We start from the raw sequence: 127,804 nt of genomic DNA, 5'->3' as shown, positions 1-127,804 counted from the left end.
CCAAGATTGCTTTATCCAGCAAAACTTTCATTTAGAATGGAAGGACAGATAAAGTGCTTCTCAGATAAGGTCAAGTTCAAGGAGTTCATCATCACCAAGCCCTTATTATATGAAATGCTAAAGGGACTTATATAAGAAAGAGATGATGAAAAATATGAACAGTGAAAGGACAGCAAACACACAGTTATTAACAACCACACCTAAAACAAAAGCAAACCAAGAGGACAGCTAGATCAGGAGTGGAACCATAGAAATGAAGAACACATGGAGGGTTAGAAACAGGGGGGTGGGAGGAGGAGAAGGGGGGAGAAGGCACAGAAAATAGCATAGATGGTAGGTAGAAAATAGATAGGGGGGAGGGCAAGAATAGTGGGGGAAATATAGAATCTAAAGAACTTGAGACACGTGGTTATAAACTAAGGGGGGAGAAGGGTGGGGGAGGGAGTGTGCGGGTGGAGGGGAATGAAGGGGGGGAATAGAACAACTGTAATGGTATAATCAATAAACTATATTAAAAAAAAGCAGTAAGGGAACAAATGTTGTGTTTTAACCAGGAACACAGCATGATTATATTTAATTTTAGATTACTGGACTGGGATGAAGAAAGTAGAGGAGGCAAAACTGGAGTTAGGGAGAACAGCTGGAGGGATTGTATGTAGACAAGAAATGATGCCCTGGGACTGTGAAGACACCAATAGGGCGAAGAAATGAACAGATCTGAAATAAATTAGGATGACTTGGTAATTTTTTAGATATAGAAGTGTGTGAGACAAGTTTTCACTTGAAATTTTCCTAAGATAAGGAAAAAGCAGTCATGACTCAATAGCCTTTTGGTACAATTTGACTTCTTATTTACTTAAGTGCATCAGACAAATTTCTCGTCTCAGTATTCTTGTGTTTGTTTGTTGGCCTGTTTCCCCAGAATCATAGACTTAGTATTACCACTTCAGTGGAATGTAGAAACCTACACCAGATAGAGCCCTTTACCCTTCTTCCTTTATGTTGTAGTTGTTTTGCGCATTTCATCTACACTGAAAAACCTCATTACACGGTGTTATAATTTTTGCTTTCAATTGTCAAATATGCTTTAAAGAACTCAAGAGAAGAATGGTCTGTCATATTTTTTCAGACAGTTACCATTTCTGTTGCTCTTCCTTCATTCCTGATATTCTAAGTTTCCTCCTGAAAGGTATTTTCCTAGTGTCTGAATAACTTTCTTTAGCAATACTGTTACAGCGTAGCTGCTGATAAGAAATTATTTTAGTCTTCCTTAATCAGAGAATGTCTTTATTTTACTATGTATTTGATATATAATTCTGGGTTGACAGTCTTTTTTTTTTTTTTTTGCATTTTTAAACAAGTTGTTCCACTTCCCTTTGGTTTCCATGAGTCCTGATGAGAAATCTGCTGTCATTCAACTTGGTGTACCCTATGGGTAATTAATTGGTTTTCCATAGCTGCTTTCAAAGTTTTTTTCTTTGTCTTTAGTTTTCAGCAGTTTGATTATAATATGTATGGGTGTAAATTTCATTGATTCATCCTCTTTAGGATTTGTTGAGCTTCTTGAATTTAGTAGCTTATATCACTCACTAAAAATTTGTTTCTGCATCCCATTCTTTCTTCTATTGGAACACCAATGATACGAATGTTGGGCTACAAAACGTTGGGGAAAAACCTCATTTCCTGCTTGGGCCTTTATGATTTAATTAAGAGCATTCTTAGCAAAGCAGGCTTCACAGGATTTCATGTATTCTTTCTTAGGCCTGATCTCCTGGGGAGCCTGCCCTTTCCAGCACAGGGCTGCACAGCCCTCTGTCATTGTTTCAGGCTTAAGTCAGGCAGAGGAGGCAAGATAGCCAAGAAATTAGGAGACTTCTTGCAGACAGAATGAGGACTCAGGCTTTGTCAAAGCCAAGGGGTGAGGGTCCATCACCCCCTTTTACTGTAGCCCCCGAAGTCCTTTCCTGGGGCCTCCATGTGATCATGCCTGTCTTAGGTGGTTCCCCCCTTGGGGAATCTTACCTATCATTGGCTAACTGATCAAGCATTGGGTCCCAGTTATGGATGATAGAGCAGAAGTGTCACTCCTGCCCAGGAGATAAGCTTTGTCTCCTTAGTGGCTTACAGTCCAAAGGTTGCTCACTCAGTCTTAGCCATGGTGGGGGTTACAGCTTCTGAAGCCAGGCAGGGTGGTTCCCAATAATAATCCTTTGCTAAGAATTCTTTATATTAATATGAAGAAATTTTTGGTCTTCTAGCCAGAAATCTGGGGCTTCAGTTCCTCCTCTGGTTTGTGTACTTCCTGAAACTGCTGTTTTTTTTCTAAAACATTTTTTGTTGTTTTATTTCCTAAGCCTGGAAAAACATCTTCCTTAACTATCTGTGTACCTAATTACAATACATTTTTCTGGCCTCACCTCACATGTCATTTACTCCTAAAAGCCTTCCCTTATGCTCATATCAATTATATTCCTCATGTTATTTCCCCAGATGAGCCACCATGGTTTATAATTATGTAGGTAATTGTTTATTATTAATATATCTCTCTTATTAGGCAGAAGATGGGATCACATCTGTCTTGTTTACCATGCAAATTTCTAGTATCCACCCATACACAAAACAGTGTATGATGCACAACACACTCAATAATATTTTTAGTGGATAATTCTACCTTCCACCTACCCACCTACCCATCCATGTCCTGTCCCATCCCCCCAAATATATGAACTTCTTCATATCCAAATATGGCCTAACTCTAAGGATCTAATTCAATCTTAGTTTTGTAACTTTGTAAAGCATTCATACATCTCATTTTTTTCTTGCCTGATTCTATAAAGTCAAGATAAAAGTGGTATTGATCATACTATATAGACAAGTAAGCTGAAAGTCAAAGAAATAAAATAATTTGCCCAAGGTCACAGCTAGTTAGTTATGGAAGTGATGAGTAAGACTTATAGGAGGGTAAGGCAAGTGAATTTCTTGGGGAACAAAATTTAAGGAGGTACTTCCTTTCAGGATTGTAGATGTTTGGACAACTCTGTAAGTGAATGCCTTTTAATTTATTTTTATTATTTTAAAAGAAAAATTTTCCATTTTTTCATTCCATAGAGAGAAGAAGGGGGGGGAAGGAGGGAGAGAAGGAGAGAGACAGAGAGACATTGATATGAGAGAAACATCAACTGGTTGCCTTCTATATGTGCCCTGACTGGGGACTGAACCTGCAATGTAGACAGGTACCTTAACCAGGAATCGAACCTGTAACCTTTTGGTTTACAGAATGATGCTCCAATCAACTGTCCAGGAACATGAATTCCTTTTTAAATGTTATATTCTTGGCATCTCATTTGCTTCATATTAGGCTTGGTCCTGCTGCTGGGTCAAAGTCTACTTTGATATTTTGACAGAAAATACTAAACAAATATAACCACCTATGCATTTAGATATCACTTTCAACAGTGTTATGATATATTTTGAAGTCAAAGATATCAGACTTTGAGCCACAACCACTCTCTACTAACTATTGCCTTGGGAAAATTATTTTTCCTTAGATACAATGTGTATTTCATAGGCTTGCTGTAAAGATTAAAATGATATAATGTAGAAATGGCAATCTGGTGGTTGCCATTAATATTTGTTCACCTCTTTTCCTACAGACATAGAAATACCATTTTTTAGCTGGAACGTGGCACCCCCAAAAAGGAACTCCATTTCTCAGCCTCTTTTGTAGGTAGGTGTGAGCATATAATTTTGTTCTAACCAATGGGATGTGAGTGGTACTGATGTGCACNGCCACAACCACTCTCTACTAACTATTGCCTTGGGAAAATTATTTTTCCTTAGATACAATGTGTATTTCATAGGCTTGCTGTAAAGATTAAAATGATATAATGTAGAAATGGCAATCTGGTGGTTGCCATTAATATTTGTTCACCTCTTTTCCTACAGACATAGAAACACCATTTTTTAGCTGGAACGTGGCACCCCCAAAAAGGAACTCCATTTCTCAGCCTCTTTTGCAGGTAGGTGTGAGCATATAATTTTGTTCTAACCAATGGGATGTGAGTGGTACTGATGTGCACCAATTTTGAATTGTGTCCCATTCTCACTCCCCCCCCCCCGGCTTTGTTATTGACTAGAATGCAGATGTAGTGGCAGGTCACCTTGGAACATGAAATGATAGTAATACCCTAGTGATGACAGAACATAAGATAGAATCCTGAAATCCTAGTACCTATCTAAAACAGAGCTGGCATTTTAAGTCAGACTTGAATTTTACATTTTTATCTTGCCATCACCAATGTAATTTTAAGACTTGGTCAAAGAAGTTGAACTTGCATCCTAAATTTATGCATTATGTAAAGCAGCATAGGACTTAGAAGAAAGTAAATATTTAATAATTGGTAACATATTGGTAAGTATCCACCTGCATGTCTCTGATAAAACCTCATTAATTAACATAGATATAACTTGAGCTCAATGTGTGTGTGGGTGGTGGGAGTCCATACCACGAGTAAGTTTACAGTTCAAATTTATATTATACATGTGTTTTGGAAATGACTGATTATGATAAATTAACATAAAATTTGGTCCTAAGCCCTTGGGTAGCCTAAAAGAAACATGTTAGACCTTTCTGGAGGAATATACATTCAACTTATATTATGCAGACTAATTGCAAAGATTCAGTGAAGGTAACCTCATAATAAAAAATTACAAAACAAACAAGAACACAATCCACTATTTATGAGAATGTGCGGATCCCAGAAATAGGAGAGACTGCCCAGAACTTAAGATAATTGAATTGTCTTAAATGTCTATGTTAAGAAAAAGGAAAGAGCCCAAAGAATTGAAATTTACTTCTTGATAAACTAGAAAAATAAAGACAAACTAAGCCCAAAGTTAGTAGGAGAAAGAAATTACAGATTAGAGTGAATATAAATGAAATAGAGGCTAAAATACAACAGAGCATTTGGGTATAGAAACAATATCTATCAACATAATAAAGGTCATACATGACAAGTGCACAGCTAACATCATACTCAATGGTGAGAAGCTGAAAGCTTTTTCTCTAAGCTCAGAGCAAGACAAAGATGCCCACTCTTGCCATTTTTATTCAAAATAGCACTGGAAGTCATAGTCATAAAAATTAGGCAAGAAAAAGAAATAAGACACATCTAAATCAGAAAGGAAAAATTAAAATTGTTTTTATTTCCAGATAACATGATATTATACATAGAAAACCATAAAGAGTCCATCAAATAACTGTTAGAACTAACTAATTCACTAAAGTTGCAGGATGTAAAATCAATATATATAGTTCTGGCCAAGATGGAGATAGGTAGGAACCTTTCACTTCCTCGCACAACCAAAAGGAGGATAACAACGAATCTAAAATCAATTAAACAACCAAAACTGCTGGAAAGTCAAACTGCATGGAACTCTAACAACCAAGGAATTAAAGAAAAAATCAACCAGAACAACCAGACAATTAGGGTGGCAGACCACTCAGGCCAACTCAGAAAAACCACGGTGAGGTGGCAAACCAGGTGGGCAGGGCTGGCTGCAGAGCTGGGTAGGCTACACAGGAGGGGCTGACTTAAGGGGAAAACAGAGACTCAGAAGTGGCTGTGGACTGCAGTGGCTGGGGCAGTGGGAGAAACGTCCAGTCTCACATGAAAGTGCCTTGGAAAGTGCACTAGAGACAAGCAGGCCAGCTGTACTGTTCCCTCTCTGGCCCCTCCCCCATTGGCAGCACTGCAATGTAGCAAAGAGAGTTCTCCTGTCTGGGTGAATACCTAAGGCCCTATCCCCTTACAATTTATCAGCTGCACAAAGATAAAGAAATAGGGCCCAAATGAAAGAACAGGGCAAAACCTTGGAACTAAGCAATGAGGAGATTGCCAATCTATCTGATGGAGAATTTAAAGCCCTGGAAATCAAAATGCTCACAGAACTGACTGAGCTTGGTCAAAAAATGAAAAAACAAATGAAGGTACCCAAAGTGAAATAAAGCAAAATATTCAGGGAACCAACAGTGACAGGAAGGAAACCAGGACTCAAAGCAATGATTTGGAACAAAGGGAAAAAATAAATATCCAACTGAAACAAAATGAAGAAACAAGAATTCAAAAAAGTGAAGAGACTCTTAGAAACCTCTGGGACAACCTGAAACATTCCAATATCTGAATTATAAAGGTGCCAGGAGATAAAAAAGACCAAGAAATTGAAAACTTATTTGAACAAATAATAAAGGAGAACTTCCCCAATCTGGCAAAGGAAACAGACTTCCAGGAAGTCCAGGAAGCTCAGAGAGTCCCAAAGAAGTTGGGCTCAAGGAGGAACGTCATAATTACATTACCCAAGATTAAAATGAAGGGGAGAATCCTAGAAGCAGCAAGAGATAAGGGACAGTCACCTACAAAGGAGTTCCCATCAGATTGTCAGCTGATTTCTCAAAAGAGACATAACAGGCAAGAAGGGGCTGGAAAGAAGTATTCCAAGTTATGAAATTCAAAGACCTACATCCAAGATTGCTCTATCCAGCAAAGCTTTCATTTAGAATGGAAGGGCAGATAAAGTGCTTCCCAGATAATGTCAAGTTCAAGGAGTTCATCATCACCAAGCCCTTATTATATGAAATGTTCAAGGGACTTATCTAAGAAAAAGAAGATAAAAAACATGTACAGTAAAATGACAGCAAAGTCACAACTATTAACCACATATAAAACAAAAACAAAAACAAACCAAACAAACAGCCAGAACAGGAACAGAACCACAGAAATGGAGATCACATGTAGGGTTAGCAACAGGGGAGTGGGAAGGGGAGAGGGAGGAAAAGGTACAGAGAATAAGTAGCACAGATGGTAGGTAAAAAATAGACAGGGGGAGGGTAAGAGTAGTATGGGAAATGTAGAAACTAAAAAACTTATAAGTATGACATATGGACTTAAACTAAAGGGGGGGAATGTTGTTGAGAGGGGATGTGNACAGGAACAGAACCACAGAAATGGAGATCACATGTAGGGTTAGCAACAGGGGAGTGGGAAGGGGAGAGGGAGGAAAAGGTACAGAGAATAACTAGCATAGATGGTAGGTAAAAAATAGACAGGGGGAGGGTAAGAGTAGTATGGGAAATGTAGAAACTAAAAAACTTATAAGTATCACATATGGACATAAACTAAAGGGGGGGAATGTTGTTGAGAGGGGATGTGCAGGGTAAAGGGGAGTGCAGGGGGGGGGAAATGGGACAACTGTAATAGCATAATCAATAAAATATATTTTTAAAAATCAATATTAAAAAATCAATTGTAGGCTCTGGCCAGTTGGCTACAAAAGGTTGTGTGTTTGAGTCCCAATCAGGGAACATACCTAGGCTGCAGGTTTGATTCCTGCTCAAGGCACATACAGGAGGAAACTGATTGATGTTTCTCTCTCACATTGATGTTCTCTCTCTCTGTCTCTGAAATCAATGGAGATACTTTTGGGTGAGAATTTAAAAATAAATAAATAAAATCAATTGCTTCTCTATACACAGTTACATCTCTATATAACATCAGAAAGAGAAATTAAGAAAATAATTTACAATTTCATCAAAAAATTAAAATACCCAAGAATAAATTTAACCAAGGAGATGAAAGATCTCTACACTGAAAATTATAAGACACTGAGGGAATACACTGAAGAAAAAAATAAGTGAAAGGATATTCCATGCTCACGGATTGAAGAATTAATATTGTCAAAATGTTTTTACTGCTGAAAGTAATCTACAAATTGAATGAAACCCCTATCAAAATTTCAATGGCATTTTTTACAGAAATAGAAAAAAGTAATCCTAAAATTTGTGTCAAACCACAAAAGTCTCTAAATAGCAAAAGCAACCTTGAGAAAGAAGAACAAAGCTGGAGGCACCACACTTCCTAATTTTAAACTGTACCTCAAAGCAACAGTAATCAAAACATGAGGGTATTGATTTGAAAACATGTAGACCAATGGAACAGAATAGAGAGCCCAGAATAGAGCAAGGCATAAGTGGTCAATTAATTTATGACCAACGTGCCAAGAGTACATGAAAGAATAGTCTCTTTACTAAATGGTGTTGGGAAAACTGGACCACTAAGTGCAAAAGAATTAAAGAGGACCCTTGTCTTACACCAGTCACAAAAATCAACTCAAAATGGATTAAAGACTTGAATGTAACTCTCCTACAAGAAATCACAGGATATGAGCTCCTTGACAATGGTCTGGGCAATGAGTTTTTAGATTTGAAACCAGAAGCAAAGTTAACAACAACAACAAAAATAAACAAATGAGACTAAATCAAATGAAAAAGGTTCTTTAGAGCAAAGGAAGCCATAGACAAAATGAAAAGGCTACCTACCAAATGGGAGAAAATATTTGTTAATCATATATCTTATAAGGGTTAATATCTAAAATAATTGAAGAACTCATACAACTCAACAACAACAACAAAATAGTCTGATTCAAAAAATGAGTAGAGGATCTGAACACTTTTTCCAAAGAAGACATGCAGCTGACCCATGGTACATGAAAAGGTTCTCACCATCATTTATCATTAGGAAAATGCAAATCAAAACCACAATGAGATAACACCTCATGCCTCTTAGAATGACTGTCATCCAAAAGACAAGAGATAAATGTTTTGAGAATGTGGAAAAAGGAAAGTCTGCACACTGTTAGTAGAAATGTACATTAGTGCAGCCACTATGGAAAACAGTACTAGATTCCTCAAAAAATTAAAAATAGCACTACCATATAATCCAGGAATCTCATTTCTGGGTATATATCCAAAGGAAATGAAAACAGAATATTGAAGAGATATCTGTAATCTCACGTATCTATAATGCATATATATACACATACACAGTGAAATATATTTAAGCCACAAGGAACAAGGAAATCTGGCTATTTGTGACAACATGGATGGATCTTAAAGGCATTACGCTAAGTAAAATAAGCCAGAGAGAGAAACAAAAATACTGCATGGTATCACTTATATGTGAAATCTTTTTCAAAAAGTAAAAATTTCCCTGGCTGGTATGGCTCAGTGGATTGAGCACTGGCTTATGAACCAAGTGGTCGCTGGTTTGATTTCCGGTTAGGGCACATGCCTGGGTTGAGGACAGGTCCCTGGTGGGAGGCACATGAGAGGCAACCTCACACTGGTGTTTCTCTCTTTCTCCATCTCTTCCCCTCCGTCTAAAAATAAATAAATAAAATCTTAAAAAAATAAAAAAGTAGAACTCATAGAAACAAATAGAAAAGAGTTTCCAGGGGTTGTGGGTTGGGAGAAATAGGAAAAAGTTAAAAGGGTACAAACAGCTATAAAATAAATAGGTATGAGGGTATAATATAAAACATGGTGACTATAGTTGATGACACTGTACTATGTAACTTAAATTTGTTAAGAGTAGAATGTAAATGTTATCACCAAAAAGTAAAAAAGACAATGTAGTGGTTTAATAGGGATATATAACAAATATATCTTAAATTATTAAAGTCAAAGGAATATAAAATATGAGGGTAAAAAAACAAGACACCTTGGAAAAAGAGCAGACATATCTAAAAAGAATTTTTAGAAGTGAAAATAGTGTAGAATTTCTGCAACAGAATTTATAGATAAAAAATAGATTATGGTCCTTGACATTGAAGTTAAATGGAATTGTAATAATTAAATAACAAATTAAACCCAAGTTAAAAGAAACAGTGAACTGAGGAAAGAAAAGACACTTAGAATGGAATCTAATCAACAAAAACAAACAAGCAAGCAAAACAGAACCAGAGACATAGAAACGAAGAACAAACTGACAGTGATGTGAGGAGTGGGGTAGAGGGATAACAGGGGAAAAAGAGGAAGGGTCAAGTCAGGAAAATGTATAAAGGACCCATGGACAAAGACAACAGGGTGGGGAAACTGAATGTGGGAGGTAGGGGGTGGGTAGGGCCGGGGAGAGTAGTGGGGTAAAATGGAGACAACTGCAATTGAACAACAAAAAATAAAATAAAAAACAGAATATAGCATAGATGGAAACTATGAAATAAAGGTTTAGAGAGTAAGAAATTCTGATGAAGGAAATGATACAGTTTTGATTAAACTAACACGGATGTGCCAGCAGAAGGGCATTAACAGACATTTCATGCAGAGAGTCTGCTATCTGTGCTCCGTGGCCAAATTCTTCAGGTATTTCAGAAAATCCGTAAACAACTAAGTATTTTTATTGATAACCTCATCAACTTTCTTTTGGCCATTTGCTGTTTTACATGAATAAACCACATGATCTCTTGCATTTGAGACATTCTTCCTTTGTTAGGTGTCCTTCTTGAAGTAAAGAAAATCTTTGGGATGAGCAGTGAGCTGTTAGTGAAAAACTCCTTTAAGTGTGTGTGTGTGTGTGGATGGCTCAAATGATACTTTAGTTGGGTAAAAAATTTAAGTTGGCAGTTATTTTCTATAGCACTTTGATAATTTTTTGATATATGTTGTTGTTGAGAATTCTGATGTATTTAAAAATTGTCATTCAAATCTCTTTTTTGACTAAAATACGTTTTTAAAAGAATTAGATTTTCATCTTTTTGGGGGGTGTCCTGCAGTTTTACCATAAAGGGTCTTAATGTAGATTTATTTTTATTATTTTTTATTGATTGATTTTAGAGAAAGAAAGACAAAGGGTGGGAGAGAGAGAGATAAATTGATTTATTTGATCATTTATTTATGCATTCATTGATTGATTCTTATGTATGCCCCAATGGGGGAATCAAACCTGAAATCTTGGCATACATATAGGGATGATGCTCTAACCAAGTGAGCTACCCATCCAGAGTTTAAATGCAGATTTATTTTTGCTTACCTTCTCAGATCTCAGAGTAATAAATTATACTACATTAATATTTAATACTTCTGTTAAAAAAGTGAAAGAAAATAAAATGGGAAAAGAGATGTGTAAGAATAACTTACAAAGGTTTAATGTTCCAAATATAGAAAGGATGTCTAGAAATAAATATCAAAAAGACAAATGTTCAAACTGAAAAAATGGACTAAGGGTTCAGACAATTCATGAAAAGAGAAATTAAAATGGCTAACAAATATATTCTATGCTTTTCAACATCACAAATAACAACAGTAATGTGAAACAAAGCAGCAGTGAAATACTATTTCATACTTACCAGAATGGTAAAAATAAAAACTTCTGAAAGTACTTTCCTAGTGAGGATATGGAGAAAAATCTGTATTCACATACTGCCATTAGAAGGGGAATTTGGTACAACCACTTGGCAATTAAGTTTGGAACTATCAAAATCCATTCATAGGTATATACATTAGGGAGAAACTCTAACACATATGCATAGCATATTGTTGTAGCACAATATAAAATGGCACAAAAATGAATGTAATGGCATTGTTCATGATTAGAATAAAGTGAGCTACAAGCATGTAATTCAAAGCATTAATAATATAGAACAGTTAAAATTATTGAACTAGCTCCATTCATATCAACATGGTTAAATCTTAAAGGCATGAAATTGAGTTTTTAAAAAGCAAGTTATTGAGTGACATGTAGAAAATAATGTTTTCAATATGACACTTCTGGCACCTTTCAGTATGACACATTTTATGGTGATACTATATGGATATACACTATATAGATCTGCATCAAAACTGTAAATAAACCAATGAGAATGAAGAACAACAAAATTAAGGTAGTGGTTACTGCTAATGGGATAGAGTATGACACAATAATCACAAAAATATTCCCAGTGTTCTTCCCCATACTGTGGTCATGCTTCTTGCAATGTGACACTTGTAGCACTTCTCGTTAAAGTGTGGAGTCCACTCACACACTTCTTGCATATAGGGTAGCTTTGCGACTTGCTTTAACTAGTGGAATGTGGCAGAACTGATGGTGTGCCATTTCTGAGTCCAGGCTTCAAGAGTCTCTCATGATTCCACTCTCACTTTCCAACCCTGCCACCACCATGTGAACAAGTCTGGGCTAGCTTCCTGGAAGGAAAGTGCAGGTGTCCCAGCTGAGGCCATCCTATTCCAACCAGGTAAGAGAGACTAGCCAAGACTGTCGAAGCTTCCCTTTGACCTACCAAAGCTGGTCTGAAGACTAATGAATGAGCACAGGTAAGACCAGGAGAACTGTTGAGGTGACACATAAAGTCATGAAAAATAATAAATGCTTACTGTTTCAGCCAGTTTTAAACTAGTTTGTTACTCTGAAATAGCTGACACAAGGAGGGAGAAGAGAATTGGGGAGGGGCTAGAGAGATGAGGGTTCAACTCTATCTTTGATGTGTTATGTCTTTAAAAAGCAAAGACTTCAAGCAAATGTAGCAAAATGTTAAAATTTAACAAATATAGGTTGTAGTAGATACATGAATATTTGCTATATAATCCTGTATGTTTGAAGTATTTCACAACAAAAGAAAATTTATGTAGAAGAGTAAATGTGACACATTACACAAGATGCCATGATTATAAAAAAGATGCACTTTTCCTATTCCCTCCTTCCCCCTCTCTGCCACATACACACAAAGCAGACTAAGTAGACCAGTGATTTCTGAGTTGTAATCCTCTCCTCTCATCTCCAGGATATCCTCCCTGTACGTTCCTAGCATTTAATCCTTTTTGCCAGAATTTAATTCTCTGCCCCAGGCAGTCATTTGTAAGACAGCAAATATCTGATCGATTCACGGACAAGAAAGTCACAAGACATGAAGCATTGTAAAGGTTAATTCTATATAGCTGCCACTTGGGGAAGAGACTTTATATTTTGTAACTATTTCATACTATTGTTATGTCTAAAATATAGGTTTGACCGATAAAAATGTTCTTCCTGCTCCACTCAAATACAAAGTTAGTCACCTACCTTGTGACTTCCTCCTGACATTCTAACCTACCATGTCTTTTGTGTCTGAAATTGTTGCTGCCACTGGCACAGGTGACATTGTCTGTCTGCCAGGATGATTTGTGCTTGACCTATTGAGAATGACAAGGGCTCCCAGAGGATGCCCACACAATGCCAGAAAAAGGCAAAGCTAAGCAGTCTGCTTTGAGGGGTTCCCATGCCTCTTGGCCCACTGCACTGCTCATGTTTCTATTTTGACTTCCACAACACTAAATGTACACCTTGTTCTGCACTGACCATACACACACTTGCTATATGCTGGCTGGTACTGTGAACACATTATGCATACAAAGTGTTCTTTTCCCAGCTTAGGCAGGCTATAAACTGAGGACATGGCATATTAAGTGACTTAGTATCCCCACTCTCTAGTGAAAGAAAGGAAAGAAGGAAAAAGGTCAGACAGGAAGGAAGGAAGGAAGGAAGGAGAGGCAGGAAGCAATGAGGGAAGGAAGGATAATAGTGGCAAGTATTTATAGAATGACTATGTGCCAGGTAGTGTGAACTTTCTTATTTAAATCCTTCCAACCACTCACTGAGGTAGATTCTATTACTGACTTTCCTAGCTTACAGTTGAAGAAACATATTAGGAACGTTAGGTAATATGCCCAGTGTGACAAGCCACAGGCTGCACACTTGAACCAGGTTTGTTTAACTCTTGAGACTGCTCCCCTCTCCTGCTATACTGCTGCTGTGAGTAGAAAGTTTTGAGCACAGATTTGCTGATAACAAGAAGCCAGAATTCATTATAAAGAAAGAAAAAGGAGAGAAGGAAAGCAGGAGAATAAAAGAGGGAGGGAGAGACCCACCAATACATTCTCCTGTAGATGCCATACCTAACCTGTGACAGCACGGTTCCGCTTAGTTCCTGAACATCTCCAGGAAGGACCCGGATGTCTCTCTGCTAATGTGTTCCAGGCGTCATTCTCTATGTGCCAAAGATGTCCAGTTAGCTCTCTACACTCTCTTGCCTGGGAGAGGACATACATATAGCCGACTCTTGCACTGCAAACACTGAATTAGCAAGTACTAATTCAGGAGAAATTAGGAGAAATACAGGGCTGGGTTCCTGCAAGCCTCTCAGCACATATCACCAGCCAACCAATGTATAACCTTTTTTTAAAAGATGTGTATTTCTCTTTAAAGACACCTTATTTAACAGGTTGTTGACTCATTACTGGAGCTCACGACCAGCAGCAGTATGACTCAGGCCTGGACAAAGCTTGTCCAGCATACGTATCTTCTCCATGAGGCACATCACAGCCTTCTTGCACTTAGGACCCTAAACAGCACTTCAGCATTACAACTTGGGGACGATTGAAAACAACAAAATCACCAACAAAAAGAAAAATAGAAAAAATGTGGCGGTAAATAGACTTTTACAGTCTATTTACTAAAGGACACCTGTTTGTGTTGGGAGCTGAAGGTCACCTTGCCCGTCAGCTGGGAATGTGTACGTTGGGCCGGATTTTTCTCTGCTCTGCACGTGTCCACAGATGGTGCTGAAAGTGCTGCCAAAGCTCCCCCGATTCATTCTGTGGGCTGGTTACAACAACCACAAAACCTGAATTTTAAATTCTAGCCATCACAGGAATTTGCAAATATGGAGTTCATGATTAATGAGGACTGACTACACAGAGTATAAGTTCGACAACTCTTAGATATGGATCTATTAGAGAGCTCGATATACTTCAGGTTTTAATATCTCAGGAACCGTTTTCCTGTTGGAAAAGGGAAAAAAACAGGAAGAGGGATGCACAGTATAGGACAATAATTTGAATTTAGTATACTGAATAGGACACCACAAACACCTTAGTCCTGCGGGAAACCTCAGGAGGCTACTCACCCATTCCTCTGCTTTAGATGGGATCTTAACCTGTTCATTAGCGATTGTCAACATCACAGATCACAGAAAAGCTTACCAGCCTTCTCACTTAATCAAATAGTTCAAGTCCCATCATCTCTGTGTAGCCTTCAAGGGGCTGAATCTTGCTTAGCACTGTGCTTCTGTATATGGAAGAAACTTGGCAAACACTTGCTGTTTCTCGAATGGGATCAGGATTCCACAGGGTCAATCTGTTGCTTATGTCGTCTTTATCTGGGTCCTCCATGTCATATACTATAACATAAACATTTCTGTGTAAAATAGTGGTCCCTAGCTTGGGGTTCCTGGAATTCAATATTGGTGGTCCTTAAGGGTATCTTAAATGTGATTGAGCTGTTTTTTTCTTTTAATATATTTTATTGATTATGTCATTACAGTTGTTCCATTCCCCCCTCTTCATTCCCCTCCACCCAGCACACCCCCTCCCTCACCATTCCCCCCCCTTAGTTTATGTCCATGTGTCCACATACTTCTTATCAAAATTCCAGCAAGATTTTGGTAAATATTCTTGAAATATTTATTCTAAAATTTATATGGAAATGCAAAGGAACAGCACAGTCAATTTTGAAAAAAAATAAATTGGAAAAAAGTTTGATTTCAAGAGTTATAGCTACAGTAAATCAATAATCAAGACTGTTATTGGTGAAAGAATAGGAATAGACCCACACAAATATGTCTGACTTCTTTTTTAAAATATATTTTATTGATAATGCCATTACAGTTGTCCCATTTCCCACCCTTTATTCCTCTGCACACCCCTCCCCCCACTTCTCTTCTTTAGTTCATGTCCGTGTCACAAGTTCTTTAGCTTCTACATTTCCCATACTATTCTTGCCCTTTCCCTGTTTTCTACCTACCATCTATGCTACTTATTCTCTGTACCTTCTCCCCCCTTCTCCTCCTCTCACTCCCCTGATCTGCCATGTGATCTCCATTTCTATGGTTCCACTCCTGATCTAGCTGTCTGCTTAGTTTGCTTTCGTTTTAGGTGTGGTTGTTAGTAACTGTGAGTTTGCTATCCTTTCACTGTTCATATTTTTATCTTCTTTTTCTTAGATAAGTCCCTTGAACATTTCACATAAGGGTTTGTTGATGGTGAACTCCTTTAACTTGACCTTATCTGGGAAGCACTTTATCTGCCCTTCCATTCTAAATGAAAGCTTTGCTGGATAGAGCAATCTTGGATGTAGGTCTTTGAATTTCATAACTTGGAATACTTCTTTCCAGCTGCTTCTTGCCTGTAAGGTCTCTTTTGAGAAATCAGCTGACAGTCTGATGGGAACTCCTTTGTAGGTGACTGTCCCCTTATCCCTTGATGCTTCATAGGATTTTTTCCTTCATTTTAATCTTGGCTAATGTAATTATGATGTGCCTTGGTTTGTTCCTTCTTGGGTCCAACTTCTTTGGGACTCTCTGAGCTGCCTGGATTTCCTGGAAGTCTATTTCCTTTGCCAGACTGGGGAAGTTCTCCTTTATTATTTGTTCAAATAAGTTTTCCACTTGTTGCTCTTCCTCTTCCCCTTCTGGTATCCCTCTAATTCGGATGTTGGAACGTTCATTTAAAGATGTCCTGGAGGTTCCTAAGCCTCTCCTCATTTTTTTTGAATTATTGTTTCTTCATTCTTTTCTGTTAGGTCATTTTTTCCTTCCTTCTGGTCCAGTCCCTTGATTTGAGTCCCAGTTTCCTTCCCATCACTATTTGTTCCCTGTGCATTTCCCTTAATTTCAATTAGTTTATCCTTCGTTACTCTAATCTGTGACTAAAATCAACCAGTTCTGTGAGCATCCTGATCACCAGTGTTTTGAATTGTGCATCTGATAGGTTGGCTATCTCTTGGTCGCTTAGAAGTATTGGCTCTGGGGCTTTTAGCTGTTCTGCTTGAGCTATAATGTTTTGGTCTGCTCACGCCTGTTGCGTACAAGGGGCAGAGCCTTAGGTGTTCACCAAGGCGGGGCAACCCACATTGCTGGGTTGTGATGCTGTATGTGGGGACAGGGTCAGAGAGGGGCAATGGCGTTTGTTCCCCTCTCTCAATTTCAGTCCCCTATGCTGCTTCCCACAAGCAAACCAGGCCCTTCTGGTGCCGGCTCCTGGGTATGTGGGCCTGTGCACCCTCCAGGACCCTGTGGGTCTCTCCAACATACTCTCTTGTGAGCCTGGGAGCTTCTCCCAGTACCTCGACCCTGAAAGTTTTTCCAATTGATGCTTTTAGGCTTTAATTCCCGTCACTAGGGCCCTAGCCTGCATAGTCTGTCTCACTGCTCGCTCCTTGGCCTGGTTTATCTGAGTGTGAATGTGTGACTGTGGTCAGCCAGCCGCCTTGCACCTCGACTGGGTCCATCCGTTGCCACCCTGCATCTGGGATCTGCGAACCACCACCTGTGCGTATGGGTCAGTCTGGCCACTTTTTCCAGCTCGACCCCGCTCCGCCAGCCGCTGACTCTACCCCTCTTACTGGTCTGGCTGAATGGTTCGTTGTTGTCGGACATCCATACAGTTCAATTTTCTGTGTTTTGTTACGTTTTTTGTTACTAAAACTTTGTTGCCTTTAAACTTGATTGTGCAAGGAGGCACAATGTTTCCACCTACGCTTCCATCTTGGCCAGAAGCTGATTGAGCTGTTTTAAAAACCTTTCTAGAAATACATTTCAGTAGGATGAGACCATATAGTTTAAATGAAATGGTAAGGTTTTGTTTTTTGTGAATTTTCCTGGATCATACTATAATTTTATGTGATGCCATGTATTGCTGCTAATACTATCACTCAGCTCCACAGACATGTCTTTGATTAACAAACAAACAGACCATTGCTCAAATGATTTCAATTGTTTAAGTAAGCTTTTAAAAGATTTCAGGGAAATATGGGGAAGATAATGGAAATGTTCTTTGATGATTAAAGGATAGAAAAAACATTGATCGAAATAGTTCTAAATACATGGTACTTCATTTAAATAGGTGTTGTAAGACTTTTTATTATTTCAAAATTATGATAATGATTTTTACACTGCTGTAACTTCTTTTGAGCAAAGCAGCCTGATTTCATACAAATGGGAAAACTAAGTAAGAGAAAAAACCATTTTCATGTAGAAATTGAAAAGTTCCCCCTGGGGATTCACTCTTTAATCTTCATCCATTCTTTCATTACAACTCTGCTGATTATCTTTAAGGGCCCTATGAAAGAAATGTTGCTGTAAATTCATCTTTCCTTTGTGGGACATTTTTCCTTCTTGTGGGAATTAGCCAGGACCCAACTGAAGCGATACAAAAGGTAGCATGTCCTGTGCCAGTAAGAGATCTGCCAAGTCCCAGGCAAGCTGTTTCTACTGAAATCCTTTTTCATGCATTTCTCCCATTCCAGACACAGTGTCAAGTTGAGAACAGCTGTGCCACACTTCTCAATCAATAGCCTTGCTTGGTTTCTACAATACTTTGAGAACAGAAGTGGGTTAGGGGGTGGTGGTAAGAGCTGTACAGAATGCAGACTTCAAGTTTAGTGCCCTCACTTGATTTCCAAAGATATTTTTAAGGACTTGAGGACCAAACTATCATTTGTTCTGGGAATATTTGTTTATACAAATAGAAAAATCCATGCTCGCTGACAGACTCTTCACCATTATTTGTGTTAAGATTCAGGGTCCTCCACTTTCATCCCCATTCTATTTCTGCTCTGTATACCTAGAATGCCCCTTCTAGTCTCAGTCTATTGAAGTTCCTTCTTCACATCTCCCATGAAGAGTAGGAACACTCCCCTCCAAGATACCCTCTAGAACACTCAAAATAAAAAGGTCATAATCTCACCCTGCCTGGTGCAAACACAGAACTGCAGGTGTCCTCATCTATTGCTTCACTAAAATCTCCACTATTTATATGTATCTAATTAGTTGCAGGACACTCGGGAGCGGGTGGCCTAGGCTCTCTTAGCAGAGCAGCTGCCACCAACGCTGCCCAACCTGGCACTTCTGGCTGTGCAGATTTGGGGCGGGACACATCGAGGAATTAAAATATCCTCCTCAGGAAGAAGCTCTGGAGTGCTCAAACCTCTGTGCCCAGACATGCCTCTGTGCTCTTTGCTTTGGGCAGAGCTGAGCACCCCAGTGCTGCCAGGAGCCAGGAGCCAGGGACTGCGGTGCCTTACAGAAGGGACTGTTGCCTCCCTAACTTCAGTAGCCAAAGAAGTTGCAAACTGGACAGAATCTGACTGAAGAGGCTGTGGATGGCCTCAGGAGCTCTGAGCTCTCCAGGCAGAGAAGCCAGAGTGGTGGCTGGCTACAGAAACAGTGTAGGGGGAGCAGGCCTGCACAAGGCTGAGAATCACTGGGGGGAGCGGTGAGAGTGCCCCTCCACTGCCCGTGTTGAGTATGGCTGCAGGACTCTTCCTAGTGCCATCCGGGAGAGATGGCATTTCTCAACAGAGAAACTTTATGTAGAACTCTCAGAGGCTCTGGCAGGCTGTGGCCAGCCCTGGCCAAGAGACTTTATGCTTTCTGGGAAGGGAAGCACATGGGGAATAGGTTTCCCAGGGTTTGGCGCCGCAGTGTGGGGGCCAAACAGAAACTCTTAATGAGAAGATGAGGCGAGACTCAAAACTAGGCAGGGACTCTGTGCTCATGCATGTGTGTGCACATGTGCAGCGGTTTTGCCAACAAGAATCTGAGTGAGAGAGTCATGCTGAAGGGACTGTGGGAACCAATCCAGCAGAGCTGGTGAGCAGGCGACGGTGCAGAGTGGAGATTTTGCGATTGAGTCTGCTGTGAGAGTGACAGGCTAGGGACTGGATGGCCAGGAAGTGAACGCCTGAGATTCGCTGCACCCAGGCAGGTTCCCACACAGGCACTCACGTCCAACTGCACTTGTGGGATTACAGGCTCTGCAGATCAGTGAGGCCGGGCTCTAGCATCCCTTGCTGGGCACATATCCATAGGGGAAAGAATGAAAAGCTCTGAAAGGGCCCTTTCTACCAGATGCTACAAGCTACATTGTTCCTTGGGTCCTGATCCACTGAAACCAGCAGAGAAATTAGGGACAGGTGCAACAAGAGGTGTTTGGAGCCATACACAGCCTCAGCACCTAGACAGAGCTGTTGTCTGCACCAAGCAGGGAAGAGCTGCCCCTTTTACAGATTGGCCCCTCACAGAAAATAGACAGCTAATTCACCAGAAACCATACATTATTGGAAAGAATCACCAAGACATGTGGCAAGGGGGCTGGGAGAAATTCCCATCTTCCCTGAAGACTAAACACCACCCCCTGGGAGTGACCCAGGGTTCATTCCTACACTACCAATCATACCAGAGGCTCCCTCTGCAGACCGGTAGAGAAGGTACTGGCAGTCCTCTTAGGTCGTTGAATGAACCACTCCTGGACCATAGGCTGATGGAAAGCCGGTAGGGCAGAACAATGGGGACCAGCGAAATCTGAAGAAGACAGGCTGTGGATTGTCTGAAGTCTTGAGCAGCCTGCTTAGGGCCAGACTAGGACACCATCTGACATCAATTTTATTCCTAGATCTTCACTATTTTTGTATTTCAGATCTCAAATTTTATCGTTCCCCTCAACTACTCACTCCATTTTCCTTCCTCCTGCCCTTTCTTTTTTGTTTTAAATTTCACTTTTCCCCTATCTTAGTGTGGTTATAATTCCTTACTCTTAGGATTTCTTCTCCCTCTGTTCTCTCAAAATCACTTTTCTTTCCTATAGACATCTCGTTAAGGACTTTTTTTCTGTTTTCCTTCTTATTCCCATTCCATTGGTATTAATCTTTGTTCATTTGTTGTTCATATTGCTGTGGTAGATCTTTTTCTCCAATTTGGTTCCAATTATTATTTTTTAAAATTTAAACCTCAAGCTATATCTTCCCTTTTCTTTCTTCACCTTGTTTCTAATTCTCCACTCTTACTATCTCTCCTCCCACTACCCTCTCAAAATCACTTTTCTCTCAGTTAGTCATCTCATATTCATTTTCCCTTTCTTATAATAGTTTTAATCTCTTTATACCTTTATTAATACTGACTGATTTGCTGTTGATAGTGTAGCTGTGGGTGGGGGTTATTATAGCAGGTGTGAATTTTGTTTCCTGGGTTGTTTTCTACCAGTACCTGAATAACAGCATACAAGATGTGGTGTGTGGTATGACACTCAGAGAGCCACTGGAGGGAAGAACCCACTAAAGAATGATCCAACAACCAAAAGTCAATTACAAGAGAGCCCACATGAACAGCATAAAGAATATCCAAGAGCACTCAGCTCAGGCAATCAGGAGACTACACCACTGAGTCCCACAGGTCACCTACCACAGAAGGTCACACCATAAAGCCAGGAAGTCAAAGTAGTTCAATCTAATAAGCAAAAACAAACTAGAAAAGTCATCTAAAATGGGAAGACTGAGAACACTCAACCAAAAGGAAAGGAGGAATCCCCAGAAAGAGTGAGAAATGAAGTTGCGGCAAACAACCTATCAGACATTGAGTTCACAATAATGATTATAAGGATGATCAATGAGCTCAGTGAGATCTACAAAGAACTCTATGGAAGCTACAAGAAACTTCCTGCAAACTACACTAGCATAAAAAAGGACATAGAAACTATCAGTAAGAGCCAGATGAAAATAAAGAACACATACAGTATCTGAAATGAAGAATATACTAGAAGGAATTGAAAGCAGGCTAGATGAAGCAAAGGATCAAATCAGTAAGCTGGAGGACAAAGTAGAAACAACTCTCAGACAGAGAAAAAAAATGAAAAAAGACACAAAAAAACAAAGAGGATTTAAGGGAGCTGCAGGACTACAGCAAATACAATAATATTTGTATCATAGGGATACCAGAAGGAGAAGAGGAGGAGTAAGGGATAGAAAACCTGTTTAAAAAAGTAATGACATGGACTTTCAGTCAAGATGGCGGCACAGGCAGACATGGCTCACCTCTTTGCCCAACCACTCAAAATTACAACTAAAATGTAAAACAACCATCACTCAGAACCATCAGAAACCGAGTTGAATATAAGTCTGAAAATTACAGAATTAAAGAACCACATCTATACAGACTGGAAGGAGGGGTGAAGATACAGAATAGGCTGGTCCCTCACCCATGTGTGGTGGATAAAAATTGGGGAGTGAGGAGTCCCAGCCCCACACCAGGCCTCCCAGTTGAGGGTTCCAGTGCCAGGAATAAGTCCTCACAACTTCTGTCTCCAAAAACCAGAGGGGATTAAGTCAGTGGAAGAAACTTCTGCAGCCCCAGGCAGTTCCTCCTAAGGAACCCCACATGGACTCACCAAATCAGACTCACTCTCTCTGAGCTCCAGCACAGGGGTAGCAACTTGAAAGACACCAGTGATATACAGGAAGAAACTGAATTGTCTGGCATCAAGACGAGGAGAGGCCATTGTCCCTTTTCTAAACCTTTCCCCCCCCCAGAGCCAGCAAGCTGGAGGCATAGCTGATATTTCCTCAACCTGGCTAACTCTGACCTGCCTTGGAGAATCCCAGAGACTCTGCCCCATCCAACTTATGGGCCCACCCAAGCTGCTTTTCCATATGAAGGGTTGGTCTTGGCTCGTGCTGAACAACTTCCTAATTTCTCTCAAACAAGCAACTAGCCTCAGCGAGCCCTGGGCATGGCACTAGCTGGAGCCAGTGTAAATTTGCAGCTTGGCTTTGTCTGGGAATCTCCAAGCCCAGCAAAACTAGTAGCCATCTCAGATTGCTTTATAGCTCAGACCAGGTAGCCCTGGGGAAAACACAGGTGGGGGTTGATCTTGGCCTGCACTACCAGGTGAAATCCCAAGGCCTGCATACCCAGTGGACAGCTACAGACCATGATGGAGTACCACCACCCAGGCCCTGCACAGCTGATCCTTTCACTTGTGTTAAAATGTCACACAAGTCCAGGAAGCACAGTGAGTCTTAATCAAGAAGAACCCAAAGAAGTCTACTCCAAGACATATCATAATTAAAATAGCAAAATTTAAAGACAAAGAGAGAATCTTAAAGGCAGCAAGGGAGAAACAGTAACATACAAGGGGGCTCTGATAAGGCTAGCTGCTTCTTTCTGAACAGAAACACTACTAGCTAGAAGAGAATGGCAAGAAGTATTCCAAGTCATGAAAAGCAAAGGCCTGTTACCAAGACTACTCCATTTAAAGGCTCTCATTTAAAAAGGAAGGTGAAGTAAGAATATCCCAGACAAAAAGAAGGCTGAAAGAATACACCTCCACCAAACCAGCATTGCAAGAGATGCTAAACAGGCCACTTTACAAAAATGAAGAAAGAGAGGGGCAGAGAGAGGGAAAGAGTGAAGAGAGGAGAGGGAGGGGTGAGAGAGAGAGAGAGAGACCGAGAGAGAGAATATGAGAGAAAACACAAGTACAAAGGGAAAGTCAATAAGTAAGTACCTATCAATAATAACCTTAAATGTAAATGCATTAACTACTCTGATCAAAAGGCATAGGGTAGCTGAATGGACAAGAATGGAGAAGAAAACATGACTGGCATATATGATGTCTACATGAGACCCACCTTAGAACAAAAGATCCATACAGACTGAAGTAAAGGAATGGTAAAAAATACTGCAAGCAAATGGAGAGAAAAAATATATAAGGGTAGCAATACTTATATCAGACAAAATAGACTTCAAAACAAAAGCCATAAAAAGAGAGAAAGAAGGTCATTACATAAAACTTAAGGGAGTAGGCCATCAAGAAGATATAACCCTTGTAAACATACATGCACCCAACATAGGAGCACCTAAATATATAAGGAAAATCTTGGAGGACTTCAAGAAAGGTATCGACAACAACACACTCATCAAAGGGATTTTACACCCTATTGTCAACAATGCACAGATCTTTGAGGCAAAGAATCAACAAGGATATTATGGCATGGAACAATACTCTAAATCAAATGGACTTAATTGATATACACAGAAACTTTCACCCTGAAGAAGCATTAAAATACATTCTTTTCAAATGAACACAGAATATTTTCAAAGACAGACCACATGGTAGGACACAGAACAAACCTCAACAGATTCAAGAAAATTGAATAATGTTAAGCATCCTCTGGATCACAATGGCTTGAAACTAGAAACCAACCTCAAGGAAAAAACTCAAAAACATTAAAATACATGGAGACTAATTAACATGTTATTAAATAATTAATGAGTTCACAATGAGATCAAGAAAGAAATAAAAAAGTATCTTGAAACAAATGAAAATGAACACGTAAGTGACCAAAATCTATGGGACACAGTGAAGACTGTCTTGTAAGAGAAGTTCAGAGCAATACAGGCTTACCTAAAGAAGATAGAATAATCCCAAATAAACAATCTAACACTACATCAAGAAGAACTAGAGGAACAGCAACAAACAAAGCCCAGAGCAGAATTAAATGACACAGAGACTAAAGAAATGTTCAGAAAATGAATAAATTCAGGAGCTGGTTCTTTGAAAAGTTAAACAGAATTGATAAGCCTTTAATCAGACTCACCAAGAAAAAAAGACAGAGGACTCAAATAAATATAAAATCAGAAATGAAACAGAAATTACAACTGATATCACAGAAGTATAAAGGATAGTAAGAAATTACTACGAACCACTATATGCCAAGAAATTGGACAACCTGGGTAAAATGCACAAATCTCTAGAAACATTAAATCTTCCAAAACCAAATCAAGAAGATGCAGAATGCCCAAATAGACCTATAACAACTAGTTGAATTGAAGCAATAATCAAAAAACTCATGGCACACAAGTGCCCTGGACTGGATGGCTTCATAGGATAATTTCATCAAACATTTAAAGAAGAACTAACTCTTATCCTTCTCAACTATTCCAAAAAACTGAAGAAGAGGGAAGACTTGGAAACTCTTTTTACATGGCCAGTAATATCCAGATTGCAAAACCAGGTAAAGACACAACACAGAAGAAAACTACGGGCCAATATCTCTGATGAACATAGATGCTAAACTCCTCAACAAAATATTGGCAATCTGGATCCAGCAATACATTAAAAAGATTATACATTGTGATGAAGTGAGACTCATCACAGGGACAGAAGGATGGTACAATATTCACAAATCAATAAATATAATATGCCACATAAGCAAAAGAAAACAAACATCACATGATCACATCAATCAATGCCGAAAAAGCATTTTCAGCACCCATTTATGATAAAAACACTCAGCAAAGTAGAAATAGAGGGGAGCGTACCTTAACATAATAAAGGCCATATACAAGAAACCTATAGCCAACATCATACTCAATGGGAAAAAACTAAAAGCTTTTGTTAAGATCAGGCAGAAGACAAAGGTGTCTACTTTCACCGCTTCTATTCAACATTCTAGTATTGAAAGTTCTAGCCAGAGCAATCAGACAAACAAAAACAAAAGACATCTAAATTTGAAAGGAGGAAGTAAAACTGTCATTATTTGCAGATGACATGATAGTGTACTACTCGACCTAAGAAGTGAATTTGGCAAAATAGTGGGATACAAAGTCAATATTCAGAAATCAAGGGCATTTTTTATACCAACAATGAAATATCAGAAAGAGAAAACTAGGAAAAAAATCCCATTGACTATAGCAACAGAAAAATAAATTACCTAGGAATGAATTTAACCAAGGAGGTAAAAGTCCTGTACTCAGTAAATTACAGAATACTAAAGGACAAAATTAAGAAGATATAAATAAATGGAAGCATATATTGTATTTATGGTTTGGAAGAATTAACATCCTCAAAATGTCCATACTACCCAATGCAATCTATAGATTTAATGCAATCTCTATTAAAATACCAATGACATACTTCACAGATCTAGAACAAATATTTTAAAAATTCATATGGAATCAAAAATGACCCCAAATAGCCTCAGCAATCTTGAGAAAGAAGAACAAAATAGGAGGGAGCCCAATACCTGATATCAAACTATACTACAAGGCCATGGTAAGCAAAACAGCCTGGCACTGGCATGAGAACAGACACAAGGATCAGTGGACAGAATAGAGAGCCCAGAAATAAACTCATGTCTTTATGGGAGACTGGGAGCATAAAAAGGAATAAAGAAGAAGGAGCATAAAAAGAAGATGGGAGCATAATAAGGAATAAAAATAGCCTCTTCAATAACAGGGGTTAGGAAATCTGGACGGGTACATGCAAAAGAAATGAAACTGGATCACCAACTTACACCACACACCAGAATAAACTCAAGATGGATAAAAGACTTAAATATTAAGTTGTAACTCCATAAAAGTCCAACAGGAAAAACACAGGCAGTAATATTTCAGATATCACACACAGCAATATTTTTACCGATGTATTTCCTAGGGCAAGGGAAATAAAGAAAAAAATAAACCCACTTCCAACCAATTAAGTGGGACTACATCAAATTAAAAAACTTCTGCACAGCTAAAAAAACCATCATCAAAATGAAAAGGGAACTGATTGTATGGGAAAACAATGTTGCCAATCATACCTCGGAAAAGGGTTTGATCTCCAAAATATATAAAGAACTCATACGAATCCACCAGGAAGACAAACAATCCAATAAAAAAATCAGCAAAGGACCTGAACAGACACTTTCCCAAGGAGGACGTATAGAGGGCCCGGAAATATGTAAAAGGATGCTCAGCATCACTAGTCATCAGAGAGATGCAAATTAAAACCATAATGAGATACCACTTCACACTGGTTAGAATGGTCATCATAAACAAATCAACAAACATGTGCTGGCAAGGATGTGGAGAAAAGGGAACCCTCGTGCACTGCAGGCAGGAATGCAGACTGGTGCAGCCACTGTGGAGGACAATATGGAATTTCCTTAAAAAACTAAAAATGGAAACTAGCAATTTCAATGTTTCTTTTGAAACACAATTCGAAATAACCCATGCACCTGTATGTTCGTAGCAGCGTTATTTATAATAGCCAAGTGCTAGAAACAGCCTAAGTGACCATCGGTAAATGAGTGGATCAAAAAACTGGTACATATACACAATAGAATACTACACAGCAAAAAGAAAGGAAAACTCCTACCTTTTGTGACAGCATGAATGGAACTGGAGAGTATTATACTAAGTAAAATAAGCCAGTCAATGAAAGAAAACCATATGATCTCACCTGTAAGGGGAACTTAATGAACAAAAACAAATGAGCAAAATAGAAGCTGAGGCATGGAAACAAGGAACAGGCTGATAGTGGCCAGAGGGGAAAAGGGAGGGTAGTAAGGATGGAAAAAAGGGGAAGGGACTAGTCAAGGAACTTGTATGAATGACTCTTGGACATGAAAAACAGGGTGAGGACTGACTATGGGAGCAGGGCATGGGTGGAGAGTAAAGGGGAAAAGTTGTGACAACTATAATAGAAAAACAATAAAATATTTAATAAAAAATAAATGTATATAATTAGTACCTTAAATTATGTATTTGTTATTAACTTAGTGTTTGGTGTGCCTTCATATCAGTGGTGACATCATAAGCATTATTCTAATCTTACCATTTCTGTATATGTCATAATGTAGTACCATGTGAATAATGGCTATGTAAACTACATCTTTATTCAAAAGCCAAACAGAAACTTTAAATTGCCCTGGTGTGAAAGCCACCACTTTATAAATAATTTAATAAAACATCCTTGACAACACAAAGGAAGCGTTGGGCAGCTGTGACCACCAAGCTTCTGTGAATGAACCCTAATTCCTACACTAACCCTGGATGTACCCTTCAAGCTGCTGACTACACACTTAGTCACAGAAATCTGTGCAGATTCTCAACACCTCTTTTTAATGCCTTTTATTGACTGACCCCACTACACCCACCTCCAACTTGACCTGTCACATTGTAAACTCACACAATCTCTGACGCTGCTCAAGAACATCCCTATTTTCTACCTCTATCTACTTTCCTTTGCAATCGAATCAGTCTTAATGGTAACAGTAGTGCCTAGAAGATGGTTTCTCACTCTAATGGCAGAATACCTACCCTTTTCCTGGTGGGGTTATCAGCGTCCTTGGAAAAAAAAATTTGGAAAGTGTTAGTGTAAACTGGATACAGTCTGGAGTGGGTGTACCCCATAGCATTGTTCCTTAGGCAGTAACAGTAATTTCCTTGAGTAAAAAATCAAGACACATTGTACGTTATGGTGAAGCATGCCAATAGTTTTCCTAAGTTATTACATTTAGGCACATGAACAGAGTTCTTTTTTTTTTCTTAGAATCAAGATATACCATTTATCATGTTAAAGGTCCTATATATCATTCCATTGGCCAGTTATAACATCCATACAATTAAAATTTGATGAAACTATTACTTTTGTTAAATGCCTTTGTCAATGTAGTCATCCTCATTGCAAATGTTATAGATGGGACACAGAAGTGATATGCTGCATTTGAAGAAGTATTTCTACAAGGAAAGGCAATGGAAAAGAAGAGGAACCTGAGCAGAGAGAGAAATAGGGACATTTGCAAGTAAAAGAATGCAAGTAAAATGCAAGTAAAAGAATGGTTAAGGAAGCTGAAAATGCAAAAGCAGATGGAAAAATAAAAATGATCCTAATTGTCTGACTGTCATAATGCTGATGGGCACTAAAATACTGCCAGGTGCTGGTTTAGACTAAACCAGCCCATCTTTCCTTTGGGCTTGCAAAGAAGGACATTATTTTCCCAGACCATGAAATGTTACTAACAGACAAGGATAAATCACATGGGGAAGATGAGACACAGGTAAAGAATCCTATGTCTTTTTCTCACTACAAACTTATGAAACCTTACAAAGAGTATATTAAAACCAAGTTTTTGAAATAGAATTTTAAAAAGTATATCTCATGTATTTGTGTTTCTATGAAATGATTTTCATAAGATATCTGTATTTGTGATGTATATTTAAGTGCTTTTTAATTTTTATTTGGAAAATAGAATAAAGGATTTTATTTGCATGCTTAATTAAGCCTTGTACCTGGTATGATTCAGGACTTTGGGAAAAGACAAATGTCTTCATAAAATGCAGTGAACACGCTCCTATATCCAATGTCCATGAGTAATATACAAGAAGGCTTATTCTACTAATATGACAACAGGAAAAGAGAGACTTTTTGTTCACAAAGAGACTTTAACAATAAACAAATCTGTAAGGGGCTGATCACTACCCTGTACGGTAGAAGAATTTTTGGAGGGTCTGACAGACATCTATCATGATTTGATTTGTAGCTTGGGTTGTAAGTTCTCTTTCTGGGCACCTTTTGCTTGACAGAGTCCCAGCATAGCTCAAGGTCCCGGCAAGTGTGACAATCCTCTCCTGCCAGCAGGCTGATCTGTCACAGACCTTCAGTGCTTGGATGTCAAAGTAAGTGTAGATGATACTCGGAAGATCTGAGGAAGCATGTTACTAAGTTGATAAAACATTTCTTCAGAAATACTCTGTAAAAGGTTAAAAAACTTGTTAGATAATTGTTGATTTAAAAAATTTTCAAAGTATTTTAAATTATGGAACTAGTTCGACACATGGAGTACAACATGTAAAAATTCTCTTTCGTGACTGCTATTGCACAACTCTGGCCCAGGGGTGATTTCCTGACTGTTCTCAAAGAACCTGTGTTTTTTTCTACCAGATGATAGGTCTGATGACCAGAAAGACCCCTAGATAACACTAGTGTAATTAATAATAAAAATACCACTAATTTGCTATGGTTTGCACAGAATACAGAACCATTCTCTGTTAATGCCTTTATTTATTAACTCTTCAAAATCTATGTAACACAAATGTGAAAAAAAAAGGAAAGATAAGTTTAGTTTGGGGGATAAATAAAAAGATCCCAAGAGTGGTACATGCTATCATCATTGACAATAAACTAAGTGTTATTTATGGCATCCAAACACTTTCCTTGTAAGAAAGAGGAAGCTGTTAGCATTTTGTTATGTTATACTGAGTTTAGGGCAGTGTGCTCACTGTATCTGTGAAAAGTGCTATAGCAGAGATTAAATTGGGGTGAGCTATATTAAGATAACACACCTGTGGTACCAGAAATTGCACTGTCCTAGAAATTCCTCCATCCCATGAAGCCATTTCCATCATGAAACCTAAAATAGAACAATAGACTTTGCTCAGTTATGAGTTCTGGTCTTCAAACCTGTAAGTTCTTACTGAAATAAACTGAATTTTCATTGTGGGGCTTCATGTACTAACTTTTTTGGTAGTCACTTACTGCAGGAGAGGCTAAGCCTAAAGGATAAACTTCTAAGATCCTGACTTTTCCACACAAGAGGGGTTTAACGTCACTATGTCAACACACTCTTTCATAGGATTTCTCAAGTCCTATTCAGTCTCCGTACAACACAGACAAAACAGGTATTGAAGCCTAATTAAACATGTGGCTCTAATTTTTTAAAAGAAAATAAAAGGCAATAAAGAACAAGCTATAATCAGGGCAAAATATAATTAACATACAAATATCCTGTATTTCAAGAGGGTTGAATATTTATTTTGTAAAAAAGCATGTTATGAAATATTTGCTTGTTAAACCATTTAACTGAGGCACTAAATGACAGGAAACTTCCACATTCTTTCTCCTGGATTGCTCTCCTTTCAGTATTTGGGAGGAAGAAACATAGGTTGTTGTTAAATAAAACGTTATGCTCACCTTTGACGCACTTAAACACAAGTTCTGCTCTCTTTAAGCACCATGGTATAGTCATTTCCTAAGGAAAAAAAGCAAAACAAGTCTTGTTTCTAAAAGAACTCTGTAAAAAAATATACAGTCAGACTTAATCTATAATGTTGATCATCCAGTTTGTGAACAGATTTAGGTAACTCAGTTAATTTCAGCTGGATTTCTTTTGATTTTTTAGGCATATGATTTCTTCCATCTGTTAATTGCAAAATGCGAATTTAATTAGCCTAGTAAGTATAATTTTTAAAACAACATTGCAGGACTTGACTGTGGGAATGGGGGTGTGGAATAGGCAGAGGAGAAAAATTGGGACAACTATAATAGAATAACGATAAAAAATTATTAAAAATTCTCTAGATAATTCTAAATATAAATGATGTAGAAACTCCACCTACTGATTTCAGTTATTAGCATGAGTAAGTCTTTTAAATTATATATGATTTGAATAATACATTAACAATTTTTATTATGTTATTACAGAAATAATAAAAATAAACAAAAGCCCCATTCCAGCCACCTAACAAACCAAATGCATTAATTTTTCTATGTTCCTGTCTAATAATCTTTGGCTCAGTACGCATGTAAATACCAGTGTCAGACTCTGACCAATACATTTATAACTTTCCACAGAAATAATGAGTGATCATACCATTTTTAATTCTATTTCTTTTCACTATCATCAGAATTATTTCCTATGTTCCATGTCTTCATAATTATAACAATAAAATGGTTATTATTTCATTATGGTGATTCTCAATCTTTTTGGGCCTAAGAATTCTTTCACACTCTTAAAAATCACTGAGGACTCCAATGAGCTTATATTTCCTGATATTTATTGCATTAGAAACTAAAACTGATAAAAGTCTTGCTGACACCCAGAAGAAGCTAGGATTCTGGGTAGTCTCCAGAACACAACTGAAAAACTTGTTTTATTAATATATCATAATTTATTTAAACAGCCCTTTATAGCTAGATTTCCATCTTTGTTAATAACACTGCAGTAAACATATTGATGTATCTGCATCTGTAAATGTACATCTGTCAATATCTTGTTTTTGAGTAATTTCTTGGGATACTTATTTCTATAGATTAGTGAAATAAAATTTATGTTTCAGCCTAAAAAGTTGTATCAATTTACATTAGCCATTAGCAATGTGTGAATCATCAAATCTCATCATATGTTCACCAGCATCTGGACATTTAATATTACTTAAAATATTATTCAACATTATTAATAATTTAATAGATTCAAAATGGCATTACCTGATAGTCTTAAAAAACAGACTTTATTTTTTGAAAGTTTTATGTTTACAAAAAATTATACACTCCCATACTCAGTTTCCCCTATTATATACATTAGTTTATTACCAAAAGTGAGGCTGTCTAGCTACCTATCAAGAATAAAGAGAAAAGACTGTATCACATAACAGCAGGGAAAATCCTTTAGTGAATTCTAATTCACTATAGGCTTTCAATGAATTCTTTTCTACATTGTAAAATAATAGTTGTGGAATTACAGAAATTCTTCTGGTCATGATCTTAAGTTGAAATAGCAAACACATACAAACACAACCCCATTTTAACAACTAACATAAAAAGAAATTTTAATGAAAGAACCTATAATTTCATTTAGGAAATGTTCCTCAACAAATAAGGTTGTATCCCTATTATTTAAAGAGCCAGCTAAATTAAGAAGCCATAGAAAGAAGCAGCTGTAGAATCTGATCTTCCAAGTACCCTATGTATCTTTACAGAATATAATCATAATACTGTCAATTGTCATGATCTCACTAAAAGGTTTCTATTTGCTGTCAATGAAAAATAACCCTGAATACATTTTTATTCTTTGTACTGAGTGTATTGTTTTCTCTGTAAACACAGTTCAATAAAGAAATCATTCATAACCAAAAAGCAAAGCACTGTCGCCTGGCTGGTGTAGCTCAGTGGATTGAGTGCAGGCCTGCAAACCACACGATCACGGTTCGATTCCCAGTCAGGCACATGCCTGGGTTGCAGGCCAGTTCCCAGCAGGGAACTCACAAGAAGCAACCATACATTGATATTTCTCTCCTCCTCTCCTTTCCTTCCTCTCTAAAGACAAATAAATAAAATCTTTAAAAAAAAGCACTGTCGACACATTATTTTTAACTAAAATCCATAGTTTATGCATATTTCCTTAGTTTTTACCTAATGACTTTTTCTGTTCCAGGATCACATCCAGGAGACTATGTGAAATTATGTCATATAGTCTCCTGGATGTGATCATTATGCCATCTTGCCTATGAGTTTCTCAGACTTGTTTTTGATGACCTTGAGAGTGTAGAGGAATGCTGGTGATGTATTTTGCAGGATGGCTTCTCTTGGAATTGATCTGGTTTTTTTTTTTTTAATGATTAGAATGGGGTATGGATTTTGGTACAAAGACGACAGGGGTAAAGTGTCATTTTCAATACATCACACCAAGGAAATGTACCATTATCATGATTTATGACTGTTGCTATCGACTGCGATCACCTGGTTGGAGGTAGTAGTTTTCACATTTCTCCACTGTAAATTTACTTCCTCTGCCCTCTGAAATTTTCACACTGTATTCTTTGGAAAGGAGTGATCCACTGTGAGCAGCACACACTTAAGAGGTGAAGAATTTTTTTGCCCTCCTCAAGAACGGAGTATGTACAAAAATTATTTGACATTCTTCTATATCAGAGATTTGTTTATTCTCATTCATGCTTCCAGTCACTCATTCAATCATCTGTTTAAATCAGTATGGACTCAAGGATCTTTTCTTTAGATGTTGGGTTATAATTCAATGATTATTAATTACTAAACTGTTTCTCAATCTTATTCTAATTGACCTTTCTGACATAATTCACAATAGCGACCATTTCCTTTTTTCATGAAACTTGCTGTCATTAAATTATCCTAGTTCTTCACCAAACTCTAAAGGTCTTTGGACCTCAGGCCAACTTACTGCTATGGCTTCCTGTCTAGTTTCCTGGACTGCAATATTTCCCAACCCCAAACCACAAATTTGGCTAATTTATCTTAAGTACATTTATGATATTATATTCCTGTTTAATAACTTACAACTGCCTCCTGTTGTCTCATGAATAATATCTGACTTTCTTTTAGTGTTCAAGGCTATTTACATTGGGACTAAAACTACCACAGCTCCTAGACTTTTACATTAAAAAACTGTTTCACCCAAGCATGTGTCCACCTTTGTTTGAACATTATCTGTAGTGCCCGTCACCCACCTCACCTCCTCCCACTCTGCCTTAAGTCATTTCTCCTGCCTAGAGTGCCCTTACTGTTATTTCCATCTGTTGAAATCTGATCTTCATTCTCCAATGTCCAGCTTAACTTCCTTCTCCTTCATAAAGTATTTCCACAGCTACAAATGATGTTGCTGCTGTCTGAAATCCAAAAGTACTTGTTTTTCTTTTACCTCAACAATCACATTTTATCCTCTCCTTTTGGGGGGTGTGTATGGAGGAGGGATAGGTAGGGACATGGGATTCCCTTAGGAAAACTTACGTGTTCTTAAGTTGTGTGCTCTCCAAAGGCAGGAACCACTTCTTATTCATCTATATTACCTTTACAATACTTCTTAATATTGAGTATGTAGACACTCAAAACTTAAGGGTGAGTGAATCATTGTTTTATTTATGGAAATTTAAAAAGAAAGTGAGTTACTCTAAAGAAAAAAAAACTTTGAGAGGGAACTACATTTTGTGATCAAGATATTTTAAGATTGGTAAATAAAAGGGGGTCTAGTTGCTGACAGGGGGGGTCTAGTTGACTCTTTAAAAAGTAAAGAATCCTCTTTCCCAACATTCTGGAAACTTATAAAAATGACTAGTAGAATTTTCTGATGTTTAAAGCTTTAAATTACACAAAGAGTAACAGTGCCTTCTAGAAACGCATATATGCACAGAGTGGCAAGGTTTTGTCTTCTGGCTTGCTCCTAGTTAAAAAAAAAGTAATGTACAGAGAGAGCAAGGTGATTAAGACATATCCACTTATAGCTACGAAGAAATGCTGATGGGTCTTACAACTACAATTAAACGTTATGTTTCCATGGAATTTTGTAATGTACATAATTTGCATTTCACAAGAAACCTTTATAAATTAAAAAAAAAAAAAGACACCGAGAAAGGTACATTGAACCACCCAAGGTCATGGGGACAGTCTGAGGCCTGTGTTTTCATTTTCTTAACAGAAGCTTCTGATGAACAAGTTTTAAATTTTAATTAAGTACAATTTCTTGTTTTTCTTTTACGGCTTATGTTTTTCTGTGTCCTAACAAATCTTTCCTTAACCTGCTGTCATCAAGGTTGTCTTTTATGCTTTCCTCTAGAAGTACTATAGTATTATTTTTTATGGTTTAAATCTGTGATCCATTTGAAGTTGATGTTTTTGCATGATGTGAGGTAAAAGTCATGCTTATTTTTTCCTATATCAATATCCAATTCTTCCAATACCAGTGGTTGAAAATATTTTCTATCTCCCATTGAACTGCCTTGGCATCTTTGCTGGAAATCAAATGACCATATCATGCATGGATGTATTTCAGGATTTTCTATTTTGTTCCTTTGATCCACAGTCAATTCTTCTGCCATTGTCACACTGTATCGGTTATTGTAGCTTTATACAAAATTTTGAAGTCAATTGGTGCAAACTCTCCAACTTTGTCCTTTTTCAAAACTGTTTTAGGTCCTACATATTTCGTTTAATATATTTTATTCATTATGCCATTACAGTTGTCCCATTTCCCCCCCATTCCCCTCTACCCTGCGTACCCTCTCCTACCCACCTTTCCCCTCTTTAGTTCATGTCCATGTGTCATAAGTTCTTTAGCTGCTACATTTCCCTTACTATTCTTGCCCTCCCCCTGTCTATTTTCTACCTACCGTCTATGCTACTTATTCTCTGTAACTTCTCCTCCTCCCACTCTCCTGTTGCTAACCCTCCATGTGATCTCCATTTCTATGGTTCCCCTCCTGATCTAGCTGTCCTCTTAGTTTGCTTTCGTTTTAAGTGTGGTTGTTAGTAACTGCGAGTTTGCTGTTCTTTCACTGTTCATATTTTTTATCTTCTTTTTCTTAGAGAAGTCCCTTTAACATTTCATATAGTAAGGGCTTGGTGATGATGAACTTCTTGAACTTGACCTTATCTGAGAAGCACTTTATCTTCCATTCTAAATGAAAGCTTTGCTGGACAGAGCAATCTTGGTTGTAGGTCTTTGGATTTCATGAGTTGGAATACTTCTTTCCAGCCCCTTCTTGCCTGTAAGGTCTCTTTTGAGAAATCCACTGACAGTCTGATGGGTACTCCTTTGTAGGTGACTGTCCCCTTATCCCTTGATGCTTCTAGGATTCTCTCCTTCATTTTGGTCTTGGCTAATGTAATTATGATGTGTCTTGGTGTGTTCCTCCTTGGGTCCAACTTCTTTGGGACTCTCTGAGCTTCCTGGATTTCCTGGAAGTCTATCTCCTTTGCCAGATTGGGGAAGTTCTCCTTTATTATTTGTTCAAATAGGTTTTCCACTTGTTGCTGTTCCTCTTTCCCTTCTGGTACCCCTGTAATTTGGATGTCAGAACATTTAAAGATGTCCTGGAGGTTCCTAAGCCTCTCCTCATTTTTTTGAATTCTTGTTTCTTCCTTCTGGTCCACTCCATTGATTTGAGTTTTAGTTTCCTTCCCATCACTATTGGATTCCTGTGCATTTTCGTTCATTTCACTTAGTTTAGCCTTCATTTTTTCATCTAATTTTCAACCCAAACCAACCAGTTCTGTGAGCATCCTGATCACCAGTATTTTGAACTGTGCATCTGATAGGTTGGCTATCTCTTGGTAGCTTAAAAGTACTGGCTCTGGGGTTTTGATTTGTTCTTCTATTTGAGCCGTAATTTTTTGGTCAAGTTGTGCCTGTTACGTATGAGGGGTGGAGCCTTAGGTGCTCACCAGTGAGGGGCAACCCAGTTGCTGGGTTGTGATGTTGTATGTGAGGGCAGGGTCAGAGAGGGAGCAACGGCACTTGTTCTGTGCTTTCTCAGATTTCGGTCCCCTCTGCCACTTCCCACAAGCAAATTGGGTCCTTCTGGTGCTGGTTCCCAGGTGGGTGGGCTTGTGTATGTTCTAGGACCCTGTGGGTGTCTCCAACGAACTCTCCTGTGAGGCTGGGAGGCTCTCCCAGCACTTCAACCCCTGCAAGTTTTTTCAATCGGTGCTTTTAGGTTTTATTTCCTGTTGCTGGGGCCCTGAGTTGCGCGGTTTGTCTCACTGCCCTTTTTTTGCCTGGTTTATCTGGGCACAAATGTGTGTCCGTGGTCAGCCAACTGCCTTGTGCGCCTTACTGGGTTTGCTGGTTTCCTCCCCGAGCCCGGGTCACCAGTCACTGCCTTTTCTTGCTGGGATCCCTCTCCGCCGGCTGCCGACTCTGCCCCTCTTACTGGTCTGTATGAATGGTTCATTGTTGTTGGACTTTGGTACAGTTCAATTTTCTGTCTGTTCTGGTTGTGTTTTTGTTTCTAATTCTTTGTTGACCGTAAATTTGGTTGTGTGAGGAGGCACAGTGTTTCCACCTACGCCTCCATCTTGGCTGGAAGTCCTAGGTCCTATGTATTTCATATAAACTTTAGAATCACCTTGTTAATATTTTCCAAATTGCCTTAGAAGAATTCTGAGGAATATTTAAGTCTATATAGATCACTTTGAGGAGAACTGGTATCTTAACAGTATTGAGCCTTCCAACCAATGAACACAGTATATTTCTCCAATTACTTAGGCCTTTAAAAATTTTTTTCATCAGCCAAAAGCTCAGTTCTGTAGCTGCTAGGTTACTTTTCATAGCGTCTTTTTAAAAATGTATTTATTTTTTATTTCTATTTTTTGCATCTTTTTACTCGAAGATATTTTAAGCTAGTCTTCAAGTTTTCTAAAGGCAGTTGTCAACTATTTTATGGTATGTGTCTCACAACGCTAGTGCCTCACATTTTTGTGTGTCTGTTTATATGTTTGGTTGTTTCTGCTGGTTTTCAGTCATATCGTTTTATTTCCTTAAGGGCTTATTTATCTTTCACTTATGTTAAATGTTTTATTGAAGGACCTTATAAAGGAACGAATACTAAAGTATAACTGAATATTTACATCACCTTAAAATATTACTGTAAAACATACCATTTTTCAAAATGCCATGAGAATAATCAGAAGAAATTATTACTATTAGTAATAGGATAGAATCATTATTTATACTATTATAAATAAGGTACTCATTTTTATATGTAACAAAGCATTATCTGACAGTAACTTGTCCTGTAACTTACTGACATTTATGATTAGCTTCTGAATTATTTCAGGCTAAGGTCAAGCCTAAGTATCACTACTCACATGAGTATAACTAATGTTAATTGTATGCACAGAGCTTCAGTAGGGCTAGCTTTGAACACCAACATATAGAACATATTACTCCAATGTTTTAAAATAAGGATAATAATGATAATGATGAAAGACTGAAGCATAAGTTAGATCAGGAATGATTCTATAGGTGTGACCAAGAGTAGATGAGAAAAGATAATGAAGTCCTTTCAATGCCTCCATTCTCCCAAATTATTATCACCTTTTACTCAATAATACCAGGCTTTCTGGCTATTCATGTATATATGGTTAATAGCATGGACTACAGTAAATACCTATGAGAGGAAATTAAGAACTTAATACTCTTCAGAATGATGTGAATTACTGCAAAATTTAATCAGTGTTACATAGAGAACACAGCAAAATACCAATTCGTGACAGAATCTCAGGCTATTTTTCAAGATATTTAATTTTTAGATGACATAAACTCTCATATTCTATTTCCTTTTTAATTCTGCTTAGCAGCACATGAATTTGAAAGGATATGTTAGTTACATGCACATAAATCTGCACATATATAACCTTTGTTGTTGTTTTTAAATCTCCCGTTTGCCTAGACAGAGACTCCATCCCAAGCATCTTTGCAGTTTTTCTCTGATTAAAACCAGCACCAGAAAGAATGGCTTTGAGTACTTAGAAAAGGTAAACTGTAGACTTTAAAAGTCTGTAAAGTCATAAAAAGAATCATTTATTGGATGTCATCAGGGGATATGGCCTACAGTCTCATACAGAGCTTTCTTTTGGAAACAAATCTTAGTGTATATTACAATAGTAGATGGGGTATACAACAAAGGGGGTCAGATAACTGTATAGAAAGTTTTGGATCATAAGTTCTAAGTAACGGCAAAGTGACAATCATACTGTCACACCTGTGAGAACACACTGTGAAAGAAATACATCGAAAAGTTGAACAGATCATGTGAAACACTTCAGACTTTGGGATTAAGGCAGAAAATTGGGCCCTACTGTTACTGTAAAAAGGCCCCTTGCGCAGCAGGGGAGCTCTGCCCACTGGCCAAGATGGCGGCAGGGGGAGGTTCTTACACTGATCACACTGGAAGCAAGGAAGATAACTGGGCAGTAAAAAAGCCCTCCTCTCCCCATCCCTACAAGAACTGCAAGCTTGAGCAGGAGGATTGAGATGGTCTCTGAGAGTGCAGTCCACCATTCTCCCAGATTGTGTGGTACCTGAATAAGCCTCTTTCCTTTTTGCACCTGTCTCATGAGTTTGGCTTTTTGTGGTGAAAGGCAGCTGAACCTCAGTTTTTTTGTTAGATAACACTATGGCTATACTGTAGATGGTATATGGAACTGAATAAATACACAGAATAAATTCTAAACTTGTGAAGTGTCAATTAAAGTGTCAATTCTGATTGTAAATGCAGACAGTACCATCTATCTAAAGTTAATGGCATTACTTTAACTACTTAACTTGAATCTTCTAATTGGGATAAGGTTAAACTGCAGAGGTAATTAAGATTTAAATGGTATAATACTTTCAGGTCTTTATTGCATGCCTTGGAAGTTCGATAGCAACATTATTTTCTGAGTTTATCATCCATCAAGGAAATTGCAAGAGTATTCTTTACTCTTAAGTATGTGCTGCTGAGGTACCTGAAGTACTTGTATTAATTCACTTCCCAGCCATTATCAGAAGGTGAGAACTAGTCTGGCTTTCTCATTTTTCACATTAAAAAACAATGGTGTAGGACTTCCACCAAGATGGAGGCATAGGTGGAAACACTGTGCCTTCTCCCACAACCAAGTTTGAATACAACAAAGGTTTGGAGAAACAAAGACACAACCAAAGGACAGAAAATTGAATTATACGGAAATCCGACTACATCTAACCATTCAACGGGGACGGTAAGAGGGGCGGAGCCAGCAGCGAGCAGAGTCGGGCAGGATAGGTCCCCCGACCCAGGCGCGCAGGCAGCCCGGAACCAGTTGGGGTGCAGGGCAGACTGACCATGGTCACACATTTGCGCACAGTGAGACAGACCGCGCAGGCCCCAGGGGGCGAGGGCTGATGGCGGTGGCACACTCATGTGCAGTGGGACGAAACGCTCAGGCCCGGTTACGGCAGCAACTGCGGCACCGGTGAGGGCCGCGGCGGCAGGCGGCAGACAGGACGCCATTGTCCCTCTTTGACCCCGCCCCCACATACAACGTCACAACCCAGCGACTGAGTTGTCCTGCTCTGGTGAACACTTTAGGGCTCTGATTCTGCTACAGAACAGGCACAAACAGCACAAAACATGTCACAAGAAGAACTCAAAGTCCCAGAGCCGATAACTCTCAGGGACTGAGAAATTGCCAGCCTCTCAGAAGCACAATTCAAGACACTTTTTATCAGGATGCTCACAGAACTGGTTGATTATAGTCACAAATTAGAGGAACATATGAAGGCTAAACTAATTGAAATGAAGGGAGATGCCCAGGAAACCAATAGTGATGGAAAGGAAACTGGGACTCAAATCAATGGAATGGACCAGAAGGAAGAACAAAACATCCAACCAGAAAGGAATGAAGAAATGAGAATTCAAAAAAATGAGGAGAGGCTTAGGAACCTCCAGGACATCTTTAAACGTTCCAACATCCGGATTATAGGGGTACCAGAAGGGGGAAAGAAACAGCCACGAGTGGAAAACTTATTTGAACAAATAATAAAGGAGAACTTCCCCAGTCTGGCAAAGGAAATAGACTTCCAGGAAATCCAGGAAGCTCAGAGAGTCCCAAAGAAGTTGGACCCAAGAAGGAACACACCAAGGCACATCATAATTACATTAGCCAAGACTAAAATGAAGGAGAGAATCCTAGAAGCAGCAAGGGATAAGGGGACAGTCACCTACAAAGGAGTACCCATCAGACTGTCAGCGGATTTCTCAAAAGAGACCTTACAGGCAAGAAGGGGCTGGAAAGAAGTATTCCAAGTCATGAAATCCAAAGACCTACAGCCAAGACTGCTTTATCCAGCAAAACTTTCTTTTAGAATGGAAGGACAGATAAAGTGCTTCTCAGATAAGGTCAAGTTGAAGGAGTTCATCATCACCAAGCCCTTATTCTATGAAATGCTAAAGGGACTTATATAAGAAAAAGAAGATGAAAAATATGAACAGTGAAAGGACAGCAAACACACAGTTATTAACAACCACACCTAAAACAAAAGCAAACCAAGAGGACAGCTAGATCAGGAGTGGAACCATAGAAATGAAAAACACATGGAGGGTTAGAAACAGGGGGGTGGGAGGGGGAGAAGGGGGGAGAAGGCACAGAAAATAGCATAGATGGTAGGTAGAAAATAGATAGGGGGGAGGGCGAGAATAGTGGAGGAAATATAGAATCCAAAGAACTTGAGACACGTAGTTATGAACTAAGGGGGGGAGAATGGTGGGGGAGGGAGGGTGTGGGTGGAGGGGAATGAAGGGGGAGGGATAGAACAACTGTAATGGTATAATCAATAAAATATATTAAAAAAATAAAATAAAATAAAATAAAATAATTAAAAAAAAACAATGGTGTAAGTATAACTGCTTTNAAACCAAGAGGACAGCTAGATCAGGAGTGGAACCATAGAAATGAAAAACACATGGAGGGTTAGAAACAGGGGGGTGGGAGGGGGAGAAGGGGGGAGAAGGCACAGAAAATAGCATAGATGGTAGGCAGAAAATAGATAGGGGGGAGGGCGAGAATAGTGCAGGAAATATAGAATCCAAAGAACTTGAGACACGTGGTTATGAACTAAGGGGGGGAGAATGGTGGGGGAGGGAGGGTGTGGGTGGAGGGAAATGAAGGGGGAGGGATAGAACAACTGTAATGGTATAATCAATAAAATATATTAAAAAAATAAAATAAAATAAAATAAAAAAATTAAAAAAAAACAACGGTGTAAGTATAACTGCTTTGGAACAGCATTTGGCTGTATCTACCAAAGTGAAACATATGCACACCCTGACAGGTAACAATTCTATCCATAAGTATATACCCAACAGAAATGCCAACACGTACGTATTAGAATGTTCATGGCAATATTCGTCATAATAATCAATGCCTGGGGACTACCCAAATGTTAAATAGTAAGAAGGCTAAATAATTGTGGTCTAGTCACACAGTGGAATGATATATAACAATGTGAATGAAGTCTAGAACCACAAGCAGTAATATAAATAAGTTTCACAAAATATTAAGTGAAAGAAACCAAATATGGGAGTATGTACTATATAATTCATTCCACTTATACAAACTACAAAAACACACACTAATCCATGCTTTTCAAAGTGAAAATTTTGTGGTTGCCCTTTTGGAGGGACTATGGCTTATGTGACAGCCAGGCAGCCTGGGGGTGAATGGGAGGGAGCACAAGGGCAGCTTCTGGGGTGCTGGCAACGCTCTGTTAAATGGTCTGGGTCCTGGTGCACTGGTGTTCCATTGGTGAAAATCTGAGATATATGTTTATGACATATGTATTTTCTATATGTGTATTATACTGTAATAAAAAGTTAAAAACAAACATCGCCAACCATAATAATTACAACAACTAAAATTCCCTAAGATTCAAATTGTTCAATAATAGTAAAAATAAAAGAAAGTCAAGAACACAAGGTGTCTAACGTGTAGGTTCATTCCATGTCCATCAAGTTAGTCTGAGTCCAGTATAACACCATCTTCAAATCACAAAGATTTATATAGATAAAGCTAGTGGTATCAGTATATCTTTGTCCTTGCTGATAAGATTATTGTTTCCTTTCTTTTGTTAAAAAAAAAACTACTGCAATTAGTTTCTACAGCTCTTTTTATTTACCACCAGATATTGACTGTTCTAGGCATTATGACCACACACACTAAAATGTGGTAACTGGTGTCTAGCAATGTGTGTGTTAGAGGAAGAAAACAACACCTGAAAACACTCTGGATCCTTGGGGAAACCTGAGAAAAATATTACTGCTATATCCTGGGTAGTGTTGTCTGAGTATGGAATAAACTTCTTGACCTGAACAGATGTTTAAATACAACAAATGGTAAGATCATGGCTCAATATACTTTTGTGAATTAAAATGGATACTTCGAAACAAACTTAATGTTCTGCAGCTGGCTGTCCCAATTTAAAACATGTAACTTTTGTAACCTTGCCGGAGAGGGAATGCTGGTACTATCAGATGTCTGGAAGTAAATCTGAACTTAGTGACTTTTGGAAACACAGTTTTTGAGGTTGTTTCCCACCTACATATGACCATTTTTATAAACTGGTTAACCAGGAGTCCAGCTGCAGGAATGTTTGGATGTTTCCTTGTGGCTGGAATTCATCACAAACTTTCTTTGTTACTCCCCAAAGACACTTTTATAGATGGACTAGTAAGTGATAATAACAATGGCTAAAATTTGAAGATGGAACTAAGACTTTATAGAACTACAATGGGGAGGAAAAAACATGTTTATGTCAATCTTCCCTGATACCACATTAGGTATGACTGACCCTACAGAAGTGAATGAAAGGAGAGATTAGAAAGTATGAGGCTACTTTCGGGATGGAGCCAGAATTCTCTTAATCAAAATGATGTGTCTGGTGAAAATACAAATGAACTATTAGTAGAAAACCATTCAAAATCATCTTCTACTATATGGCACAGATTTGTGTGTTTGTATGTGTGTGTGTGTGTGTGTTTTTACAGAGGGATTGTATTTAAAACGGTGGCCTCTCATAATCATACCAAGTAGAGACTCAGTCACTCTAAAAAGCAAAACCCAAATCTTTTATACTGGACTTCGCCATATAGCATTAACACACATCTTTTATTTTGGTAAATATCTTTAAATAATCAATGATCAAATTTCCTTCCTGATGTTCATAATATCACAATATGCACTTATCAGGTGGCTACTTTCCCTTTTTAAAAAAAATACTACCCCTACAACTAGTGAAATTGAAACAGTAATCAAAAAACAAAAAAATCTTAGACCAGACAGCTCCACAGGAGAATTTTACCAAATGTTCAAAAAAACTAACATCTATTCTTCTCTAACTATTCAAAAAATTCAAAAGGAGGGACCACTCCCAAGCTAATTTTACATATTCAGCATTATCCTAATCCCCAAACCAGAGAACGATACTACAAAAAAAGAGTATTATGGACGAATATCCCTGATGAACACAGACGCTAAAATCCTCAACAAAATACTAGCAAACTGGATTCAGCAATATATTAAACAAATCACACATCACGATCAAGTGAGATTTATTTGGGGGATGCAAGGTTGGTACAATATCCTCAAATCAATAAACGTAATACACCACATAAACAAAATGAAGGATAAAAACCACATGATCGTATCAATAGGTCCAGAAAAAGCAACTGATAAAATCCAGCACCCATTTATGATAAAAACTCTCAACAAAGTGGGAATAGAGAGGACATACCTCAGCATAATAAAGGCCATATGTTACAAATCCATAGCCAACATCGATGGGCAAAAACTAGAGTGTTTCCCTTATGACAGGGAACAAGACAGGGATGTCTACTTTTACTGTTCTTACTTAAAATAGTACTGGAAGTCCTAGCCACAGCAATCAACAAAAAGGAATAAAGGGCAACCAAACTGGAAAGTAAAACTGTCATTATTTGCAGATGAGATGACACTGTATATGAGGGGAGACCAAAAAAGAAAAGGAATTTATAAAAAACTGTGTATTTATCTTTACATGTTTAAACTTCAGTCACCTTCAAAGTACTCCTCATGTGATGCAATACACCTATTCAGACTTTTTCCCACTGCTCAGAGAGTTTTTAAACTCATTGATTTTGATACCTTTTTGTGCTTCTGCCATTTTCTATTTCACTTTTTCCACATCAGCAAAACGTTTCCCTTTGAAGATTTTTTTTCATCCAGGGAAACAAGAAAAAAGTTGATCGGGGCTAGATCAGGTGACTAGGAAGGATGGGTGGGGCACAGGGATCATGTCATTTTTTTGGTCAAAAACTGCTGAACACTCAGCATGGAGTGGGCAGGTCTGCTCATACATTACCCATCATGAAATGGGCAAATGTGTTGAAAGAGTCTTTTAAAAAAAATTAACTGAAGCCAAATACAGCCTCTCACAATACCTCCAGCTGGAACACTGATACAGATGGGCTCCTAGAACACTCACCCAACTGGAGAAGCCTGTACTACAAGGGGCCAACTCTCCAGAAGATAATTCTGTGTTTGGGGGGTTCTGCCTTCCCCTCATAGAAAGAACCCTAAAGATTTCACCCTGAAACTTCTAGAACTGATAAATGAGTTCAGTAAAGTAGCAAGATACAAAATAAATATCCAGAAATCAGCTTCACTTTTACACACCAATAATGAACTATCAAAAAGGAAAACTAAGAAAACAATCCCATTCACAATTGCTTCAAAAACAATAAAATACCTTAGAATAAATTTAACCGAGGATGTAATATAACCTGCACTCAAAAAATTTTAAGACAGTGAAGACACAAATAGGTGGAAGTATATACTATGCTCATGGATAGGAAGAACTAATATTGTTAAACTGGCCATTCCACCCAAAGCAATCTATAAATTCAACACAATGCCTATCAAGATAGCAATGGCATAATTCATACAACTAAAAGAAAGATTACAAAAATGTATGGAACCACAAAAGACCCCAAATGGCAACAGTTATTTTGAGAAGGAAAGAGAGAGTTGGAGAAATCACACTACCTAATATCAAACCATATATACTTCAAGGCCATTGTAATTAAAACAGCATGATACTGGTATAAAAACAGACATATAGATCAATGAAACAGTATAGCGAGCCCAGGAATAAACCAATGCCTTCATAGCCAATTAATATTTGACAAGGGAGACAAAAGCATACAATGAAGTAGAGAGTCCATCCATGTGGGGAACATACGATAAATATGTGCAAAAAAAAAAAAGATCTAGACCACCTTTTTGGGGGTGAATTTAGGCCTCTAATTCATGCTTTGCCTGTGTTTATACTATACTTTTATTTCTTTTTGGCTGATTACATTTTTAAAGTATATTTTATTGATTACGTTACTACAGTTGTCCCATTTTTTTCTCCCCTTTATCCTCTTCCTCCCTGCACCACCCCCTGTCCAGCATTTCCCACACCCTGTTAGTTCATGTCCATGTGTTGTACATATAAGTTCTTTGGCTTCTCCATTTCCTACACTATTTTTAACCTCCCCTTGTTTATTTTGTGCCTACCTATTATGCTTCTTATTCCCTTTAACTTTTCCCCTATTCTCCCCCTTCCCCTCCGTACTGATAATCCCCCACATGATCTCCATTTCTGTGATTCTGTTGCTGTTACAGTTGTTTGCTAGGTTCAGTTGTTGATAGTTGTGAGTTTGTTGTCATTTTAGTATTCATAGTTTTGATCTTTTTTTTTAGTAGGTCTCTTCAACATTTCATATAATAAGTCCTTGGTGATGATGAACTCCTTTAACTTGACCTTACCTTGGAAGCACTTTATCTGCCCTTCCATTCTAAATGAAAGCTTTGCTGGATAGAGCAATCTTGGATGTAGGTCCTTGACTTTCATGACCTGGAATACTTTCCAGCCCCTTCTTGCCTGTAAGGTCTCTTTTGAGAAATCAGCTGACAGTCTAATGGGAACTTCTTTGTAGGTAACTGTCTCCTTTTCTCTTGCTGCTTTTAAGATTCTCTCCTTATCCTTAATCTTGGGTAATTTAATTATGATGTGTCTTGGTGTATTCCTCCTTGGGTCCAATTTCTTTGGAGTCTCTGGGCTTCCTGGAACTCTATTTCCTTTGCCAGATTGGTGAAGTTTTCCTTCATTATTTGTTCAAGTAAGTTTTCAATATTTTGCTGTTCCTCTTCTCCTTCCAGCACCATTATCTGGATGTTGGGACACTTAAAACTGTCCTAGAATTTCCTAAGCCTCTCCTCATTTTTTTGCATTCTTATTTCTTCATTCTGTCCCAGCTGGACGTTTATTTTTTCCTTTTGTTTCAAACTGTTGATCTGAGTCCCAGTTTCGTTCCCTTCACTGTTGGTTCCCTGTATATTTTCCTTTATTTCACTTTGTGTAGCCATCATTTCTTCATCTTGAGACTAAGCTCAATCAATTCTGCGGGCATCCTGATTACCGGTGTTTTGAATTCTGCATCAGATGGGTTGTCTATTCCCTCATCGTTTGGTTCTTTTTCTGGAGTATTGTTTTATATGTTCTTTCATTTGGGCCATATTTCTTGGCCTTAGCACACCTGTTACATGCTAAGGGGTGGAGCCTTAGGCACTTGTCAAGTTGGGGAAATCCTCTTTGCTGCGTTGTTGTGCTGTCTGTCGGGGAGGGGGCAGAGAGAGAACAGTGACGCTTGCTCTGCTCTTGGCCCACTTTCTGTAACTTTCCTCGCTTTCCACAAGCACATTGTGCCCTTTCTCATACTGATCTGCAGGTGGGGGCCCTTTTGCATTTTAGGACCCTGTGGGTCTCTGCAACACACTCTCCTGTGAGGCTGGAAGTTTCTCCCACTGCCACAACCCCCACAGCTTTTTTACAGCCAGGGGTTTTGAGACTTTGGTTTCCTGTACCCAAACCCTGGGTTTCACGGTCTGTCTTGCTCCCCGAATTGTTGTTCCTGCTGGTTTATCTGCACATGAATGTGGGACTGCTCGGTCCTTCAGCTGTCATCTTGCTGTTCGTCCTCTCCACCTCGGGTGCCCAACTCTGCTCTTCCTACTGGTCTGAATGAATGTTTCTTTAATTCCTTGGTTGTTGGACTTCCATGCAAATTATTTCCTGGCAGTTCTGTTTGTTCTTCATTTTTAAATTGGTTGCTATGCTTTTTTTTGGTTGTGTAAGGAAGCAAAGTGTTTCTGCCTATTCCTCCATCTTGGCCAGATCTGTAGACAGATTAGACCACTTTCTTATACTATATACAAGACTAAACTCAAAATGGATTGAAGATCTAAATGTCAGACTCAAAACCATGAAAATCTTAAAGGAAAACATAAGGCAGTAAAATCTTGGACTTTTGTTGTAGCCATATGTTTTCTGACATATCTCCTTGGGCAATTAAACAACAGAAAAAATAAACAAATGGGACTACATCAAAATAAAAAGATTTTGCACAACAAAGGAAACTATCGACACAATGAAAAGACACCCCACTGAATGGGAGAACATATTCACTGATACATCTGATATGAGGTTAATATCCAAAATTTATAAAGAAACTCAACACCAAACAATCCAATTAAAAATGGGCAAAGGACCCGAAAAGACACTTCTCCAAAGAGGATATACAGGTGGCCAGTAGACATATAAAAAGATGCTCAATATCACTAACCATCAGAGAAATGCAAATTAAAACCAGAGTAAGATATCACCTGACATCTGTCAAAATGGCTATTATCAATAAATCTACAAACAAGTGTTGGCAAAGATGTGGAGAAAAGGGAGCTCTCATGCATTATTGGTGGGAATGCAGACTGTTTCAGATACAGTGGAAAGAAGTATGGAATTTCCTCAAAAAATTAAAAATGGGACTGCTTTATGATCTAGCAATTCCAATTCTGGGAATTTATCCAAAGAAATCCAAAACACTAATTTGAAAGAATATATACACCCCTATGTTCACTACAGCGGTATTTACAATAGGCAGGATTTGAAAGCAGTCCAAGTGTCCATCAGTAAATGAATAGAAGAAAACTGTAGTACATTTCCATAACAGAGTACTACTTGGCCATAAAAAAGAAGAAAGTTTTACCCTTTGCAATAGCATGAATTGAACTGTAAAGTACTATGCTAAGTGAAATAAGCCAGTCAGGGAAAAGTAAGTACAACATGATTTTACTCGTATGTGGAATACAATGAATAAAACAAATTAACAAGTAAAACAGAGACAGACTTGTAAGTAGAGAGCATGCTGACAGCTGTCGGAGCTGGGTGTGGTGGTAGAGGGATTGAACAAAAAAACAAAAAGAAAAAGGAGAGAGAAGTCATGTACATGGACAACAGTGTGGTGACTGCCCAGGGAGGTGGGTGGGGGAGGTGGAGGAGGGTACGGGGGTGATAAATGGTGATGGACAGACTTGACTGGGGTGGTGAACACACAATACAACATACAGACAATGTGGTATAGAACTGTGCACCTGAAACCTGTATAATGTTAACCAATGCTAACCTAATAAATTCGATTAAAAATGCCACCTCAAAACAGGCAGGCACTAACCTGTTGCTATGGGCCCTTCATCACCAGGCTGACCCCTGGCTCTCCTAGAGGGACTTGCCTGCATCCATTTGTTTTGAGACTGCTTTGTTCCTCTAGATTATTTGAAGCTGAATGTTTAGTCCTTGTATTATTTTTGCAACTTAGGTCCTCTGGACAGTTTTTATGTGAGTGAGGGAAGAAAGTAGGAGAGGAAGTGAAGAATCATGGAAAGAGATTTTTTAAAAAATATAAAGTACAGTACTTAACAAAATAAATATATTCTTATTTCACATTTTAATTTTAGAGTCCATATTTCTATTATCCAAAGAACATCCTTGACAAAATATTGAAATGAAGCTGGCTTCTCCCTGTCATCTAGCATCTCTTTCTCTTGCCTATTAATGCAAACTCAGAGAACATGAACTAATTTTAATGTTAACCAAAGCCAAATATAAAGGTGGAGGCAAATCTAATGCTACTTAAGAAAAAAATAAAGAAATAAAAGGAGGGGGAAAGTAGGGGAGAAGTAGGAACATATGCCCTATCCAAAGCTAAAAATAATTTTAATTTTCTTGTTTACCTTCTATAGAATAATGCTATATTTCTCTGAAAGTAAATGGTTAAGAATTATTCACTGTTTTGTATTATACGCCACTCAATTCTATTGACCAGGGCGAAATACAACAGTTGATTAGAAAAAAAAAGTGCTCTTAAAATGTAAAGTAATTATTAGTATACAACATTAAGGGTTAAGATGTTCATAAAATTACAGTATTTTTGTATCTGCTCACCTCTGACATATCGTGCACCAGCAAGAGTGGAACACTTATTGTTGTGATGTCATGAGTACAGCAAACCTTGAGTATGTTCCGAAGTCCCATAATGGCAGGGTCACGAGCAGTGATATTTCCAGATTTCACATTGTCATCCACACAAAGATGGAAAGCAACATGGATTTCTGAGAGATTAGAATGCCGTGTAATGTAAAATTCTCCTGTGAACAAGAAACAACGGTGATTTTCAAGTAGATAAACCACCACCCTCAGTGGACTATATAAGTGACTATAATGGGTAATCTATGTATTAAACTAGTAGAGGTGCATCAGCAACCTATGTTGAACTCAGGAAGCAAATATGAGTACTGCTTCTAAATTGTTAGAAAACGGTGATGAAAAAAGGGGCACTAGCTAATTTTGCATTAGGTTCATAAACTGGTATGAAGTGACCACTAATTAGTAAGTTAATCAAATGAGTCTTTGTCATCTCTATGCTGATGTAAATGCTCAAAAGGTCCTATTTGACACAAACTTAATGAGTTTACTTTTTACTTAATGTAAAAACAGGCTGCTTGATTACCTGTCATCCCCACGCCCTAAATCTGCTCTTCTCCATCTCAATTTATGGATCCAATTTCTATCCAGTTATTTGCTCAGGACAAGAAGATAGCAGTTGCCCTTCGCTATTTTCTCTCTCAATGATTCTTCCCAATCCCCAATCCAACCAATTCACCAGCAAATATTTTCAGTAATATCTCCAACAAATATCTCAAATCTGAGAGCTCCATTTTTGTTGCTATCACCCTAGTTCATGCTACCATTGTCTCTCACATAGTTTTTTGCAATAGCCTCTTAATGAATCTCTCTGCTCCCATTCCTGCCCACCTACAAACCATTTCCACATTGCAAGAAAAATGACTTATACATAAATCAAATAATATCACTCCCTTAAAATCATCCAACATGCACACACCACATTCAGAAAAAAATCCAAACTCTACTGCGGTCTGCAAGGCCTGTGTGATCTGAAAATTGCCTATCTGTTTGACATCCTCAACCTCCCTCTTCCTGTCCAGTCACAATGGCCTTTGTTCAGTTCTGCAAACACACAGAGCTCGTTCTCAATTCAAGGCTGCTTCATAAAAGGCTGCCTCAAGATTCTCGTACGGCTGACTTTTCATTAATCATGTCTCGGATCAAAAGGTCACATTCTCAGAGAGGTCTTCCTGACTGTCCCAGCTGCTGGATGACTCTCTCACCCCTCACTTATTCTATTTCACATTGTTCTATTTTATTCTTAGCACTGAAATTCTTTTACTGTTTGTGAGATTATTTTAAAGAAACCATTGTTTACACTCTATAACTATAGGCATTTTGTCTATCTTGTCTAATATTCTATCTCTAGCACATAGAACAGTACTTTGTTCATTGAATATGATCAATAAATATTTGTTGAATAAATGAACAAATATTTTAGATTGAATGTTGGAGCAATTGTTATTGGACCTTAAAATCCACGCTTCCTACAACCATTTTTCCATTGTCTACATAGCCACGGTAGCTACACCAGCTTTTATATTCTGCAGTTTCTGTCAATATAAATAAATAAAACAGAAAACATATAAAGAATATGTTTTTAAAAATCACATTGTTCCCTGGAAATTCTGATATGTCCTTCTAGGAAAGCTTCTTCTCTTCTAAGATACACTTTTCTATCACTAATGCCTGCCCTTATAAAATCTTCTTACCTCGGCTTCAAAGTCACTATCTTAGATTTTATTAGTTACTTTTTTAAAAAGATTTTATTTATTTTTAGAGAGAGGGGAAAGGAAGGAGAAAGAGAAGGAGAAAGACATCAATGTGTGGGTGCTTTTCACACCCCCTACTGGGGACCTAGCCCACAACCCAGGCCTGTACCCTGACTAGGAATTGAACCAGTAATCCTTTGGTTCACAGGCCTGCACTCAATCCACTGAGCTACACCAGCCAGGGTGGATTTTACTTATATTTACTTATAAACATATAACATAGCTAAAAGTACTTAATGTACTTTAGCAAAATGTTTAACCATTTCTAGTTACCAGTGTACATAAGCTATACCCCTGGATGCTGCTGATAGGACTCAGGAAAAGGTTTTTTTTCCTAAGATAGAAAATTAGTTCAACAGAAAAATAAACGGAAGAAGGGCACTGACATAAGTATCAAAATAAACTAGTCAAATAAAAAGTTTTAAAAATCGATGAAATATATGGACAATTTGATTACAATTTCTTGGAAGGCAACACAAGAAAGAGACAGCTTACCAGAAATCTAGTAAATTCCCTCTGAGAGAATATTCCTCTGTGCCCGACTACTGATAATTTAGGTGATGGAAGTCATAGTATTAAACACAGGCTATGGTCTAGTAGTGAGGCAGACGACTTAGTGAACAAGTTAGGTGCCGCTGATCCCCAAACTGCACAGCTTCACCGACCTGAGATGACCTGTCTCGTGGCCTCATTTTACCCACTAGGGAAATGGGGGTCACGGAGCTGGCAGTAGTAATCAAAGTAATACCATACAGTAGAAAGAAGGACTAGATTGGGTGTTAAGAAGATCTGGTCTCTAGCACTTACTGGATAAGTGATCTTGGATAAATCAATTCAACTTACAGATTCTTTGTACTTTGTGTAAGAAATGAAAAAATAATGCCTGACTGCTTTCCTTACAAAGTAGTTGTGAAAATTATCTGATATATACTGTAAATACTTAGATACCAATAAAGCAAAATTATAGGTAAAAAATTATAGAACTAAAACTGTTTTTCTTTGCAATTTAAAATTTTACAGCATTTGTGATTTGGATACTTTCTCTCTCCTGTCTACTTCCTAGCTATGTAGGCATCCTTTAAATAAATGGAAATCCAGATGTTACCAGCATATCTAACTGAATAGTTTAATATTCCTTTGTTTAATGCAGACATATGACATACCTTCCTGATTTGGTAGTGATAACAAGATACTAACCTAAAGATTTTTTCCAAAAAGGAATAAGGAAGGAAATAAATCTAGCATTAAGGAGTTAAGTTTAAAAAAAAAAGACATCAGTACTTCCAGAATAGATAATAAGATTGTCATATTTTAAGAAAGCCACAAAACATGGATGATTTAAATTATAGATCTATGAACAGAAATACAATGAATCCTGCTTCAATGAAGGTATTTTTAGATGGAGAAGACAGTTTCCTGTTCCACAAAGTGAAGGAAACAGCATGTGGTGAGGCAATCCTGCCTCTAACATTATGCACTAAGGTAGGATATCTGAAGGTGGAAGGAAATTCGGAAGCTGATGACCACAAGTTTACTGACAGGGACTGACAAGATAATACCAGAAATAGTTATGCTATTTCCTTAGATTAAAAGGATGTGACCTACATGTAGAAAATATAGGAAAGGAAATGTTAAGGAAAAAAGTCTTGGTAATTTATGAAGCTGCAAAATTTACCATTTAGTTTAAAAGACGTTACTTACAAAGTAAATCAATAGGCCTCCTTTGTCAGGTACACCTTGTCACCCAAGCTTGACTAAGGATCATCAGAGTGAGCTCAGTCTGGGAGAGTACAAAAAGACTGCACTTCCAGTTTATATACTACATATTCAAGAATAATAAGGAAATTAAAGAAATAAAAAGTAAAAAAAAATGATGGGGAAATGAAAATAAGATTCTAAATCAGATGACCTATGTTCTTTCTACAAGTTCAACTGTTTACATCCCCACATACCACTGTTTACATTTCAGTGTAAAAATTACTTATTGGTTTATTTAAGAAACAAAGATATGTATAAAAGAGGAAATGTGAAATAGCAAATAACAATAAAGCGTATGTAATTGCTTGATCAGGTTTTCTTTTATGAATCTAGAAAAGTCAGTCCTAGTATAACATTTAAATAGCAGAACTTTTGTGAAACTTTATTATATAGACACAATGTTGTTCTGACAAACTTTTATAAACTACACCATAAGAACTTATGCTTCAAATCTGATTTCAATGCATATGATTATAAGAAAATTGCAATTTAAAATAATACTTACCAGGTAAAATATTTAAATAGTTCCTATCAGCATTTTTAGTCTTATCATCACTTTCTCCATTTTGGCTCCCAGAATCTATGTATAAGATAATGCAACATGAAAGAACACACAACATATGACAACATATCACTGCTACTACTTCTCAAGCAATCATACCAACAAACGTTAACTAAGAATCTCTAGGTGACAGGCATTGTGATGGATGCTTTAACATGCATGGCCTCATTTAATTCTTACAAAATGCCTAAAACCACAATCTTATGAGGTACTTTTACTTCTTCATTTACATATGAGGAAACAGAAGCTTAAACAGGTTAATTAACTTATCCAAGAATGCACAGGTAAGTGATAGAACCAGGTCTTGAAACTACATAGACAGATTACAAATTCTAGTATCTTAACCACATTAGACTTGCCAATACCCTATTTTTCATCTAGGAGTTTCAAGGCATCAAGTTAACAACACATAAAATAAGTTCATTAGATAATTGTCATGTGGCCATATTTATTTTTAGGATGAGTCACTCTTTTCGATATAACTTGTTCAGATCTATAAACAAATGGTTAGTATCACCAGGAATTACTTTGTTACTTCCTATTTGACATTATATACAATTTATTTCAAATAGATAGGTAAAACTGTTTCAAATGGAGGATATTTTCCCCAAATAGTCAATAGTTATTCTTTGTAGAAAGCATGATATTACTTAAAAGCATAAATGTTGGTAAAAATGAGATACATCACAATTGACCACATACTGCTGTTGAATACTAATTATTTTACATACATAGTTTTAATAGAAGATACATACAAATTTTATAATAGTGCTATCAGAACTCAAAAAATACAGACTTAATATTAGCATTCAAAGTAACTCTTTTTAAGAAACTGTATATTTTTTCTAATACAAAACTACTTGGAATGGACTTCAACATCAGAAAATCACTTGAAAAGAGTCAGAACTTCAAATGAGTAAACTGCAAATACAAAGGGAATGTTACAGTTTCAAGAAAGTTCTGAATAAAAGTAACAATATTTTTATCAAAGGGCCACTCTGATGAACTGAGTTGTAACACTGCACCTTTTGTTAATGCACATATCTCATAGACAGAAGGAAGGACAGGTTTTGTGGCCAGCACCCACACTTAACGTGGTATTTCTCACACAGAGCCATGTAATTGATAGGCTCTGAATAAACATCTGTCCATGGCACAGAAAACAAAAAACAACAAATAAGGACTGTAATTTCATTCACATGGGTTATGAACAACTCCCTCGTGAATGCAGCAGCTCATCGGAAAGGAGGTGGCGAGTGCTCCTGACAGGGGCCGCATTCTCCTGACAGGGGCCAAGTTGTGCCGCTAAACGGGCAGCAAATGAAACGTGCTTCGCAGGAGTGAAAGTGTTGGCACAGCTGTGAGAGCTTTAGAAACTCCTTAAGGAATCTGAGGGCTGAAATGCATATATAGAAATGGTGAGGATGAGGAAGATGGCAATGGAGTAGGACCTAGTGGATTCCAGTTCCTGTACACATGGGAGAAAATCCTGGTAGACCTACTGAGGAACAATGTAATCAACCTACGGCTCCCCAGCATTTATGAAAACAAGAGACCAGAGATTGTGACAGATGCTGAAGGGCCAGACAGTGGCAGGTCAGTGGGGTCTCGGGGACCTGAGTAAAGACAAGAGCAGCGGCCGTGGTGGCCAGTACCTTCGGCCAGCGCCTAGCAGCCTTGGTGCTGCCACCGTGGTTGGGGTAAAGAGGCCCGGGTCTGCGGCCAGGGGCGTCTGCCACAAACTCTTCGGGAGCCGGCACCCAGCGGGTCTATTGCAGACTCTTTGGGAGCCTTGGGCCTGCTGCAGGGTCCTTGGGAGAGAGCTGGGTCATCAGCTCGCTCTCTCCCTGTCTAAGCAAGGCTGGGCAACACGGGGCAGAGACCTGTCTGCTTGAGTTTACAGCGAGGGTAACAAGGTCAAAGGGCCATGTTCAACTGCGGACTCTGTGGTCACCAACCTGGGAGAATTGAGAGGCGCACTGTCGTGACCAGTCTGGCTGGGGATTGAGCCGGGCTGAGAGGCAGGCTTTCTGGAGAAGTTTCTTTTGGAAAGTGGACTAAGATGTTCTCCTGAGATGGCAGCTTAGCTTGATTCCCACCCAACATGGCAGCGATCCAGAGAAGGGGTGGAAGCACTTGAGTTCCGCCACAGGACTGGGAAGGACCGTGCCAGATCCTGCAGGACCCAGGCAGCCTGGCGGGCCTGCGGGTGCTTGCACCCCAGCCCACAGAGAGGACCCCTGGGAAGGTGCTCTGAAGAGAACCTAGATCCCCTTCATGGAGTGCCGGGGAGAGGCTCGCTCTTGGGAGAGCACTCTCAGAAAGACCACAGCAATTGACTCACAGCCTGCTGCAACCAGAAAAACCGGTTTGGACAGTTTGAAACCAACAAGGGATTTTTTTGGAGGGGGTGTTTTTTTTTGTTAGTAACATCTTTTTAATTTTATTATTGTTTTATCTTTCAATACTTTTTTCCTCTCCTTTATTTTTTCCTGTTTTAGTCCTTCTTCCTTTCTTTCCTAACTTATCACTTTTTCCTCCCTTCTCCTGCTTTTTTTGTTTGTTTGTTGCTTTGTTTTCTCTTACCCATTAGGGACACAAACAACTGGAAACCCCGAAAAGACCAGAGTGGAACCCAAAGAGGGGGCATCCCAACAGTACAGAGAGACAAATTGCACTTTGCTATAGCAGAGAAGCCACAAGTTGCTGCATATTTATAATATTTCCTTTCACTATTCTTACTTCTTTTATATTTTAATAGTATCTTTGTATTCCTCCTCTTTCTGTATAGGCTTCTTAGTCTTGGCTGGATATATTGTATTATTTGACAGGATTCCCCCAGTGTATTGCTAACTTTCTATACTTCATGCCACTTGTTTTCCTTTAGCACACTACCCAAAGTTCTATACCCCCATTCAGACAGATCACATAGAGTCTGTCATATGATTGTTGCTCTAATATAATTGTAAATGATGGTCGTTCTATACAACTGTAAATACTTCCTGGATCTTAGCCCACTTTACAGGTCCTGAATTTTATTACTGTAGTGATTAACTCTACTTGCTCACACACTGCACCTATTTACTATTCTTTACTCTCACTTTACCTCAAAATCTGACCACCTGCAACTTCACTGCTTTCTAGATCCAACTCACAAGCCTTCCCTCCCCAACAAGAGACTTATCTTTTGTTCATAATTTCTTAAAAGTGGCAAGTTGAGTTGAAGATTACAGTTAACACTATATATAGCCTAAAGATCTTCTATCTCTTTTCTACCAGCTGTGACTGTAACTATCATAAAATACTCTTCTGCTGTCATAAACCATTTTGCCTCCCTTTTCAACTGATCACACACACACACACACACACAAAGGAGTAGGTGGAAGTGGAGAACACCAGGATAACCGAAGGAGACTGCACCACTGAATTTCACAGGCATTCCACCACAGAAGTTCACACCATAAACCCAGGGAGTCAGAACAGATCAATTAAAGAAGCTGAGGCAAACAAGAAGAGTCTCACAAACAATAGGAAGACAAAAAAACAATCCCCAAATGAAAGAAAAGGTGGAAGGCTCAGAAAGAATGTTAGATGAAATAGAGACAAGTCAACTATCAGATACTGAATTCAAAGCACTGGTTATCAGGAAATTCAAAGAGCTCAAAATGAGCTACCAAAATTACAGGGGAGCTACAATGAACTCACTGCAAACTATATCAACATGAAAAAGGAAATAGAAACTATCAGCAAGGGACAAGAGGAAGTGAAGAATACAATTTCTGAACTGAAGGACACAGTAAAAGGAATCAAAAGCAGGATCGATGAGGCAGAAGATCATATCAGTGAGTTGGAGGACAAGGTAGAAAAAAACTATCAGAAAGAGCAAGAAAAGGAAAATAGGCTAAGAAAGAATGGAGAGGGATTAAGAGAAATGCAAGACAATATGAAACGTAATAATACCTGAATAATAGGGATACCAGAAGGAGAAGAAGAAGAACAAGGGATAGGAAACCTATTTGAAAAAGTAATGATGGAAAGCTTCCCTAATTTGATGAGAGAAAAAAATCACACAAATCCAGGAATCAGAGAGTCCCAATCAAGAGGAACCCAAGAGGCCCAATTCAAGACACATCATCATTAAAATGGCAAAATTCCAAGACAAAGAGAGAATCTTAAAGGCAGCAAGGGAAAAAAGGAAGTAACATACAAGGAAGCCCCAATAAGGTTAGCTACTGACTTCTCAATGAAAACGCTCTAAGCAAGAAGAGAATGGCGAGAAATATTCTAAGAAATGAGAACCAGAGGCCTACAACCAAGGTACTTTACCCAGCAAGACTCTCAATCAAGATAGAAGGCCAAATAAAGAGCTTCTAAGATAAAAGAAGTCTAAAAGAATATGCCTCCACCAAACCAGCTCTACAAGAAATACTAAAAAGGACTGCTTTCGGGAAAGGAAGGAAAAGAGAGACACAGGAAAAAACACAGGTACAAAAATGACAATGAATAAGTACCTATCAATAATAACTGTAAACCTAAATGGATAAAATGCTCCAATCAAAAGACAAAGAATAGCTGAATGAATAAGAAAGCAAGACCTACACATATGCTGCCTACAGGAGACCCACTTCAGGACAAAAGACCATCATAGACTAAAAGTGAAGGGCTAGAAAGAAATTCTCCAAGCAAATGGACAAGAAAAAAAACCAGGGTAGCAATTCAGTATCAGACAAAATAGACTTAAAAAAAAAGGGCCATAAAGGGAGACCCAGAAGGTCACTTCATAATACTCAAGAAAAGAATCCACCAGGAAGACATTAACATCATAAATATATATGCATCCAACACAGAAGCACCCAAATATATAAAGAAAATCTTAGAGGACTGCAAGAAAGATACTGACAGCAACACAATTATAGTAGGGGATTTTAGCACCCCACTGTCAAAAATGGACAGATCTTCCAAACAAAATATCAACAAAGATATTGTGGCATTAAACAACACCCTAGATGAAATGGAATTAACTGATATATACAGAACCCTTCATCCCAAAGAAGCTAAATACACATTCTTTTCAAATGCACATGGAACATTTTCAAAGACAGACCACCTGAGAGGACACAAAACGAGCCTCAACAAATTCAAGAAAATTTAAATTATACCAAGCATTTTCTCCGACCAAAAGGGACTAAAATTGGAAACCAACCCAAAAGGAAAAAACCCCAAACACCCAAAATCATGGAGACTGAATGTTATGCTATTAAACAACGAATGGGTCAAGAATGAAATTAGGGAAGAAATAAAAAAGTTTCTGGAAACACACGAAAATGAACTCACAACAACCCAAACTTATGGGACACAGCAAAGGCAGTCCTGAGAGGGAAGTTCATAGCAATACAGGCTTACCTAAAGAAAATAGAAACATTTCAAACAAACAACCTAACCTGAAGTCTGCAAGAACTCGAGGAACAACAACAAAGACAGCCCAGAGCAAGTAGAAGGAAGGAAATAACCAAGATCAGAGCAGAATTAAATGACATAGAGACTAAAAGCACAATTCTAAGGATCAATGAATCCAGGAGCTGGTTTTTTGAAAAGATAAACAAAATCGACAAGCCATTAAGTAGGTTCATCAGGAAAAGAAGAGAGGGGACCCAAATAAACACAATCAGAAATGAAAGAGGAGAGATTACAACTGACACCACAGAAATAGAAGGAATTGTAAGAAATTACTATGAAGAACTGTATGCCAAGAAATCTGAAAGCCTAGGTGAAATGGACAAATTTCTAGAAAAATATAATCTTCGGAAACTCAATGAAGAAGCAGCAGAAAGCCTGAACAGACCAATAACAGCAGATGAAATTGAAGCAGTAATCAAAAAACTGTCACACAAAAGCCCTGGACCAGACGGTTTCACAGGAGAATTCTACAAAGCATTTAAGGAAGAGCTAACTCCTATCCTTCACAGACTATTTCAAAAAATCCAAAATGATGGAAGACTCCCAAACTCTTTTTGTGAAGCCAGCATCACCCTAATTCCAAAGCCAGATAAAACCACAACAAAGAAAGAAAACTTCAGGCCAATATCGCTGATGAACATAGACGCTAAAATCCTCAACAAAATGTTGGTGAATCGCATCCAACAGGACATTAAAAAGATCATACAGCATGACCAAGTGAGATTCATCCCAGGGATGCAAGAGTGGTTCAATATTCGCAAATTAGTAAATGTAATATATCATATAAACAAAAGCAAAGACAAAAATCACATGATGATATCAATAGATGCGGAAAAAGCTTTTGATAAGGTACAACACCCATTCATGATAAAAACACTCAGCAAAGTGGGAAGAGAGGGAGCATTTCTCAAAATAATAAAGGCCATATATGAAAGACCTAGAGCCAACATCATACTCAATGGGCAAAAACTAAAATTCTTTCCTCTAAGATCAGAAACAAGACAAGGTTGTCCACTTTCACCACTTCTATTCAATACAGTATTGGAAGTTCCAGCCACAGCAATCAGACAAGAAAAGGAAATAAAAGGCATCCAAATTGGAAAGGAGGAAACAAAACTGTCATTGTTTGCGGATGACATGATAGTGTACATGGAAAATCCTATACTCTACCCAAAAACTGTTCGACCTAATAAATGAATTTGGCAAAACAGCGGGATACAAAGTCAATATCCAGAAATCAAAGGTATTTTTGTATACTAACAATGAAACAGCAGAAGCTGAAATCAAGAAAAAATCCCATTCGATATAACAAAAACAAAAATAAAATATCTACGAATAAACCTAACTAAGGAGGTAAAAGACCTGTATATAGAAAACTACAGAACACTGAAGAAAGAAATCGAGGAAGACACAAACAAATGGAAACATATACAATGTTCATGGATTGGAATAATTAACATTATCAAAATGTCCATACTAACCAAAGCAATTTACAGATTCAATGCAATACCTATGAAAGTACCAATGGCATATTTCACAGACATAGAACAAACACTTCAAAAAGTTATATGGAACCATAAAAGACCCCAAATAGCAGCTGCAATTTTGAGAAAGAAGAACAAAGTAGGAGGGATCATAATACCTGATACTAAACTATATTACAAGGACACTGTAATCAAACCAGCCTGGTACTGGCATAAAAACAGGCACATAGACCAATGGAACAGGACAGAGAGCCCTGAAATAAACCCAAGTCTCTACAGGCAATTAGTATTGGACATAGGAAGCAGTAACATAAAATGGAGTAAAAATAGCCTCTTCAACAAATGGTGTTGGGAGAACTGGACAGCTACGTACAAACAAATGAAACTTGAGCACCAACTCACACCATACACAAAAAGAAATTCAAGGTGGATAAAAGACTTAAATATAAGCTGTGACACCATTAAAATCCTAGAGGAGAACACTGGCAGGAAAATTTCAGATATTTCATGCAGCAATATTTTTACTGATATGTCCCCTAGGGCAAGGGACATAAAGGAAAGAATAAACAAATGGGATCTCATCAAAATTAAAAGCTTCTGCATGGCTAAAGAAAACAGTATTAAGATAAAAAGAGAATAAACTGTTTGGGAAAACATACTTGCCAATGATACCCCAGACAAAGGTTTAATCTCCAAAATATACAAAGAACTTACATGACTCCACTCAAAGAAGACGAGCAACCCAATTAAAAAATGGGCAAAGAACTTGAACAGACACTTCTCCAAGGAGGACATACAGAGGATCCAGAGACACATGAAAAGATGCTCGATATCACTAGCTATCAGAGAGATGCAAATTAAAACCACAATGAGATACAACTTTACACCAGTCAGAGTGGCCATCATAAACAAAGCAACAAACAACAATGAGTATGACTTTTGACCCAGCAATTCTACTGTTAGGAGTATATTCAAAGAACCCTGAAACAGCAATCCAAAAGAACCTATGCATACCATGTTTATAGCAGCACAATTTACAATAGCCAAGAGTTGGAAGCAACCTAGGTGCCCACTAGTAAATGAATGGATCCAAAAAGTATGGTACATTTACACAATGGAATTCTATGCAGCAGAAAGAAAGACGGAGCTCCTACCCTTTGCAACAGCATGGATGGAACTGGAAAGCATCATGCTGAGTGAAATAAGCCAGGTGGTAAAAGACAAATACCATATGATCTCACCTTTAACAGGAACCTAAACAACAAAACAAACAAGTAAGCAAAATATGGCCAAAAACACTGAAATACAGAACAGGCTGTTAGGAACCAGAGGGGAGAGAATTTCAGGGGAAGAAGGGAAGGATTCACAGGAACTAGTATAAAGGACAGGCTGACAGGGACCAGAGGGGAGAAGGGAGAGGGGAGAGAATTTCAGGGGAAAAGGGGAAAGATTCATAGGAAGAAGTATAAAGGACACATGGACAAAAACTAAGGTGGGGGGAAATGGGAGGGAGGTGAGGAGCACGGGGTGGGGGGCGGTGGGCTGGGATGGAAGTATAAGACAGAAAACTGTACTTGAACAATAATTAAATGAAAAAATCTTTAAAAAATGATAATAAAATAAAATTTAAATTAAAAAAAAGAGACAGTTCACAGCCCATTTCCCTTTCCATGTTTTAATGGTAACCCCTTGTAGTACTATGAAAATGGCTACTTTTCGCTTTTAAAAAATGTATATAAAATATACACAAAAACCAAATTGATTTAGTAGGAATATAAAGATGCTAACATAAACACAGTAAAGAAAACAATGGCATGTCTTAGAATAAACAAGTAGTTGTGTATCAAGATATAAATGTGTAGAACAAATACGTGAGCACGCACAGAAAAGGAAAAGATGGAGGAAGTACTTTCACAAAACTCTTCTGTAACAACATGCTGGTTCCTTTAAGGAAGTTGTCTTTTACAAACCTACTTGTTTCACTGACTCACTTAAACCACAAAATAGCTGCTTGAACAAGAACAAAATAATACCATGATGTACACACACTGCCTTAACTGTATGTGGTTTAAAAACTTCCTGTCACTTACTGCACACTTTCTACCCTTCACAAATATACTTAGAATCCTCCTTCTCCCACACCAGTCATGATCTCAATCTTCACATTTTAGTCACCACTAAGAATAATATTAAAATGTTACTGATCACATCACTGCTAGTCTGACTGAGATGGAGGAAAAGATGGTAGATGAATAAGAGGACCTCTTAAAATTTTCTGAATGATCCTCTGTTAGTATATGACTTCATATTGATTTCCTAGTACTCAGCCTGGCTCTGCCATATATAACACATACTGTCACAGCAAAGCCACAGTTGCCTATAGTGAGAATATAAAATGGTAGAGCAACTTCAGAGAGTGATTGCTAACACTATCAAAATTATAAATGTATGTTCCCTTTAATCCAGGAATTTCTCTTAGGCAACCTATCCTATAGACATAGTCGTATGTGCAATGATATACATGCAAGGTTACTCATGCATTATTACTTACAATAGCAATGACTTTGGAACAGACTAAATGTCTATCCACATGGAAATGATTAATAATGAGATATCCTGCAATAGACTACTATACACCATTAAAAAGGTATGAGGATACTTTTTATGTACTGATATGAAATGATGTCCAAGATAAATTATTCAATGACAAAAAGCAGAATTACTCTGTAATTTGAGTCAGTTTTTTCTTTTACCTATGTCTTCTCTTAAGTCTCTTTGTATACACAGAAATCTTCTGAAGAGAGACACTATGAACTTTTTCCATAGCTTTAAAATCATTTTCCAGTAAATTTCCTAAATAGTTAGAAAGAATGATCATATTGTAAAAAGATAGAGAAAAAGCAGGACATAGTTCTGGATATAGCAATTTTTTAAAAGAAGAACTGAAAACAATTCTTGTTATTGACATCATGCTACCTAAGTGGGTGAAAGCTATAAAAAGTATGTATTTTGTGCTACTATTTACTCTATGACTTCAATGCCATCTGCAGTGATAATTACATTCAATTTAGATACAGAACTTAGGTTGAAAGACAAGCAGCTTTCCAATAAGTGCCTATTTCAAATGTAACTACAGAACTGAAATTTAAAAAAGGTTGTTGCTAAGGATCTTGAAAAAAATCATGCAAAAAAGAGAATTAAGAACAGAATCTAAGCTCCTAAGGATCTTGAATTTTGTTCTTCATTTCTTTCTTCCACTTCTCCACCAATACAATTTTCTGTATTTCAGGGATGGTCCACATGCTATTAAAGTGTATAGGGACAGAAAATACTGAAAGTGAAATTTTAAAAAATTGGGTTTTACTGACCATGTGATTCTTTCAACTTACTCCTACGCTGGGTTCTAGCATAAAGTACCACCTGCTGGACAACTTCCAACTGTTCTTCAATTCGGGGAAAATGGAAGTCCGTGCATTCTTGACAAACTGTGGCAAAATCTAAGGAACCCAAAACATTTACAAACTTTAAAGGTGAACTATCAAATATTTAGTATTTACTTATAGACAAGGAGATATGGCATAATAAAATATAAAATTTACAAGTATTCCTTATACTTGTCTTTCCAATGATTATGTCTTACGAAGTTCAAGTACAGCACTTTTGTTTTGATCAGAAACAATCTCTCAGTCATTTAAAAGAGTAAACTCTTAATAGACAAGGAAACTTTAACATAATCCCAAGCCTTCTTTAAATCATAGATACTCTGATCATAATCTAGTCTGAAAGAGTGCTTAAAAGTGTCAATGATAAAAATAAAGAAAAACAAAAAAACTACCAAAATATAATAAGGTCCTTATATTTATGTTACCAAATAAGCTCTAATCAAGCTTCTTTTAAAAAGTTACTCATTTTAAAATATCTTACATATTTAGAATTTTTAAAATAATCATAAAAAGTGAGTTGCAGTATGAAGGAAGGAATGACTTTTACCTAGCACATTTAAGAAATAGGTTATTTAGCCCTGGCTGGCGTAGCTCAGTGGATTGAGCGCGGGCCTGTGAACCAGGCGATCGCAGTTCGATTCCCAGTCAGGGCACATGCCTGGGTTGCAGGCCGGTTCTTTGCAGGCTAACTACCAGCAGGGGATGCACAAAAGGCAACCATACATTGATGTTTCTCTCCCTCTCTCCTTCCCCTCTAAAGATAAATAAACAAATAAAATATTAAAAAAAAAAAGAAATAGGTTATTTAAAAAACAAAAATAGGAGATAGATGGAGGAATTAAAATTCACTGAGCCAGGATCTGTTTCTATATCTAAAACTACATTTATATCTTGATTATTCTGTTTTAAAAAAAGACTTTATTTATTTATTTTTAGAGAAAGGGGAAGGGAGACAAAAAGAGAGGGAGAGAAACATCAATGTGTGGTTGCCTCTCATGCACACCCCACCAGGGACATGGCCGGCAACCCAAGCATGTGCCCTGACTGGGAACCGAACCGGCGACCCTTTTGTTTGCAGCCTGCACTCACTCCACTAGCTATAGCAGCCAGGGCTGATTATTCTTTTTTAATACCTTGAAACAAAGGCACTGTAAGAAGAAAAATCAGATATTGTGAAGCACCCTACCCATTCTAAAGTATAAAACAAATCTAAAATAGCTGTTGCTGGGTGTGTTATTGTTTAGTCTACTTGAACACTGGGGTGACTAAAAATTTTTTTTCAAATTTTCCATAATTTCTTTTTTTTGTAAAAATGGTATTTAATGAAGTAAATACATATAATCTTAACTTACCTCTTTTAATACCACTGTATGAATTGATTCGATTATCTACTAACAAAACCAGGCCACAGAGAGATGTGGAATAAAGAGAGAGAGCTGTCTGGAGTCGATGGAGTTTCACACCATTTCGATGATTTCTTTTGTGCTTACAGAAATCAAGCATATCTGCTCTCAGCAATCTCAAATTATGCATGGTCTTCAACTGAGCTCCTGGGGGGTATAAGCAATAATCCCCAAAAGATATTTAGCTGCAAACTCCAGTATAACAGGATACAACTCTCTATGACAAGAATTCATAAATATCTGTGCTACAAATAATTAAAAATGGGCCTCGTGGTTTCCCATTTTAATAACGATTAATATTTCATCTTTCTATTTGCAAAAAATAACATATAAGCTAAAATAGAAAACTTATAGCCAATGATCTATAGGCTTTCATAGAACAGGATATACTTCATAATTATAAATAACATAGGTATGTTTTACTCATATGTTAAGAATTTTTCTTACATCGTAAAAGGTTTTTCAAGTTACAATAAATTAGGACTACAAAAAATTAATACACTTACCTAGGTGAATGGTAAAACTTTCTTCTAACTTTCTCTGTTCCTCATAAATCCTCCCATTTGCTTCTACTGATTCTCTGAACTGACTTGGTTGAACTTTAATTTCCTCACTGAAATTAACAAAATTATTGATTTTTAGGCATGTTTACCAACAACTTTTCTTAAAGACAGCTTTCTAATGAAATGACACAAGACTAACAGCTGAAAGTAGCAGTTAACGTATTCCTAAACTTACCCTTAATCTATAATGACAAGATAATAAGTACCAAGAGGTTCTAAAATTTGCACTTCTTCTTTCATTTCCTCAGTTAGTAATACATTTTCTATGTATTAGTTAATGTCATTCATTTCAGTCACTATAATATCAATTCATATACTATAATTTAGTATTTCTTAATAGCCTAAGAGAATGATTAAAAGAAGTGACTAACATTACTTGTAATAACATATTTAAAAATATACAAATCATACCCTTATATAATAAGAGTATATACAAATATACCCTTATTAGGGTTGGCTGTAGGCAACCAAACTAGAAAATAGGCAAAGTGATAGATATTAAAATTAAAACTTAACACATCAAATAAGAAATAACAGAAAAACATGAAGTTCATTTGAATGTATTCACATTCTCTCTCTCTCTCTCTTTTTTTTTTACCATTTCCTGTTTTATTCCCCTCTACCCCCAACAACATTTTCCTTCCATTAAAATTACTTCTCTTTTTGCTCTAGTTTGCTCTTAGATTTCCTGAAAAGGTTTCCATGGAGGCACTACAAATGTACAACTGTTCAATTCAAATTTCATAGCACACTGAAAATAATATAAGCCTATGATAGTCATCTATTTCCCTGACTATATTTTGGAGTTAATCCAAGCAGTCTCATTAGTCTCACTGACTTCATTAGTATATGGGAAATACAAACCTAAACATAAATTTATATTAATAAAATATCATCTTAGGACACAAAAAGTCACAAAAGAAGGTTGTTCCCACTCTAATAAAAAAAAAGCCAAATACAGGGTCCAGCACAAATAATGCCCCTTTTTTATTACATAAAAATCTTTTATTACAAAATCATAAGCATGTAATTAACAATATCAGACTCAAGCACACCATGTGACATTTTAGGTGACATACTGAAATTGCTGTCCACCTTGTGCAAGACATTCACATATCCTATCAATTACACTCAATGGTGTTACTATTGCTGGACCCTGCATAAAAAATTGTAACTTTTCTGGAGCCCATCAGATACTTGAGATAACAATACAATCAAGTAACTAAATTCTAAAGTGTGACACACCCTCCAAGGAGAAACAGGACGATTTCATTTTTGGTAGAGCATGGTAGAAATGTGTTGCTGTAATGCAAGTAAGAGGAAATAAGCTAAAATTTTAACAAATTCCTAAAAGTCAAGTATAGGCTAGTGTGTAAATTTGTAACAGCTATGTATCCCAAGCACAAGGGGAGTTTGCATACATTTTCAAACTCTTCATTGGATTCTACTAGGTGCTTCTAAGAAAACAATGGGGGCAGGTCAGGAGACAAGAGCACCACCTTGGTGGCTCAGGTAGAAATGCTGAGACTGTTCTAAGCCCAAGGCCCCAGTACACAAGGCATGCCCAAGACTGAAGCTGGATAAAGACAACAGAGACCTGTCTCCCACCCCCAATTCTAAGCCTAGCACCAAGTAACAAACAACAGTCCATTGCTGGGGGATCAAGCAACTGCACAGAGGAGACCAAGGCCTGCACAGACTACCCTAAGCTGAGGATGGAGCAGAATGATGGAGAAAAACCCTCTAAAACCCAAAGCCCCACTCTAAACGCAAAGTGGTGGTAGCTTACTACTATAGAAAATAAAGCTAGTGATGTCCTGAGGGAACAAGAACCAAACTCAGCTCGACTGCCAACTAGATTTGCATGGACTTCATATTAATGGCCTGTTCATTTTGGATATAAATATTATTTACCTTGGTCTCTTTTCTAATACATACAAAATTCAGAGAGAGAGAGAGAGAGAGACCCCAAAAGGCAGACAAGCAAACAAAAAAGTCATTGTAACAGAGATGACCCAGATTTTGGGACTAAAAGAGATTTTCAAATAAGTATAAATAAAATGTTAAAAGATCTAGTGTAAAACAACACACAAAGGCAGATAAGGAATTCAAGCAAAGAGAGAAAGCAAATGAAAGTAGTAGAAATAAAACATAGTATCAGATCAATGGCAACAGATACCAACTCCTTTGACAGGCTCATCAGCAGACCAACAACTCATATTATGAGGCCACTGTTCCCCCAATATAAAAACCAAATGAAGATATTATAACAAAAAAGTACAAACCAACATACACAGATATATTTATTCTAATTTATTTTATAGCAAATAATTTATTTATTAGTATTTATATATGATATCCATCATGACTTATATGTATAACTTAAAGTACAAAACTTCCAGAAGAAAGTCTTTGTAATCTTGGATTAGGCAAAGATATCTTAGTTACAATAGAAACCATTTAAGAATTTATAAACTGTACTATATTAAAATGGAAAACTTTGCTCCTCAAAAAGATACTATTAAGAAAATAAAAACACAAGCTAAAGGGTGAAAGAAAATATTCATAGAACACTTATCTGATGATGAACTTATATTCAGAATATATAAAGAACTTTCACAAGTCAATAATAAAAAAACAAAAAAGAGACATAGATGAAAGATCGGCATATGAAAAAAATGTTCAACATTATTAGCCATCAAGGAAATGCAAAGTAAAATCACAATAAGATACCACTTCAAAATCTGCCAGAATGACTAAATATCTCTGCCGAGTGCTGACAAAGAGGTGGAACATCTGGAACCTTCATACACTGGTGGTGGGAATGGAAGAAAATAGTCTGGCAGTTGCTTATAAAGTTAAACACACATTACCATGTGATCCAGCAATCTCACTACTAGGAATTTATATAGGAGAAATAAAAACACATGTATATACAAAGAACTGTATACAAATGTATACAGCATTGCCAAAATCTAGAAATATGGCAAATGTCCAGTACTCAGTGAATGAATAAACAAAGACTACCATACTACTACTGAGCAATAAAAAGGAAAGAACTGTTTCTCTCCAAGCAGGCAGCAGTGGCTCATTCAAACGCTGCCAAAATTCAGGCTCAAGACCTTGGCGGCAGGAGAAGGAGCTACTCAAACAGCTAGGTGACCTGAAGGTGGAACTGTCCCAGCTCTGCATTGCTAAAGTGACAGAAGGAGCAGCGTCCAAGTTTTCTAAGGTATGAGTTATTCACAAATCTATTGCCCATGTTCTCACCAACATTCACCAGACTCAGAAAGAAAATCTCAGAAAATTTTACAAGGGCAGGAAGTACAAGACCCTGGATCTGCTGCCCAAGGAAGCACAGGCCCTGTGCACTGGCCCAACAAGCATGGAGAGGACTTAAGACCAAGACGCAGCTGTGGAAGGACCAGCTGTGCCCACTATGGAAGTACGGGCACAGGCCTGAGCATCGCAGGGTCAACAAAGCACAAACGGGCTCATGGAAAAAAAAAGAAAGAAAGAAAGAACCACTCACAGATGGAACAACGTGAATGCGTCTCAAAAGCATTATGCTAAGTGAAGGAAGAAAGATACAAACTGCTACACAGAGTTTGATTCCATTCAAAACTACAGGGACAGAAATCAGATCAGATTGCCAGGAGGGGGGCAAGGAGAAAAGATTAATTACAAAAGTACAAAAGGAAAAAGAAAGGTGAAAAAGAGAAATACTACATCTTGATTGCTGTGATGGTTTCATGTGTCAAAACCGATCAAAATATAAACCTAAAACAGGTGAATTTTACTTTATGTAATTTCTCCTCTGATAGACCTTACTTTTTTTAAAAAAAGCAAGCTGAATAACCAATGGAAGACTAGACAAAGAGAAATCTTATAGCCAAGAATTTACAGAAAAATCCGCAACAAGACTGGTAAAAAGGGCAGAGATACAAAAAGGGCTGGCCCTGCTCCTATGGGAGGTGGCTGAGGTTCCGAGGGTATCTCAGCTGCAGAGGTTCACTCTCAGCTATAGGTGTGTCTAAACCCCAAGCTGGGCTCCCTAGTCCAGAGCACCAGAGTCGGAAAGAGGTGTCCACATACCATCTGTCCACCAGGGAGAGAGGGGAATCTGCTAGAGACACAGGAACCCTACTAAAAAGCTAATGCACAAAACTTCATTTGCAGCCATTCACCCCAGGCTCTGGCGGAAGGAGGGTAGAACCAACTACAGTCACATGAGGAGAGTCTGGGGTTTGTAGATATGAGGAGGGAGCTGAAAGGACAGCCACCAAGATCCCTGTGCTCAGCCATTTTCCCATACCACAGATGCCATCTTTTTCGGGGGGAGCACTCCCCTCCCTACGTGTGGCATTAGCCTGAGGGGAAGGATTAGCTCCTCTCTGGATTCCCTCTTTCCTCACTCCCTGGAGCTTACGCCAGCTGAGGAGTACAGCCAGAGACTCTTCCAGTGACTGAGCCTAATAGGACACCAGCAGGTACAGGCAGGAGAAAGCAGATCTTACCAGGGTGCCATGGGACTTTTGCTAACTGTCCCGGGGCCCAGTGCTGGTAAAAGCTGGCCTTGGCACACAGCTTGGTCTTTCCCACAGGCACCCAGGTCCAGCAGAGGCAGCCACGACTGTGGATCGCTTGAAGTTTCAAACAGGTTGCAGAGGGCCAGTCACAGGCGGTGTCTTACATTGATCTGCACCAGAGTCCCTCCCAAGAGGCCCAGAACCAACACACCCAGTGGCCGGCTTCAGACAATATCAGAGCAGGGTAAAATAAGCTTCATAAGCAGCATAACCAGAGGGAGATCTCAGCAGGCACCAAACCCTGCTGAGGCAAACTCCACTTGGTGTGGCAAGCACCTGCATAGCAGGTTGCATGCCATGGTTGGGGTTGAGCCTCACAGCCAGCCTAAGGGTTGATTCCATGCATGAATAGGCCAAAAGCAATAAAGATTCAATTACAATAGGAGGGCTCACATAAACCACACAAGAGACATCTGGCAGCACCCAGTTCAGGTGATAAAAGAGATTGCACTATTGGACCCAACAGGAAACTACTATATAAGGTCACCCCACAAAGACTGGGAGTCAGAGCAGATCTATCTAATACATAGAAACAAACATGAAGAGGCGGTCAAAACAGGAAAACAACGAAATGGAAGACCCCAAATGAAAGAACAGAAGAAATCTCCAGAAAAAGAGCTAAATGATAGAGGCCAGAAATTTATCAGATATAGAGTTCAAAGCAATGGTTATAAGGATGCTCCACAGCATGAAAAAGGACACAGAAACCATAAGAAAGGACCAATCAGAAAAGAAGAATATAATATCTGAAATGAAAAATACACTGGAAGGAATAAACAGGAGTTTGGATGAAGTGATTGGGAAAACAAGGTAGGAAAATAGCACCCTGTGAGAGCAACAAAAAGAAAAAAGAATTTTAAAAAATGAGGCTAGTTAAGGAACATTTGGACAACATAAAGTATAACAATATCTGCATCGTAGTGGTACCAGAAGGAGAGGAGAGAAAGAGCAGGGATTGAGAAACTATTTGAAGAAATAATAAAAGAAAATTTCCCTAATCTTGTGAAAGAAAAAGACACAAAAGTGCAGGAAGTGCAGAGTCCCAAACAAGATGGACCCAAGTAAGCCCACACCAAGACACATGATAATTAAAATACAAAAGGTTAAAGACAAAGAGAGACTCTTAAAAGCTGCAAGAGAAAGACAGTTACCTACAATGGAACTCCTGAAAGACTGTCAGCTGATTATTCAACAGAAACATTTCAGGCCAGAGGGACTGGCATGACATATTCAAAGCGATGAAAAGCAGAGACCTACAACAAAAACTACTTTACTCAGCAAGGCTATCATTTAAAATTGAAGGAGAAATAAAGACCTTCCCAGATGTGAAAAAGTCCAAGGAGTTTGTAAACACCAACCCAGTACTACAAAAAGTGTTAAAGAGCCTGCTTTAAGAAGAAGGACAAGGACAAGGTGGTAGAACAGAGGAACATAGTTAAAAGAATAAAATGGCAATAAATATGTAACTATTACTAATCACTTTAAATGCAAATGGCTTACCTGCGCCAATCAAAAGACACAGGGTAGCTGAACAGATAAAAAAACAAGACCCACATATATGCTGTCTACAAGAGATCCACCACAGAACAAAAGATACATACAGATAAAAGGTAAAGGTATGGAAAAAGATATTTCATGAAAACAGAAATGGAAAAAAACAGCTGAAGTAGCAGTAGCAATACTTGTATCTGACAAAATAGACTTTAAAACAAAGGCTAATGTGAGAGACAAAGGAGGATACAACAGAACGATAAAGGGTGCAATCTAACAAGAGGATATAACACTTATATACCCAACACAGGAGTATCTAAATATGTAAAGCAAATCCTGATGTATATAAAGAGAGAGACTGACAGTAATAGTCATAGTAGGGGATTTTAACACCCCATTGACATCGATAGATAGATGGTCCAGAAAAAAAAATCAACAAGTGAATGGCAGCCTTAAATGACACATTAGAGCAGATGGATTGGATATTTTCAGAGCATTTTATGCCAAAACAGCACAATATACATTGTTTTCAAGTGCACATGAAACATTTTCTAGGCTAGACCACATGTTAAGACACAAAGGAAGCCTCAATAAATTTAAGAAGACCTAGATCATACCAAGCATCTTCTCTGACCATGATGGTTGACACTAGAAATCAATCACAAGAAAAAAACTGAAAAACACATTAAGACACGAAGACTAAATAACATATTATAAAACAATGAATGGGACAACTAAGAGATAAGGCAGAAATCAAAAGACACCTTGAAACAAATGAAAATGAATACACAAGAATGCAAAATTTATCAGACACAGCAAAAGCAATCCGAACTGGAAACCTCATAGCAGCAGTACAGGACTATATCAAGAAACAAGAAAAATCTCAAATAAACAACCTAATTTTAGACTTAAAGAAGCCTGAAAAAGAAAAGAAGCTTGAAAAAGAACAAAGTTGAAAGTGAGTAGAAAAGAAATAATAAAGATCAAATCAGAAATAAATAGAGTCTAAAAAACAATACAAAAGATCAATGAAACCAAAAGCCAGTTCTTTGAAAAGATAAACAAGACTGATAAACTTTTAAACACACTCATCGAGAAAAAAGAGGACCCAAATAAATAAAATCATAAATGAAAGAAGAAAAGTAACAACTGATACCAAAGAAATACAACAAATTGTAAGAAAATGCTATGAACAACTACACGCCGACAAATTGGACAATATCAACAAAATGGATAAATTCTTAGGAACATATGGTCATCAAAAACTGAATCAGGAAGAATCAGAGAATCTGAATAGACAGATTAAGCAGTAATAAAAAAACTCCCAACAAAATAAAGCCCTGGACTGGATGGCTTCACAGGTGAATTTTATCAAACATTCCCAGAAGAACTACCACCTCTTTTTCTCAAACTATTCCAAAAACTTCAAAAGGAAGGAAGGCTTTCAGCTCATTTTATGAAGCCAGCACTATACTAATTCTAAAACCAAATAAAGACAGTACAAAAAAAAGAAAAGGAAATTATGCCAGTATCTCTAATGAACACAGCTAAAATCCTCAACAAAATATTAGCAACTGAATACACTAAAGCATCAAAAACATCATATACAATGATCAAGTGGGATTTATTTTGGGAATGCAAGGATGCAACATTTGTATATCAATAAATGTGATTCACCACATAAACAAAATGAAGGATAAAAACATATGATTATATCAATATATGCAGAAAAACATTTGATAAAATCTAGCATCCACTTATGATAAAAGGTCTGAGCATAGTGGCAATAGAGGGAACATACCTCAACATAATAAAGGCCATATATAACAAACCCATTGCCAGTATCATACTCAGCAGGCAAAACTACAAGTGTTTTCCTTAAGATTGGGAACAAGACAGGAATGTCCACTTTTACCTCACTTATTCAATGTAGTACTGGAAGTCCTAGTCATAGCTTCAGACGAGAAGAAATAAAAGGCATCCAAATTAGAAAGGAAGTAAAACTGTCATTATGATAACATGATAACATGATACTGTATATGGGGGTAGGGGTGGGCAATGGGGAAAAAGGAGGGACAACTGTAACCAAACAATGATTAAAAAAACAAAGAATATACAAATTTTTTATAAATTAAAAAAAGAAAATCCTAAAGATTCCACAAAAAAACTACTAGAACAGATAAATGAATTCAAAAAAGCAGCAGGATACAAAATAAATATCCAGAAATTGGCTGCATTTTTATACAATAATAAACTAAACAGAAAGGGAAAATAAACAGAAATAAAATAAACAGAAAGGGAATAAAAATAAAATAAAATAAAAATAAAAAATAAAATAAACAGAAAGGGAAACTAAAAAATCAATCCCATTCACAATTGCTTCAAAAAGAATAAAGCACCTAAGAATAAATTTAACCAAGGATGTAAAAGACCTGTACTTAGAAAATTGTAAGGCACTGAAGAAAAAACTAAAGAAGATACAAATAAGTGGAAGTATATATTGTCTTCATGAATAGGAAAACTTAACATCATTAAAATGCCCATACTACCCAAAGCAATTTATAGATTCAGCACAAAGATACCAATGGTATACAGTACAGAACTAGAACAAACATTACAAAAATTTATATGGAACCACAAAAGACCCCAAATAGCAACAGCTATCTAGAGAAAGAAAAATGAAGTTGGAGGAATCACACACCTAATATCAAACTATACTACAAGGCCATAGTAATCAAAACAGCATGGTAATGGCATAACAACAGACATATAGATCAATGGAACTGAATAGAGAGCCCAGAAATAAACCTACACCTTTATAGTCAATATATATTTGACAAAGAAGGCAAAAACATACAATGGGGTAAAGATAGGCTATTCAATAAATGGTACTGAGAAAACTGGACATATACATGCAAAAAAATGAAACTAGACTACCTTGTTATACCATATATAAGAATAAACTCAAAATATATTAAAGACTTAAACGTTAGTCTCAAAGCCATAAAAATCCTCAAAGAAAACATAGGCAGTAAAATCTTGGACAATTCTCATAGCAATATTTTTCCATATATATCTCCACAGGCAAGGGAAACAACAAAATAATAAATGGGACAACATCAAATTAAAAAGTTTTTACAAAGTAAATCATTAACAAAATGAAAATTCAACCCACTGAATGGGAGAACATAGTTGTCAATGATACATCTGATAAAGGGTTAAAATAATTAATTTATAAAGAACTTATACAACTCATCATCAAAAAACAAACAATTCCACTAAAAAATGGGCAAAAGACCTGAATAGACACTGCTCCAAAGAGGATATACTGAGGGCCAATAGTCATATGAAAAGATGCTCAATGTCACTAATCATCAGAGAAATGCAAATTAAAACCACAATGAAGTATCACCTCACACCTGTCAGAATGGCTACCATCAATAAATCAACAAACAAATGTTGGTGAGGTTGTGGATAAAAGAGAACCCTCACGTACTGTTGGTGGAAATGCACACTACCAGTCTGCACCGCAGCAGCTGTGGGAGGCAGTAGGGAGTTATTTCAAAAAGATAAAAGATGGGCCTGTAGCTCAGTTTGTTGGGTGTTGTTTTGCAAACCAAAAGGTTGTGGGTTCAATTCACCATCAGGGCACATGCCTGGGTTGCAACTTTGGTCCCTGGTTGGGGCGCTTTTTGACACAATCAAAAAGGCAACCAACTGATGTTTCTCTCTCTAGTCAGTATTTTTCTCCTGCTTTCTCCCTCCCTTCCCCTCTCTCTAAAAAACAATGAAAAAAACGTCCTTGGGTGAGGAGAAAAATAAAATGGAACTGTCTTATGTCCCAGTGATTCCACTTCTGGGAATTTACTGACAGAAACCAGAAACACTAGATCAAAAAATTGTATGCACCCCTGTGTTCACTGCAGCATCATTTACAATAGCTAAGATTGGGAAGCAGCCAAGTGCCCATCAGTAGATGAGTGGATAAAAAAGCCATGGTACATATACACTACTGAATAATACTTGGCTGTAAAAAAAGAAGAAAATCCTGCCCTTTGCAAAAGCATAGATGGACCTGAAGAGTATTATGTAAGTCAGAGAAAGACAGATGCCATGATTTCACTCTAATGGGAAATCAAATGAACAAAATAAGCTAATAAGCAAAAGAGTGACAGACATATGGAGAACAGGATGACAGCTGTTGAGATGGGACAGGGGGAATGGTAGAGGGATTGAGCAAAAAAAGAAAAAGAGAAAACAACTCAAGAAAGGGACAACAGTATGGTAACTGGCAATTGCTGGTGAAGGGGATATAGGTGTAGGAGAGTACAGGGGGGATAACTGAGGATGGAAGGAGACTTGACTTGGGGTCAGGATCACACAATACAATACACAGATGATGTGTTATAGAATTGTGCACCTGAAACCTATATAATTTTGTTAACCAGTGTCACCACAATAAATGCAATAAAAAGGGGAAAAAAGTAAAAATAAATAAAACTAAAATACAATTTTTATCAAGCTCATAGGAGTGTATACAGAGTGGGGTTAAATTGGTTTACAGTTTTTGTATGAAAAATAATACAAGAATTACTAAATAATGATGCACAAATAAACTATGTTTTATGTACTCAATTATAAACCTACTTTTGCCCCACTCTGTACATAGTTGTGTTGAAAACATGTTTCTATTGTCTAAAAAAACGTCTATCAAAACAGGAAGGCAAACTAACAAAGTCATGGTAAAAATACCCTTTCCTGGGAATATTTGGTTTTTAAAAGGAACAGCAGGCAGAGGTCAATACTTACACAATAGAATTGATCCTATATATTGAATTTCTGTAACTACAGCAGCAAAGTGAGAGATAATTTTTGCAAAATGGAGGTTTCATAGCTTCCCTAACTAAATTAGTGACATTCCACATTTTTGATAATATACAGTATTTATTCTACATTTTGGTTCAACACATACATTCATTTATAGAAGGTTTCATGCATGATGCACACTGATATTTTTTTTATCTATTCTACGGTGCTCTGTTCCATTCCATTTCATCTTATTGTTATTTAAAAAATCTGATTGGAAAGTAAAGACTCTAGAATGGTCCCTAGCAGAGTGCAACGAGCAGTCTGAGAAACGTCACTGTAATATTACGGCATAACGATGTTTCCAGTCCAGCTTTCCCTCCGCCTTTCCCTGTTTATTGTAGCCATCGCTATTTTCATTTGAAATGAGTACAGTTGAATATGTTAGTGTTAAGAATATTATCCCATTTCCAATCATAACAACTGTTTAAATATTTCTAAGGTGTTGTCTTGGGGAAAACAATAAGACAAATGAAAGATTATGATACTTAGATAAGAGGAGATATAAGTATCAGGTAAACAGTTTGCCTGTATGTCTGCCTGTTTGTCCCCAGCCCATAATTACTTATTGAGCACGTCTTAGGTACCAGCACCAAGAGCTAGACACTTGACAAGGATCTGGTATGCAGCAGCAAAAACAAACGTGGTTTTTGTCTTCAAAGGATGACTAATGGGGGAAACTGACATTACACAAATAAAATGCTATTTCTAAGTGTTTGTAGTACATACCAGCTACTGCTAGAAATAGGATTATTGTACCATACTAAGTATATTTCCAAATGAAATATACTTTACCATGTGGAAGAAGACACTCTCAAATATATGAATGTATGGCCAGGAAATAACATAGGCACTGTCAGGGTCTAGGGTTATATATGAAACACAATGTACTTAGGCCATAAGGTACCATACAAATTATGAATTATGAAAAGTCCTCTATACTATTATTGTACCTTGTACATGCTTCTACTACTGCATATATCACTCTGTACAGTATTGTTTTATTTACAGATTAGTTTCTCTAGAATATAAGCTCCATATGGGCAGTTATTGTTTTTATTTCTTGCTTAGAGAATGCTTAGTATTTAAGATGTATTCAACTGATGTTTACTGAACTAAAGGAAACCAACTTAAAGAAATAAGAGATAGTACTTGGGGTCTTTAGGTATATACATCTAAAACACTTATAAGGCTAAGTTCTAGGGGAGAAATCCCTATTTTAAACCATCCAATTAATCCCCCTCTCAATCCATATAAAATGTGTGATGTTTTTAAAAAATAAAACCGTCTTAAATTTTCATTGGTAACTTGAAAATATCTACAACTAAAAAAGCTCAACTTTACAATAAACACAAATTATTATTAACAATAAACTTCCATCTAATAAGAATAATGCATGATTAATACCTGAGAGAGCTGTTGTTTGGATTTTTTAGGTCTTGATGAAGTTTTATCACCCATTCCTGATACTCTTGCTTTTGGATGGCAGTTGATTGTTTTAATTCATTTGACCATTTATTTTCTAAATCCTAAAAAGAGTACATTGACTAAATAATTTTTTTACAAAAATAAGTAAGTAAAAAAGAATAACTGCATATCTAAAAGTCATTGTATTTCACTTACTTGCTGGGATTCAAAATGCTGAGCAGCCAGTGAATTTACGTCTCGATCTGTCAGTGATTTTCCCAATTCCTGCATTACTTTTTCCATTTCAATACCTTGTCTAAAACATAAATTAGAAGATCATATATATTCATCAGAATCTAAAGGTATACAAATACTCCAGATTCATTGCACAATCTCTGCGAAGTGAAAATAAAATTTTTATTTTATAGGAATATATTCAAGAATGGCAACTACCTGGAGAACATTAGAAGTGGAGATGTGGAAATTATAATGATAACTTCATATAATTTAATGTAAATGTCATTTGTGCAGCTAAATTTTAATCTAAATTTAAGGCATAAAGGAAAGCAGTCAAAATCTAGGTCATCTTTCAATTTCCATAGCTAATATTTAAAAGTCCAGACCCCTTTTCATCTGCACATTTCCTCAAAGAAGACACTCTGCAATTCCAGCTTAAATACATTTTCTATTTATTTGTACACAAGTTAAAGTAACGTCAACCTTTGGAAGTTAGTTTATATTATAACCATAAGCCACCTATTAGGTTCTAAGAATTGAAACTGATATTGAATTACAAGTTCTCCTTACAGAGAAATATGAAACACTTCTAAAGATATGTTTTAGTCTTATCTTCTTCACTTATCCAAATACATAATGTACAGAAATTAAAAATGGTTTTCCCTGCAGGCGAAGCTAATCAACGGTATTATGAGTTCACATAATGGTTCTGTGCAGGAGAGAGATGGACAGCGATTAGATGGGCACAGGGCGCCTCTGCAGGGCTGGGGATACTTTATTCCTTGAGCTGGGTGATGATTACATGGGTGTAATTACGTTGTGGAAGTTTAGTGAGCTGTACGCCTGCAGTCTCTTGCCCATTCTATAACGTTATATTTTAATAAATAAGTTCATTAAAATTTTCAAATCAAAAAATTATCTTCTAATATAAATGTGTTAAAAAGTTTGTTCTGAAACCCATTTCAAAAAAACCTGGAAAGAGTGAAACAGACACCAACTAAATAATTTTGTATTATTCTAGTTAAGTAAACTGCTCTTAGAAAAAAGTTTATACTTCTTTATAACAACTGATTAAGATAATTACATGTATACGATAAATGAAACTCATTCATATATTATACATTTACACACTTCTATATACACCTTCTACTATTAAACATTCAATGCCATTCAGTCCCCACTTAGTTCTAATGGAGTGGGGACTACACTGTTATATTAACTACTAGAGATCAGGAGATTATGCTGGCAAGTAAGATTTTTATTTAAAACAGAAATAACTTCTAAATATTTATAAAACAAACTTCCATATGAATATATCAATATTTTATATTACACATGTTCCCTCTAGTGGATAAAAAATATCACTGCCATTTTGAAGTTGTAAAACATAACTTGAATATGGTTTGCCCAAACCAGTTAATTTCCAGTGAGGAAAAAGAGGACTAATACGTAAGAACTCAACAAATAAAATTTCGTGAACATTTATTTTACCCTAAATGTATGTCAGAAACACAAGCAGCTAATGACATACAGGGTGGGGCAAAAGTAGGTTTACAGTTGTTTGTATGGCAAATAATACAATAATTAACAAATAATACAAGAATAAAGTGGCGTACTCACAACTGTGAACTTACTTTTGTCTCACCCTGTATTAATAACACAGTATATATTTTCTATGGTTAAGATCAAAGGAATGTTATTATATTTCTACTATGTATTGGCTCAGTATGTCAGGCATGATAATTCTGATAACCTATATATATATACCTTGAATGCACTTTGGAAAAAAAATTGTTATAACTGCATTGATGCTGTGTTTAGAAACTGTCTTTTAAAGATATACAGTGAAATTAAAATAAAAGAAATAGGAAAATGTGTCTCTTCTGCTCATAAATTGGATAAATGAATTAAGCACCAAAATTTTGGGTGAAATTCTACAGATACCACTGAATTCCAACTTACTTTAAATATACTGTTCACCTTTGCAATATTATGGACTTTAAGAGGAACATAGCTTATTTTTCCTTTTCAAGCAAACAGTGTGGTTATGTGAAAGATAAACTACAAAACTGTTTTTAAAACAAATGTATTCAAATATTGTCTATGTTTAGAAAAAGAAAAAAAAGCAAAGCCCCATCAAGAAGTTTAGCTAAGGACATTTCAAAAAATAACACAAACCAAAACAAACCCTTATTAAAAACTATTCCATGATAGAAAAAATGTGTACTTTTCCAGTAAATGCAGAAAATTGGTAAGTTAATCAGTTTCTCGAGAGGCGATCAGTCACAGAACACTGATGGCCACCTGTGTAATTTTCTGGGAGGTGCAGTGAGCAGGCAGCAAAGTGGCCACAATTCACAGCAGTTCCCCAGCTTGAATAAAAGGACTAGTAAAGGCTGTTGATACGAACTATAAATGGCCATGTTGGGCATTTTTTTAATATACCTAAATAGGCAGAATGACTCTAATCTTTATTTTGTTGTTTTAAGAATATATTCAACATTTTATTGGCTACATAAGAGAGAACTAGAAAAAAATCAAATTTTTGTCTCCCCCGTGGACATAGCTTCAACTACTTACCTGGTGGCAACTACCCATACTGTAAGTATCCCATATAGAAAAAAAAATAAACTGCCTCAAAAGAGCTTATCAGTAAACCCAAATTCCAAACCCAAATAAAGAGTGACAAATGTCACAAAACATCATGTTCTTTTTGGACACAGAGAAAGTTCTAATATCTTACTGGATATGAGAATCAAAGGTTCAGAGGAATGGAATTATTGTGGAAGTTTACAAATCTATGCAATAGAAGAAGAATGCTAATCTGCTACACAAAGGACAGTAGCCCATAGGAAAAGTGATTATATCCATTTGCTTATGGTTTTTAAGTTTTCTTAATTATGACAATCCTCAAAATAACATATTTTTCTCATTTTGCTAGCCCCAAAGTTTTCTTATGTGGAGCTAATGAAGGACAGAAGCAAACCAGTATATCATTTTAAATTTACTTATTTGGGACTGATTTCATAATATGTAATTTGTTCCTAATATAATTTCTCAATCAGAGAAATTTTACATCAGCCACACTAAAAAAATTATCTCAATGCCATCTATACCTAAAGTCTTAAGTAAATGTTTTTTAAGGCAATAAATGTTATTAGAATCAGCTAAATCAAAATGGATTATCTAGAAGAAGTTTGTCCTGATTTATTACTACAATTATGGAATTACCAGGAAGCAGTCTGGAAAGTCATGGTTTAAAATAAGTAATGTTAGCAATTTTTTACCTTACTCTGAAGAAAAAAAATGGACCATAAAAACAGTCTGCATACTGTATTAGGTAATCCATACAAAATTAACTCAGATCTACTTAAAACTTCTTTCCATATGTGTTTTTTTCCCATAATGTAAATAAGTTTACAAAATGAACTGAAAGAGACTATGGACTTAGCCAGAGCCGGGTTTTAAATAGGTTCCAAACAGGGAGGCAGTACGGTACAGTCCTTAAGTGGTTTAGAGTCAGAAGTTTCCTGGCTCCAAATCCCAGCAAGTCTTTAGACATATTTAAGCCTCAGTTTCCTCTTCTGCACAATGGGTATAATAGTAGGGTTGTAGTAAGGATCAAATGAAATAGGCCATCTGTTAAGAACTGCATGTTTGTATCCTCTCCAAATTCATGTTGAAACCCTAAGATCCTAATGTGATAGTATTTGAAGGTAGGGCTTTTGGGAGGTAATTAGTTTAGAAAGTTGAAGTCCTTGTAATGGAATTAGTGCTTAGAGGAAGAGATGCGGGAGCACTTTTTCTAGAAGAGACATAGTAGGAACATACACTGAGGAAAGGCCATGTGACCACACATCAAGAAGGTACAGTGTCTCTAAGCCAGGAGAGAGAAGTAAATTTCTGTTTTTTTTTTACGCTACCTAGTCTATGGTATTTTGCTATAGCAGCTGAGCTAAGACAGCATTTAAAGCACTTTGTACAGTGCCTGGAACAAAGCAAATTTTCATCAGTAGTAAGCTATTCCGCTTTTTGAAAAAACATTATTGTTTTTAAATTTTTTATTTAATTTTGATTGAATTTTATTTTATTTTAATTGTTGTTCAAGTATAGTTTTCTGCCTTTTACCCCCATCCCAACCCACCCCTAGCCCTCCCCACCTCCCTCCCATTTCCATGCCCCCCTCCCTTGTTATTGTCCATGTGTCCTTCATACTTGTTCCTACAAACCCTTCCCCTTTTCCCTTGAAATTCCCTCCCTTCTCCCCTCTGGTCACTGTCAGCCTGTTCTCAGTCTCAGTTTCTCTTATGAAAAAGAAGAATATGTAAAGTGCCATAATTTATTTAGGTAAATCACTTGAGAAGTTTTATAAACCTATGAGGATTTCCTAGTTGAAATTACAGATGTAAACACACAAAAATAATTAATTTCTAATATTAAGAACTTTTCCTATTTTATTCATAACAAAACAAAAACAAGTTTTGCAGGCCACCTATTTGACAATGTAACATTTATTATGAAAATGCAAGAAGTTTGAAATACCTCTCTCGTAATTTTTTCAGCTCCACATCTCTTTCACCAATCAGTTCTGAGATACTAACAAAGTAATTATGTTCCAAATTTAGGAGCGTTTCAGAGGCAGGGGAATGGATTAGGTCATGGTACACATCTGCAAAATCTTCATCCCAGCTTGGTTCTTCAGGCCTTGCATGCTCTAATGTGGTCTGCAAATGATACACAGACATTTTAAAATTACGATGTAGGATTTTATTTAATACATTATTAGAAAAGTATATTATGATTTTATTTTTCTAACTCAGACAAGGACAGAAGGACCCTCTATTTATTTATGTGTATATATTGGTTATCTGGGATGATCTGAGTACACACAAAAAAATTAAAAAGTGTAAACTAAGTTGTTAATATAGGTTACCTGGAGGCAGGATAGGGAGGGGCTAATGTGCAGGGAGAGACAGGAAGTATCGATGGTGGGGCTAAGTGTGCTATAATCCAATTTCTGTAAAATAGCACATACATACACGAAGGGAAGATCAACGACATGCTATGATAGCTATTTCAGGACAGTGGGACCGCTGACATCCTTTGCTTTCTTTATATTATAAAGCCTTGTATAATAGAATAATTTGCATGTATTAATCACATAATTAGAAAAAGTTTTCATTATTAAGAAATATATTGTTAAAATGTTTTGTAAGCTATCCATTTAGAAAATGAGGTTACCTATGTAGTCTAAAGTATGGCGATGCAATAACTTTGAAAACCCAATTCATACATAGAATTTTATATCAAGATAAATATATGTAATTTTCTTATTTTGATCCTTTCTAGTATTCTGCTTTCTTCTTAAAATGTAAGCACGCTTATAGGTACTTGAAAACAGCAGCTATCAAATGATAAAGCAACTGAGCAAACACTGATAAAAACAGAAACCCAGAGATAGGCAAAACAGAATACCCTCAGCACAACACACAAATCCACCCAGGCAGGTACAAAGTCCTGTCCCACAGACATGTCATGTATTGGCACATCAGACAGACACAGTACTTTACAAGTGAGGAAACGAATATGCCGAGAAGTCCCTTGTCAAGGATCTAACAGCAAAAGTAGAAATAACAAAAAGATTTCAATGTTTTCCATTACTGATCTTTGTAGACACACAATTGTAAAAAAAAGAAAAATCTGAATGCTTCCCTTTTCTTGCCAAAGAAAAAACTAAACACCGTAATCTATAATAGCAGCCCCCAAGCTTTTTTCCACCAGGGACCAGTTCACTCGTTTGACCACCACTCAGCCCTACTGTGTGGCTTACTTCCTAAGAGGCCATGGATCTGGCCTATAACCTTACTGCAGCAATAATTTACTTTAAAAAGAAAACAAATGGATAAATCACAGCAACAGGTATTTTGAATGTGGTCAATTAGTAGGTGAACTTTCCCTCTGGTTTTCTTTCAATCAACTTGGCAGATCAGGAGGGAAGGGTTTAAGATGATGTGCTCAATCTAGAACACCTACTATACGTCTCTGAAAACCTGAAACCACACTTTGATAGCTGCTCCGTATCTTCAGACCTGGTACTGCTCTAGGAATTATAACCAGCCCATGTGACTTAAACTTGGTTAAAAATTCATGTCAGGCTCAGGCTAAATTTTGTAGGAAGGAGTGAGTGCAAGATCATAGAGATTTGCCTGGAGTACATAACACCAGACATGCAATGCACTACTAGTCATATCAGCTAGCTCATAATTTGCAGCATCAATTGAAAACTCAGCCTATAGCAAGCTTTAGAATAGGTGGAAACTTCCTACATGAGAAGTACTATTTAAATAGTTTTCCCTTGACCTAACCCTTCCATTGCCTCAGGAGAGATATGAGAAAGGGGACTGTGAAAGCTGAGAGAATGTGGCACTGAGTGAAGGCCTGCTGAGAGAAAAGTATTCAATGTCCAGGCTATTATTTCTTTACCTCCACATTCTGTCAATAAAGCTCAGCTTCTCTGAGCTCAAATCATTAGGCATCCCTTATCTTTAGCAGCCACGGTTACCTAACAACCTACCTGTCCCTCACCCTCATTCACATATTTCTCTGACCCACATCCTGTCACCAGCCCTGATCACTCGGATGTCTCATGGGTAACCCATCCTATGCCTTGCCTTCCTTCGTCTCTGAATTCTTTAGTAAGTCTTCTACTCCACCTCAGTCACCCATTCTATATCATTACTAAGAACAATTCAACCTCAAAAATTCAAACATTTGGTTTCTGAGTTTAACCTCCAACTAAGACCTCATTCAGTTACTCCCAGGCTATTGTTTCCTCAACCTCATCAGGACCTCTACTCCACAGGCCCTTCTACTTTCTCTCTCTCTCTCTCTTTTTTTTATCAGCCATTAGATCCTGCCTAACTTCACTTTCTTCCCTTTGTAGTTTACATTCCATGGTCCAGCATTCAACCACTGTCTTGTCAAAATCCTCAACTCCCCTGACAGATATTCTTTCTCTTGCTCACCTAATAAAATTCTAAACCTTACAACCAGGCTGTAGAGCTGCAGCAGAAAAATTACAAAAACTCTAAAGTTTATGGTGGCAGACTGGTGTGACTCTAACCCTTCCCTGATGCCTGGCAGTCTACCTTCCTCTGGTTAGTTCTCTTCTCAAACATCCAGCTGTCTCATTAGTCCTCCACCTCGTCTGAAAACATCGCCGGTCTTTATTAGTTCTCCATAAAGTAGAAGCAGTTAGAAGAAAATATCTTCAACTTCTGCTATCAAAGTACTAACATTTTCTTCACTTATATCCACCCTTTCTGCTATAGTGAAAGAAGTGTCCCTCCTCCCAGTAAAGACTAATTCTCTACTTGAGTTCTGGATTCTATCCCTTCTAGTCTTCATCTCTACCATCCTAAAAAAAACAAATCTCTGACCATGTATTCCCATTTTGAAAGTGCCTCATCCTTCTCTATATAGCCCTTGAGTTATCTTTACTCATTCTATTTCCATACTCCCACACATTCTTAAAGTCAATGAAATCTAATTTCTGCCCCCACCAATCCACTGAAACTGATCTTTCTGCAGATAAGATAACTTGGTAAACCCATAGATAATGTTATTGAGTCTTTTCCTTGCTTGGAGTTCTCTGCAGCATTTAAAGCTGTTGACTATTCCCTCCTTCTTGGTGCCTTTTTCTTAACTTTCATGAAACTATAATCTTTTACCTTCTCTCTACATCTTTGGACAGGTCCTCTTTTTCCTTTGCAGGTCCTTCTTCCTCTGTTTATCCCTTAAATGCTAGTGTCTGTTCATTTGTTTGTACATTCATTCATTCCCTTTTTTTTGGGGGGGGGGCTATTCATCTATCCTATCTATCCAACACACACCAAAGCCCTATTATTTGCAGGCTCTGTGCTAAATACCAGAGCTATAACAGACAAAGAGACAATTACAGGTAGATAGCCACAAGTAAGTCAATACACACTTATAATACAGGGTTTTCTCAGGATTCTTTCCAGGCATCTAATCTTCTCATTTCACATAAACACCCTGCACAATTTTGTTCATTCTAACTTCAGAATTCATCTGTGTATGAATGACTTCCACACCCATGTCTCCAGTCTAATTATCTTTCCTGACTGCCAGATCTATATATTTAAGGCCTTATGAGACATCTTTACTTAGGTGTCTCATAGGCACTTCATAATCAATAGGTGTAAAACTGAAGCCACCACTTTTATGCCAAAACTTGCCTCTCCTCAAATGAGCAGAGACCCCATTCCACCATCTACCCAGTAGTCTGAAACAGAAATCTAGGCCAAGTGATCTTTTATCATTTAAGTTTCAGCTTGAATGTTACATCCTTAGAGGACAGTTTGCTAAACCCATATCAATTAGCCTGGCACTTCCCAGTTCTCTCTGTTGGAACCATATTTATTTCCTTATAACAATAACATGTTTACAATTATACATTAGTCATGTGCTTGTGTAGTAACTTTCTTCTTCACTATCAGTAGGTAAGAATAAGAACCAAATTTGTTCTGTTGATACACCCCTAATGCATAGCACAGAACCCACATACAGTATTTGCTGAATAAGTAAATATATGAATAAAAAGCATTTATTACCTTTTTATCCCCACTACTACTATCTAGACTAAGATTTCATCATTTCTTCCCTAAAACTGTAAGTCATCTAACTTATTCCAAATTTCTCCCTTCCAAGATATTCTTCACACTAAACTGATTCTTCCAAAATGTAAACACGATCTTGTCACTCCTCCGCTAAACTCCTTCAAAGCTGCTCATCACCATCAGAATAAAGACAAAATTTAAGATGCCTTGCAAGACTCTTTTCTAGCCATTCTGAACTTCTTTCCATTTTTCTAATGTGCCACAGGCTCTCTCATCTCCAGGCCTTATATATGTTACACCCTCTGTCTAGGATATTCTCTCTCTGTTCCTCCACCATACACCTTTCACCCACCTATTTCCAACCATCTTTCAGGTCTTAACTAAATTTCCCTGTCCTCTGGGAAGCTTTCCCAAAGTCCTGTAGACTAGCATATGTGTACCAGCTTTGTGCTCGCATAGGACCCTGTAGTCCCCCTCTCACAGCACGTACCTCACTGCACTGAAGAGAATTTGAATAATGTCTCCCTGTTAGACTGTATACTCTGTGAAGGTGAGAACTGTGTCTATTTGGTTTTTGTTATACTCCAGGTGCCTAATACAATATTTGATATGTAACTGATGCTCAATATCCATTTGTTGAATCAATGAATGCAAAGAGAACTAAGTACTGAAATGGAAGACAGGGCACCACCAAAAACAAATAGCAAATTTCACAATTTTGACAATGATTCCTCTGTTTGCCTTTCCTTACCGATCAGAGTTTATTTCTCATTATTTAAAAAAAGAAGAAATCTAATGTAATAACAAATGATATAGGAGTGATTAGAAGAAACAGTATAATTAGATTTTTAGGGACCAGAAGCAGAAAAAGGCAAGTAATAGATCCTCTGAAAGTAGACAAGAAAAGGAAATGCAGAAGAAAATAGCATTACTCTACAGGGTAGGAATTAACAGTCACATATACTCTAGTAAACTATCAAACCCTCCTTATACCGCCCTGGCTGGAATGGCTTAGTGAAATGAGTGCCAGCCTGTGAACCAAGGGGCCACCGGTTCCATTCCTAGTCTGGGCCACGTGTCTGGGTTGTGGGCCAGGTCCCCAGTGGGGGATGCGTGAGAGGCAACCACACACTGATGTTTCTCTCCTTCTCTTTCTCTCTCCCTTACCCTCTCTAAAAATAAATAAATAAAACCTTTAAAAAAAACTTCCTTATACCATAAAACATATCCACTAAAGCCCAGCTCTGTGTAGGAGGGTCGCTGGTCCTCTTTAATTAAAAATCCTTATGTAACAGCAGCATATTCAGCACATCTCTACAGTGATGGGACAGACAGGCCTCCCTCTGTAGCAGTGCCTCATGTATCATTGTATAAAGGTATAATCACTTACATTTATAAGGATGATCTGGGGTCAACAGGAAGTTAGAACTGAATTTGATATACCATGCTTATGAAAACAAGAAAATGTGTTCTACATTTTTTAAAGATCTTTATCAAAAAGTAGTTAAAATAAAAGTTTCATGATTTAAGTATGTTACATCTGAAATATCTAGTAAATCCATTTATACAAAATGGAGCTCATTCCCTTATAACCCTAGGCAACTGGTATCACTACAAACATGGTTACCTCACCTCTTTACTAAGGCTCCTTGTTTGCTCCCAGGTGACTAAAGTGCCGTCTACGTGCTGGTTGCAGAGAAGCCTTAGCACTCTCGTCTTATCAACGGCTGTGTTCTGCTTCTACTATCAGAATCTACTGCTGGTTATACTTTGATTTTTCTAATCTCCACAATCCCGAGGCTTCTAATCTCTTGCAGGCCGTTTTGCAATTTGCTACAGAGCTCCCTTTTCTTTTTTAATTTCTTCCTTTTTAGTCACTAACTCCCATATTTCTGAAGTTTGTATTGAGCGGCTTGGCTTTTACATTATAATTTTCACAGCCAGTGAGAACTCAAACATATCCAGTGGGTATAGCAATACTTGGTTCTTGTCATTTACTTTCCTGTCAATATTTCCTTTTTTACTATTAAAAATCACTTCTTTGCCTTTTTTTTCTTCTTAATTCTTTAAAGATGAATAAGCTACTATAGTTCTAACCCTGGCACTGCTAGAAATCTGAACTCTACGAAAAGTGCTATGTACTTACTGAATGTGTAGAGTGTAGACTAGAGTACTTGCTCAATTGATACTGATGATTTTTAATTCATGATAAATCTGTACTCTTGTGATTAAATTAATAAGTATAAAGTGTTATTATTTTGTTAGATATATGTTACTATTGTTACTATTGTTAGGGTCATTAATTTGAAAGATAGTCAAATTCCTATTTTTAGAATGGCTAAAGCACAAAAGTAAAACCATAAATTTAGTATATATGGTAATCATTTTTTATAATTAAAAAAAACAAGGAAGCATTTATTGAGCTAGAATTCAGGAAGTTCTCTCTTTGGTTACATAAAATCAAGGATGGGAGAGGTTCTGCTTCCAGATTTTATATTAAAACAAGCAATCCTGGAGGAGAAACTGCTTTCTTCAAAAATTCCTTCTTGACCACTCCTTCTTCTCCCAACTTCTTTAAATGACCCCACAGTACTTTACCCTAGTCCTAACACCAACTGCACAGTGTTGCAACAGTCTGTGGATTTCTTTGTCTTCCTACTAGACTGTATGCTTCCAGAAGGCAAAGATTTAGCCTCAGCAACATACCTCATTCATTTTAGAGGCACAAAAATATTGGCTGAATAAATTTAGTGAAATTATTCTTTTAATACATCTTATAGCTTTCTTTCTTTGTATCAGGAGAAAGATTAGGTTTCTTTAAATTGTAATTATCACAGACATATCTTTTTTAATAAAACAATTATGTTTTTAGAATTTAAAATAATATGTATAAGTAGTGTTATCTTTTATATAAACTAGGAAACCTTTCTGGCAAAGACCAAACTGCTTAGAATGACAAATGTGATCCCATAAAACTGATTTCTTTTTTATTCTTACAGACTGAGTTGCTTAAAGTAGAATGTAATTCACTCATTACAGCTTGCAAATATTAAAATTATTTGTTTGTTTATATAGTGCTATATCTCCCTCTCTAACTAAAACATAAATTTCTTTTGTGTTTGTCTTGTTCACTATTTTATACCCAACACCTAATATAGTATTGGGCATATAAAAGGTTCTCAAAGTACTATATTTCATCAATTCTAAGATACATATTTTTCCATATTACAACTCTCCAAAAATCAGAATATATCTTATATTTGATAGCATCTTGGCATTCTATCACAGTTTAAAGGTGAAGGCATTCTTAGTAGTAAATAAAATAATGGTGTGCTATGATAATGGCTTCTTAGACTTTATGAAATAAGGTATAATATTTTAATAGAAAAATGGTGATATTACATAACTATATAACAACAGTGAAGGTAAGTGAGAGGACAAAGTAAACCAGATTAAAATAAGCTACTACTGCTAGTGTAGGGTTGCTACATAAAACACAGGTCACCAAGTTAAATTAAAATTTCAGATAAAAAAATGAATAAATGTTTACTATAAATATGATCCATAGAATATATGGAATTTTATTGTTTAACTGAAATTCTAATTTAACTGGTGTCCTGTTAAATCTGGCAACCCTATGCTGGTTACAGATACAAAAGTAGCCTCTTGTTTTATAAAGGCATTACGTAAATTACTGAGTCTTAGGTACTCACCCTGATATAAAAGGAAGTATTTAAGCATCAATATATATTGTATGTTATGGAATAAATTTTTGTAATTAGAAAAAAAGGATTCTCCAACTGTTTCAGTATTATCTTAGCAATTTAAAAATCCTCATCGGATTCTCCAACTGTTTCAGTATTATCTTAGCAATTTAAAAATCCTCATCAAAGTTCAAAATATTCTTGAAATTTACAATCTGATCTATTTTCTTACCTCAGCATAAGCTTTGGCCCACATACTTGCCAGTTGATGTAAATCTACTTCACCTGACTTCACAGCTTCCAGAGATGCTTCAGCCTCTCTATCATAATCTCGGAGGGATTCTTCTTCTATAAACTGGCTCAGAGCTTCTTTTAATTCTGTAACAGGATCAAGAAATGCCATCATCAGCAAAATCCAGAGAATATTTTACCTGATTAAGCATTCCAATGTGAAATTTTATTACATCAAGCTTATCCCCTTAATAAAATGTCTAAATAAAAGCTTAAGGGATCATTTAACTAATTCACAACCATTTTTCTTTACTATTACAGGTTACTGCTTGAAGAATAATCAGAATTCTTAACTCTTATGCATAACTTTAATATAATTTGTTAATTTCTTAAGCCTGATGCTTCGGTTTGAAACTGAGTAGGTAAAGTCACATATAGAACCCTTCTATAGATTTTGAGGGTTTGAAGGTTATTGTATTTAAATGAAATAGTTTCCTATACATGTATTGCTATACTGTTTGATTTTGAAGAAATTAAATTAGTATATTAAAACTGATTTAATTCAGATTCTCTGTAATTCTACTTGTAGAGACAAAAGTTAGAGGCTGACATAATAGAAAAAGCACTGAGAAAGAAGTCAGGGTACTTGTGTTCCTGTGTTGGCTATGTCTACAATGTCACATTAGACCAGTGCTTCTCAGTCTTTAGCATGCATCAGAATTCCCTAGAGGGCTTTCTGAACTAGCATGCTACCCCCAGAGTTTCTGATTGAGCAACAACAGCGTGGGGCTCAAGAACATGCAATTCTAACAAGTTTCCAGGTGATGTTATTGCTTCTGATCAGGGAACAAATATTGAGAACCAATGCCGAAGACAAATAATTTAACCTCTTTACATACAGATTTCCGCATTTGTACAATGATATTGTGCTAGAAAGTTTCTAGGTTTCCTTGAGCTCTGTCTACAATCCAACACATTCTCAATTTAAACTTTCTTTTCCCCTCTGTGAGGTATATTATAGACTTTTTAAATGGTTTAATACAGATGAGATTATGGAAGTAATTTAGGTAAGCAAAAATTATTCAAAATTTTGTATTCTTTCTCTCCCATGACAGCTCAGGAATTGAGGACCAGATCATTAAAGGGACCATGCACCTAGCAATATAATTCTATAATTCTAATAAGTGATAGCTGAAATGCCTTATGAATCCATCCAACTAAATTAAGATGTTAAAAGTTTTACTCCAAACTTTGTAACTAATTTTTCATTAATAACTTAATTTTTATACTAACTTGCCTTATAAACAACTACAACGGTTATAGGAAAAACATTACAAAAAACAAAGGTCTGGGGAACATTTTTGTTCTTAAAAGAAGTTAAACACTTTACATTTATGGCTCTTTCCAATGCTTCTTAGGTTCATGCTTTCTAACATGAAACTGTTAATGATGGAGACTCTAGAAAAATAAGAAAGTGGTATTAAAAAACATCATTCTCACCTTTTTCTATAAAGCATGGTAAACTGTGCAGCAGCATCAGACGTCCATGTAAATCACTGGCATTCTCTTGAACAGGAAATTTGAGGGGCACCCTCAGTTCTAAGCATTGACCTCCTATTTTGAATTTATACACAAATTCCCTTTCTCTGTTGCAGAATCTTTCTCTATTCTTCTTCATCTTCTTTCGCAGGATCTCTACAGAACTAACAAAAGAATAAGTAGCAGGGTTTATGTCCATCAAAAATATGATGTACCTAAGACTATGTTCTGCCATTCAGAGATTTTATTTGAGTGACTGAGCCAATTATTCTAGTTTTCCTACTTTTATCCCTGCATTTTCATCTTCATGAGGAAAATGAAGTGCTTCTTTTTAAAATGAAAAGTTTAAGGTTTATTAAAGAAAAAAATGTGCCCATACAGAACTTTGCATTCCTAGGTAGGGGGGTCTCAAGAACAGGATAAGAACATGGAGAAAAGAGCAGAGAGGATTCTTAGGAAGACATGCATGAGTGGGCAGATAATAGAATCTGTGAAACAGTTGGTGACTATAACGTCAAAGTAACAGATCAGGGACCAAGAAGCTATCTTGGAGATGTTATGTTGTATGAGATCAGACTGGAGTTAGAGGGAAGGGAAATGGGTGGGCTTTGGAAAGATTTCCATATGGGAAAAAGATACACAGAAAAAAGAAAGTACAAAATATTCCACAAGGCATGCTATTCAGACAAAATATCCTGCAAGGATGTTGTTCAGAAAGAAGAAAATCTAGTCAAAAAGAGTAAGAATCAGTATCAAGTAAAGGTTTATTTATCAGCCTCCTTCCAATGTCTAGGCTTTTTCCTCATCAAAGTAGTTCTTACACTATTCTGAATCAGAACAAGACAGGACAGTGAACCCATAGTAATCTTTCCAAAGTAGATACCTGATCGTGTTATTCATCTGCTCAAACACTTTTATAACAATCCATTGGTCTCAGGATAAAAGTCAATTTACAATGCCTCTGCTTAAATCTCCATGGTTTTTTTTCAGCACCTGCACCTCTCCTCCCCAAAGCACAAATTTGCAAACTTTATTTTCCAGCCATATTGAACTCCTTTCAATACTAAACCTCTTTTCCCACTCCCAACCTTTCTGAATGGTCTTCCTTTGCCTAGAATACTTATTGCTCTTTTTTCTTGGCTAAATGCTTTTGGTAAATAATAACCATTAGCTTTCGTTTCAATAGGCTCAACACTTAGACGTATGTTTCAACAAATTTATTATTTAGTTCTCTCTCCCCGCATTTTCTTTTTTAAAAGCAGGGGTGAAATCAAAGAATGATTCCCATGCAAGAATGGGATGGGAGGACGAGAGCAGGACCAAACTTACACCGCCAACAGTGGAAATTCTAAGGGCAGACTGCGAGACTACGAAGCTCCAGCAGAGGAGGAGGCAGCCGCTCTATCACCGGGTTGCATTCTGAAGGGGCATCGTGGCTCTCCGTTTTAGACTCACCTCTCCAACTCCCGAAATCTGAGGGATCCGCACAATCAGAAGTGTCAATAGCCGCCGCAAAGGGAACTACGGCTGACTTATCCGCTGGTTTTTACAGCCAGCAAATCCGCTTCCGCCGATTCGCCATCCTTTCCTTTCCCAGCACCACGTAGAAAATTCTTCGATCTAAGTGCCTCCTTGTTTCATCCTGTCTCAACTTAATCATTTAAAGTGTAAGAAGGGGTATTTCTACTGTTGTGATTTTCAGAGTACTCACAAAAGCCACCCTTGTGACGAAAGTGTAGCGGCAAACTACAAACTCGACTCTAATAGAACGGAAACGGAAGGGCAATGAATTGGGAAGGGCGTGAACAGCTGAAGTCTTCTGAGGACGCAGGCGCGTTCGTAAGGATGGCTGGTAATCATTGGAGGACTGTTGTCAGGGGGCGGGGAGCTGTGCCTTTGGGTTTGGGCGGGAATTGAAACCGCCTGTGTTGCCTACAAGAACGTTATAGTTCTAAATATTCAGCTTTGAGGGTAACCATGGTTCGGCCAGTGAGGTGAGTAGTTCAGGACACACGGCGGGGATGGGGAGAAAGAGCAGAAAAACGCTGTAGGCATCTTCACCTACACACGACTAAGAGGAAAGGGCCGAGTAGAACCGAGGGTAGCAATAGTAGAGTGGTGGGGTGGACGGTTACCGGGAAACTCTCCAGCCTCCGGGCCCCCCACTGCGCCCGTTTTCCATCTCCTTGCCTCCCTTCGCAGCTGTTGCCGTTTCTTGTACCCACCCCTCTCACATGATAACATTCCAACAGCCCTTTGCATTTCACCGAGTTCCTACTTGTGTGCTATTTCATTTGTTCATTACTATAGTTCTTTGATATGGCAGTTTAGGTATCCCTGTACTATCGAGTTAAACTTCGAGGCATAAAGACCAGTTTACCTGGGGCATAAAACTAGTGAGTGGCAGGATAATACTCAAACCTAAGTAAACCTGGCTCCAGATTCTCTGTGCTTTCCATTATACTATTTGAAACGGTTCCTCTATTTAACCACAGTCGAGGCCCAGGGTCCGCCATTCATTTAGTAAAGTTATGAAATGTATTTACTTTTATACACTAGGTGCAGAAAGTTACATTCTGACCAAGAGGTGAGGTAACGGGGCCAAAAATAAACACTGCAATGTGAGAGAGAGTGAGGGGGAAAGCTCTAATTTAAATAGGATATTTAGGATGTGTCTCTTTGAGCAGATAACCCCTGAGCTGAGGCATGAATAACAAGAAGAAGATAGCCAATGAAAATCTGGGGCAATCCAGGGAACAAGAGCCAAAGCTTGACCTGAACTTGACCGTATTTGAGGGACAGCAGGAAGGCCACTAAAGCTGTAGCATTCACTAGCAGTGGGGAGCATTGTAGGGGATTAGGTCAGAGGAATAGGTAGGGCCTTGCAGGATTTAGAAACAGTTTGGATTTTATTTTAAGTGCAGTGGGAAGTCGACAGAGAGTTTTAAGTAGAGGAGAGAAATCTAACTTTGGTTTTATAAAGATGACTGGCTACTGGTAGAAAATGAGTGGGACACCTGGTAACCAGAAGGGGAGCAGAAAAATCATTTAGGAGGCTATTATATCATTGGACACTGGTTGGGTTGGGGTGTTACTGTGGACATGGAATGGGACAGATGAATTTGGAATATTTTGGAGTTACTGCTCACAGAGTTTGCTGATGAAGTAAATGTGAGGGTAAGGGGAAAAATAATCACATGACTTGATATTTGCACTAGCTGAGCTGGGGAGGATCAAGAAAAGGAACAAGTTCAGGAGGTGGGGCGAGGATTGAGAGTTCTGTTTAGAATGCGCGAAATTTGAATGTAAGAGTGGTGAAAACGTGATCCCTTTGCCTGGAATACCAGCTGTCATCATATGATTTGCACGCACTTTCAGGTCCCTGAGACCTTCTCAGGAGGTCCATGAGGTCAAAACTATTTTCATAATACTGTCATTACTTGCTGTTTTTAATTTTCTGTTGCTTTCATTGCAGTAGTGATCAAATGGTTGGTACCTTTGTACAAGTCAAGGCAGTGGCACTAAACTGTAGGAGTAATTGTTGTATTCTTACTGCTACACACTCAGAGTAAAAATTTAAAAAATAAATAGGAAGTGCCAGTTTCACTAAAAAATGTGCTTGATGAAGCAGTACGAATTATATTGTCATAGTTTAACCATCAAACATACTTTTTTAAGAGTTGATTTTATTTTACTATTATTTAATCTCAGGATTTACAAAGGGGTTTCTATATTCAGCTCTCAAATTCCTTAATTCCTCAAATTCCTTCCAAAGAGTAGGACAGTAACAAGAATATGCTTCGTTTGAATATTCTGTATGAGGAAACGAGAGCACTACTACAGTTGTTGTCTTAAGGAAACACACTTGTGAGTTGTGAACTGAACTAGCCTCTTTTTCATGGAAAACCATTTTTTCTTGAAAGAACAACTAACATACTAGATTATTCACACTTGGGAATTTGGCAGAAGACAGAAAACTAGAATACCATTTCATTTAGTGCCTAGAGGAAGGAGGAAGGAAATTATTTTTTTCACCTTTGCATAAATGAAAAACTTCTGTCTTGGTCATAGGAATAAGAAACCAGTCAATTACTCACAGTTGGAGGACTCCGATGATGATGGTACGTAGTTTGTCTTAAAGATTTGGAAATTGTTTCCTCAGAAATGTGTGTGCATATGCGTATGTGTGTATATATAATGTTGAATGTACTACCCAATTGCATATGACCTAGGTCTAGAAAAATAATTTTCTAAGCACTTGGGATAATTATGCTGATAATTACACTGACAAGAATTATGTAGATGAAATTGGAGGGCCAGGTAAAGTAGGTCTATAGGTCCCTATACCTCAAAGTGAGTTCGACTCCTTTGGAGTAGAGACTGCTTTTTTTCCTTTCTTTCACATTATTATACAGAATATAATGTGAAATCTTGATTAATTGTGCAATAAAACAAGACCTTAAAGTTAGGCTGCAGTTATATCCTATTCAGTTACATGTTCAGTTACTTGTCTCTGCTATAAAGGGAACTTTGGTGAAAAAGTTTGAGAAATATGGGGTTAAGTTATGTTATCTTTGAAAAAGGTTTTGTATTTCTCAGCCACCAGAGCTTTTTTGAGTCAAATACTTAAACTAACTCTGAGGTTTGAACGAATGCTGTTTTGTCTTGGCACAGCCTTAAATGGGTGTTAAGACTTAGGAGAAAATAATATGGAATATAATTTTTAGCCTTTTATCACTTCATCAATCTCACACGAAATATTTATAAATTACCAGTTGTATTCTAGACATCATGGGGTAGACATGGAGACAAGTCACAAGTTATTAATATATGAGGAAGCATAATACATACAACATGTATTAGTATGTGATTAAAACTACAGGTAACCTGAAAGCATACATGTGTCCTGTGTGAGTTTAAAAGCTACAGCAGCAGTTTTATGTTGAGTGTCTACAGAGATATATCAGCTTTTTAGTGAATTGATTTTGGATAGATTGATATCTAAGTAAATAAAGGCCATTAAAACAAAATTAAATGTGAGAATAAAAACAATATATCAACAATATTTTCTAAATTGTGAAAAATAATTTGCTTAACCTCATAACTTGAACACACACCATAATGAATTTTAACTGCTAAGAAAATAATTTTATTAATTTCTTACTTAGAAAAAGCAATTTTATGTATTTTATTTTTAATTCACACATGAATAGATGATTTTGTTTCTGCAACTGGACCTTTAAATAAGAAATCCAGAACAACACCAAAGGAGTTAAAACTAGAGAGGCCAAAACCTAAATTAAAGAATCTCCAGAAAGAAGACATCCCGTTACAAGAGAAAATTCCCCAAAAAAGGTGAGAGGTAAGACTTAAGTAAATATATGATATCATATGTGTTAATTTAAAAGACAAACAGCTCTGGCTGGATGGTTCAGTTGGTTGGAGCGTCATCCCTTACACCAAAAAAGTTGTGAGTTTGATCCCTGGTCAGGGTAAGTATGGGAGGCAGCCAATGGATGTCTCTCTCACTCTCTTTCTCTCTCTCTCACTCTCTTTCTCTCCCCCTTTCTCCCTTCTTTCCTTCCTCCCTCTCTCCCCTCCTTCTCTGTCTAAAAAAAAATCAATAAACATATCCTTGGGTGAGGATTTAAAATAAACAAATAAATAAAAAGAGAAACAGATTCAAACTTTTGGTTTAAATGTGTGCTCAAGTAGAGTCATAGGTATATGGTACAGCCTATATGGTACAACCTTATAGGAGAACATCTCTTATAGAAGACGGTACATCTCTTATAGGAGAACAGGGTTGTACCATTTATCCCCTCTGAAAAAAGAAAGTCGTAAATATGTCAGGAAATGTCCATTTAAATATTAAGGCAATTATACTTATAAAGTTTTGAAATTATAGCTTACTTTTACAGGACCCTGTCCTTGTCTCTCTGAGGCCCTCAAGTCTTACAAGGCTATTACTTAAAAATTACATTTGTAAGGAAATTTAATAAAGCTTAAAAACATGTATTTTCTACAAATAAGATATTTCCTCTTTATATTGTTAAGACTTGCCAGCAGTGAGAAAATCCTGCCATTTCTAGACTAATCCTGGAATTCCATCAGTTAGCACCAAGAGGGAAGATAGGGTGAGCAAGTCTTGAGAGGCACAAAACTTGCAATATGGAGAGGAGATGGACAGAAGAGTATTGACAAGTGGAACATGGGGCATGTGATGGTTTACTACTACAAGTATGAGAAAAGTTAATTAACAGTGAGACTCTGCCCTGGCTGGTGTGCCTCAGTGGGCTGAACGCTGGCCTGTGGATCAAAAGGTTGGCACTTGGAATCCTGGTCAGGACACTTGCCTGGGTTGCAGGCCAGATCCCCAGTTGGCAACCGATCAGTGTATCTCCTGCACATTGATGTTTCTCTCCCTCTCTTTATCTCTCCCACCTCTCTAAAAATAAGTAAATAAAATACATTTTTTTGAAAGTCACTTAACTCATTCTCTTTACTTTTCTTCCTCTCAATTTTTGTTTCTGTTTTTGAGCTTCTTGGACTACACTTTAAATATAGTGGGGGGAAAAAACAACCCACAAAATGGGCGAAAATATTTGCATATCATATAATCAATGAGGGATTTGTATTTAGAATATTTAAAGAACTCTTACAACTCAACAATGAAAAGAATAATGACCCAATTGAAAAATAGAGCAAAAGATTTGAGTAAATATTTCTCCAAAAAAGAGATATGCAAATGGCTAATAAGCACATGAAAAGATGCTCAACATCCTTAGCTGTCAGGGAAATGCAAATCAAAAACCACAGTGAGATAATATGTCATACCCACTAGAATGACCATGATTAAAAAAGATAGATAATAACAAGTGTTAAGAAAGATCTGGAGAAATTAGAACCTTCATACATTGTGGCTAGGAGTGTAAAGTGGTGCACCTACATAAGAATACAGAGTAGTTCTTCAAAATGTTAAACAGAGAGGTATGATTCAGCCTAGACATGAAGGGGGACCAGAAAAAAAACCACCCCGGAGTTATCTTTTGGAGTGCAGACCCCTTGTAGTACAGGCTTCTTTCACTAGGTGAGTGTTCTAGAAACCCATCTGTATCAGTGTACCAGCTGCTTGTTGTGAGAGGCTGAGTGCAACTTCAGTGACTTTTTTGAAGACTCAATGTTTGTCCATTTCATGTTGGGTGATTTACGAGTGCACCTGCTCACACTACACTGAGGGTTCAGTAGTTTTTGACCCAAAACAACATGTCCCCTCTGTGCCCCACCCTTCCCATTTACCTGATCTTTCCACAGGCAACTTCATTTTGCTGATGTGGAACAGGTGAAACAAAAAAAATGGCAGAAGCACTAAAAGGCATCAAAATACATGAGTTCAAAACTGTTTAAGCAGTGAAAAAACCATCTTTATAGGTGTATTACATCAAGTTGAGAATATTTTCAAGGTGACTGAAGTATAAACATGTAAGAATAAATACACAATTTTTTATAAATTTCAGTTTTGGGGGGGACGCCCCTTGTATATCCAAGAGAAATGAAAATCCAGGTCCACACAAAACCCGTGGGTGAATGTAGCAGCGTTATTCAGAAGAGCCAAAAAAATGGAAGCATCCAAATGTCTTTTCAACTGATGAAAAGATAACATGGTATATATCCATGCAGTGGAAGACTATTTAGTGACAAAGTGAAGTACTGGTATATACTACAGCATAGATGAACCTTGAAAATATGCTGATGGAAAGAAGGTAGGTACAAAAGGCCACGTGTTTTGTGATCCCAGTAATACAAAGTGTCCACAATAGTCTAAGTCCATAGAAACAGAAAGATTAGTGGTTGCCAGATGCTATGTAGTGGTTAATGGGGAGTGAATGCTTATGGATACAGGGTTTCTTTTTGGGGGTGATTATACAGGTTTCAGGTGCATAATTCTATAACATCATCCACATTGTTTACCACCCCAAGTCAAGTCTTCACCTGTCACCATTTACCCTCCCCCATACCCTCCATCATTGCCCCCCTCCTGCACCTCACCTTGGCAGTCACCATACTGCTGTTATTGTCCATGAGTTTTTTCTTTCACTCAGCTCCCTCCTCCCCTCCCCCACACACAGTCCCCCCAACCCCAACAGCTGTCAGTCTGTTCTCTATCTATGAGACTGTCACATGAGACTCACTCTTTTTCTTGTTAGTTCAGTTTGTTCATTAAATTCCACATATGACTGAGATCATGTAGTATTTGTCTTTCTCTGACTGGCTTATTTCACTTCTCTCAAGTTCCATCTGTGCTGATGCAAAGGGTAAGATTTCTTACTGCCAAGTAGTATTCCATTGTGTAAATGTAGCACAGCTTTTTTTTTTTAAAAGATTTTATTTATTTATTTTTAGAGGGGAAGGAGAGAGGGAGAGAAACATCAATGTATGGTTGCCTTTTGTGCATCCCCTGCTGGGAAATGGCCTGCAACCCAGGCATGTGCCCTGATTGGGAATCGAACCGAAATCCTCTGGTTCCCAGGCTTGTGCTCAATCCACTGAGCTACACCAGCCAGGGCTGTAGCACAGCTTTTTTTATCCATTCATCTACTAATGGACACTTGGCTGCTTCTGAATCTTAACTACTATAAATAATGTTGTAATGAACATAGAGGGGCATATGTTCTTTTGAAATAGCATTGTGGGTTTCCTCAGATAAATTCCTGGGAATGGTATCTTGAGTATCTTGAGCAGTCCCATTTTCAATTTTTGGAGATAACTCCACACTACTTCACACAGTAGCTGCAGAAGTCTGCATTCCCACCACAGTGCACAAATGTTCCCCTTTTCTCCACATCCTCACCACTTGTTGTTTGTTGATTTATTGATAATGGCCATTCTGACAGGTATAAGATGATATCTCATGGTAGTTTTAATTCCCATTTCTCTGATGATTAGTGACATTGAGCATCTTTTCATATGTCTACCGGCCATATGTATGTCCTCTTTAGAGAAGTGTCTATTCAGGTCTTTTGCCCATTTTTAATTGAATTGTTTGTTTTTTGAGTCATAAATTCTCTATAAATTTTGGATATTAACTTTTCAGATGCATTATTGGCGAATATGTTCTCCCATTCAGTGGGTTGTCTTTTCATTTTCTTGATTTCCTTTGCTGTGCAAAAACGTTTTAGATTGATACAGCCCCATTTCTTTTTTTTTTCTTTTTGTTTCCCTTGCCCAAGGAGATGTAGCAGGGAAAAACATACCTCTATGAGACATGTCTGAGACTTTACTGCCTATATTTTACGATAGGATTTTTATGGCTTGAAGTCTAATATTTACTTCTTTAATACATTTTGAGTTTATTCTTCTGTTTGCTGTAAGAAGGTGGTCTAGTTTTATTTTTTTGCATGTGTCTGTCCTGTGTTCCCAACACCATTTATTGAATGGACTGTCTTTACTTCATTATATGTTTTTTGTTGTCTCTGTCAAATATTAATTGATTGTAAAATCATGAGTTTATTTCTACACTTTCTACTCTGTTCCATTGATCTGTATGTCTGTTTTTAGCACCGTAAAAATAAAAAATAAATCATTCAAGGTACATCTCACTATTTCCTCCTTTTTGCAACCTTTCCTTATCTGTTTTTGATTTCGTCTTACATACCATAGCACTTTTCACCACCTTGAGTAGGAGACATAATAATTTCCTTATGTGGGATAATTGTTAGTATGTCCTACACTGCTCATTAATTGAAGACTCCTTGATGGTATTTTTGTGTCCTATCCAGTGCAGCACCCCATACACAGTAAGTACTTGGAAAAATATTTGTTAAAGTCTAGATTGGGAGGAACAGATGTAAACATTTTTTTAATTAAATGTAAAACCTATGATAGCTGCCTGAGGAGGTGTGGGTAAAATCAAGCATGACTCTAAGTGGAGGTGATCTTTGAGCCAGGTCTTTATTCTGGGTTGAGCAGGTGCTTCCCACCTGGGTAGAACAGGCGGTGAGGACAAACGTTACAGTGAACAGAAATAGTAAGTGCAGCAGCACGTGCTGCTCCTGTTTCAAATCTCTTACATGAGCTATATAACACGACACTGTGGCATTTTAGATGTCGTACTTAAAGGTCAACTATAATTATGATTATTGTTTAAAAAACATTTTTGTGAGGTTAGCAGCTCTTAAATAGTAATTCAGGAAATTCTCACATTTTCCTGTTTAGTTGAGATTAATCATTTAAAAAACTCATTACTATTGTGTGTCTCCTCTAGGATGGCTCTAGATGACAAGCTCTACCAGAGAGACTTAGAAGTTGCACTGGCATTATCAGTGAAGGAAATTCCAACAGTAACCACTGATTTGGAGGACTCTCAAGGTAAAAGTAACTTTATTTTCTATATATTTATCTCTGTAACCTTCTCATTGCTTTTCTAATCATTTCTTGGGATGAGCTTTCACAGAGGAAAATACAATACTTTGGACCATAAATTGTGCAATTTGAACAGGGTATAATTAGATTCAGTTGTTTATTCTGTTGCACAAATCTCATACATACATACATACATACATACATATGTACAACTCTGCTTAACACCCAAAGTAAACTTGAGGACATGGGCTATGAGCTTCGATGTCCAAATTGCATTCTTGTACACAATGAAAATTACATTTTTTGATCAAATGAATTGATCTATACAACCTTAACAGTCTACCTCTTTCTCTCAAAATTCAAATTAGTTAAACATGACCTAATGATGATAATTTTTATTATTTACAAAGGTCAGAGGTATTAATGTGGTTAGCAAGCTGAGTAGACTTAAGGGATCTATGGTTTCTGGATTTCTCTGTATTTCTTTCCTTTGAGTTTTCTGGCAATTGTCATGGGTGCCAATATTGATATTCTGGAGAGGCAGAGATCATTATTGCTGGAAGATACTTTGAACTTCTAAAATGCTTTTTAAAAAAACATTATATTTTATTAATTATGCTGTTATAGCTGTTTCATTTTTTTCCTTTTACCCTGCTCCAGCTCCCCCCCCAACTCCCTCAGACAGTCCCCCCTTCATAGTCCATGTCCTTGGGTCATTCATAGGTGCTCATTAGCTACTCTATTTCCTATGCCGAACTTTCTATCCCCATGACTGTTCTGTAACTCCTAATTGGTACTCCTTAATCCCTTCACCTTTTTCTCCTACTCTCCCTATCCCCTCCCTTCGGGCAACCATCAGACTATTCTCTGTATCTATGATTCTGCTTATTTATTTAGTTTGTTCTATAGATTCAGTTGTTGTTACATATGTATTTGTTGCCATTTTATTGTTCATATTTTTGATCTTCTTAAAGAAAACCCTTTAACGTTTCATATAATGCTGGTTTGGTGGTGGTGTACTCCATTAGACTTATCTTGTCTGGGAAGCTTTTTATCTGCCCTTCCATTCTAAATGATAGCTTTGCTGGGTAGAGCAATGTTGGTTGTAGGTCCTTGCTTTTCATCACTTTGACTATTTCTTGCCAATCCCTTCTAGCCTGCAAAGTTTCTTTTACAGCTGACAGCCTTATGGGACTCCCTCATAAGTAACTGACTTCTTTTCTCTTGCTGCTTTTAAGATTTTCTCTTTGTATTTAACCTTTGGTATTTTAATTATGGTGTGTCTTGGAGTAGGCCATTTAGCATCCATCTTGTTTGGGACTCTCTGTGCTTTCTGGATTTGTATGTCTGTTTCCTTCACCAGTTTAAGGAAGCTTTCTTTTGTTATTTTTTCAAGTAAGTTTCCAATTTTTTGTTCTTTCTCTTCTTCTGACACCCTATGATGCAAATGTTGGAATGCTTGAAGTTTTCCCAGAGACTCCTTACACTACTTTTGTTTTTCTGCATTCTTTTTCCAGTTAGCAATAATTGCACCTCTGATAAACCTCATTGGATACAATACGGCCACTTCACAAATCTGGATTATTTTTTCTTCTTGTTGTTCTGGCTGGGTGTTTTCTGCTTTCTTATATTCCAAATCACTGATTGATTCTCAGCTTCATCCACTCTACTGTTGATTCCCTGTAAATTGTTCTTTATTTTAATTAGTGTATCCTTCATTCCTGACTGGTTATTTTTTATGAATTCCATGTCCTTTTTTATGCTCTTGAAGTTCTCACTATGTTCACTGAGCATCCTTGTAACCAGTGAACTCTGCATCTAGTAGATTGCTTGTCTCCATTTTGTTTAGCTCTTTCTCTGGAGTTTTATTCTGTTCTTTGTTTTGTTCATTTTGGCCATGATTCTTTGTCTCGTCATTTTGGCAGCCTCCCTGTTTGTTTCTATATATTAGGTAGAGCTGCTACACATCCCAGGCTTGGTAGAGTGGCCTAATGTAGTAGGGACCCGATAGGGTCCAGTTGCACAGCCTCCCCTATTACCCAAGCTGGGTACTTGAGGTATGCCCACTGAATGGGCTATGTGCACCCTCCTGTTGTAGTTGAGCCTTGCTGTTGGCACATCCAAGGTCTGTCACCACCTATATTCTGTTTGGGGTCACACAACATAAGCTACAAAGTGATCTGCAGATGACTGCTGCCTTTGCTGGGCTTTGAGGTCCCCAGGTGAGGCTGAGGTGTGAACAGAGGCTGGCTGCTGCTAGTGCCCAGCCAGGGTCAACTTAGCAATAGGTACAGGAGCTTGCTGAAGCCAGATGCTGCTTGTTTGAGATAATTTAGGAAAATCTTAGCATGAGCCAAAACAAGCTATTCATATGGAAAAGCCACTGGAAGCAACTTCTGTGGTCCAAAAGTTAAGTGGGGCAGGGCCTCAGGGAACCACCAGGGTGGGGCGAACTGTGTGAGTCAGGTAGATGTAGTCTCAGATATGGCACCTGCCTCCCCAGCTTGGTGGTTCTGTGGTAGGAAGGCTCAGAAAAGGGACAATGGCCTCTGTCAAAACTTCTTTCTGGGAGAAAGCTATCCCCCAGCTCCTGCCCTGGTGCCAGACAGTTAGTTCCATTCTTCCCCATTTGTCTCTGATGTCTTTCAGTCTGCTGTCCCCATGCTGGATCTCAGAGGGAGTGGATCTGCCAGGGAGTCCATCAGTTTGTCTTCTGCAGCCTCAATCCCCTCTGGTTTTTACAGCCAGAAGTTATGGCAACTTCTCTTCCTGGACTGGAACCCTGAGCTGAGGGGCCTGGTGTGGGGCTGGGACCCCGTCACTCATGAGATATCCCTCCCGATTTTGTCCGCCATGTGTGAGATGGGACCGTTCTACAATCTGCCGCCTTGTAGTTTTTCTTGAATTCCATAGTTCTAGGACTTCCATTTACCTCAATTTCTGACAGTTTTGAATGATGATTGTTCTGTAGTTCAGTTGTAATTTTCATGTGGCTGTGCAAGGAAGTGAGCCATGTTTCCTGCACCTCCATCTTAAAGTACTTTTTGGATTAAATTGTTTTGCTTTAAACTTCCTTTTTGTTGGAGGATATTTTTAGCCCTTTAGTTTATGTAGGGGTATGGATTTTTTTAAACCAATATTGCCTCCTATATGAAAATAAATGAGACAATGTTGATTAGGGAACTTTTAGTAATCAGGAATCATAGAAACTTAAAATGTTGTATATCAAAATTTAAAAAGTAAAATTTATATTTTCTCCTATAAGAGACTGTAGAATGTATAGCAGGATTTCTTTGGAAGTACAACTTCTCATTGAATAATGTACTTTATAGCTGGGATTTAATGGTACCAATTATAATAACTCAAAGTTTTATTAAAATATTTTAGATCATTTTAAGGTATTATAATGATTGAAGAGTCTCTATGCTAGTGAGAACATGGATTTGCCTACACAGAAAGAACAGTTAATATTTATTGTCTATTTCCTATGTACTGGGCACTACAGTAAGCAATTTCCACATGTGATTGACATTTAATCCTCCACAATAACCCCATTTAAACTTCACACTATTTTTATCTCTGTATTATATATGAGGAGAGAATAAACACCTTTCCTTTGGTCACATAGCCAATTGAAGTGGTAGAGCATAAATTTGAACTTCAATCTAATTAACTCTGATTTCAGAGCCCAAACTCCTAACACTATGGTAGCCTCTCCGAGTAAAGCGCTAGTTTGAGTTTGGATCATCTCTACGTGTACCTGGACACTAATACATTTAGCACTAATCTTCCTGCTTTTAGACATTGATTGATTAAGGTGCATCTGTTTTTTTCTTACATCTTCCTTATATTTAGGCACTGAGAAACGCAGCAATGGTGAAGCAGAAAGAATAGATAAGTCTCCCCATATATCCAATTGCAGTGTAGCCAGTGATTATTTAGGTAAGTTTTTTACAGTAATAATAATATTTATTTATTATAACAATGCTGTTTTTCTAACTTATATTTAAATTCCTGAAATTGTAGCTAGAACCAGGTTTTTAAATTTTGTCAAAGTTCTGTTAATCTCTCTTCTAGGTTTCTCTGTGTTTTGGCTGTCTTCCCTTTTACCATAGACCCAGTTTGTTTCCTAGTGAAGGTCAGGAGTACCCAGGGCTTCTAAATGGTAGCAGTTGGCCACCGAAGAAAGCAGTTATCTCTTCCCAGCTCTAGTTTGAAAATTCTTGGGGAAAGACTCTCTCCTTTTGGGTCCTGTACTTATTCTTAAAGCAGACAGTGTTACCTGGAGGTGGATGCATTATGATTGGTCTAGATTGGGCTATGTGGTATATTACTAGAAGCAGGGGAAGGATGAAGCTGGGCAAATAAAAACAACAGATACAATAGGAGTCTACTTTCAGATCTTTAAATATTACCATCACAAAGAGTTTTCCATTGAATTTTATCCTGAATCTTGTCCTGAAGATTTGGACAAGATTACTGAGGAAGGTGCTTCTCATGGTGCTCAAGGGAAGAGAAAGGCAGCATCTAAAGCGGAGGTGCAACAGAGGAAGATTCTTTTGGAAGGCGGTGACGGTGACAGTGCTAACGACTCCGAACCAGACTATGACGCTGGTAAGTTACGTCCTACCTCAAAATTAATTCGATGGAAATTCAACAATGCTGTGGTCTCTAAGAACATAAAAGTCCTTAGGGACCATTAATTTATGCACAGCGCTATGCTAAATGCAACCTGAGGAACACACAGGACAGTTAAATTCAGCTGTTGCATTTGGGGGAAAGCTTTAACTGGAGATGACCTGTAAGCCATGTGTTGAAAAATAAGTAGCATTTAGGCATACTACAGGGTTTAAATACCATTTCTGACTGATATACATAACAGTGGGATACATGAGTACATGTACGAGAGTTCAGTCAGGTCTGTACAGAAGAATGGTGTAGAAAAAGCTCAAGAGGCAGGCAGGCACTAGATCTTGGAGCATCTCAGACCCATTCTGTAAAGTGTAGACTTTTTTCTGTGAGTAGTAGAAATTAATGAAATATTTTGGGTAGAAGTGATGTGAGATCTGAACTTCTGGATAAGATGGAGGCACAGGTAGGTACACGAAGGTTCCTCACAGAACAAAAAGAAGGACAACAACAAATTTAAAAACAAAAAAACAATCAGAACTGACAGAAAATTGAACTGTATGGAACTCTGACAACCAAGGTGTTAAAGAAGAAACATTCATCCAAATTGGTGGAAGGGGTGGTGACAGGCAGCCAGGATGGAGAGGATGCACTGCAAGGAGACAGACCAGGCTGGACAAGGTGGCAACTGACAGACCAGGTGGTCCCACTTTCACAAGGAGATAAGTCAGGAATAACGACTGGGAAGTGAGATAGACAACACAAGCCAGGGTTCCAGCGTGGGGAAACTAAAGTCACAAAAACCTGTGGCTATAAAAACCTGTGTGAGGCTAGCTGCAGAAACTCCCAGGCTCACAAGAAAGTTAATTGGAGAGACCCACAGGGTCCTAGAATGTACACAAAACCACCCACCCGGGAATCAGCAACAGAAGGGCCCAATTTGCATGTGGGTAATGGGGGAAGTGACTGAAAGCTGCCTGGAGCCCAGCAGTCAGCATTGTTCCCTCTCTGACCCCTCTCCCACATACAGCACCAAAGTGCAGTGATATGGGTTGTGCTGCCTTGGCAAATACCTAAGGCTTCGCCCCTTATAATGTAACAGGCGCACCAAGACAGAGAAATATGGGCCAAATGAGAGAATAGATCAAAACTCCAGAAGAAGAACTAAGCGCTGAAGAGACAGCCAACCTATCAGATGCAGAGATCAAAATACTGGTAATCAAGTTGCTCATAGAAAATATTGAGTGCAGACACAAAATAGAGGAAGTAGTATAGGCTATGCAAAGTGAAATAAAGAAAGATATACAGGGAATCAACAGTGAAGGGATGGAAACTGGGACTCAAATTAATAATTTGGAACAGAAGGAAGAAATAAACATCTAACTAGAACAGAATGAAGAAACAAGAATTCAGAAACATGAGAAGAAGCTTAGGAACCTCCAGGATAACCTTAAATGTTCCAACATCTGAAACATAGGGGTGCCAGAAGGAGAAGAGGAAGAGTAAGAAATTGAAAACTTACTTGAAAAAAATAAGGAGAACCAACTGAAGTTCTGGGTTCAAGGTGAGCAGAGGCCATTGTCCCTTTTCTAACCGCCCCCCGCCCCCGACAATGTTGGCAAGCTGGTGCCATAACTGAGATTCCATCAACCTGGCTGACACTGTTTGACCTGCCTTGGAGGTCCCCAGAGACCTGCCCTACACAACTTACAGGCCCACCCATGATATTTTTCCATATGAATGACTGGTCGTGGCTAAAGCTTCACAACTTCCTAAATCCTCTCAAACAAGCAACCATTGGCCTCAGTTAGCCCTAGGGATGGCACCAGCAGCAGCCAGTCTAGATTCACAGCTTGGCTTGGGAATCTCCAAGCCCAGCATGGAGTAGCAACCATCTCAGAATATTTTATAGCTCAGACAGGGTGACTCCAGGCAAAACATAGGTTGGTGTTGACCTTAGCCTCTACCACCCAGGGAAACCCCAGGACCTGAACACCCAGTGCACAGCTACAGACCACATTGGAGCACCACCACCCTGCCCCTGCACAGCTGATCCATGGAAGGCAGTAAGTGGTGAGTGGTCACAGCCAGTCCTTGCAGCCGACTGGTTTGGGCAAATCCCTCCCATTGACCTGCCAGCAGCAACCAAGGCTCAACTACAAGAGGAGGGTGTACTCAGCCCACACATAGGGAGCACCTCGAGTACCCAGCTTAGGTGATAAGGGAGGCTGAACTACTGGACCCCATGGGACACCTGCTACATTAGGCCACACTACCAAGACACATACTCAAAGCAGCTCTACCTAATGCATAGAAACATGCATACAGAGGCTGCCAAAACAAGGAGACAAACATGCCCCAAATGAAAGAACAGATCATAAAAGAGCTAGGTGAAATGGAAATAAGCAATCTATCAGATGCAGAGTTGCAAACACTGGTTATAAGGATGCTCAAGGAACTCGGTGAGGACCTCAGTAGCATAAAAAAGATCTAGTCAGAAACAAAGAACATGTTGATTGAAATGAACAATTTATAAGGAAGAAACAGAGTGGATGAAGCCAAGAATCAAATCGATTTGGAATTTAAGGAAGGAAAAAACAGCCAATACAGAACAACAAGAAGAAAAAAGAATCCTCCAAAATGAGGATAGTATAAGCAGCCTCTGGGACAGCTTCAAGCATTGCAACATTTATATCATACAGGTGCCAGAACAAGAGAAAGGGCAAGAATTTGTAAACCCATTTAGAAAAACAAGGAAAGAAGACTTCCCTAATTTGGTAAAGGAGATAGACATGCAAATCCAGGAAGCATAGAGAGTCCTAAACAAGATGGATACAAAGAGGCCCACTCCAAGACACATCATAAGGAAAATGCCAAAGGTTAAATACAAAGAATCTTAAAAGCAACAGAAAAGCAGTTAGTTACTTACAGGGGACTTCCCATAAGACTATCAGCTGATTTCTCTCTGCAGGCTAGAAGGGAGTGACAATGCATTCAAAGTCATGAAAAGCAGGGACCTGCAGCCAGGACTGCTCTACTCAGCCAAGCTATCATTAAAATCAGTGGATAGATAAAGAGCTTTCCAAATAAGAGAATTAAAGGAGTCCATCATCACCAAACCACTGTTACATGAAATGTTAAAGGTACTTTTTAAGAAAAAGAAGATCAAAACTATAAGCAATAAATAGGCAAAAAAAGACATCTATCATCAGTTGTCTCTAAAAACCAGACAAAGCAAACAAGAACAGAGACAGAATCATGGATAGGAAGAATGTTTTGATGGTTGCCAGATGGGAGGAAGTGGAATGGGTGAAGAGGTGAGAGGATTAAGAAGTACAAACAGGTAGTCACAGAATAGCCATGGGGATGTAAAGTACAGTGTAGGAAATGGAGTAGCCCAAGAACTTTTACGCAGGACCCATAGACATGAACAATGGTGGGGGATTGCCTGAGGGAGTGGGGGTTGCTGGGTGGAGGTGGTAATGGGGAAAATCAGGACAACTATAAAAGCACAATCAATAAAATATAGTTTAAAAAACAATACAATAATTAGTAAGTAATAATACAAGAAAAAAATAATCTGGTGCAAGAGCTGTAGATAAAGTCAAGGCCATAAAAGCCTCAGTTTTTATAACAAAGGTAAAGTGTATTATCTTGTTTTAGGTGAAGATTCTGAGGATGATTCTGATATTAGTGAGAGTGAAGATAATGATGAAGACTTCACTATGAGAAAAAGTAAAGAAATTAAAAAGAAAGAAGTGAAGGTTAAATCCCCAGTTGAAAAGAAAGAAAAGAAACCTAAATCCAAATGTAATGCATTAGGTAAGCTTAGTTCAAAACACTGTGTAAAGAAAATGTATTTGGTTTATTTAATGGGTTTTACTTAATCTTTGCCTTTGTTCTCCTTAAACGTTTGCCAGTGTTCATTTCTATGTAGTTAAAATGCACACAAGAAAGCAGGGTGGGGTGGGAAGAGGAGAACAACAAACAAGACTAAGTTCCACTACAAGTCTAGCACTTTCTGTAATTCCCTCCCTTTAGCACTGGCAACCGCCCTCTGAGATAGCTGATATCGCCTACATTTTCCCTAGAGAAAACGGAGGCTCAGGGAGGTTAGATAATTTGTTGGAATTCTTACAACCAATGAGTGAGGGGCTGGGATTTGCACCAGGTTTGTCCATTCAGGGCCTGAACTGGACCACATTTTCTTCAGGCAATTAAACAGGCAACTTTGCATGATTCTGTCATCTTGCTTTCATGCTTGATTAATCTTTGATTTGAGAACCCTTTTGCCGCATTTTAGGGCCTTTTTGTTTTTCTCAAAACACATTCTGTTACAAACCATTTTTTACAGTAAAACTTTTGCAATTTGTGATAATTTGAACATAGAATACCTGCTTCTTTTTTATAAGAAGTTAGGATGTTTTAACTCATAATATATAATAGATTATTATAACATGTAACTTTCACTAACTTGATTTGTTTTACTTATATATATATTTATATCCTATTTGCTCAATATAAATGCTTTTGAAACTAAAATTTTCATTATACAGACTGCATTTATTAATGGTGGGAATTGCTCTTGTCTTATTTACCATGGTGTTGAGTACTTGCTAAGAAATAAGAATTATATACGGATTGAGTCATAGTCTTCTCTCCACTGTATTCTGAAGCAATCAGGTCTTAATTATTGTTTTTTTAATTGATAGATTTGTTTCCCAGAAATTACGTTTCAAATGTAGGGGTTTTTAGAGATAAATTTGTGTATTAGTTTCCAATTGCTGCTGTAAAAAATTACCACAGACTCAGTGGCTGAGAATACCACAATGTATTATTTTACAGTTCTGCAGATTACACGCTAAAGTTGTTTCTCGCTGGGGTAAAATTGGGCTATCAGTAAGCTGTGCTCTGCGGAGGCTGTAGGGGAAATCCATTTCCCTGCCTTTTTATGCTTCTAGAGGCCGCCCTGGTGCTTTGATGAGATTCCCACTTCAATCTCTGAAGCCAGCAGTGAGGGGGACCTTTTTACCTCACATTGCACTCACTCTCATTCCTGCTTCTCAGTCTTACTTATAAGGACCCTTGTGAGAACATTGGGCCCATGCAGATAAGTCAGGAAAATCTCCCCACCTCAAGATCCTTAACTTAAAGGCCCCTGCTGAGACCCTTTGCTGTGTAAGGTAACATATGCACATGTTCTGGGAATTGTGATATAGACATTTTTGAAGGGCCATTTTTCTGCCTACCACAAGCTAATATGAAAACATCATTAACAGTTTGAATATATTTTATTTTATTTATTTATCCTTACAAGGGAAAGGAAGGAGAGAGGGAGAGAAACATCAATGTATGGTTGCTTCTCCTGTGTCCCTTGCTGGGAACTGGCCCCTGTTGGGAATTGGCTGCAACCTGGGCATGTGTCCTGACTGGGAATCGAACCGTGATGTTTTGATTCACAGGCCTGTGCTCAATCCACTGAGCTACACCAGCCAGGGCTGAATATATTTTATATATTTTAGATGTCTCTGCTTCCTCCCCAAGACACTAAATACTAAAAATAAAATTTTAGTTTCCAAGTTATAATTTACTTTACAAAGGATTCTATATATTTTGGAACAAGTTGCTTCACAAAGAATTTTAATATATAATATTAGAAGTATAATTTAACTCTTAAGTAATGGGATAAAGAATGAGAAAAGATGGGTTATATTTCTAGTTCTACTAATAATGTATTGAGTAACCTTTGAAAGTCTGCCATCTGCACATTATAATTTTTTTCCTTGGAGAAAATTTCAAGATTTGCACTGTTTAATGTGGTAGCCACTAACCACTTGTAACGATATTACATTTGTGTTAATTAAAGTTAAATAAAATTAGAGATCAGTTCTTTGATTTTGCTAGTCACATTTCAAGTACTCAGTACCAATATGTGGCCAGTGGCTGTCACATTGGACAGCATGAAATATACATTTCCATCATCACAAAAAAGTTCTGTTGAACAGTGCTGATCTAGGGAACATGTGTTAATATTAAGAAGACTATATGGTGAAAATTTTCATATTCATCTGCATTTGGTATACCCCTTAGGTAACTCAAAGCAAGCATAATCTGAAATCAGATTTATATTTCACCTCTCTTCCTTTATTTTCCACCCCACCCCTCAAAAAACCCAAGCTGACTCCCATCCTTGTGTTTATTCTCTGGGGTCATGCACCACCAAGCAGAGTACCCCTGACAGGAACTTTCATGTCATGATTGTTTCGTCTCCATCGCACCTCCCCCCATCTAGTTATTAAAAGATGCCTAATCTGCTATTTTTCCCCTCCTTCTCCCTCTTAGTTCAGGCACTTATCACCTCTCACTTGGCCTAACATAAGAGCCTTCTCAGAGGTCTTCATGCCATACATTACCACCAGAAAGATGTTTTCAAAATGCGTGTACTCCTGAGAGAAATTAATGTATGACTCCTTCACTGGTATGCAGGCTCTCCATCAACGATCTGCACCTTGTCTATACCTCTCACCTTTCCAGCCCTTGCCCTTCTGGCTGTGGCCATACTGAGCCAGTAGCTGATTCTGGAACTTGGTGCATCCTCTGGCTTTGTTCTGACTCCCTCTGCCTGGAAAACTTCCTCTACCCTTTCAGCCTTGATTTGTTTCAAATTAATCTCACCCACCTCCGTGTGACTTCTAAACCTATGTAGATATACACAGAGTAGATGTTCCCTCCGACTGTGTGTATCTCCAGAGTCTGCCATATCTCTCATCACTCTGCATTATACACGTCTCATTGTTCAGTGCCCTTTCACTGGAGTCCGTGACTGGACCATGGAAATTCCTTGGGAGCAGGATCCACGAGCTATGCTCTTTGTGGCCCTAGAGCCTAGTATATTGTCTTACAGATCTATCCTGATGAGCAGCTGTTGTATAATGTTGTATAATGTTTAGAAGGATAAACTTTGGAGTCAGACCTGGTTCCTAATCCTGGTTATAACATTTACTAGAGATCAAACTGTGGCAGACTCTGGCCAGCAGAGTCTGCCTGCTGTGACTGAAGATGAGACAGGCTGTGGCAATTCTGTGAAGAAAAAGGGGATGACGGCACAGCCACTCTCTCAAGAGGGGAGCACCTCGACCCTTGCCTAGGCAGGCTTTTATTATTTTTCTTGGGTCTTACATCAAAGAAGGATTTATTATCTATTACATAGAATATTATTGTATGCATTTTAGGTACAATCAAGGAAATGAAAATAATATGCAGAAGGTAAAGGCGGCAAGCTGATTATCTCTATCCTTGGGAACATTCACACAGGCTTTGGAAATTACCTCGAAGATAGACAGTACACATTTATTATTTCAGACTAGGGTGATGGAGTTTTAGCAAGAGCAGGCCATAACAGTCTTTATGCATTTTCTAGGCCGATTCCCACGGGAAAACTCATTTTGAAGGTCTGGCTCCTGCGTACACTTTGCTTCTGTAGGTTTTCCATACAGAGCTGAGTCATATTTGGCAGACCAAAACCACCCTACATCAAACTACAGGCATTTTGCTTAACCTCTCTGTTTCCTTCTGTGACAGTGAAGACAGTGATATTTGTATAAGAGTTGCTCTAAGGATTAAAGATAATGTATATAATATTTTTGCTGCATTGTGTATCATAAATGTTCATAAAAGATGGCTATTCTGAGGCTCTCAATAAATGCTTATTGAATAATAAGAATTTTTCAAGATGATATTGCCTTTTTAATATTTATAAGATTATATAACTATAACTTTTACACATTCATGCTAGGTTTAATCTTCATCTAAGACAAACTATTTTATGTGTATTTTTCAAATAAGTGACTTCAGTAGACTGTGCTCCACCTGCCATCAAATCAAAATCTCAGCCTTCACCAAAAAAGGTTTCTCATTCTTCAGAGGCTTCTAGGAAACCATTGCAAATATGCAGTCCTTCAGCTGAAATCAAGAGACCTAAGTGGGTCCCACCAGGTACGGTGTATTGATTGGTCAAGGGGAGGTTATTGGAAAATTATTACTGGTTGATTGTTTTCCGAGTTGTAATGTTACACATATTATTACCTTTTCTTCAAAACCAAGGTTTTGCCTTTACTCATCATTTTGTCATTCCCTCAGATTGAGCATTCAGATTATTAGTTTTTTAATGTTATAAATAAGGTTGCAGTGAGCACAGACAACCTTATTTTAGAAGTCTGTGGTCACATCCTGATTATTTTCTTAGGATAAATTCCTGGTAGGAGAATTATAGTGTCAAAGAGTGTTAACATTTAAGATTTCTGATTTATGTTTTTGGCAGCAAATCTGTTTGCTCAAGACCTGCTGACCTCCATAGTCTAACTGGAGCGTCAGGGCCCATACATGGGAGTTCCAGCATTTAACAAACACCCTAGCAAAGTCATCCTCCCTGCTCATACAAACTTGACCTCTTTTTGTTTTCTTTTTTCCACAGTCAAGTCTCACTGATGCTTCAAGAATTCTTTGACTTTCACACTACTTGACATTACTAAAACTCTAATCCAGCCCTGTTTATTTTATACCCAAACTATTGGTGATTTGCTTCCTAACTAGTCTGTCTCCATTTTCCATTGTCCAGTCGTTAATTACCCCTTAAGCACAGAGCCTCTCTTTATCCAGTTTTCTTTTTCTAGTATGTTTTTCTTCATTTGTCACCTTAACCCTCTCCTCTGAGTCATTCCGTGGCTGCTCAGGTTTACTTTACTTCTTTCCAGTGGTATTTCGTGATTGGTCCACAGCAGTAGCTCTCCTAGTCATAACTAGCTGTTAATAGACAGATATAGGCCTGAGACATGATTATTTAATTTCTCAGTCTTCATTTCCTCCGAAATACTAGGCACTGTATAATCTTTAAAGTCTTTTCTGATTTTAAAAAAACACCTAAGATTTTAATGAGGACTTAAAAGTGTTTTGGAGAAGGAAAGGAGGTAGTTACTAAATTAATGATGCCATGTCATTTAAAGGATAATCCTTAGAGTATTTCTGAGAACAATTAGTGATTCCCCAAAAATGGAATTTAAAAGAAGTAATCAAATGACTAGAAATTGAAAGGTAGCATAATCTGAAATATCAAAAGGAACCACAGCAACGACATGGAATGGATGGATAAAGTGAGTATCATAAAGCACAAAGTGCTCATAGATTCATTGTGTGAAAGGGTAGGGCAGGTAGTGGGAGGGCACTGGGCCTGGGCACAAACTCGAGTTCATGGGGACCCCGTGCCCGTTGGAGGGAAGCAGCTGTCGCTCAGCTCCAGCTGATCATCTGCGCGCAGGGTCATTGGCCCGTTATCTCCAGGTCTGATTTTTACTTCAAGAGAAGCTAGAAATTGACTTTTTAAATGGGAAATCTAGTTTTTAAAACTTGACCATTTTTTTTACACCATGTGGACAAAACAATATATCTGAGAGCTAGATTTTACCCTCAGGTTGCCAGTTCATTACTGTTTTATTTAAATGTAAGAAGACCACCAAGATCCCAGTAGGAAAATCAGCCAAGGACATGAACATAGTAATGCTCCCAAGAAATACAACTAGAAATAAATGTGAAAAGAATTTCAGTCTCACTGGTAATTAAGGAAATGTAAGTTAAAATAATAAATACCATCTTATATCTACCAAAATAAAAAGTAATAAAGCAGTATAATCTAGGACACCCTGGGCTTTGGGGAAGCAGATATAATTATTTACTATAAATTTATAACCCCTTTATGGGACAGCTTGACAGGAATCATAAAAATAAATTTTCAGGAGTCATTCCCTATCCTTTGGGAATTTATTACTTAAGAAGAATTCAAGAGAAGAGAAAAGTAATAAGTGGTCAGATTTGTATAACTATATAAAAATGGTGACAAATGAAACAGTCCGAAAGTTTTTCAAAACAACTTGAATTATGGCCAACACATGAATGAACAATGATGAATCAGGTGGTTGACAACATGGGAGTGTTTATAAGTCTTCACTTGAATGAAGTGCACACAGTTGGTCTGTGTACGTGATCAACTATGAACCATTATGTGGGTAAATTTTGAAATTTAATACTCAATGGAAATAATTGATATGTTAGAGTGGTAGTATAAATGAAGCCAGTATAAATAAATAAAAACAGTATTTGTCATGTTTAAAGTGATATAGTAGTTGAAAAAATAGATTGTTTCAAAGGAGTACTCGTAAAAATTGCAGGATTTTTAAAAATACATTAGATTTTTCTACTGTTTTAGAAATGATGATTGCATTCATTTTCCACCCATTACAACCAATATTATTTGCTCCTAGTTTATCTGTTTCAGCCTTTACACTTAAAATTTTGGTATCACGACCTTGCCTTCTGGGATGTTTGAAAGTAGGTGATCCTATAGTTTTTCTGCTCTTTAATACTTTCTGTTACTTTGATATTGTTTATAACTTGATAGAAGCTGTATAGCAGAATAATGCTTAACTGCATTTATTGCTTCATCTGTGTTATAAATTCATTTTTGTTGAGAGATTTCTAACATCATCAGCGTTGGTGATATGTTTTCTTTCAGCGGCATCCGGAAGCAGCGGCACCAGCAGCAGTCCACTGGCAGGGGTGTCTGTTAAGTCTCCAAATCAGAGTCTCCGCCTTGGCTTGTCTAGATTAGCACCAGTTAAACCTCTGCACCCATATGCCGTTAGTAGCTGAGTGTGGTGGTGAAGAAATGTGTGGTTAAGAGAATCACAGTTTGACAAGTGTGTTTATATTTGATTTGTATTTATATTTGAAGAGGGTATTGTATTATAAAGGAATCATTTAACATAAATTATCTTTACCTCTTTTGTGATTATGTTCTCTGAGAAGCTCTTCAAGACTCCAATAAGAGCAAGTTTGTTTACAAAAATTCTCTTGTAATGTAATTTCCTTCTGAAGAAAATATTCTGTATTCCTATGTGTAGTAAGTCATTGTCATTAAGTGGTTGTCTCTGAAATGGAGAGAGTCCACAGTATGTGCTGTTTTTTTTTCTAGCAACATGAGGTTTCTTTCTAGCTTTGACTAGTTTATGGCACCTTAACTTTGTTCAGAGTTGATCTGGCAAAAGAAAACATCCCTGTCTTTTATAGGAGACATTTCTGAAATATGTTACTTAAACTATATTGTCAGTTTTATTGCCAAGATGATGATTATTTTAGCCAAATATTTAAAGTAAGAATTCAGAATGATTTTACACATTAAAACAGTTGCTAAAATATGGCATATATGTCTCCTACTTAGATGTAGACAGTTACTGTATAGCAAATAGAATTCACGACATTTTATGAAGCCTTCATTGTCAAAACCTTTAATAAACATGAAAAAGTTTTGATAAACTCTTCCTTTTCGCCATTGTATCCATCTGTCTCTGTTGCATTTCATGATGAAGCGAATGCTTACCAAAAAACAAGAGCATTTTGTTGTAAATATAAGGGGTGGAGGCTGTTCAAGTAATCACTTTTTGTTAAGTCATTGCATTAGAGGGTAGATGTCAGATACCTACCTAGTCCTTCCTGTTGTGATATTAGCTAATTTAGCATTTCAGGAATCTTAGATCTGAATTTGTTGTGAATAAAAATAGTGGTAGATATTTTATATTTATGGTGAGAATTTCAACCAACTCCTGTCACTTTTTAATAAAACTTCTTCAACTCGCATTAACCATTAAAAATGTGTAATGTGTAGCTCAGTTCTTGGATTATGGAAACATCCATGATAATATGAAAATAAGTAATTTAGAATTATGATTAAAGTGAGCATTTGCTTATTGCTATTGATCATTGTTTTATTATCTAGGGTAAATTTTTATACTGTCATATATCACCTCACCTACTCCCTCCCTCCTTTTTAAAGACAGGTTCCAGTTACACAGTATTGGGATGCCCTTATGTCACAGTTCAACAGTAAACACGTATGAAGAGCCCACCCTGAACTGAATTCATTGATTAATCATCTGGTACCAGCTTTATGAACCTGTTTTGTCCATGTTATTCATAGTTTGTATTGAAAATCACCAAAAACTGTTAAACTGGCCTTGTAGAAAACATCAACGACGAGCTTTCTCTCGACAGATCCAGAGCATGTTTTTCTCATCTAATCTTATAGACCCTATTCATCATACTCTGCATAATACATTTTATTTCCTGGGCTCGCGTAATATTCTTCCTTCATTTTCTCCGCACCTCCCTGCTTACTCCATTATTTTGCAGCTTCTAATCTTTTGTGTCACCTACACCCATTCCTCCCACCACAGTGTCATACTCCGTGATTTTATTCTTTTTCTTCTGCCCCTTTTTTAAAAAAAGAGTTAAAAAAGCTTAGGTGATTTTAAGCTCCAGTGATCACCTGTGTGACTGACTGTGAAGTCAGGATCTTCAGTCTGTATCTTGCTCTGCACAAGACCTGTTTCTTGGCCCATTGATAGTTTATTAAATCATCAGTAAATAACATCTCCCCCTTCCCTTCTACATTTGTTAGTAAATGGCACCACCACAAACTCAGGTGCCTAAGATACTGTCACCCTTCACCTTCAACTGCCAAGTTCTATTTCATTTCCTCAGCTGCTCAAAACTATTCTCTCCTTCCACTTACTGTCCCTAGCCTGAGCATCCTTGCCTTGATTCTTAACCTACCCTCCATGCCATTAATGCTAGAGAGTTTTCTAAAAGTCAGTGTAAACACAATTCTAATTAAAATCCAGGCCCTGGCTGGTGTGGCTCAGTGGTTGGGTGACAGCCTGCAAACCCAAAGGGTTGCTGGTTTGATTCCCAGTCGGGGCACATACCTGGGTTGCGGGCCCGGTCCCCAGTAGGGGGTGTGGGAGAGGCAACTACACACTACACTCTTTCTCCTTCCCTTACCCTCTTACCTAAAAATATATAAAATATATAAAATAAAATCCACACACATACACCTTAGCCTGTTTAGCTCATGAGATGTTTCAAATCAGTCTGACCCCTACTGACACCCATGGTAGTGTATGGTCCTGCGGCCTCCCTGAGCCTTCAGACTGGCTCTTTTGCCTTCTTTACATGCTAATTCCTACCTGTCCTTGAAACCTCAAATTCAACTCAGCTTTTCAAAAAGCTTTATTTGTCCCTCATTGGTATGGCTCAGTGCACTGAGTGCCAGCCTGCAAACCAAAGGGTTCCCGGTTTTATTCCCAGTCAGGGAACATACCTGGGTTCTGAGACCTACAGGTCTCCAGTAAGGGATGCGGGAGAGGCAACCACACATTGATGTTTCTCTCCTCCTTCCCTTCCCCTCTCTCTCAAAATAAATAAAATCTCTTAAAAAGCGTTAATTGGGTGTCTATTTCTTCTATGGACAAAACTACTGGCCTTGCTACTGATGTTCAACTATAACTTTCCCTAGTTTCCCTCTTAAAACTTGGTGTGGAGCAAGTGCTCCAAAAGTGTTTATCGGTCGAACACTTTGTATCCAGACTTTAGCTGTGAGCTAACCTCGCACATTGAAAAGGAAGAGGATAAGGATAATTTCACGAGTCCGGTCTGTTCTGGCAACTCTAACCTCTTTCCTTAGGGAAATCCTTCCATTCTTGTCCCAAACTTGAAAGAACTGGGGCAAGAGAATAGGAGCAGACGAAAAGAAATGTGTTTTTCAGGTTGATATGAAAGGTGGTTGGGGACTGGACCGGAGCCTTAAGTTCAGCTCCAGAGTCATAAAAAGGGCAGACGCAATTTCTATAGCGACGAGAGGAGGGTGTGGCTTCCCAGCTACACTCCAGGGTTGCGGGTCTGCACCAGCTTCCCGCAGCTCTTCCCATCTCCGACCCCCGGCGAGCAAAGTAAGGGTGACAGGCCGCGGGGGGTCGTGATCACGCCGGGGCCAGCCAGGTAGGTCCCAGCGGCCCTGCCCTTCTAGGGGAAGAGGTGTTTGAGGCAAAGGGGGAAGGAGGTGGCGTAAGCAGGGAGAATGAAGGGCATACTGAATGCAAAAAAAGTAGGAGAGGACGTGCGGGTCGGAGGGGAGAGAGGGGTGGGTGAGAGTGCGAGAAGGCGGCAAATACAATGTTAGATCTGAGCAGCTGCATACTACAACCCCTCCTTAAAAACCTTTCTATTAATGGAACGTTGCATCACTGAGTGCGGGGGGGTGGGGGGGGGAGAGAGGTGGATGTTAGGGAACTCCTAAGACCTACTCAGGGTGAAACTGCTAACAGCCCTGACCCCAACAGCTCTGGGCACAGAACTCTTCCCTCTTTTGTGTACGTTCACTGCCTGTCCTGTCCTTTCGGTTCCAAGTGAGTCCCCGACCTTCTTCTGCCTGCGGATGGTCTGGATGCTACTAAACCATTCCGACACAGCCCCTAGCCCTGAACCTCCAAGCTCCGCCAGAGCCCAGTCCTTGACTCGAGAGGACTTTAAGGTGTATCCATCCAGAGCAATGCTTTCCTCTCAGGTGCTACTTGCTGCTCTGGGGTAACTCCCAATACTAGCAAAAATTTTTCCTTAAAAAGTGCTGAAAGAGGGGATGAAAAATGCAAGGGGATGGGGATGAAAAAGGGGATGAAAGATGCAAAATTGAGGATTTTTTAAAAAGTGTGGTTAATTCGTGGTATTTGCTATGTTCGAAATACCAGTTAAAGGACTTAAGCCAGTTCAAGGACTTAAGTAACTTGTGACCCCTCAGACGTTTTAAAAGACTGACCATTGACAATTTTAATTCACACTTCACTGTTAAGACTTAAACAGAGATTTGGCGAAAGTATGAGGTCATTTAAATGAAAAGTTCAGAAGTATCTCTTCTAAGCAATCTTGCTTGAGGGATTTAATCACCTACATGTTGTAGACATGTAAAATCTAGTTCTAAGGAATTCTGGATAGACTGTGCCTGCTCAGTCCTGTGACCTGAGTGTGTTATTTCCCTTCCTTGTTTTAGTCCTTATCAAAAGAGTCATGACAACCTGAGGGGAGTCTCAAGGTGCCAGCCACCTTTCCTTGCCATTTTCCTCTCAGCTCCATGTTGTCAGCAACTTGGCCAGAATGGGTGCTTCTCAGACTGGGGAGGCCCCAGTACTGGGAGCCATGGGATTTCCAACCGACCCAACACTATGGTGTTGTGACAGCTGAACAGGGCAAATACTGGTCCAGGTCCCACTAACGGTCATACAGTGTGACCAGGCGAGAGATGTAAAGATGTCACTGCCTGACTTAGCATTGGTTACAACACAATCTGAAGTAGAAAACTGGCGACTAAAAACAGGTGCTAACATTAGAAAACAGAGAGGGAAAATCACACTACAGCTTCTGTCTGTTATGCTTGGATACTCGATCATATGAGGAAGGGTTTGAAGTAAAAGCTGGAGACGAGTAGGTACATGGGGAGGCAAAAAGCCAATTTTGAATATTCAAAAACTCCTGAGTAGAAGAGTGAACAGATATTTTCTTTGTTGCTCTGCAGGGAATAACAACTAGAGGACAGGCTGCTCAATGTCATTTCTCCCAATCAACATTGACTGAACATCAGCCACATGTAAATTAACAGCTGGGTGTGAAGTGGGGTGCCTGGGAAAACAGTGAGCTCTGTCTGTCACAGAAATATTCAGGGAGAGAGGGGCTGCTCGCCTGAGTCCTCTCTAGAGAGGATTACTGCTCAGGGTGGGAAAAGGGACGAGAGGGCCTCTGAAACCTTTTACCACTTGTAAGTCTGTGGGTCTGTGGACCATGAAGAGTTTTCAGGAGAATTGCAGAGGGGTAAAGAGTTCTCTTTGGCACAAGTAAAGTAACTTAAATACATTAAGTACATAATCTGTTCACAGAAATGCAAGGGGAATCCCTGCTCCTTTTAGCTGGCCACAATTTCTGCCCAAAGGTAGCCCCCCGAGTATAAAGCTCAAACTACTGACAACTGCAATAGAAATACTGAAATCATAGCAGGTAAATCTCAAAAAAGATACTTCTTTCCTGGGCACAGGCATTTGGTGCACATAGACAACTCGTGTATGGAACAGGGTGCGCACAGTGGCACTGGCACCGGCACCGCTGTTCATGGGCGTGCTTTGCCCACCAGGCTTTGAACTCCTGAAAGCAAGCGTTCTGTTTTATTTCTCTTTGAATTCCCTGTGCTTAGCACAGTATCTGGCATGTATTTGGTGGCCTGAAATTTTTTGATGAGTTGATCTAAATTATCTTAGATTTCTCTCTCTTTGGCAAATTTGTACTGAGCATCCAGTAAATAAGCCATTATCTTCAACCTTTGATTAAATATCAAAAATAAAATATAAGCTCATTATCCCTGTTCCCAAGAGATTCACAAGATGAGATGAAAATATATACACCTAAGAGAATTAACACTAAGACTGTTGAAAAAGTGGCAAAATGATCCCCACAGACAAAAGTGTTGAAATCCAGAGGAAGATTGGTATAGACCAGTACAGATTAGTAGGGAAACTGATCTTCGTAATAATAGGAGGAATTTTTACATTTTTGGTTTCAGTTCCCAAAGCCATATTCACTCTACTGCTGAGCTGAATTTAAGTGGAAGCCAGACTCAATTCATTAAGAAAGGCACGGAATTCTTTGATAACCACAGAATTATCCAAAGGAGGGAACTCAAGGAATAAATCACAACAGAACTTTCCCCCCCAAGTCTGGCAGTGTTTAATAGAGTTAGAATCAAAGACACTTTGAACTGGACGGGAAATTAGAGGTGTTCTGGTCCAGCCTCATCATTTCACAGATGGGGACACTGAGTATGGAGAAGATAGGCGACTTGGCTCAAAATCTATCTGGGGCAGCACTGAGACTAGACTCCAAGATTCCTCAGCATTTTCTTCTGGTTTCAGGTTCTCTTCACCTACAGAGCAAACAAAACTGAACAGAAGAAGCCCCATTCGCTTGGAAAGATGCACATGGGCATTCCTTTTCTCCTACTTCCCTGTGAAGTAGATGGAGGGAGCACTTGACACAGAGCCTTGGCAGGAAAAATTGTATACGTTCTTTCCCAGTGTTTGGAGTTTACAAATCCCATGCTGAACTGACAGCCGAAATTCTACTAGTTCTGTCTCCAGAAGTATTCCTAGGCTCATTCTTCTGCTCTGTCCTGACTGCCTTTGCCCTGGTGGAGGCCTTCATCATCTCTTGCCTGAGCTTCCTACCTGAGCTTCTCCAAACCATGCTCCATGATATTTACAGGGAGATGGTCCTAAAATGAAAATCTGGGCCATGGCCACTGTGACTCAGTTTGTTGGAGCATTGTCTTGTAGAACAAAATGATGCTGGTTTGGTTCCTGGTCAGGGCATGTGCCCGGGTTCTAGGTTCGATCCCTGGTTGGGGCACCTACAGGAGGGCAGTGAATCAATGTCTCTCTCTCTCTCTCTCTTTCTCTGTCCCTCTCTCTCTCTCTCTTTCTGTCTCTCTCTCTTTCCTATCTCCCAGAAACAATGAAAAAGATATGCCGGTTGAGGATAATTTTTTTTTAAATACAGGGGTTGGTCTTATCACCCTTAGAATAGCCACATAGGCCCCAACGCCCTACATGGACTATGTGACTCTTTACAATTCAACCCCTTCTCTGGCCCTCCACCAGCAGTGCTCAGTGACTATACTCCTAATTTCTGAAAAAGATAATGTTCTTTTACACATCTGTGCTTTGTGCAGTCTCACCCATCTGCCCGTGACTCTGTGCCTGTCCTGTTTATTCTTCAAGGACAGTTCCACTCTGCTCAGGTGTGAAGGCTTCCTCAGTTCTCCCAGCAGAGTTAGCCACCACCCTGAGGTGCATCCCGTTAGCTCTCTGCCCAGACCTCTGTTACTGCATTGGGTGTGTGCACTCTGATGGCCTGTCTCCATGGGTGTTCCTCCTAGATAATGAGCTCTCCCAAGGGCACAGGCCACATCAGCTTCATCAGAGGAATTTCTCAGCAAGTATTTGTAGGAAGGAAGGAAGGGAGGAAGGGAGGGAGGAAGGGAGGGAGGAAGGGAGGGAGGAAGGGAGGGAGGAAGGGAGGGAGGAAGGAAGGAAGGAAGGGAGGGAAGAAGGGAGGGAGGGAGGAGGGAGGGAGGAAGGGCAAAAGTAAAAAGATCATTTGCAGAGAAGCAGCTATTACTGTTGTTTGCTTTTGGGTAGAATTTTTCATATTATTGTGTGTGTGTATGTTAAAATTAACATTCCTATTCACCTCCCCAGCCCTACTCCTCACTAAACTTTTTAACAGTTTTTTTCTAGATCCTTTAATGTGCCTGATAAAGACATGCAAACATTTTGTTTCTTCTTAAGTAAATATTGAATTATTATACATATTTTCTTCTTTGTACTCAATATATTATGAACATACATAAAGATTTACCTCATTCTTTAAAAATGATTGTATTCATAATACATATGTGGCATCATTTTAGATTTCTTGTATATCGACAAGTGATTTTTGATTTTTCAGCATTATGCAGCCATGTTGTTGTGACTCGTCTTTAATACTCTGAATAACTTCAAAATTGTGATGCTGTCACTGTTTATTATAGTGGCTTTGAGAACCTCCCAATGGAGTGATTTGCAGAAGCTGGATAGTGTTTGCACTGGTTCCTCTTCCATCCCTATGTCATGTGTTCATAATTCCCTTGGTTCTGCCTAGTGTCCAGGGCTGAAAAGGGGCTTCCACGAGAGTGGAGTTTCAGCGGTGGCCTGCTAATGTCGCAGGAGTGTGTGTGAGAGCCCTCTAAGACTCCACCTTCCTCTTACGTAAACCATCATTTAAACTAGGTTCTATGCACTTAGGCGAGTAACTTTTTTCATCTTACAGTGAGTTATTTATTTATAGAGCTGTGCTCTGAATGAAGAGGGTGCAATATGGCCAAATGAGGTCCAGGACAGCGTTTCTACCAATTGTTTCCCTTTTCTCTTTCTATAGGCTTTAAGCTACTAAGTAACCACTTAACATATCTGTATTTTAGGGCAAGAGTATTTGTGGCAAGAGAATGGTTGAAGTTGCAGTTAACGAGGGGAAATGGGCCTTTTCACTTGGTGTCCTAAATTGCTCACCACCTCATTAGGTCATCTTCCTTTCTTGGCTCCTGTCCCCCTCCTCCCTGAGCACCTGAGGACTGATGCCAAGGTGCCCCCAGAAGGAAAACAAGAGGAACAGCAGAGACGCAGCCACCGCTTTTAGGCCCGCCACCGTTCCCCTCCAAGCCTGCCCTGTGTTCTTTGCCTCCCTAGGTGTGGAGGCCATGGCTTATATTTTGCTCCTACTGCCAATTTATTCTGTACTCTCCCTTCTGCAGGACTAGAATGGATGCTAAAAAGCTGAAGAAATGCAGTGTCACATCCTTCCCGATATTGAAAACAAAAAAGAGTCAAAACACTCTCACTTTTGTGAAGGTAAGGATCCTGGAATTTCATTTGGACAAGAGAACGCTATCATCTTGAAGATTTGGGGACCCAGGACCCAGTGGCGATTGTGTCCCCACATTTTACAGATGGGGAAACTGAGCTTCAGCTGAAGTTAACTAGTCATGGCCATAAACCAGTGAACGGAGGAGTGCATTCAAACACCTCATCTTTTTTCTTTAGTTGTACTTATATTTTGTTAGTTTCCATTGAATTTATTGGAGTGACATTGGTTAATAACATTATGTAATTTTCAGGTGTATAAGATTATAATTTGGCATCTGTGTACTCTATAGCATGCTCACCATCTGAAGTCTATTTTTCTTCTGTTATTATATGTTTGACCCCCTTTTACACTTTGCTCCCCTTTATTCTTTCTTCCACTGGTAGCCTCTATTCTGTTGTA

General features: G+C 37.9%; 2 protein-coding genes across 6 annotated transcripts; one reads left to right on the top strand and one right to left on the bottom strand.

The window, feature by feature from the left end:
• Positions 1-28,663: 28,663 nt before the first annotated feature.
• Positions 28,664-94,765, bottom strand: FERRY3 (FERRY endosomal RAB5 effector complex subunit 3). Of its 2 annotated transcripts, XM_037064702.1 has the most exons (14): positions 94,487-94,765; positions 92,993-93,195; positions 91,494-91,639; positions 83,461-83,642; positions 78,898-78,997; positions 78,682-78,803; positions 66,272-66,378; positions 65,715-65,912; positions 64,288-64,416; positions 53,922-53,996; positions 49,866-50,068; positions 30,434-30,491; positions 29,806-29,873; positions 28,664-29,213 (listed from the first exon to the last, which is right to left on the bottom strand). In XM_037064702.1, exons 2-14 carry the CDS (start codon positions 93,168-93,170, stop codon positions 29,121-29,123), a joined length of 1,659 nt encoding a protein of 552 aa, XP_036920597.1. In that variant the 5' UTR covers positions 93,171-93,195; positions 94,487-94,765; the 3' UTR covers positions 28,664-29,120. The 2 variants fall into 2 exon arrangements, with proteins under 2 accessions (XP_036920597.1, XP_036920598.1); XM_037064703.1 differs by lacking the exons at positions 78,682-78,803; positions 83,461-83,642; positions 91,494-91,639; positions 92,993-93,195; positions 94,487-94,765 and having other exon boundaries at positions 78,898-78,984.
• A 108-nt stretch (positions 94,766-94,873) lies between these two features.
• RAD51AP1 (RAD51 associated protein 1) lies at positions 94,874-127,538 on the top strand. Of its 4 annotated transcripts, XM_037064698.1 has the most exons (9): positions 94,874-95,025; positions 97,103-97,152; positions 98,245-98,386; positions 103,296-103,399; positions 107,249-107,335; positions 107,858-108,007; positions 111,686-111,844; positions 115,868-116,017; positions 118,587-119,044. In XM_037064698.1, exons 1-9 carry the CDS (start codon positions 95,009-95,011, stop codon positions 118,721-118,723), a joined length of 996 nt encoding a protein of 331 aa, XP_036920593.1. In that variant the 5' UTR covers positions 94,874-95,008; the 3' UTR covers positions 118,724-119,044. The 4 variants fall into 4 exon arrangements, with proteins under 4 accessions (XP_036920593.1, XP_036920594.1, XP_036920592.1 ...); XM_037064699.1 differs by lacking the exons at positions 94,874-95,025; positions 118,587-119,044 and adding an exon at positions 127,293-127,538 and having other exon boundaries at positions 97,077-97,152; XM_037064697.1 differs by lacking the exon at positions 94,874-95,025 and having other exon boundaries at positions 97,077-97,152.
• The last annotated feature ends 266 nt before the right edge of the window (positions 127,539-127,804 follow it).

Source organism: Sturnira hondurensis, unplaced genomic scaffold, assembly GCF_014824575.4.
Source record: "Sturnira hondurensis isolate 20B ecotype Veracruz unplaced genomic scaffold, ASM1482457v3 Scaffold0015509, whole genome shotgun sequence".
NCBI classification, from domain to species: domain Eukaryota; kingdom Metazoa; phylum Chordata; class Mammalia; order Chiroptera; family Phyllostomidae; genus Sturnira; species Sturnira hondurensis.
Note: the sequence above shows the minus strand (reverse complement) of the source record. Positions and strands in the feature narration are given on the sequence as shown.

What these genes read in the sequence shown, in the direction of transcription:
- FERRY3 (XM_037064702.1), bottom strand. Translation starts at nt 93,170, where the DNA reads ATGAAGAAGAATAGAGAAAGATTCTGCAACAGAGAAAGGGAATTTGTG. An exon ending in CTGAAAAAATTACGAGAGAG is followed by an intron (nt 78,998 to 83,460) that starts GTATTTCAAACT and finishes TTTATGTTTTAG; the next exon opens with ACAAGGTATTGAAATGGAAA. An exon ending in TAAGTTGAAAGAATCACATG is followed by an intron (nt 53,997 to 64,287) that starts GTCAGTAAAACC and finishes TCTTATACATAG; the next exon opens with ATTCTGGGAGCCAAAATGGA.
- RAD51AP1 (XM_037064697.1), top strand. Translation starts at nt 97,077, where the DNA reads ATGAAAAACTTCTGTCTTGGTCATAGGAATAAGAAACCAGTCAATTAC. An exon ending in TGTAGCCAGTGATTATTTAG is followed by an intron (nt 107,336 to 107,857) that starts GTAAGTTTTTTA and finishes CTTGTCCTGAAG; the next exon opens with ATTTGGACAAGATTACTGAG. An exon ending in CGAACCAGACTATGACGCTG is followed by an intron (nt 108,008 to 111,685) that starts GTAAGTTACGTC and finishes ATCTTGTTTTAG; the next exon opens with GTGAAGATTCTGAGGATGAT.